Raw genomic sequence first — 144179 nt, forward strand, 5'->3', positions numbered from 1 at the left:
GCCCCGTGTCTCCCCAGCGAGCCAAGAACCATGGAACCTTGGCCTCCTGGAACGTTGCCATCAGATCCCTAGACGGCGTGCCCCATTTGACGCAGATGAGATGGGAGGCCCTGCTTGCCAGTCCCATTCTACTGGGCCGACATGCTGGCGGCCCAAAATCCGCATGAACTTTGTCGACCCTTGCTACGCGAGATGCCGCTATGCTTAGCAGGTGACGCTCCATCCACCGCGGCCGGAGACTAGCGAAGACCACCAGCTAACTTCTGGTTCCCCTGTGCCGAATACTGTAGGCCACCGTTGCCGCGTTGTCTGAGAGAACCCGAACTGCCCTTCGGGGAACATAGATCGGCCAACAGCCCTGAATTGACTTCCACCCTCAGACCAAAGATGCTCGCATCCAAGGTGACCCCCGTCCAAACAGGTGACCCCCGTCCAGTCGAGCTTCGTCAGAGGCGACGGGGGAGAAAACTGCACCGACACCGTGGATTGCAAGAAGGCATGTGCACGAAACCCAGGGTACCAGGACCCGCGTTGCCATCATGGATCCTATCCTCTGTAGGTAAAAACCAAACAGTCGGCGGCTAATTCCGAAACAATGGTGGAACCTGCCCCCGTCATGTGTGGCCCTGCACCGATGAAAGAATACGTCCCCTGGCTAGTCTCGAGCAACGCTTCCTAGAACTCCAGGAACGGAGAGGGAACGAGGCCTCTTCGTGGGGTTTGGCACCCCGCCTAGGGAACGCCCCAACCGCATTCGCGAATGATGGTTAACCACAGGGGCTCCGACATCGCCCGAGCAGCCACGAGAACAATAGTCCACCTTCCGCAGCTGTGCCGCTACGACCACCATGACTTTGGTGGGTCGCAGCGGCCCAAAAGGCAAGGCTGTAAAACTGCTAGACTTCACCCCCAGACATACAACCCGAGATGGTTCTGGTGATCCGCAGTGTGCCCGCCAAGAAGATAAGCCTCTGTGAGATTCCAGAAGGCCAGGAATTCTCCCCCCGGCCGTATCAAGGCAATGGCGGACTGTGGTGCCTTCGTGCGAGGGATGGGATCCACCACCTATGGACCCACTTGCGATCTGGTATGGGCCGGAAGGTTCCTTTCTCCTTTGAATCGTCAAAGGAAAGGAGTAATGTCCAGTTCCTCGCTCCTGATGTGGGACCGGCCCAACTGCTCCCAGCTGAGACAACCTTACCAAGGTTTGCTGGACCTCTTGGCGCTTGTCTGCGTTTCCGCACGGTGTTCGATTACCAACAGTACTCCTTGATCTAACGTGATCCTTGTCCATTCCTCGTAGAAGAGAGAGAAACCTGGGTACAGAGGCAGGAACTGGCTAGAAATCATTGTGCGGACTTAACGCGGGCCAGGGAAAGCATGGCCAAAACACCTGCCCGGAAAAACAGAGGCTTCTGATGCCCCCCCCCCCCCCGAGCGAAGGGAGGAGGAAGGGGAAGGAGCACCTGGGCGCGAGTCCACCGGTTTCCCCCCGAAAAGAGACCTGGAAGAGAAGGATGAACTGGGACGTGGACTCTCCTCCGGAAGACGACACTCCTCATTCTTCCCCAGGAGCTAATTCATATCATCCAACTCCTTTCCAAACAGCAGCTTCCCCTTGAATGGCAATGAACCCAGCATGGACTCGGATGCGCCATCTGCCGACCAGTTCCGCCATCCCAGCAGCCGCCTCACAGAGCCAGTAGCGGCCATGAAGCGTGCAGAAAACCGCAAACGATCATACAGAGCAGCCGCACCGCAGACCAGTCCCGGCTCTCTGTGTTCGGCCTGGGGCGCCTCCTGTCCTGATCGGCCCTCCTTGGCCAGAAGCCATTGGCCCAGCGTAGACCAGCTCGGAGTGCGAGATCACTGCAAATTGCTCACTGCAAATTGCTGTCCAGGCCCCTAGGGCCAGGACCCCAGAGCCCCTCTTCAATTGGATTTCCGACTTCTAGAACAGTGGCCCCCCCGGGACCGGTATGGTAGTGCGCTTTGTGACCGCCGACACGGCTGCGTCCCCCTTGGGAGCTCGCAGAACTTCCAAGACGTCCTACAGTAAGGGTAAAGCTGGCCCATCGTTTCCGAAACCTTTAATCCCAAGTCCTGTGTATAAGCTGAAAATGGGAAGGCAAGGTCCTCGGGGCCCACTCAGCCCCCGCAACACCAGATCCATGGGAGCGAGGCTAGACTCCTCCGGAGGTTTAGCGATCCTCAACTCCACCAGGCTGGCTGGTATGAAGGGTCCCAGTTCGTCCCTACAGAAGGGACGGATGACTCCGGGAACTTCTCCCACCGAAGTCTGGCCCCGCTTCATAGCCCCTGACGGCATGGCTCCGTCAACCTCTACCCCCCTCGGGGGTGGGGACAGGCCTATCAAATCTTCCTCCGACGTGGCCTCCGAGGAAGCCGAGGCATCCTGTGGCGGGAGGGTCCTCCGAGCCCTCTTTGCCCGCCCAAAAAAAATCCTGCAGCGGCCTCCCCCCGCCGTGAACGTTCCATCCCAGCAGGTCGGGCCTCACAGGACTCTCCTTCTGAACGCCTACCAGCCCTACGGCCCCCGCCAGCGCTACACCTGGCCAAGATGACACTCCGAGGGAAGGGAGGGGCAGGAGCCACCCGGCTCGATCCTAAGATGTCCCCTGCTCCCTCCCCCGATGGGTCCGCAGGAGAAAACGCAATCCTGGCCGTGAGCGCTATGGAGAGAGGGAGGACGGGGAGATCCTATCCCCTGCAGAGGAACGCGAAGCAACCAGGGCGCCCGGCAGGACTGACGCTAAAAAACGGCGGGGTTTTTTTTTTTTTTTGCATTTGCCTGCAGGCCCTCAGGGACGCCGCGGGAGGGGCCCCCAGCGCGACTGGCATCACGATGCGCCTAATGGCCCCCCCCAGTGCGCCCACTGAAGTCCCTACCTCGCCGGGAATGCAGGCTGAGCCCAGCCCATCCCCAAAGATCCACGCGCGCGCCAACTCGCAGGCCGCGCCACGTGGTAGGCCGGGTCGCGCCGACTCGCAGGCCGCGCCACGTGGTAGGCCGGGTCGGCCCGTGCCGCCGAGGAAATCAAAGACTAAAAAAAAAAAAATCTTTTTTTTTTTTTTTTTTTTTTTTTTAAACGCAATTCGGCGGAAAACCCGCCGATCGAAGAGGGAGGAGCCGAAAGAAAATCAAACCGCCCTGCTGCGAGAAACTTACCTCACCTTCTACTTTTTTTTTTTTTTTTTAAAAACGCTGTCCCCCGGCGAGTGCTGAAGCGGCCTGGTTGGGGTGAGTGAGCCGGGCTCCCTGGTATCACCTCGGCTGGGCCGGTTCTCACCTGCAGGGTCCTCGACCCTTGGCCACAGCAGCCTACTACCAGGGGGGATGGCCCCCTCGGGAACTAGCAACCCCCTGGGAGGCTCAGGCCCTATCCTCTGGAGAACCTGCAACAAAACCTCCTTTTGTATCCTTTTTTTTTTTTTTTTGTAACTTTACTGCAAGGAGAGGGAAGAAAACAAAAACGAACTAGCCCTCTTAGACCTATACACTAACACTATCTACACTAACACCCAAAAGAATCAGGCAAGACTGTGGGTTAGGCATCTGACCATCTGCTGGAGACAGAGTTATACTGACAGGCTGTGGGTGGCACCCTGGTATATATAGGGGGAGCCTGACAAGTTTGGCTCTGTCTCCATCTGCTGGTGCGGAGGCACAACCCAGGAGTCTGGACTGATCCGGTACGTACAGGGAAAGAAAAGAAATTCATGACAATCAAATGGATGTAGTTCTAAATAAGTGACTACCATTCCACCTAAGCATTCAATCCATCTAGAATAGAATCCACTGTGTAAGTCCAGTATTGTTCCCTAAAATTGTCTAATCTCTGAAGGATAGATTTGTTCAATTATCCAACATCATAGTTCTGAAAAATCATGTGATAGATCAACACAATGGGGGGGGGGGGGGGGGGGGGGGGGGGGAGGAGGGTATGACCATGGGTGCCTGTAATTTGTAAATATACAACTTCTGTGTTCAATCATGTGAGTTTCTTTCTAATGCTTCTGTATATAAAAAAAACCCCAGAAGGGTATTGGATGGCATAAACTATGTTTTTTGAAGTACAGTCAATATTCCTTCATATAACAAAAAAATCCAGATTTTGGATCTTGCCAAGTTGAAGTGGTAATATTACATAAAAGCATTCACCACAAGGTTTATGACCACTGGGGTGTCTGCTTGCAATCTCTTTGGTCCTGATAATGCAGATTTAACTAAAATATTTCAGATTTTTTTCCTTTTGTATCAGATGGGCCTGTTTAGTCATATTGTCCTGTCTGGTTTCAATATTTTAAAGCATAAGCAGGGGGTCATGGCTTGGCCAAAGCAGAGTTCATAAAGACCCCCAGCCTTGGAAGGGAGGGGCAGCTTGAGACAGAAAAAAAGACAGACAGCTTGGCATACAGACTCGGCAATTCTCCCCCCTGCAGTAATGGGGAGGGGGGAACCTGCAATGCAGCAAAAGACCCTCTCTACTCATGTGATTATGCATATTTATCAGCTGGAAAGTATAATACAGGGGGGGCAAAAAGGGGAGCAACCCTGAAATAAACAAAAAAAATAGGTACAAACCCTGGGAGAAAACCTGGAGAGCAATCTGGAAACCTGTGCTGAAACATCCCTGAAAGCAAAAAGGGGGCCCAGAAGCAGACCAGCACTCCCTGCTATCAAGAAGGGAGAAGACTAGGTGTGGCCAAGGGATCAGACAGAGGAGACCCCAGCTCAGGTGTGGAGAGTAACAGAGTCAGACTGTGAAGGGGGAGAACAAGCCCAGATAGCCCGCAAGCACCACAGCCAGAAGCTGGTCTCCTCTATGGATAGCCTGCCCGCTCTGCCAGTACCAAGCCCAGGAAGCAAACCTCCCCAGCCCACATTCTCCAGATCTCCACACGGAGCTTGCTTCAGAGATCACCTCTAGTCGGGACCCTGGGTGAGCAAGTTAGCCCTCAGTATTAACATATTAACCAGGCTAAGGTTTATGGCATGTTTTACCACCCATGATACAGAACTTTCTTTAGGAAAAACTGGCACTTAGTGGCCAGGATGTTAGAGATGGCATATAGAAAATAATTCCTATGTCCTGCCAAACCTGATGAGTCTTTTTCCCTGACATGCGGGCAGATACAGTAACTGGCAGTAGAAAGAGGTGCGTTAGTGCCCGGCGCACCGCGTTTGCCGCACGCACAATTCGGATCACCTACTGCTTGATACTGTAAATGGCATGCAAATGCAAGCCGTGTCCAACCCGCTTCCATGAAGCGCAATCCATTTTACTGTTTAGGTGCTATACAGTGCCTATACAGTATCCTGGGTGCGCTGATACCTGTCATTGAAATGACAGGTACCAGGAAGTGGATCCCAACTTTAATCAAAAGAAAACCTAAGGCGAGCAAGGCGCAGGGCGATAAGCGATTCGACATGCTATTAAAATATTGTAAATAAACTTCTCTTACAGTCCTCTCTGCCCTCCTCCGGAGGCACGCACCGCGGCTCCCCTGCCTCCCAGGGGCAGCCGGCGGCCCCCAAGATGGATGAACGCACGCCCGTAGTGCACAGGTGCTCATCAGCAAAAGCGCATGAACGGGCGTGCACGACGTCACGGCATACATTCATATGCTTTCGCTGACTTGGGCGCCCGTCAATTTGGGTGCTCAAGCCAGCAAAAGCGTATGAATGTACACCATGACGTCACGCACGCCCGTTCATGCGCTTTTGCTGACTAGCGCCCGTGCGTTCATCCATCTTCGGCGGGGACCGCTGGCTGCCCCTGGGAGGCAGGGGAGCTGCGGTGCACGCCTCCGGAGGGCAGAGAGGACTGTAAGAAAAAGTTTATTTACAATATTTTAATAGCATGTCGAATCGCTTTTCGCCCTGCACCTTGCTTCGTGAGGAGAGAGAGGACTGGGGCTGCCCCGGAGACCGGCGGCAAGTTTGCCGCCTACCCTTACCCCTGCCTCTAACGCAGGGGTAAGGGTAGGCGGTAATTTAGCAGGTTAAAAGACGCGGCTAAACTGCAGGTTAAAAAGGCGATAGTCGGGGCGCACGTTACTGAATGGGAAGGAATAGCTAATCCGATCATTTACATATATACACGCTGCAGGTGGAAAGGGTTACCCGTTGATTTAAAAAGCGGTAAGGATGGGTTAAAAAGTATAGTGAATTGCGGGTTGGACTTACGCGGCCAAATTGTGAGTAAACAGCAGGTTAGAAACTGGGTAACTGCGGCCACGCTTTACTGTATCGGCCATTTTTCAGAACTATCATGGTGGGTAATTGAACAAATCTATTCAGAGACAATTTTAGGAAACAATATTGATTTAAACAGTAGATTCTATTCTATTCTATATGGATTGAATGCTTGGAGGAAGGGTAGTCACTTCAGAACTAGATGTCATGAATATATATATTTTTTTTATGGTTGGAGCATTCACTCTTGAAAATTGTATTAGATCCTGACATTTTACAAAAAATGTGCGCTGCAATGTAGGTTTTGGGTCATAAGTAACAAGGCAGAACTCTGTAGCTGGATTTGAACCCACTGAAGAAATGGAAAAGTAACTAAATACAGTTCTTGTGGTGTGCTATAAACTAGTATTTTATTTTTATGCAACTGAATTTTTTTTTTGCTTATTGCTTCAATATGACATTCCCTCTGCTGCAGAACCAACATGGCATGTTGGGACTCTTGGGATTACAATGCAAGAAACAGGTATTACAAGATATGTTTTCTGATTTTATAAGCAGAAAAAAAAATCTCCACATTGAACAATCTGGATTGATTTAAAAAGCAATGAATGTCAGTTGACCGGGAGTGCTTAGTATGATGGTCCATTAACTGTAATTGTAACTAAAGTTATGTATACTTTCTCCAAAAGCCCAGGAAACCAGATCAGGACCTGCAGGTAATCCCATACCCTGGGATTCCAAAACTGCAGCAACTGCCACTTCAGCTACCTCTGAAGAAAAAACCCTTACCCAAATAATCCAGCTTCTATGGTCTGAGGTGGTTCCTGGCCCAGTTTACAACCCAGCTCAGGGACTGCAACCTCTCCATCACCCACTGCACAAACTGACAGCTCCCAAAACTTTGGCTGAATAAGCCAGTTGTCTAGATACAGATGCACTAGAACTTCCTCCTTCTGAAGAGCTGCTGCCGCCATCATAATAAAATATGAGGCACTGTCATAAGGCCAAATGGAAATGCTCAGAACTGAAAATGTGTTTCTCCAGTACTGCAATTGAGGAATCTGATGGGTTCCCAAATGGGAATATGGAGATAGGCTTCTTGAAGATCCAAATATACCAGGAATTCCCCCTTTTCTAACCACAAAGACTCATCTGGGGAATAAGGAATGGGCTTTATATATCTGGAATGACAAGTTAGAGACACCATATCCATTCACATCTATGCAACAAGTGCCTAGCATTATATAAAAAGGTCAGAGGTGAACCAACTGCCATTTTCAAATCATGCTAACCTTGAGGAGCAACTCAAAGACCATTACAAGTCACGTCCCATGTGGGGATAGCCAACTCACATTGGATAGCTAATCTATATGAGGATTAAAATCCCCCCCCCCCTCAATAAGCATGTTTAGATCTGCCTTTGAGCAAAGTAGTTCAAGAAGGGGAGAAATTGACCTGAAAGGGGGGGGGGGGGGGGGGGGCGCGACAGGAGGGCAAATGCTAACAGAATAGCACCAATTTCATTGGGCATCTCATCTCTAAGTTTGACTGACATTTTCCATGAGTTCTTGAAAACTATTGAAAGGCTGCCTCCATACCTTTCCCATAGGGCTAAGTGTAATCCAGTAGGCAAGTCTGATTTACAAGTACTGCATCAGTGCCCAACCAGGATTCAGTCCTCTATTTTATGATTATTATTCCCAGACCACTCTCAGAACTGCACTTTAATCAAAGTGATCTGGACTTTGTTCTTAGCACTATCAAAGCCTGGTGAGCAATGACTGACCTAAAAAACAAAAACACATGGTCTCTAGTCAAAAAGGGACTCTAAGATAGACAATTAAGATCCATTCCTGCTACAGCCATAAACAGAATACAAGCTGACAAGGAAGAGGGAAATCCAAAGGAAAATGAGTCTGAACACTCAGTACGCACAATAGAATGCACAAAGGGGCTCCATTGTGTGCACAATGGTGTACTTGTACTTCCAGCATCCTCCACCAGATTGGGTGAGAGAAGCACATGAATGCAGTCTCTCTGGCAAAGGGGGCTTTAGCTGAAGAGTGCCCAATGTCCTGGCAGTTTGGTCAGTCTAATATCAGACTCTTTCCTCTATGCAATTAAAATATAATGGGCCAACAGTAACTAAGCATGCAACAGAAGCAGGTGGAAGAATTCTCCACTAAAAATCTCAACTATATCAGCACTCATAGGTGTCATTTTTATTACATCTGGCTATACATCTTGTAGTTCACAAGAAATCTTGTATTTCCTATCTTAAGACAAATCAGTGAGTCAAATTAGCTTGAAGTTAGTGATTTTCTTAAGAACAGCCATCCCTTAGGATACAGGTGGGCAAATTAAGGCCTGTGGGTGAAAACTGGCCCAGCCTCCTCATTCATGTCCATTATGTCTGGCCCACAGCTGCTGCAATCAGTAATGATAAAAAGAAAGGCCAGACCCCATCCCACCAGAAGAGGTCCTAGGATGAGCAAGAATGAATAATATCTGGACACAGAAGCTCCAATGACCCCTTCTCCCTCAAAGCTCCAGGGGGGCTCAGGTGAGCAAGAATGAATGGAAGGGGGAGAGATCTGACAAACTCCGAGGGTCCTTCTTGATACAAGTCAGTAATGTGGTCCCCTTAGGATGAGCTCACTAGCAAGCATCTCATTCACCAATTCTTTAGTTTGTCTTTATGGCCCTGCAGCTTCTTCCAGCAAAAGTGCTACACTTCAGTGTCATGAGCCTCCATACAGAGATACTTGGGGAGTTTTCCACATTTATATTCTCCCCCCCCCCCTTTTTTTAAGGGTGACTGTCCTTTTTAGGCCACTAGACTACAGCTCCTTTTGGAACCAGATATGGAAGAATTCTGACAATCCACTCATCTCCAGGTACCATGAATGCTACATATTTACATCACTAACCATTCCATGGTCACTCAGATAAATCAGGTCTAGAAGATGAACCAGGATATCTTGCAAAGCAATTCAAGACCCTGTCATTAGACCACACCTCCAAATGTCTAGCCATCTGAAAGAACTTCTCCAGTGTGTATAAATCAGTTTCATCCACATGCATTATGGCAACAAATGAACCAAGCATCAATTAAGGTGGAGGTTAACAGAATACTAACAGTACAGTGAACTGAAAACCAGTGTTTGACAATTATTTGTACAGGGAAGAGGATGTATTTGTGAATTTTGTTTGAATTTGTACATCGCCTTGGGTTTGGTGCATAGGTGATTAAGAAAGTTTAAACCAATCTAGTTGAGGTGAGACTGCACCTTGAATACTGTGTACAATTCTCATCACCGCATCTCAAAAGATATAGTTGCGATGGAGAAGGTATAGAGAAGGGCAACCAAAATGATAAAGGGGATGAACAGCTCCCCTATGAGGAAAGGCTGAAGAGGTTAGGGCTGTTCAGCTTGGAGACGAGACTGCTGAGGGGGGATATGAGAGGTCTTGAACAAGTAGATGTGAATTGGTTATTTACACTTTTGAATAATAGAAGGACTAGAGGCATTCCATGAAGTTAGCAAATAGCACATTTAAGACTAATCCGAGAAAGTTCTTTCACACTCAATGCATAATAAAGCTCTGGAATTTGTTGCCAGAGGATGTGGTTTGTGCAATTAGTATAGCTGGGTTAAAAAAAAAGGTTTGGATAAGTTCTTGGAGGAGAAGTCCATTAACTGCTATTAATCAAGTTTACTTAGGGAATAGCCACTGCTATTGATTGCATCAGTAGCAAGGATCTTTAGTGTTTGGGTAATTGCCAGGTTCCTGGTTTGGCCTCTATTGGAAACAGGATGCTGGGCTTGATGGACCCTTGGTCTGACCCAACATGGCAATTTCTTATGTTCTTATACTTCAGATTGTGAAGTATTTGGATACAGACTACCTGGAATTAAGATTAACAGATAGGCAAGACATGAAAAGATATGAAGTCCATTCATAAAACTTTTATTCCACTTACATCAACTTACACTTTTTTAAACAATTATGCTTGGATTGTTCATGAAAATTTAATAAGACATTTAACAAAGCTAGCCATCATTTCAAATTACTTCCCTGTTATTTGTTTTACAGCCACATGCATGTTAGGCAAGTATCAAAAAACCCACAAAATGCAAAAATAAAAAAAAATTAAATACATGGGATTTCAATTTACTGTTGTGCTTGATATACAGTGAAGTTATGAATATCAAGCATGTTACTGCTTCTGTACTTGTACATTTGTTCTTAGGATGTCTAAACCGTTTAAATACAAATAGAATGAGTATAGCAAAAAAATGAAAGCAAATAGCAATTACAAATAATGGAATGTGAACAGTTTCTGCCCTTTTCCACACTAAATTAATTGTATGATCAAACTGTCTAAATAAGGAATACTCAGTGAAACTACAGGTGTAGACTGACATGGTGAGCAATACAGATTCATTTGATTGCCATATGGTATTTATGAAGCATGTACTCTCCCCCAGCCATGCTTGCTCTAGTCCAAAAGCACCAAATATCTGCTTATTGTGATCACCAATGATCCCTTTTATATATATTTTTCCACTATTATGCCAACCAATGTGCAGGCAGTTCTTTTTGCTTGGACATAAACTGTTTTTAACACTGGCCTTGTTGTAAGACACAATGTACCAAAAGTACTATGCCAAACATTTAAAATGTGTATAAAAATTCCACATACCCATATTGGCCACCTTAGATGAAAAACATATTAAACACCCCAAATGTTAACTGGCTCTACTCCCCTATTAAACACAAAACCACATGGGAAATATAGAAATTCAAAATAGAAGTAACAAACCTGTCAAATTGTAAACAAAAAAAAACAAACTTATTTTTAGGACAATATGGATGACAAATGGTTTATTCTGTAACTATTAGAATGAGGCAGACAAAAAAGGCTGGTTAATTTTCTCCTCCTTCTCCTTCTCCACCTTCTTCTCCTTGGGTGTCTGATGTCCACAACTGAAACAATAAGATGTGTTACTTAGACAAATTTTATTTGGTCACTTTATACAAAGATCACCTACAACTTGCATAGTTTTTTGCAAACCAGAGAGTTACAGAGTACTACTGGTTTTAGAGTTAAAGCTTTGAGGAAAAAAACTCCAAACACACAAGACTAGTCATAAGGAACAACCTCCAAGGCAGATATTCAGACTTGTCTAACCTACATGCAACGTTCTTTTTAAATTTGAAAGGCTACATGCAAAAATTTCTTTGCAACTTCCATTTGCATACACACACATTTTAACTCTGCTTATATCGGGATTTCTTGTGCATACTTTTGCTATGTGCAGGGTTCACAACCTATGCATATGCACACAGCTCAAAGGGAACAGTGCTTACAGGGGATATTTGGTTGCATGGCTATGCTGTTGGAATATCAGTGTACAAAATGCTACTTAGATGGATAAGTCAGAATACTGATACTTATCTGACAAAGTTATCCTGTTAAGTAGTGCTACCCCTGACTTATCTAGTTAAGTGGCAACTGCTGAGCATAGCCAGATATTTAGCAGCCACTATTCGGCTCAAGTAGCTTAAAGTATTGTGCTCTGTTTAACAGGATTTAAGACATAGGATGAGGGGTTGCAAGTGTGGTAGATGGAACATGAAACAGAGCAACAGCAAAAATGTGTATAGTACTGATTCAATACCAGCATCATTCTGTAAAAGCAAACAGGAATTATAGGATTGTACAGAAGAGGCTAAAAAGGTCAACATGCTCATCACTTGTACTTGAATACAAGGTTACTACTATGCCATTATCTTGCAATTTGTAATTTAAACCTGGTCTTTAAAGTTCAAAATAGGGAACATTTTTAGGCTCCCCTTACAGTAGACAAAAATTCATCTGTTGAAAACTTAACGAACATGCTTACACTTGTCTGCAATGGCATTACTAAGTTTCTCACCTATTCAGATATTGTTAATTTAGATCACTGGAAAGAATGACATACTGCAATCCAATTACATTCCCTGGGTAAGTTTCCCTTGAGTAGCTTCACTAGGAAGGACAATGGTGTGAATCTCTGGATGTCTGCATTCTGTTGAAGTACATTTAACATTGATGGCCTAACTAGCAGCACTCGGCTTCACACCACCTCCTTCCAAAACGTTAGTGAGATTTTCTGAGGGGACAGAGGAGGCTATCCCATTGGTGAAGCTCCAAAGGGACACGGACATCCAAGAACTCCAACTGTGTGGGGAAAGTTAGGAGGAGGAGGAGGAGGAGGGAAATGACAAAGTAAAGGAATTCCTTTCCATCTCAGACAGCAGGAAGGGCCTATTATTCTGGAGTATGTGGGACCCATCCTTCTCCATTACTCAAACTGGTTCTTCCTTGATAGTTGCTGCAGTGGCAGGCAACACCAAAGAGTCTGGTGGGACTGGAACTGGTAGCCAGGATACTTTGCACCAATACACTTTGGGCTAGAGACCAGTTGCACCATTGGTGCCAGTAGACCTTGGCTGTACAAAAGCTTTGCTTTCATCATGGATAGGTGCTTGCTTCTCTTTAAGAAGCTACACCAAGAAAATTAAGGGTACCTTGCCTTGTGCCACAGCATTCTGCAAAGGAACTGACTGCACCTTTGTCTGTGCCAGCATATTTCATGGAAATGTAAACTGGGGCATCTTTGATAGCTCCAGAACATCCAGGAAAAATAAGCTGCCCAGTGCCATGGAAGATCTGTGCTGTAGATTGAGGAGGCTGAAGGCACTATCAAGCCCAAGTCTTCCCCAGCAGGTATGCTGAATAGTTATCTTCAGCACTGCTCTCAAGGAGAGAACCTCAGATCAAATTTGCAGATGACAAAATTATTCAAAGTAGTTAAGTCACAAGCAGATTGTGAAGTTGCAGGAGGACCTTATGAGACTGAAGACTGGGCATCCAAATGGCAATGAAATTTAATGTGGACACTGCAAGGTGATGCATATAGGGAAAAGATATGCCCGTGCTAAAGTTACATGATGGTCCTGAGTCAGATTTCAAAGCTGAAGTCACCCTAGATGTACCCCTGCAGTGACCTCCGCATCCTCCTCAAAGCCAGTGTGGATATATATCTTTGCATAAACAACTTTATTAAACTTCTTAAACTTGATTAAACTGGTGACCACCAATGCACTCATAAGAAAACGCCAACAGACTAACTGTGAATGTCTTGAACTAGGGGTAGGCAACGGCTTACCCATATTTGTTTAGTCTTGAGGTTTGCTATCTGGAGTCCTTCTCTGGGGCAGCCGTGGGTGGAATGCCGAGTCCATTTGTCTACACTAAGGAAAATTAAATTATCAGGTAAGTAATTTCTCCATTTCCTAGCATGTAGCCAGATGGACTCAGGACCAGTGGGATGTACAAAAGCTACTCCCGGGCAGGAGGTTGCCTGTGGTCCACTTAGTACTGCCCTTGCGAAGGCTGCATCTTCTCGGGCCTGAACATCCAGGCGGTAGATCCTGGAGAAGGTGAGTAGGGAGGACCACGTCGCTGCCTAACAGATCTCGGTGGGCAATAGCAGCTTGGTTTCTGCCCAAGATACTGCCTGGGCCCTAGTAGAATGAGCCTTAACCTGCAGTGGTAAAGGCTTTCCTGCCTCTATGTAGGCTGCCTTGATTACTTCCTTGATCCAGCAGGCTATGGTTGCCCATGAGACCACTTCTTGTTTCTTCCCGCTGTGAAGAACAAACAGGTGATCTGTTTTGCGCACCGGTTCCGATCTTTCCAGGTACTGCTCCAGGAGTCTGCAGATAGTTAGATGGTGAAGGTGGGCATCTGAACCAGGCCATTTCCCTACCATCTCTGAACATAAGGATTCAAATGAAACTTGGAAACCACTTTCGGTAGGAAGGAGGGGATGGTGCGCAGCTGTATGATTCCCAACAGGATAGAGCCTGTAGTTCAGAGATGCAATGAGCTGAACATATTGCCACCAGGAACACCATCCTCAATGTTAAGAGGCATAGTGACAGACCACATGTTGGTCCGAAGGAAGCCCATGCTAGGAAGTTTAATACCAGATTGAGGTTCCATAGGGGCACCGGCCACTTTAGGGGTGGCTGAAGTTGCGGCTCTGAAGCAAGAGAGGACAACTACTTGGACCTTGAGGGAGTTAAGTGATAACCTTCATACTGTCCTGTAGAAACTCCAGAATCATGGGGAATCTTCGCCGTCTCATGGTCCTCGTACCAGGCTTCGAATATTCTCCAGATCCGTATATGTATGCTAGGGATGAGAACTTGTGCTCGGAGCAGGGTGTCAATCATGGGCTTCGAGTAACTGTGCTTCTTCAGGCAAGTCCTCTCAAGGGCCAGACTAAGAATAGAGATGGATCTTAGTGAAGAATCGGGTCCTGCTGGAGAAGGTCCCTGTGTGGAGGTAGGCACAGGGGGCTCCCTGCAAGGAGTCTTTGCCAATCCAGAGCCAGTAGTAGAACTAGTCCCCTGTGGTGTTCTATCTTGCAGATGACTTGCCCAGTAGTGGCCATGGGGGGTGGCAGCATACAGTAAGTTTTCCTCTGGACAAGAGAGTCTGGCTTGTCTGCAGCTGAAGACCTGGGAACTTGGGCACTGAGATAGGTGGCCAGTAGATCCATGGCTTATAGGTCCCAGTGATTTACTATCAGTTGGAAGGATATGGTCGACAGTATCCATTTCCCTGGGTCCAGGCTCTCTCTGCTGAGGAAGTCTGCTGAGATGTTGTCTTTTCCTGCCATGTGGGAGGCAGAGATTCCTTGTAGGTTTGTCTCTACCCATGCCAAGAGAGGATCTATCTCCAGAGATACCTGCTGGCTCCTGGTTCCTCCCTAGCAGTTGATGTAGGCAACCATTGTCGCATTGTCTGACATTACTTGAATTGCTTTGCACTGGAGTCTGTGGCTGAATCACAGGCACATTAGTCTTGACAGCTTGAGCTTCTAGGCGGTTTATGTTTCATCCCACCTCTTCCTTGCTCCATTGTCCTGGGCTGTCAGTTCCTGACAGTGGGCTCTTCACCCTCATAGGCTCGCATCTGTGGTGAGCAGGATCCAGTTTGGTGGGGATAGGCTTACTCCTCTGCTTAGGTGGTCTTCCTGTTGCCACCACTGAAGCTGAGAACATATCTCTGCTGGTAGTTGGAGGCAAATTGAGTAGTTCTGGGACAGTGGATTCCAGTGTGACAGTAAGGAACGCTGGAGCAGTTGCATGTGGGCCCTTGCCGATGGGATGACCTCCAGGGTCGATGCCATGAGGCTGAGGACTTGGAAGAGTCCCATACCTTGGGGCATGCATTGGTCATCAATTGTAACTGTTTCAACACCAAACAGAACAGTCTTCCTCCCTCCCCTGAGGAGAAGTAAGTTGATGGAACGGGCCTCCAGGTACTCTAGAGAATGAGAGGGCTGCAGACTGCTCTTGCCTGTGTTTACCACCCAACTAAGCTCCTGCAGTAGGTTCTCGACTCTGCTGGTCACCTGCCGGCTCTTTCGAAGACTTTGCCCTGATCAGCCAGTCGTCCAGTTAAGGGTGTACCAAGATCTCTTCCTTAGTGTTGCTGCCACAACCACCATAAATTTTGGAGAATGTTCTGGGGCAGTTGCTAGGCCGAAGGGTAGCACTCTGAACTGGTAATAACCCCGTATCGCAAAGTGTAGAAAACACTGCTAATCTTGGACTGGAATGTGAAGGTAGGCTTCGGAGAGGTACAGGGAAGTTAAGAACTATCCTGTTTGTACTGCCATTATTACGGAGTGAAGAGTCTCCATGCCGAAGTGTAGTATCTGCAGATGACAGTTAACATTCAAGATGTGTCAGAATGATCCTTCTTGGGAAGGATAAAAATAGATGAAATAGTGCCCCATATTTTGTTGGTGTGTAGGAACTGGAGTTATTGCCTTCAGACTGAGTAATCTTGTCAGAGTGATTTCCACTGCCAGGGTGACAAATTTGTCCCAAGGGATGCGGCAGAACTCCAAGAGAGTGTAACCTTCTCGAATGATGTTTAGTACCCATTTGTCAGACGTGATCGACCCATCTTTGGTAGAAGAGGTAAAGTAGACCCCTTATTTCCTCTTTCTGTGGATGGGTCGGCCCATTCTCATTGGGGAGCACAGCTGGAGCCTGCCTGTTTCGAAAGGGCTGGGACCTTCTGGAGGGATGGGGTGCCTGGAACTGCAAGTTGCAAAGTGTTGCAAGCCTCTATCCCTGTTCTTCTGGGGAGGGGTGCTGGGATCTTTTACTCCTGTCTGCTGGTAGCCAAGGCACTGGAGATTCACCGCACTTGATGGCTAACTTCTCCAATTTGCTTCCAAATAAGAGGTCCTTTAAAGGGCATTCTTGTGAGATTCGCTTTAGAAGTCACGTCAGACCAATTCCACAGCCATAGTTGTCTGGCTGCCACTACTGAGGCTACTCCTTGGCTGAGGTATGCATCCGTCAGGAAGGCTGTTGCAGGTTCCATTGTCTCACTGGCATATATGTTAAGAGTTATTTGCCTCTCGATAGGAGCAAGCAGGAAAATGCCACCAGTGTGCAGCAGGAAGCAATCTGCAGTGTCCATGCTGTTGCGAAGGCCTGCTTAAGAATGGATTCCAATCGTCTATCCCGAGTATCCTTCAATGCAGCCCCTCCCCTCAACGGGAATGGTTGTTCACTTTGAGACAGCACAGACCATGGCGTCCACTTTCAGACAACGCAAGCGTTCCTTGATCGCTGGTTACAGATGGTATAAGGCTTCCAAGGCCCGACCTCCTTTAAAGCTGGCATCTGGGGCATCCCACTCCAGGTCAATCAGTTCCTGGATGGCTTCCATCATTGGGAAGTAACATGATGCTTTACGAAGGGACACCAAGATGGGGTTCTTCTTTGGTTCCACCATAGGGTCTGTGCCTGGAATACCCAGAGTCATCAGTCTGGGAAACAAGGGCTGGTAATTCATCCCTGTGGAAGAAACAAAGCAAGGTTCGGTATGGTTCCAGGCCTGGAGGGATTTCTCCTTCTTCCAGGGAGCTGCCATCATCTGTGGTGTCCAGGTCCCTGTCAGGGAAATTCTTGGTTAGGCGAGGCATCTGAGTAGGGCCGGGACGATCTTGTGCTTCCGGCAGGGGTTGAGTCTGGAATGCAGCCGGGGCTGCTTGTGCCTGAATGAAGGCTTGCAGCCCTTGGAAAAATTCTAACCAAGAGAAAGTCCTTGGGTCCATGTTAATCCCAGGGGAAGTCTGATTAGGGGGCCCCTGAGGTGCCCTCTTGTGGAGAAGCCATCTCTTGAGTTGCATGGATCTGGGGAGCTATCGTATGTAGTAGTTCTGGACCCATCCTCAGACAGTGAAGGACCAGGCTTTGGTCTCCCCTGGGCTTCTTTGCAATGCTGACAGGCAGGACTCCAATTAAGGCTACTTGGCTCTTATGTGGCAGGCTGTGCAGAGTACCTTCTGGCCTTCTTAGAGGCAATGGCACCAGCGTCCATATCTAGGCGCATAGGTAATGAGCTTCAATGCGCGCGTGTAGTAAGTGCGGCTGTGCGCTCAGTTGTGCACAAATTAGGCACATTGGCTGACTGCCTGCCCCACGTGAACTGCTGGTCGAGAAGGGAAGATGGTGCTGATGCCCCCCGAGAGTCTCCATGTGTGGACCCTTGCACCGGATCAGGGCCTTGCCCAACCAAGGCTGCTCAACCCAATTGGTGCTCCCTTTTTACCTTGCTGGAAGAAAGGAGGAATCTGTATGGCAAGCTCTGAAGACAGAGACCTGAATTTAAAGTTTTCTGCTTACCTGGTCTCTGTGCTTACCGATTGTGTGCCAGACGGTCTCCAGCTTGGGGGAGGGGGGTTTTTCCTTCACTGCTGCACTCAGCTATGCACCCACTTCCTTTCAGCCACTCTGGGGGCTAAGTCCACGCTGGGAACGGCTACCGGACCAAGGAACACCTCGGAGGGATATCTGAAATCACCTTAGGAATCCTCAACTGGGGGAGGGACCCTTAGGTATCACCACAGGAGAGTGGGGCTCAATCTTATTTAAGGTAATTTTATCTTCTTGCTGTAATTTCCCTAACACTGCTAGTGTGTGGGATAGTGTCTGCATCTGCTAGGAGACATACTGAGGAGCTAAGGTCACTGCAGGGGTATATCTAGGGTGATGTCAGCTTTGAAATCTGACTGTCTCCTATCTGCTAGCAGAAGAGCACATAACCCACTGGTCCTGAGTCCATTTTGCTACATGCTAGGAAATATATAAAAATTGTTGGCTCAGTGAGCCATGGTGTCAAAACAAAAAACCATGGTACACTCCTAGGGAAAATTCTGCACAAAAATATAAATTCTGTGCACAAAAGAAACTTAATTCTGCAAAATGTATATTGGTCAAAACAATTTACAATACTGTCCTTAATTACATTTTAAATACATACAGAAGAGCTAAAGATGCAGAATTTCACTGTTAGTATCCCTTCTACTCTCTCCCTACTCCCCTGGCCACTTTGCTCTCTCAGGCCCCAATTCCTCCATCTCTTAGCTCAACCCCTTCCACTATATCACCACCCCCAGAGTTTGACCCTCTCCTCAGTACTGCCCCTCACACACATGCTCCCTCTAGTGCACATGCAAACCCTCACATAGGGTCAGCCAGGGTTCAGTCCCCACTCAGGGATTGCTAAGGCAAATTACCTCTCTCCCTCCAACAAGAGTAAAAGGGTATTCCCCACATGACAGGTCCCTCTCTTGCATGCACACTTACAAGCTCTCTCACCCATACATAATCCCTTCATACAGGCCAGCATCCTCACATACACACCAGCTCCCACTCTCTCACATATACACACCTTCACAATATCCTCATATAGACTCCCTCTCTGGCACCCATTCACCCCCTGCCCCTTCACACACACCCCTACATACATTCATGCTCACTGGGCCTTCATCTTTGCTGTGAGTGGAGTGAATCCCGAGGCTTGCAGGGACCTTCATCTTTGCCGCAAACGGCGTGCCAGGGACCATCTTAATTGCGACCGGCACGCCAGGATCTCTGCCATTTTCTGAGCAGCATTTGGCAATTTAGCACTCCACAGTAGCACAGAATTCCCCCAGGACTAAAAAAAAAGTGTTAGTAATCATAGGAGGGGAATGGCAAATACAATTGAAAATGTCAATGCCTATGTATCACTCCCTGGTGAGATTACAACTTTAATGCTGTGCTCAATTCTGTCACCACTGCTTCTTAAAAAAAAGATAGCTGCATTGGAGAAGGTACAAGAGAAGGATGACATAAGGAAATGGGTTGGAACTGCTCCCCTATTTAAAGGTCCAACTGACTCCCTTGCAGGCTGCTTCAGATATTTAAAAAAAAAAAAAAAAAAAAAAGTTTGAGTTTTTGCCTCTATGGCCAACTTCTTTTCAAATTCTTAGCCTGGTCTTAGTGTTACATTTAACTTGCCAATGCTTAATCCTATTTTCCTCTGATGGATCCAATTTCTGAATGAAGATCTTTTGGCTAAAAGATAAAGGTGATCCAGTAGATGTGGTGTATTTGGATTTTCAGAAAGCATTTGACAAAGTCTCTCATGAGAGACTTCTAGGAAAAATAGGAAGAGATGTCCTTTTGTGGATTGTAGACTGGTTAAGAGAGACAGGAAACAGAAGGATACTTTCGTTTTCCTTAGAGTAGACCAGGGGTGGGCAATTCCAGTCCGAGGGCCACAAACCTGTCGAGGTTTTAGGATATCCTAATGAATATGCATGACATATTTGCATACAACTGAGGCAGAGTGCATGCAAATCTCATGCATATTCATTAGGGATATCCTGAAAACCAGACTGGTTTGTGGCCCTCGAGGACCAGAACTGCCCACCCCTAGAGTAGACAGATTGATTCAGGACCAATGGGTATAGTGTACTCCTGATAGCTGTTGGGAGACTGAGTAAGATTTCAATCTGACATCAGCCTACATATACCCATGCAGGAAGCTCTGCTCTTCAGTATTCTCCTTGAAAAGCAATTGTGGATATATGTGTGTTTTAATAACTTGATTAATTTGGCTAACTTGATTAACTTGGACTGGTTGAACTTATTTCCAACTGGAGACCGCCAGTGCACTCAACCAAAAAATGCCGACAGCCGACACCCGGCAACTATTTTTGTCTTAAACTAGAGGTAAAGCCTGGCTTATCCATGCTTGTCTTGCTCTCTGGGATTGTCACCCAAGGTTTCCGGATTTTAGGGCAGCCGTGGGCAGGATGCCGAGTCCATCTGTCTACACTAAGGAAAACAAGATCATCAGGTAAGTAATTTCTCCATTTCCTAGCGCGTAGCAGATGGACTCCGCTATGAAGTATGAATAGGTAGGCCGTCTTTCGTACAGATTCTGATCTTTCCAGGTAACGGCTAGGAGACTGCAGATGTTAAGATGGCGAAGAAGGTGAGAGTCTTCAGAGTCCTTCTGCTCGTCTGGAAATGGCAGAGAGATGGTTTGGTTTAGCTAGAAATGAGAAGCTACCTTTGGAAAGGAGGGGGCAGCGTGGAGCTGTATGGATCCTGGTGTGAATCTAAGGAACAGTTCCGACAGGTTAGTGCTTGAAGTTTGGAGATGCAATGGGCTGAACATATTGCCACAAGGAATGCAGTCTTCAAGGTCAGGAGCCGTAGTGAGACCATGTTTAGGTCTGAAGGAAGCTCCTGCCAGGAAGTCTAGTACTAGATTGAGATTCCACTTTAGTGGTGGTCTGATTTGCTTGACCCCTCTCAGGAAATGTCTGGATGGTATGATAGACTGATGCTGTCCACTTTGGCTCTGAAGCAGGCCAGCGAGGCCACCTGAACCTTGACGGAGTTGAGAGACACCCCCTTCAAGCCATTCTGCAGAAATTCCAGGATCATGGGGATTTTGACTGTCCATGGGAGGATGTTGTGGTCCTCACACCAGGCTTCGAATACTCTCCATATTCGTATGTAAGTTAAAGACGTGGAAAACTTGCGTGCTCGAAGCAAGGTGGCAATCACTGCTCCCAAATATCTGCTCTTCTTCAGGAGAGTCCTCAATGGCTAGACCGTAAGAGAGAATAGAGTTGGGTCTTCGTGGAGGATCGGTCCTTGCTGGAGCAGGTCCCTGTGTGGGGTTTGAGGATTTAAGTTAATTACTGCTTTAAGAAAACTGCCCCATGTTGACTAGTAACTGGAATAAAAAGGCCTGAAGAGAAAAAAATTCAGCCCAGAGACAGAACTGAGGCTGAGAACGGCATGAGAGTGCAAAGTGAATTCCTGATAAGAAAGGTGCCAAGAAAGGTACAAGAAACAAAAGGAAGCACTGAGTAAGCAGAATATGTGATGTCTGAGAGGCGCATGAAGGAAAATTACCAGCAAATGTAGGGGGATGAATGAGGGGAGGGGTAGAAGCATATGCAAGCCATGTTTAACAATTTTAAAATCAAAGGCAAATTTAAAATGAGTAGATTGGCATGGCTGGGTGAACAGTTAAATTCTGTGATACTTGGCTCCATCTACTCCCATAAGGAAACAATCTCTTGATTCCTTATCATTTCTGCTGCCTTAACTTTGTATGCATGCATGAAAAACAAATCCTGCCAGCTCTTATAGATCTCTAAGCTACTTAAATGTTATGTTTTGAAACTGAAAGTCTGTTTCATCACTGGCTATATCTGGGGAGGAAACCAGGTGGGGTAAGTTTTGTGGGGTTTTTTTTTTTTTTTTTTTTTTTTTTTTTTAACAGGGCCACTAGAAGTACTAGCCCCTTGTGGTGTTCTATCTTGCAATTGATCCCGCCCAGTAGTGGCCATGGAGGAAAGGCGTACAGCAGGTCTTCCTGTGGCCAGGTCTGGATGAGGGCATCGATTCCCTGGGATTATGGTTCTCGTCTGTGGCTGAAGAACTTGGGGACTTGGGTGTTCTGGGTTGCCAGAAGATCCATGGCTGGCATTCCCCAGCCGTTTACTATCAACTGGAAGGCTGTGGTAGACTGCATCCATTCCCCTGGGTCTAGACTGAGGTAATCCACAGTGACGTCTTTTCCTGCAATGTGGGTGGCTTAGATCCCTTGTAGGTTTGCTTTCGCCCATGCCATTGGAGGGGGTCTATTTCCAGGGACACCTGTTGGGTTTCTGGTTCCTCCCTGGCGGTTGATGTAGGCAACTGTTGTGTGGTTATCTGACATGACTGACAGATTTGCCCTGGAGTCTGTGACTGAATCAAAGGCAGGCTAGTCTGACTGCCTGGGCTTCCAGTCTGTTGATGTTCCATCCTGCCTCTTCCTTGTCCCATTGCCCCTGGGCCATCAGTTCCTGGCAGTGGGCTCCCCACCCTTGTAGGCTCGCATCTACGGCGAGCAAGACCCAGGTTGGTGGGGATAGCCTTATTCCCTTGCTCAGATGGTCTTGTAGCCACCATTTAAGCTGGGTCCGCACCTCTGCTGGTAGCTGGAGGCGAACAGAGTAGTTCTGGGACATCTGGTTCCATTGCGACAGTAGGAAACGTTGTAGTGGTTGCATGTGGGCCTTTGCCCATGGGAAGATTTCTAGTGTTGATGTCATGAAGCCAAGGACTTGGGAGGTAGTCCCATACCTTGGGGCAAACAGGTCAACAAGTTTTGCAACTGGTCCAGTTTCCTTCTCCTTGTAGGGGGAAGAACGACCTTGTCTTGTTTGGTGTCTAACTGGACTCCCAGGTATTCTAGTGATTGGAAGAGCTGCAGGCAGTTCTTTGTTGTGCTGATGACCCACCCGAGATTCTGCAGTAGATTGACTCTGGTGGTCGCCTGGTGACTTTCCTCTGGGGATTTTGCCCTGATCAGCCGATCGTCCAGATAAGGATGTATGAGGAATCCTTTCCTCAGTGTCGCCGCCGCCACTACAACCATGATTTTGGTGAACATCCGAGGGGCAATAGCTAGTCCAAAGGGTAGTGCAGGTACAGTATTGTGAAGTGTAGAAAATGCTAGTCATGATGGCCTGGGATATGGAGATTATGACAGATCCAGAGGTCAGAAATTATCCCAGCTGTAAGGCCCTTATGACACAGTGTAGGGTTTCCATGCAGAAGTGTGGTACCCTCAGGTAGCGATTGACGACTTGATGTCCAGGATGGGGAGGAATGTTCCTTCTTTCTTGGGGACAAAATAGATCGAATAGTGCCCAGTATTTTGTTGGTGCATGGGCACCAGCGTTATTGCCCTTAGGGCAAGCAGTTTTGTCAGTGTGGTTACCACTGCCGTCCTCTTGGAGGGGGGAGTGGCATGGTGATTTCACAAATTTGTCTGGAGGAGGGATACTGTGGAAGTTCAGGTAGTATCCCTCTCGAATGATGGTTAGGACCCACTTGTCTGACATCTCAACCCATCTTCGGTAGAATAGGGCAAGCCTGCCCCTATGGCTTCTTCCTGGGGATAGATTCTCATTGTGGGGTGCGGCTGGGGGCCTGGATCTGAGCCAGCTCCTCTTGCGTCTGTTCTGAAAGGGCTGGCCCCTGCCTGCGGGACAAGGTGCTTGGTATATGTTTTTGTATGGTCTAAAATGCTGGGATCCTCTGCCCTTGGATATTTGGGGAGAAGGGCGTTTGTTTCTGTCCTCCGGTAACAGAGGTACTGGGGATTCGCCCCATTCGTTTGCTAACTTCTCCAGTTTGCTTCTGAATAGGAGGGCTCCTTTAAAAAAAGGCACTCTCGTGAGTTTAGTCTTTGAAGTCGTGTCAGCTGACCAACTTTGGAGCCAGAGCTGTCTTCTGGCCGCCACTATGAATGAGATGCCCCAGGCTGAGGTGAACACCAGGTTGGAGGTCACATCCGTGAGGAAAGATATTGCTGGTTTAATGTTTCGATTGATGTGGTTGCGTCCCTGGACAGTGACAAGCAGGCACTGATCTGCGACAAATGACTGTTTAAGGATGGATTCCTGACGCCTGCCCTGGGCATCCTTGAGTGCAGCTCCTCAGACTGGAATGGTAGTGCGCTTTGAGACAGTGCAGTCCATGGCATCCACTTTGGGGAACCCCCAAGAGTTTTGGCTGAGGGTTCCAGGAGGTATAGGGCTTCTAGGGCCCATCCTCCTTTGACCTGGAATGGAATGCCCCAGAGGCCAGCTTCAATCAGTTGTTGGATGGCCTGCAGCATTGGGAAATGGCATGAGGCCTGACTGAGCCTGACCAAAACAGGGTTAGTCTTTGGCTCTGCTGTGGTGCTTGTACCTGGGATGGCCAGTGTCTTCAGGCTCAGACATGAGATCTGGTAACTCGGAAGGGATTTCCCCTTCCTCCAGGGAGTCTGGCTCTTCCTCTGAGGTGTCATAGAAACAGAAATGACGGCAGAAGAAGACCAAACGGCCCATCAAGTCTGCCCAGCAAGCTACGCACTTTATCCATTTTTTTCCCCTTTTTCTCTCTCCCACCTGTTACTATTGGCTTCCAGTACCCTCCAGCCCTAAATCCCCTCCACCCAATTTAGAGAGCAGCTCTGTATCTGCATCCAAGTGACATCCAGCTCAATTAGGGGTAGCAACCGCTGCAACAAGCAGGCCACCCCCTTGCCCCATACTCTTACCCACCCCTGTTTTTATTTGTTTTGTTTTATTTATTTTTTTTGGAAATAGCAGCCCTCCATCCTTCCACTCCGTGAAGGCGGAACACCAACTACTGGCCACTGGCATCCCGCTCCGTGAATGCCTCTGTGGCTACTGCCGCTCCGTGCAGTGTTTGAATGCCTCCGTGGCTACTGCCGCTCCGTGCAGTGTTTGAATGCCTCCACTTTATTCACGCCCTCTAGACTTGATGGATCCAGTGTTTCCCACGCCCCTTTGAAGTCCTTCACAGTTTTAGACTTCACCACTTCCTCCGGAAGGGCATTCCAGGCATCCACCACCCTTTCTGTGAAGAAATACTTCCTGACATTGGTTCTTAGTCTTCCTCCCTGGAGCCTCAGCTTGTGACCTCTGGTTCTGCTGATTTTTTTCTGACGGAAAAGGTTTGTCGTTGTCTTTGGATCATTAAAGTTTTTCAAGTATCTGAAAGTCTGAATCATATCACCCCTGCTCCTCCTTTCCTCCAGGGAGTACATATTTAGATTCTTCAATCTCTCCTCGTATGTCATCCTATGAAGACCCTCCACCTTCCTGGTCGCCCTTCTCTGTACTGCTTCCATCTTGTCCTTGTCTCTTTGTAGATATGGTCTCCAGAACTGAACACAGTACTCCAGGTGTGGCCTCATCAAGGATCTGTACAAGGGGATAATCACTTCCCTTGTCTGTGTCCAAGGGGAGGCTTTTGTCTGAGGAGGCATGTCTTTGAGGCTGCGAAGGGCCTGGAAGGTTTTGGTCTTCTAATGGAGACTGTGGCTGTGTCACCGGTGGCACAGATTGTGCCTGGACAAAGGTTTGCAGCCCTTTGAAGAATTTCATCCAGGAAAAGGTTCCTGGGTCTATATTGAGTCTGGTGGTGTTAGAGGGGCCCATCTGAGGAGGGTACTATCATTGGTGGAGCTGGATTCCTCTACTGGCAGAGGGGGGCCTTGCCTTGGTTCCTCCTGAGCCTCTTCGCACTGAAGGCACAGGGCAGCAGCCACTTTGGGTTGCACAGCGGGCTTGTCTCTGTTTTCTTGACCGGCGGTGCCATGGTTTGTGCGCGTGGAGTGCCTAGGTGTGCAAAGACGCTGTGCATGTAGGATTTAGAAGATGTGTGTGCAGGTCAGTAAGTAGATAGGCCCATGAGCTCGGCAGCGTACACATTTGTGCGCCTGGCACTGTTGAGCGCATTGTTGTGCGCGCAAGTAGTTTGTGCACCCGGCTCGCTGCTATGCACACAGCTCCGTTGTGCAGACAATACGGCGATCAAGGGGGGGGAATGGTGCAGACGATTATGCGGGCAAGATGGCTGCCCCCCCACCGGGTCTCCATGTGGGAGGACCTTCGCACTGGATCCGGGTCTAACCCGGATGGGGCTGCTCAACCCGATAGAACAAACGCCAGAAGGACGATCTGTGCGGTTATCAGAGCCTCGGAGACTAAGTTTTCTACCTTACATCTCTGCCACTCTGGGGGCTAAGTCCATGCCATGAACCGGCTACTGGACCAAGGCTTACCTCTGAGGGATCTCTGAAATCACCTCAAGAATTCGACTGGGGGAGGGACCCTTAGGTATCACTGCAGGAGAGCGGGGCTAGTCTTATAGAGGTAAGATTTTTCTCTCTGCTTTGGTTTGGATTTTCTAACATTGTACAAGCATGTGTAGTGTCCCAAACTGCTAAGGAGGTTGAGAAATACTGAAGAGAGCTTCCTGCACAGGTATATGTAGGCTGACGTCAGACTGAAATCTGACTGTCTCTCAACTGCTATCAGGAGTACACTATACTCATTGGTCCCGAGTCATTCTGCTACACGCTAGGAAACTGTCAGTTTTCAGGTAAACAGTGAAGTGCCTCAAGGATCTGTACTTGGACTGTTGCTTTTCAATATATGAGGGTCAGTCAGTAAGTCACAAATCTCTCTAAAGTAATAAAACATATCTGTAATGTCATATTCCATAGATGGCAGCACCTTAGAAGTGTTTATGTACATAGTTATTTAAACTGTGCATGTGCAGGGGCTGTGTACACAAGGAAAATGGCTGCCGTGTTGACAGATTGTACGGTCGAAGAACAACGTGCTGTTGTCAGATTTTTATGGGCTAAGGGCTTAGTGGCAAAAGACATTCATAAAGAAATGTATCCAGTATATGGAGAGAAATGTCTCTTGCGTAAAGTAATTTATAACTGGACCGATAAATTTGCACAAGGATGTGCCAATGTGAATGACGAAATCATACCTGGTCGACCTGTAGAGATTGCGACAGAGGCAACTGTGAAGCAGGTTGAAGAGATGTTTGCGCTAACCGGAGGGTAACAATTGATGAAGTTGCCAAAGAAATTGGGTGTTCACGGATTAGCATATTCCGTAGTGCACAATGCATTGAGCTTTCACCAAGTCTGTGCAAGATGGGTTCCCAAACAGCTGACCGAAGACAATAAGAACAACCGGATGGGTGTCTGTTTGGAAAATCTCTGCTGTTACGCAAACGAAGGTGAATCAATGATGGCACGTATTGTTACTGGTGACGAGTCGTGGGTGCACCACTATCAACCAGAAGCAAAACGCGATTCCATGCAGTGGAAGCATCCGCTATCACCGATACAGAGAAAGTTCAAGCTTGTGCCTTCTGCAGGAAAGGTGATGTTGACTGTTTTGGGACGAGATGGGATACTTTAACCAGTTTTCAGAAGTGTGGTGAATCTGTTAATTCAGCTTCCTATTGTGCTACTCTATTAAAGCTTAAAGGAGCTATTTGTAGAAAATGCAGATCTGGAAAAGAGGAGTGCTGATTCTTCACGATAATGCCAGACCACACACTTTGAATGCGACTCGTCAGACAATTGCGAACCTGCACTGGGAAGTTTTTGAACATCTACCATACAGTCCAGATTTGGCACCCAACGATTTTCACTTGTTTGGCAAACTGAAAAGCCATCTCGGTGGTAAACATTTCACCAGCGATGAAGTGGAACAAGAGGTGAAGTGCTGGTTACGATGCCAGCCAAAAGACTTTTACGCAGAAGGTTTTGACGGACTTTTCAAACGCTGGGACAAATGTATAAATGTTCGCGATTACGTTGAAAAGTAGTTTGTTTTTCCAGAAAAACTGTTTGACTATATTCTGTATATTTCACAGTAAATAATTCATCTTTTGCATTTAAATAAATTTCATGAATATTAATCCCATGTATGTTTGTGACTTACCCTCGTATTTATAAAAATGATATGGAAAGGGGTAGGACAAGTGAATTGGTTAAATTTGTAGATGAGAATTATTCAGAGTAGTTAAATCACAAACAGGTTGATAAAATGCAGGAGAACCTTGTGAGACAGATTGGGCATCTACTTGACAGATGAAATTTTGTGGACAAGTGTAAGGTCTTGCATATAGGGAAAGATTTATTTTATCTATCATGAAGTTATATACAGTTGTTCAGTTTTGCCATCACAACTGTTTACAGGAGGGATCATTCAGATGGGTAGGACAAACATCACAGTCGGGTATAAGTACAGGGAGGGACAGGTACAGGTACAGTCAGGTTAAAGTACAGCAGTTAAATCAATGGGAACAGTTATGTTCTCAGCTGGCGATATTAAGTGTTCACGGTGTTGTCTTTGGGAACTGAGCATGTTCATGTCCGGTTGGGAGGTCTGTTGCGAGGGGGTTGTTGGGTGACCTTGGGTGTCTTTGTAAGCTTTGATGAACAGTCAAGTTTTCAAATCTTTTTTGAATGTTTTTAAGTTGGATTGTATTCTTAATTCAGTCGGGAGTGTGTTCCATATTTTGGGACTGGCGAGGGAGAATGCTCTCAGGTTGTGGTGAGTTGTGCTGTTTGGACGGAGGGAATTATCAGGAGGCCCTTGAGGCGTGTGAGGAATGATGTTTGTGGCTGACCAGTTTGTTTGATCTTTATGTATTAGTTTGTGTGTGATGGTCAGGGTTTTGTATTCTATTCAGTATTTTATTGGTAGTCAGTCTAGGGATATAAAGATGGGTGTTATATGTTCTTGTTTTTTGTGCCTGTTAGGATTCTAGCCACTGTGTTTTGTAAGATTTGGAGTGGTCTGATGTTGGAAAATGTAGTCCAAGTAATAGGAAGTTGCAGTAGTCTATGTTGGAGAAAATGGGCAGTTTGAGTACAGTTCTGAAATCCTCTGGGGTTAGAAATATTTTAGATGTCATAGGGTTAATAGTTTGTGATATCCCTCCTTAATTTTGGTTGTGATGTGGTTCTTGAGGGATAATTCGTTGATTATTCCTACGTTGCGTGTATGTGTGACTGGGGAGATTGGCACTTTTTGATTCTCGAACATGAGGGGAGGTGGTGAGGGGCTGGGTTTCCATTCCATGATTATGAGTTTCATGCGGGATAGCAGTTTGACTGTGGATAGGTATGTAGCTGTTTTCTTGTAAGCTTTCCAGTGAATTGGTATTAGTATTTGTATGTAGTCGGCATAGAGGAAGTGGGTCACGCCGAGTTCATTTAGAAGATGGCATATTGGCAGCAGGTATGTGTTGAAGAGTGTTGCAGATAGGGCAGACCCTGGGGCACTCCAGCGATTAGGTTAATCTTTTTGATAAGGTGTTGATTGATACTTGGTAGCTTCTGTTGGATAGGTATGATGAGAACCATCGTAGGGTTATGTCAGTCCTATTTCTGTGAGACGGTCCATGAGTATGTTGTGGTTTACTGTGTCGAATGCTGACGATAGGTCTAATAGGATGAGTAGGTATTTTTGCCCATTGTCAAAGCCTCTGAGCACAGTGTCATTCAGTAAGTAGTAATGTTTCAGTGCTGTGGTTTATCTGGAAGCCAAATTGGGTCGGGTATAAGAAATTGCTCTTCTTTAGGTGGTCAGTGAGCTGAGAGTGAACCACCTTTTCAATCAATGATCTTGGCTATGAGTGGTAGGTTTGATATAGGGTGGTAGTTTAGTGGGTTGTTTGGGTCAAGATTGTTCTTTAGGAAAGGCTTAATTACTGCTGAATTGAGAGAACTGGGGTAGTTTCCTTCTGTAAGAGATAGGTTTACGATCTCAGTGTTTGTTATGGTGGTGTCTATTGTTTTGAGAGTTGATATAGGGATGCAGTTGAGTGGGTGACCTAAGCTGTAAGGTTACACCAGGCTAGGTGGTAAACCCTAAAATGGAACCTAGGAAAAAGATCTGGGCATCAGTTATCCTGAAATAGTCAGCTCAGTTTGCCTTGGCAGTCAGAGAAGCAAACAATGTTAGGAATTGTTAGGAAAGTAATGGCAAATAGAGGATGTCAATGCCTCTGTATTGCTCCATGGTGCAACTGCACTTTGAATACTGTGTGAAATTCTGACCACCACATCTCAAACTATAGAGTATAGAGAAGGGTGACCAAAATAAGGGGCATGGAACAGCTGCTCTATGAGGAAAGGCTAAGACGGTTACAGCTGTTCAGCTTGGAGAAGTGATGGATGAGGAGGGTTATGATAGAAGTCTATAAAATCATGAAAGACTACCAGGTAAATGTGAATCTGTTATTTATTCTTTTGGATAATAGGAGTAGGAGACACTCATGAAGTTAGTAAGTACCATAATTAAAACAAGTCTGAGAAAGTTTCACTCATCACACAATTAAGCTCTAGAATTCATTGCCAGAACATAGCTAGGTTTAAAGAAGAGTTTTGATAAGTAAATGGAGAAATCCATAAACTGCTATCAATAGGATATTGCCACTGCTTGTTGGTGGCATTAGTAGCATGGGATCTATTTAATGTTTAGATACTTGTGACAGATTGGCTGTTGGAAACAGGACGCTGGGCTGGATGGACCCTTGGTCTGACCGAGTATGGCATCTCTTATGTATATTTGTGTAGGAGGTAAATTCTCCTTTTAGTGCACCCCTCTTACAGTCCTACAGATTGTGCTGCCAAGTTAAATGTCCAATAGATGCTAGGAGTGCTTAGTTCCCTCCAACTGTATTTAAAAAATGTATATTCTGTCTGCTAATCTAAGTAGCATACAAATTACATACACAATGGATAACGAGAGAATAGCAATATAAATGCAATGAGTGAACACTAAAAACATAATAGCAGCTAAAATATTCTCAATCAGCAATCAAGGTACTAATGAGATGTTTGATCTTCCCTTACTAAACACCGAATGTTCTAAAGAGTACCCCCACTATTGTCTATAGGGAAAAACATTTACTATATTTTGACCTAAGTAGTATTTATGCAACTGCCTCCATTCTAGTTCAAGGTGCAGGAATAATGTTTGGATCTGTGTCTCCATGTAATAAGTGCTGGGAAAAAAGTAGCAAGATTAAACCTGCCTGCCTTCAGATGCTTAATCTTAACTTAATTGATCATACATTATTTATTATTTATTTATTTAACATTTCTTATATACCGATATCCGTTCGCACATCGTATCGGTTCACAGTGAACATAAAACTTTGGGCATTGCCCTTACATATAACAAATAAACATGGTGAACTCAGTAACATAGATAATCTTCAGGAGGAGCCCTTAGATATAACAAGCATCAATGGGTAGATGCTGATTCATGAAATAGTGCAGTTGCTCATCTGTAACAGGGGGTCTCCTAGGACAGCAGGATGTTAGTCCTCACATGTGGGCGACTTCATCCAATGGAGCACAGCATTGAAAATTTTTTAGTTTCTAGAAGCTTTGACCAGCACACTGAGCATGCCCAGCATGCCACTATTGCACAGCCATGCGAGACCTCCCTTCAGTCTCATAACAGAAACAAAACAAGCTGGAATGAGAACCCAACTCTGTGGGGAGGTGGCCAGGATTCCTGAGGATTACCATCCTGCTGTCATGAGAACACCTGTTACAGGTAAGCAACTGCATTTTCTCCTAGGACAAGCAGGATGGTAGTCCTCACATGTGGGGGAATACCAAGTGCCAGGCTGTCTCGATAAATAGAGAAGACCAGATACTGAGCAAGGTGCCAACAGGTACAACTGTGGCTTTGCTGATGGGCAGGAGACTGCCTGGTACCAACCAAGGGCACTAAGCTGGAAGAGTTTGGTTCAGGTTTGGAAAAGATTGCTCAGGACTGACTTACCAAATTCACTGGCCTGTTGCCTATCTTTGTCCAAGCAGTAGTGAGCCACGAACATGACGGTAACTCCATGTTGTGGCCTGACAAATTTCAATGGGAACTGCTTGTAGATTAGCCACTGACATCACCATGGCCCACACAGAGTGAGCTTTGATGCAGCCAATCAGCTGAAAGCCTGCCTGTGTGTAGGTGATACACCTGCCAGCCAGTTGGATAAAGTCTGCTTGCCCACTGCCATGCCCAGCCTATTGGGATCAAAGGACACAGAGCTGAGTGGACTGCCTGTGCCCGACTGTATTAAGTAGAAAGTCAAGGTCCTCTTGCAGTCCAGAGTATGACTAGCCCATTCCCCTGGGTAGGAATGAGGCCTGGGAAAGAAGGTGGGCAGAACAATGGACTGATGTGGAAATCAGTCACTACCTTAGGCAGGAATTTAGGTTGTGTACACAAGACCACATGATCATGAAAGAAGCTCATGTGACTAAGGCCTGAAGCTCACTGACTGAGCTGAAGTAATCACCACTAGGAAAATGACTTTCCAGGTAAGGAAAGTCAGATTGCAGGAATGCAGCGGCTTGAAGGGCGGACACATGGGGCATTTCAAGACAATGTTAAGGTCCCAGGACACAGTAGGGGGCTTCAACTGAAGTAAGCCCCTCAAAAAGACCCATGGGCTGCACAGATATTGGTGTACCAGCAATGTCTCAATGATACCCTCAACTGTACTGAGATGGACCCTGACTGAGCTGATTTGAAGCCCAGACTCTGAAAGGTGCAACAAGTAGTCCAACAATTTGAGAAGGGGGCATGTGACTGAATCAGGGCATGCCCTGTACACCAGATGGAGCATAGTCTCCATTTCAAACTGTAGGACTTCCTGGTGGAAGGCTTTCTAGAGGCCACTGGCTGGAGAATTAGGCTCTCAACATCCACACCAGGAGGGCCAGTGCCTGGAGGGTTGGGTGGTACAGGGTGCCCTGGTTCCGAGTTATCAGATTGGGCGCAGTCCCCAGCCAAATGGGGGACCCTGACCAATAGATCCTGAAGGAGAGGGAACCATACCTGATGGAGCAAATAAGGTGCTACGAGAATCATGGTCCCTCTATCCTGTTGAAGCTTCAGTGGGGTCTTTAAGAGGAGTGGGAGAAAGGGGTTTGTATACAGCAGACCCTTCCCCCCAGTGAAGGGAGATGGTGTTGCAGGCCAGACTACCACCCCCTGGCAACAGGGAGCAGAAGCTACTCACCTTGTGGTTGAACAGGGAGGCAGAGAGATCCACATCTGGGGTACCCCACTGATGGAAGATCCTGGCTGCCACCCCCAGATTGAGGAACCACTCGTGTGGCTGAAGAGAGCAGCTCAGCTGGTCCACTAGTACATTTAGCTTCCCAGGCAGGTAAGTTGCCTGGAACGACATAGCCCAGGACCACACCTGCACTGCCTTGCAACAGAGGAGGAACCACCCATGCCTCCCTGCTTGTTGATATACCACATTGCTACCTAGTTTTCTGTCTTGATCAGGACTTCCTTGTGGGAAAACCAGTCCCTGAATGCCCAGAGCATAGTGAGTTGCCTGAAGCTCTAGAAGTTTTTGGTAGCAGGCTTTGTGGGTAGTCCAGAGACCTTGAGTGTGCAGGCTGTCTACATGGGCTCCCCAGCCCAGAGGGGATGCATCTGTGATGTGTAGTACTTGAGGCGTTGCTACCTGGAAAGGAATTCCCTGCTGCAGGTTGGAGATGCTCGCCCAACACAGGGACATCCAACAGTTCTGAGACAGAACAGTCTCGAGGTCCTGGGAGACTTGTTGCCACAGTGCCTGGTGCATGCACAAGCAAGCAAGATGGGTAACATGGACAGAGGCCACCTTGTGTCTAACAGAGCAGAAGGCAAGCAGTCACGTACCCTGAGGACTGAGATGGGGGGCAAGCCCCCCGCTTCTCTTTGATATAAGAAAATACCCCTGCTGCAAGAAGGGCAGAGAGTTCAGTCCGAAGTATAGCCTGTTGAGTGGATAAACCTCACAATGGACTTGGGGGAAGAGGTCTCTGGAAGCAGATTGAAGTTGAGTCAGTACCCCTGACGGACTATAGTGAGAACTCCATCCCAGGGTTGAGTGAAGCTGAAAAGTCTGCCCCCTACCAGGGATCTGGTGTATACTCTGATTCATGCTCCCTTGCAACCAGTCAAAACCCTGTGGCAGGTGTGCTGGCTGAAGGCCTGCTAACTAGGGTGGCATGTGAGCTCTGGAGGCCAGAGGATAATGTTTCCTTTGTCTGTAGAAAGACTTCCTAGAACTGGGTCTGGAAGATTTCCTAGCAGAGGAAGGGGCATCTGAGGTGCTAGCAGAGAACTGCTGAAGGGTGTTATGGTGGTCCTTCCAACTGGGTCACTACATCCTGGACCTTAACCCCAAAGAGGTTATTACTTGTACAGGGGAGGTCAGCTAGCTTTTCTGTACCTCTGGATGGAGGTCAGAGGCCATGAGCCAAGCCATCCTATGGGTGCTGATGCCCACAGCAGCCACACGAGTTGCAGTTTCAAAGACATCATAGGTGGACCACACCTCGTGTTTGCCAGCCTCCAAACCTTGCTGGACAACAGCTGACAGAGCTTCCTGCTGCTGCAGGGTCTCCGCAAGATCATGGACAAGTTTCCAAAGGTTTTGGTTGTACTGGGTCATGTACAACTGGTAGGCGGCAATACAGGCCATCAGCATAGCTCCCCTATGCTCACGCTCTCGAGGGGCCAAGGCATGGGAGCACTTTGCTCTTTTAAGGGTGGACTCCACAGCCACTAACTGGTGGAGGTGCTGCTTCTCAAAGCCCATGGCTTGTGCACCAAATAGGTTGCAGCCACCTTCCTATTGATTGGGGAGATGAAGATAGTGTGCTCCCACATCCTAAGGAGGTCCTTGATGTTGTGGATAGGAACATCGATAAACTGGAGTACCTACAACATTTTGTGGTGCAACCTCCTCCATAAGCAGTTAGAAGGGAACAGCCTCAGCCATGGCCCTGAGAAAGCCCACAAAGGACAGACACTGTTCCTCAGGTGGGGGGAAGGCTCAGAAAGGGGATTGTCAGAGTAATCCGAGGATGAATCGAATAGTGTCCCCCCACAGGGGTCATAAGGCCCTTCCTCCTCACTAGGGCCAGCATAACATGGTTAAGGCCTATGGGGGATATCAGTCCTGGGCTCGAGGCCTCTAAGGCGCCAAGGGAATTGACTTTACAGAGGGTCCCGGTAAACATGGAACAGAGGCCCCAGGAATGTGGCACCAGCAGTGTCTTCCTCATCAGAGGACCAGATAGGGATTGCTATGGAGGGGGCATTGGTTGCATCAGTAGGGCACCTAAGAGGATGTACAGAGCTCAAGTGGAGGTGCTAGGATAGATGGCAGGGGCTCTGGCACCAGCATGGGAACCAGTGGCATGGGTGGCTTGACGCTCTGAAGAGCTGAGTGCCATGGTCTGCACCCCGAGATACAACTCCTGAAAGTCCAGAGACCAGGACTGAGGGAGGGGGGATGAGGCCCCACCAGCCATTCCTCAGTCCTCCAAGGTGGCATGGTGCCTGGCACAGATATTATGGAGGAACACCTTGGACTTCCAGGGACTTTGGAGGATAGGGCCTCTGATGGCCAGGGTAGTTTTGGTGGCAGGGCAGCAGATGCCAGCACCGCACCGGAACCATGTGCCAACGGCAATGCTTGTGGGATCTCCTACAGTGCTCGGCATGGTCTTTCCCCAGCACGAGGCAGTGAGGATTCCGATGTCTAGGACACTGGTGAGATCATAGAGGATCGGTCACCATTCCCACAATCCTTTGAAGAAGTGGCAAGGGAGCATAGAGGGGCTCCCTGCAACCCCTTGATGTCTGACTGACAGGTGTGGATGGAGTGGACTTAGCAGAACCAAAATGTTCTCCATCTTATCATGGCGTGCACAACACCCTTTGAGGGGGTGTCATCTGGTCACATATGACATCCACAGAGGTCGTGCTAGGCCCATGGCAGAGTATACAAACCTCATGCAGATCCATGAGACAATCCGTGGGCACAGACGAAAGCTGGATGCCATAAAAAAAGAAAGTTACCAGACGTGCAGTCTGCCTGCAGTTGATTCCTGGCACCTCTTGTCTGCCAGAGAAGCGAAAAGAAAAAACAGAGACGGCACTGACCGTGAAAGGGGACCAGACGATGGAAAAAGAAACACTATGTTTAGCGAAAAGAAAAGCTGAGCTCCACGAACCACGAAACTACACCGTGGAAAAGAGACTGGAGGGGGACCTTGCGTGGATGCACAGATAGTGGCATGCTGATCAAAGCTTCTAGAAACGGACTAAAGTTTTGTACCAGGCTCCAGATGTCACCATGTGAGGACTACCATCCTGCTTGTCCTAGCAGAACACAGAGTTCATAGTGTGGCAAGTACAGCACCTATAAAAGCTTATAACACTGTATTTATATTCTGGAATAGAAACAGTTTCAACTAAAAAATATCAGTTTAACAAAATAAAACAGTGAAATATTCAACTTACTGTTAAGTTGTCTCTCAGTAATTGCATTATTAATGTGCTGTCCTTGTATGATTCTTCACTTAATGTATCAAGTTCTGCAATAGCTTCATCAAAAGCCTGAAATTAAGAAGTAATGTATTATACAAAAGGCTACCAAAAAAACCAAACAAAAATACATAAACTTATGTATACTCACAGCTTTTGCAAGATTACAGGCCTTTTCTGGGCTGTTTAGTATCTCATAATAAAACACAGAGAAGTTTAGGGCCAGGCCCAATCTGATGGGGTGTGTTGGCTGCATCTCCTTTTTGCTGATATCAAATGCATCTTGATATGCCTGCTGCGACTGTTCCACTATAGCTATGAATAAAAAAAAAAAAAAAAAGAATTAGATTTGCAAAACATTTTGCTGTTTGTAGAGGATCTCTCGTAAGAAATGAACACTGGCTTTAGTTTTCTTAAAAAGAGCTCGCTATAAGATGTTCTGCAGTGCAGTTTTACTTGCAATTGCATACAAGTTTTACTCCTGATGCAGCAAGAGGTTGTGTACACAAAGTATATAGAACTATTTTATTGCTTTGCACTCCTGTATGGAAATAAAATGAAAATGAAGGTCTTAGCTATTGCACCCCCAACCTCCAATGCAGAGCCACACACTACCTTTATACCACCTCAGATCAGGAGTAAGGTTCCCTGCGGTTTTATCACTAGAATTAAGTTTACAGTGCTTGTGTCAGTATAGAAGAGTTCTGTAGTGGAACTATGGTTGCAGAAAAAAGCCACCAATAAAAAAAAAAAAAAAAGTGTAATAGCTTCATTCACTTGACCAGGGCTTCCCAAACTGTAGGTCAGGACACCAAATGGGGTCACAAATTACCTCAAATGTAACATTTTTTTGTAAGCACCGGCTGAATCAGCATTAGAGGAAGTCAGTGGAGCCTGTGAATCAGCATACTCTAAGGCCAGTGTCCTTGCAGGAATCTTTGGTAACAGGAATCCCCACACAAAGACCAAGCCCACTGCATATCAGGCTTAGGTCCAGCCATGAGGGGTTGGGGATTACCATGGCTCCTCTCCTCACCTACCAAAGAATCTACTGGGGGGGAGAGGGGGGGTTCTTTGGCCTGGGGCCTCAAGGAAAATGTTGCTTTTGCAGCTAATCCTTGTCAGAGGGATGTTTAGAGAAGGGGCTTTTTGAAGGTAGGAACCATTTGCAGGAGGGGTTTTTGAAGGTTGAATTAAGTTGAGGCATTGACTGTGGAAGGTGAGAAGGAATGAAAGATTAACTGGGGATGTGAGAGGAGTTGGAGGGGTGGATATGAGGCTGGGGTATTAAGAGTAAGAATGGAGCGAGAGAAGGCAATAATTAGTTGGGAGTTACAAAAAAGGCTGAAGGGTGAGGTGGTCTGGGGAAGTGAAAGGAGCTGGGATGCAAGAGTATCACAATTGGAGGGGCAGAAGTTGAGGGAGAGGGTATGTTGAAAGGAGGCGATTAAGAAAGAAGGTCCTCTTGTAGACAGAAGACTGACTTACAGGATCAACTGGAGTGCCATTAAGCTAACTGTGGAATGATAGTTAGAGGGTGACAGCACCCCCTGCTAGTTCTGTTTTGTCATCCTCCAGGGTCAAGCAAATTTTCGAGTACTAAAAAATGGGGTCACATTGACTAGTGGATGGTCTAGTGCAAGGCTTCTCAAAAAACTTTTAGCCGGAAGGTTTTATATTGTAGCACCTAAATGCTAGCTTATCTTCTGTTCACTAACTCCTATGACTTCTGGCAGTCAAGAATCAGCAACTAGCTTTAAAACATAGTAATGTGCAGATTATTCCTGGGGGAATTTTGCGCTACTGCAGAATTTGCGCAGAATTCCCCCTTCCTGCAGATTTTCACCGTTGTCTCATCGATTTCCTCCCTCCAAAACAGGAAGCACATGGACAGCCGCCATCGCGAGAGTGGGGGCATCTCAGCATGACAGAAAATAGAGGAGACCCTGGCATGCTGTGAACAGAGCATGTCCTGTGGCACTGTTGGCTGTGAAGATGAAGGCTCGGCGTGCCAGTAAGGGAAGGTCCCTGTATGCTGTGAACGGCACGCCCAGGCCTTCATCTTCACCACGAACGGAGCATGTCCCGTTGCATGCCAGCGAGAGAGGAGGGTGTGAGAGGAGAGGGGGTGCTGCTTGAGTGTGGGGTTCAGAGAGAGGGAGCCTATGAGGAGATTGTGAGCTCATGTGTATGAAAAGGGATTATGTGTATGTGAGGGTGCTAGCCTGTGTATGTGGGTGTATTAGAGAGGGAGGGACAGAGGGAGCCTGTGTGAGGGGCAGTACTGAGAACAGGGTCAAAGACTGGGACTGGCAATAGAGTGGAAAGGGTTGAGCCTAGAGGTGAAGGGGAGAGATACTGGCAGGTGGAGGAGTTGAGGCCTGAGGGGGCAAGCTGGCCAGGGGAGAAGGGAGAGCGAGTGGAAGGGACACTTAAAGTTGCAGAATTTCCCTAGAAATTCACTGTAACAACTTTTCTGTAATAATTTAAAATGTAGTTAGAGAGACTCATGTAAATTGTGTTATTTTGAATATAAAGTTTTCAGAATTCCCCCAGGAGTAGCAGATGTACTGAAGGAAATTCCAGAATTGTGTACAGCAGAGGCTCCCAAACTTGTTTTGGGCACCCCCCAGCTGGTCAGGTTCTCAGACATCCACAATGAGTATTTAAAAAACTTGTAGGCAGATTTCTTGCATACTCATTAAGTGTCTACCAGTGGCTTACAGTTTGGGAAAAGAGTTCTAGTAGCTGTATTGAGAACTGAATTCTTTGGAGGTTACAATGCTTTGCACTATCATCCTAGCTATCCAAAGAAAGTGTATATTAGTTTCAAAACTATACAGGTCCCTTACTTCAGATGTTTTAGAAAAGTTCATGTGTTGGACCAATAAGATAACATGGAATGTAGGTTAGGGAAAAAAAATGGGTACTTAAAGATCTTCCTCCCCACCATCAAAAAAAATAGGCATACAGCAAGTAGTCATGGGTAAGATTTAGGATTAAATAGATTTTCAAATTTTTACTAATGAAATATGAATAAATCCCAAATAGATAATGCACAAAAACCAGTGTTAAAAACTTGCTGATATCCCACACATGCTAACCTAGTGCTAGCTTTTCAACTTTGTTCAAAACACTTACAGGCCAATGCAGTAAAGTGCACTTAGGCTGAGCACACTGTTAGCCCCCGTTTGGCCTTGCATTTTCAATGTGCTATTTTTACCCCTTATACAGTAAGGGGTAATAGCATGTGGAAAACACGCTGCCAACCCCTCCCCCCCGAAACTAATAGCACCCACAACATGCAAATGCACATTGATGGGCCTATTAGTCATTCATGCACGATACGGAAAGTAAAATGTGCAAAGCCGCACATTTTAATTTCGGCCGGCACCAGGAAAGTGTATAGAAAAGCAGAAAAAAAAGCTGCTTTTCTGTACACTCTCCGACTTAATATCATAGTGAAATTAAGTCTGAGGCTCCAAAAATAAAAAATTCTGCCCGCGGCCCAAAGACCGACGCTCAATTTTGCCGGCTTCTGTTTTCCGAACCTGTGGCTATTAGTGGGTTTGAGAACAAACACCAGTATGGCCGTATCCCAATCATGAGATTCCGTGAACCACGTCTGTGACAGCAACAACATCCAAGTCAGTCTCCACAATTAGGGCTTTCAGATCTGGGATTTTATTGCCCAAACTACTAGCATTTGTGCTCAGCTTTCCAGGTTACTGCTTTTCTTAGATTCCTTTTGTGACTTATTTAGCTGATTTTTGTTATCCACTTCTCCATTGCATTTGTATTTGGGGGAAGGGGGGGTGATATTCTAATTTCCTTCTGCCACCCCTGGCATCTAGTTTAAAGATAGGTTTTGAATTTATCACTTAGGATCCTTTTTCCTGCCACAGACAGATATAAGCCATCTTTGACAGAGCTTTTTACTGTTCCATACATGGCCCCACCCCAATATATCCAAAACTTTGTTCCTTTCACCAGGATTTGAGCCATACATTGAAGTTATCAATATGGCTTAGCCTCTCCTTCCCCTTTCCATGAACAGGGGACACTTCTGAAGAGGCAATGGTTGTCACCATGTGACTATCTGCTTTAAGAGACTGGAAGTCTCTGTACAACTTGGATGCTGTTTCTAGCAAGGTCGTTGGTTCCCATATGGATATCAACTTTATACCATTACATTTCTTTCCTTTAGTCCTACCAGACCAATGAGCTTTTCTGTTGCCATTTGCAGGCAGGAGATAAGCATAAAATGCCTGTATTCAAAGGCTAGAGCAGCAGATCACTTAGCCAGTATTTCATGACCAAGCTTTTAACTTCCATAGCACCAAATGGGGCTTCTAAGTGACAGACAAAATATGGAATTTTAAGAAAGAGTAAGAAAAGGAACATAAAGAACCTTTACAGTAATACCACAGCACTTCAAAAGTATGCTTCCTGAAGCCACAGCCTTCCTGGGTGGGTTCTGAACTAGGTCTAATGGAAAAGTAGTTAAACATAAGTTTCACCCTCCTCAAATCCTTACCAGGCCGGAATGTATTCTAAGGGAGTTTGAATACATTCCCACTTGGTGGGAGGAAGTCAATGTGGTTCTTCACATGCCCTCACCAAAAAAGGTGGCCTGCTGCTTATTCTGAAACTGTGCCCTGGAGATACTGCTCTATATTCTGCACATACATGACTATAGGAAAATTGGTTCTTACCTGCTAATTTTTGTTCCTGTAGTACCACAGATCAGTCCAGACCAGTGGGGTTATGTGCTCCCACCAGCAGATTGAGTTGAGAGCAAAGCTTCGAGGCACTGGTATCCCAAGTGTGCTGCCTGAGCTCATCAGTATTTATCGATATCCAAGCAAAGTATAATTGACAAAAAGCCATCTATCCCCAAAACAAGGGCGAACAGGAAAAAACTTTCAAGAGTCTGAAACAACCCTAATACCTGAAAATCAGGTTTGAACCACAGTTCATAACAAACCAAAATATTATAGAATCGTTGATAGACTACCTAATGGTTAGCTGCTGTACATAGGGAATCAGTCTTTCAGCAGTAGTGGGATCCTGGACTGATCTGTGGTATTACACCAATGAAAACTAGCATGTAAGAACCAGTTCTCTTTTCCTGTACATACCCAGATCAGTGGGATGTACCAAAGCCACATTACACCGGGCAGGAACCCGAAAGATCAGCTCGCAAGATGCTCTCCCCAAAAAGCTCTTGGTCCTGACCCCTGACATCCAGACGATAATGCCTTGTGAAGGTATGCAGGGAAGACCAGACTGCGGCTCTACAAAACTCCTCAGGTGACAACCGACATTCCGCCCAAGAAACTGCTTACGCTCTCGTCGAATGAGCTTTCAAACCAGTCGGGATGGGGTGACCCTTCCCGATGTAGGCCAAGCAAATGGCATCCTTGGCTCACTGGCTGAAGGAAACATTTTCACTCTTCTTTGGACCTCCAAAGAGCAGATCCGATTTTCGAAAAAAGAGTTAATGACCTTCAAAATACCGAAGGAGAAACCGGACATCTAAGATGATCTCTTCCCATAGTGGGGTCACGAGCCCAATCAGGGAATCTGGGTAACTCCATGGACTGATTAACATGAAAGGCAGACACCACTTTTGGCAAAAAGGAAGGGACCCGTGCACAGGGACACCCTATCAGCTGAGATGTGAAGGAAGGGATCCCTACAGGAAAGAGCCTGCAATTCTGAAATACACCTCACGGAACAGATGGCCACCAAGAACACCATCTTCAAGGTGAGGTCCTTTAAGGATCCGGGGGGGGGGGGGGGGGGGGGAAGATTAAGAAGCACCCTCAACACCAGATTGAGATTCCACTCCGGGCATAGTTTACAAAGAGGACAAAGGTGCTTCACCCCTTTCAAGAAACAGACAATGTCTGAGTGGCTGGCTAGAGGCCTGCCACCTACCTGCCCTAGGAGCCATCCCAGGGCCAAAACCTGAACATGCAGGGAACTAAAAGCCAAACCTTTAGATAATCCCTGCTGCAAAAACCAAGTCCTGAGGAATGGTTACTGACAACGGCACTATACCTTGCTGGTCACAGACTTCAAACACCTTCCACACTCTAGCATATGCCATAGTCAAGGGCAGCCTGGACTGAAGCAGGGTTGAAGTCACCTGCTCTGAATAACCTTTCATCCGTAACCGCCGCCTCTTAAACACCAGGCTGCGCGAGAGAAGTGATCCTCCAGATCCGAAAAAATGGGCCCTTGTCACAGGAGGTTCGGCATATGAGCTAGGTGTAGCGGGCTGTCTGTCGCCAACCATACCAGGTCTGCAAACCACGGCTGCCGTGGCTAATCTGGTGCCACCAGAATTACCGAACCAGGATGGTTCTCTGTGCCAGAGAACGTGCCCAATCAGGGGCAATGGAGGAAAGGTATACAGGAGGATTCTGGTTGGCCAGTTGCAGACTAGGGAGACTACTCCTACTGCCCCGATTTCTTTTTGGCTGCAGAACCAGTCCATCTTGGCTTTGAAACAGGTAGCCATGAGGTCCAGTTGGGGGGAACTCCCCATTGGGCACACATGTGATTCTAACCCTCCCCGGATAGTTCCCACTCCCTGGGATCCAGCTGTTGACGGCTGAGGAAGTCCGCCTGCACGTTATCCATGTGAGAGACTGCGATGCCTTCCAGATGAAGCTCGGCCCAAGTGAAGAGGTGTGCTTCCTGTATCATGGCCAGACTCCAGGGTCCTCCTGGTGATAGATATGCCACTGTGGTGGTGTTGTCAGAGAAGACTAACCATTCTCCCCTGCACCAGGGACTGGAATGCCAACAATGCTTTGTGGACTGCCCTTGTCTCTAGGCGATTGATAGACCATGTTCCCTGTGCCGCATGACCGAGGCACACTACTCCCCAGCCTTGAAAGGCTTGCATCTGTTGTCACGATCACCCAATCCATGTCTTAGAGGAGCAGCCCTTTCTGTAAGTTGTCTTCTGACAGCCACCATTGCAGGATGGACCCGATTCACTGTGACAAAGGCAGGGGCAACTGGTATTTCTCAGAAACTGGGTCCCACCACGACAGTAGATTTCTCTGAAATGGTCTCAGGTAGGCCCCAATTTTGTCAAAGCCATGAACCCCAGAACTTGTAGGTAATCCCACACTCTGGGGATTGGAAGCTGTAACAAGAGACTTGTTGCTGCAATTTGCACATCCTGTCGTTTGAGAGAAACACCCTGCACTGGAGGGTGTCAAACAAGCTCCCAAATATTCCAGACACTCACTGAGTCAGATGACTTTTCACTTTGTTGCTTACCCAGCCTAGGGACTGGAGACAATGGATCACATGCAGATTAATTTAACCGTGGTTGAAGAGGATTGGTAAGTATATAGTTTTCATACATTTGAGCTTATAAAAGTTTAGTGAAAGGGATATATTCTTTAGAGTTTGTGTGTGTCTGAGGTAAAAAGCAAGTCAGAGAGTTAATTCTAGTGTGTCTCCCACCCACTCAAGCCTTGATTTTTAGGCACAAGACACTGTCTCATTAAAAATCAATCAGGGTCTTACCTAAAACATAATATTGTACCAGCCCTTATTGAAAGTTTAATCATCCCCCTTAGGACACTAGCTGATTAATTACTAAATTCACCTGTAAATTTAAAGTACTCTCATTCCAACTCCCTTAGTATCCTAAACTTAACTAGGAACTCAATAAAACTAAGATGAAGGCATCAGTCCAGCAGCAAGAGGGGGGCTTTCCAGTCTTTTGCATTGAGTGTCACATGTATGATTTTTTACCCGGTGAGAGATTGTATGTGTGCACTCTGTGCAAAGAGCTCCTGGCTCTCAGGGAACAAGTCTGATCTCTGGATGCTAGATTAGCAGACTTGGAGGAGCTGAGGGAGACAGAGGTACGTTGACGAGACTTTCAGGGACATAGTAGCCACATCCCAAATCCATTCTGGCAGCCCCAGTGCTGCCTTGGATCAGAAAGGTCTCCCAATAGGAGAACATCACCCTGGTGTAGCAGGAAGTGATCCTGTAGCAAGGACCTGCTCTCCAGGTGATGTATTGTCCTCTCACACTGAGGACAAATCTCCCAGGGCTACTGCCCAGGAGGGAAGGTTAGGCTGGCCATCATAGCTGGTGATTCGATTATTAGAAATGTAGATAGCAGGGTGGCTGGTGGACGTGAAGACCGCCTGGTAACTTGCCTGCCTAGTGTGAAGGTGGTAGACCTCATGCATCACCTAGATAGGATTACAGACAGTGCTGGGGAGGAGCTGGTTGTTGTGGTACATGTGGGCACCAACGACATAGGAAAATGTGGGAGAGATGTTCTGGAAGCCAAATTTAGGATTTTAGGTAGGAAGCTGAAATCCAGAACCTCCACAGGGTGGCATTCTCTGAAATGCTTCCTGTTCCACGTGTAGGTCCCCAGAGGCAGGCAGAGCTCCAGAGTTTCAATGTGTGGATGAGACGATGGTGCAGGGAAGAGGGATTCAGCTTTGTAAGGAACTGGGGAAACCTTTGGGGAAAGGGGAGACTTTTCCGAAAGGATGGGCTCCACCTTAACCAGAGTGGAACCAAGCTGCTGGCACTAACTTTCAAAAAGGTAATAGAGCAGCTTTTAAACTAGAAGGGGGAAAGCCAATCACTCAGCAGTGCATGGTTCGGAGAAATGTATCCTTGAAGGATACTAATGAAACAGGAGAGCTAGGGCATCCCAATAGAGAGGTTCCATTAAATGCAAACATAGTTCATATGCCTATATGTAAAAAAATCACCAAAGCTAATTAGTTCTGAATTATCCCAAACAACTGAAAAGCAGGTTGTTAAAACAAGCAAAAAACCACACTTTGAAACGTCTGTATGCCAATGCCAGAAGTCTAAGAAGTAAGATGGGGGAGTTAGAGTGTATAGCAGCAAATGATGAAATTGACATAACTGGCATCACAGAGACTTTGTGGAAGGAGGATAACCAATGGGACAGTGCTATATCAGGGTACAAATTATATCGCAATGAAAGGGAGGATCAACTTGGTGGGGGTGTGGCACTTTGTCCAGGAGGCTCTGAACCAGTTTCCCTGCACAGAAAACAGGCACAAAAAATGTGGTGGACAGCAACAAGAGTCCCCACTTGATCGCAAGGAAAGGGAGAGTCCATGAGAACAGACAAGTGAGAATTAAAAAAAATCCTTAGCTTGCCCACTGGCCTCCAGGTCCTGGTCTGTCTGGGGGAGTGAGCCAGGCTCCCCGGTATCACCCCCAGCGCTGCAAGTAGGTGGCAATAGGGCCCTTGACCCTGAGCTGCAGCTGCCTCTAAAAACTAGGGAGATGGTCCCCTCAGGACCTGGCAACCCCCTGGGAGGCTAAAGACAGGCTCCTGTACTGTTTCCTCAGGTAGTTTTTTTTAAATGCTAATCCTCTGCCTAAACTTTTTTTTTTATATAAAACTAAGTAGCTAGACCAGACTGTAGGTTTCGCACCTCCACTATCTGCTGGAGACGGAAATACTGACGGACTGTAGGTGGCACCCTGGTATATATGGCAGAGTCCTTCAAAATGTCTGTCTCCATCTGCTGGAGGGGAGGCAAAATCCAGGAGTCTGGACTGATCTAGGTACGTACAGGGAATATAAGCTTCTGTAAGATCATGAGAGATCAGTAATTCTCCCTGCAGCTACCACAATAAGTGAACCAGAGTTTATATGAAGCCATGGTACCACCAAGTCTGTTAATCCCCTTGAGGTCCAGGATTGGCCTGAACATGCCTTACTTCTTCAGCACCATGAAACAGATAGGAGCAGCAGTCTAGCCCTTTTCTACCTTCAGAACTACAGCTTCCATCATAATTAAAATGCCTTAGTAGCAAGTTCATCTCCTCTTGACCAAGTGACAAGGACCACCACAGAATCATCATGTACTAGACAAGAACATTATTCCATACCTGCTAATTTTCGTTCCTGTAATACCATGGATCATTCCAGACGGTGGGTTATGTCCCCTGTCCAGCAGATGGAGTCAGAACACAAAATTCCCAGGGGAGGACCCATATAACCACACCTCCCCTGTAATAGCTCTCAGTAACTAGACTAACAAAGCCCAAAAAAGAGAGAGACCAAAAACAGAGGGATCAAGTAATCAAAGAAGGAATTGAAATAACCGGTCCAAATAAACAGCAACTAAATTCTGAACAGTGAACTTGCGAACAGCAGTGCGTGAAAAAAAAGACACGCAGTATTCGAAATACAGAGTAAAAGATTGTTAAGACAGGTAGGCAGGGATGTCCCACAAGCAAACCCCCAAACCAAGGGAGGGTGTCTGGAATGATCCATGGTATTACAGGAACGAAAATTAGCAGGTAAGGAATAATTTTCTTTTCCCTGTACATACCAGGATCATTCCAGATGGTGGGATGTACCAAAGCTTTCCCATCACGGGTGGGCCGCAGACAGCCCTGCTCGTATTACCTTGTCTCCAAGCTGACCGCCCAGAGCACCGACGTCCAGGCGATAATGTCTCGCAAAAGTATGGATCGACTTCCAGGTGGCTGCCCTACAAATCTCCTGAGTGGAGACTGAGGAGCTCTCCGCCCAAGATATCGCCTGGGCTAGAAGAGAATGAGCCTTGACAACTAGCGGAGAGGACTTACCTACGCCAAGGTACGCCGCTATGCTCGCTCCCTTCAACCACCGCGCTATAGATTGTTTGGAGGCCATGCAACCCTTCCGGGGTCCGGACCAGAGGATAAACAGATGATCGGAGAGCCGAAAATCATTAGTCACCTCCAGGTAGCGTACCAGAGACCGCTGTACATCCAGTCTACGCAGGTCTCCAGACTCAGAGGCAAAAGATGGTAATTCCACAGATTGGTTGAGGTGGAATGCCAAAACCACTTTAGGGAGAAAAGGAACCGTCCTCAGCGAAACCCCTTCAGGTGTGAGACGAAGGTATGGTTCACGACAGGATAGGGCCTGCAGCTCGGAAATACGTCTTGCTGAACTGATTGCCACGAGAAAAATGGTCTTGAGTGACGTCCTTGATGGTAGCCAAGCTTAGAGGTTCGAACGGCGAACCACAGAGGACTGAGCACCAGATTCAGATTCCACGACGGACAAGGTGGGCGAATCGGAGTCTTCAAGTGTTTCACTCCTTTAAGGAAACGGGAGATGTCCGGATGAGAGGACAGAAAACTCCTTATTTCCACTGCGAAGAAAAGCCCCCAAGGCTGCCACCTGAACCCGAAGAGAATTGTAAGCAAGACCCAAATCCAAACCTGCCTGCAAGAAGGAAAGGACTTGTGGCAGTGAGGCCTGCATGGGAAGAATGTCATTCGCTTCACACCAATCCTCAAAGACCTTCCAGACTCTAACATAGGTAACAGAGGTGGACATCTTACGTGCTTTCAGTAGCGTTGAAATAACCGGCTCCGGATAACTGCGCCTCAACCGACGCCTCTCAAAAGCCAGGCCACAAGACAGAAGCGATCTGCCTCCTTGAAAAATATTGGTACTTGGCGTAGAAGACGTGGCAGCTGACCGAGACGAAGGGGACCCTCCACCGTCAAATTGCACAGATCCGCGAACCACGGTTGTCGGGGCCACTGGCGCCACAAGGATCACTGGCCCTCGGTGTGCCTCTATCCTGTGGATGACCTTGCCCACAAGGGGCCACGGTGGGAAAACATAGGAGACAGTGGTGCGGCCAAGGCAGGACCAGCGCGTCCACGCCCTCAGCACCGCGCTCCCGCCTGCGGCCTTTGCATTTCCGGCGGTTGCCATTAGGACTATGTGCGGTGTCCCCCATCGCCGTACTATTATCCGCATCGCCTGCTGCGAGTGTTCCCACTCTCCGGGATCCAAGTTTTGTCGGCTGAGAAAGTCCGACTGTACGTTGTCCACTCCCGCTATATGCGAGGCCGCTAGTCTGTGGAGGTGAAGCTCTGCCCACTCCAATTTGTCGGTTTCCAGAGCGAGACCAACAGACTTCTCGTGCCTCCCTGGCGATTGATGTACGCCACTGTAGTCGCATTGTCCGATAGCACCCTGACTGCTTGATGGCGTACTATGGGGAAGAAACCCTGTAACGCCAGACGGACCGCCCTGGTCTCCAAGCGGTTGACGGGCCGCTTCGACTGTTCCTCCGTCCATCGACCCTGGGTTGAGCTGTCCCGACAGACCGCTCCCCAGCCTGTGAGGTTGGCGTCCGTGGTGATAATCACCCAATCCGGGTCCTCCAGCGACACCCCCTGAGCTAGGTTCCGCGGTTCCAGCCACCAATGGAGACTGATGAAAGTTCCTCTTGGAATCTGAAGGATTGCCTGGAAATAGACACTGGCTGCCACCGGGAGAGAAGGAATCTCTGCAGAGGCCTCAGATGGGCGAATGCCCAAGAAACCAGATCGATGGTCGAGGCCATGGTCCCCAGTACCTGCAGGTAGTCCCAGGCAGTGGGCGTCTCGAGCGCCATAAATCCTTGAATCTGCTGACGCAGAGAATGAAATCTGTCCGGATGCAGAAAAACCCTGGCATTCTTGGTGTCTGAGTGAGCTCCCAGAAAAAACCAACAACTGGGATGGGACCAGGCTGCTCTTGGTGAAGTTGACAATCCATCCCAGAGATTGGAGAAGTTGTACCACTGTCGACTGCGAGGATACACTGCGCTCGTGACTATGCACGGATGAGCCAATCGTCTAGGTAAGGATGCACAAGGATGTCTTCCTTGCGCAAGGTTGCCGCCACTACCACCATGATCTTCGTGAAAACCCGTGGAGCTGTGGCCAGGCCAAAGGAAAGAGCGTGAAATTGCAAGTGTTGACCCAAACTTTTGAAGCGTAGGTAACGCTGATGAGCTTGACAAATTGGTATGTGGAGATACGCCTCCGTGAGATCCAACGAAGCCAAGAATTCTCCCGGATGAACTGCCGCTAACAATGAACGGAGTGTCTCCATGCGGAACTCTGAGGGACCGGTTGACCTGCTTGAGGTCCAGGATAGGATGAAAAGTACCTTCCTTCTTGGGAACCACAAAGTAGATTGAATAATGCCCCCAGCCCAGTTCGGCAGCTGGCACCGGCCCTATGGACCCCAATTGAAGGAGACAATCGAGGGTCTGCTGCATGGCTCCCTGTTTGATTAAGGACCCGCAAGGGGAAAACAGGAACCGGTCCCGAGGAGCGCAAACAAAATCCAAAGCGTTACCGTGTCTTAGAATATCCAGAACCCATTGATCCGACGTGATTTGGACCCACTCTTTGTGGAAGAGAGCAAGGCGACCCCCAGTCGAGGGACCACCTCGCGGGTCTGTCTGGCATCATTGGGTAGATTTAGTGGATGTACCAGCACCCTGCGCTTCCTTACCCTGGCAGTGCCCATGAAAGGGCTGGTTCCAGGAGTGTGAACGAGAAAGGGGAGCCCGAGCTCTCCGCTGGTTATGATAACGGTTTCTGGAGTAATTATATGATCTTGACGAACGGGGGTCGATCTTCAGGCAACTTGTGCACCACGTTCTCATTAAGGTACTTGATGATCTGATCCAAGTCTTCACCAAAAAGATACCTACCCTTAAAAGAAGGGACCCCAAACGTGTCTTGGAAGAGGCATCAGCCGACCAATTGCGAAGCCAAAAGAGCAGATGCGCTGAGACCGCTGCCACCATGGTTCGGGCTAGGACCCTTAAAAGATCATATAAAGCATCCGCTCCATAGGCAACCATGGCTTCCAGTCTGTCCGCCTGGTGAGCCTCAGCGTCTGGTAAGGACTGGGAGGTGAGAAGCTGCTGCACCCACCAAAGACCGCTCGCTGTGCGAGGGAACTGCAGATAGCCGCCCGCATCCCTAAGGCCGAGACCTCAAAGATACACTTGAGGTAAACCTCCAGCTTCCGATCCTGCATATCCTTCAACGCCGTCCCTCCAGTGACAGGAATAGTGGTATGCTTTGTGACCGCTGATACTGCAGAATCTACGGCAGGAACTTTGAGAATTTCCAAAAAATCGGCCGGCAGAGGATACAATTTTTCCATGGCTCTACTGACCCTAAGGTTGGCCTCTGGGGAATCCCATTCCTGAGTGATCAACTGCAAGATCTTGTGATGAGTGGGGAAAAGACTTGGCTAGAGGCCGCAGTCCTGCTAGGAGGGGGTCCCCCTTCTTGAGAGCCGGGTCAGGCCCCACGGGTTCCGGAGGGGGATCAATATCCATTTCCTGGAGGATGTAGGGAATGAAGTCATCTAACTCCGCCACTTGGAAGATGCGGAGGACCCTAGGGTCATCGCCCTCCACCTGGGCCGCCAAGGTGGGGTCGTCCATGTCAGGGTCCTGGGATTGTCCTTCCCCCGACGAAGTCTGTATTATCGATGGTGTCCCGGTAAGGCCACGAGATGTCCCTGCTCCCCTGCCTACTAAAGGGGGAGAGCCTGAGGGAGGGTAGGACATGGTATCTTGGGGGAAGGGGAGGGGGGGGGGGGGTGGAGAGAGTCCCCAGGTCCCGAAGGTCGTGTCTCTGCTCTGAAGAAAAGCCCTGTGCATCAGGACTATGAATTCAGGGGAAAAGGTCTGGCATCCTGAGGGGTCACCCCCGGGGGATCCCCCCATTGCCTACCAGGATTAGACTGAGTAAGGGTCCAAAATGGGCCTAGAAGTGGGGAACGGATTATCCGTGTCCTCAGAAAGTGCGGCATCAGAACCTTGCAACAAAATGGCCACTGTTCCCACGTTGAGGGAATGGGGCCTGGCGCTTCCTTCCCATGCGGTCTGCAGCTCGAACGTCCTTGTTAGTAGCTGGCGCACATTCCCCCTCGTGGAAACAGCCTGAGCACAGACCCTCACAAGGCACTGCAGACTGCATCGCTGCGGGGGGGGGGGGGGGGGGGGAGGTTCACGCCTAAAATGAGCGCCGACCCGGCAATGGATGCTTGCTGTGGTCCCCCACCAACCTGAAGAACTGACGGGGAATTACCCTCCCAACAGCAGGCGGCCCCGGGGAATGGTGCTTCGCAGGGCTGCAGGTCAGGACGTCGGTCACTCCCCAAAAGGGAGGGGGGAAAACCTGGGTCAGGAGGGAGAGGCCGGCGCTACAGACTTTCACCTCAGAGAGCCGAACGGAGTCCAAAAAATTGCAGTCTTCTGCTGAAAAAGAAGATGAAACAAAAATACACTTACCCCAACTGAGCCCTCAGTGAGGAAAATTAGAAAAGAAAGAAACAGGCAACAGCCTGTCAGCAAGTCACCAGGCTAGAGAGCGATGAGCCAGCACCAGCTGAGAGCTCTCCCCCTGCTGAAGAGGAGCCTTAGCAAAGTGACCTAAACTGTAAATTTAAAAAACTTCCTATTTTTATTTTTAAACTTGATCCCCCTGAGAAGGTAGCCCTAAGCTAACAAGCTGGGGACCACAAGTCCCCTGCTCACATCTGCTGGAGTCAGAATGTTACAGAGAGCTGTTACAGGGGAGGTGTGGTTATATGGGTCCTCCCCTGGGAATTTTGTGTTCTGACTCCATCTGCTGGACATGGAACATAACCCACTGCCTGGAATGATCCTGGTATGTACAGGGAACCCCATTTTGCATTTCATCCCTCCCTTCAAATAGCCCCTCCTCCAAGACGACCAGCAGCTTTTCCTTTCAGCCCTGGTTCATAAAGTGGATAACTGATGGAAGAGGGCATGCTAACAACTGGAACTATTTCTCTTGGGTAGATTCAGTGGTGGGTAAGAGAAGTGGAGCAGTGGTAATCTTCACCAACCCATGCACAGTGAGCCCTCCTTTCCACTCATGGCTTGCCCCAAGCTAGACTGTGATCTATTAAACAGCAGCAGCACTAAATGCAGCATAGGGCCTGCATGCTAGAGCAAGCTCATAGGCTTCTCATTCCTATAGAATGACAGGCAAGAGCAGTGCTACTGCAGAGCCTTCAAGTGATTCCTGGCTCACATGCTTCAGGCTGACTTCCAATACTAATGCTATTAGAGATACTGTGGACCCCAGCCTAAGGTGTGACACCCTCACATTTGGTGTCCTCACCCACAGTTTGGGAAGCTGTGCCCTAGGGCCTATCTGCTCTATGATCTGCACCATCTGCTGGAGATGGCTGCAGCTTAGAAAGTTTACCACCATCTGCTGTGGCTGTGTGGTGGTGGGAAAACCACCTATTGATCTTTCAAGGATACAAAGATATGCTGCATTCTTTTCTGTATTTCTGAATTCTTAACTGGCGTGATACAGAGCTGAGAATTTCAATGCATTGTCCACAATGACAAAATCCTGAACAAATGTTTTACTCATGAAATTTCCACAAGCTATGCATTTATAGTCTATCTACCCAAAAACACATTCAAGTCTCACTATTAGGTTTTATCTTTTTTTCTTCTGAAAGGCTGGTGTTGATACCTAGCAAACTCTTCTCTTCCAAAATCAGTTACATTGGCTAAATATTAAACAAAACAAAAACACTTGACATTCAATATCTATGCCTTGAATACTGGGCACAGGGAAAGAACAGTTGCTTCCTAGGACAACAGGATGTTAGTCCTTGCATGTGGAGTGACATCCGATGGAGCCCGACAAAACTTGTCAATGTTTCCAGAAACTTTGGCCAGCAGACTGAGCATGCCTAGTCTGCTACTATCCACACAAGGTCCCCCTTCAGTCTTATAGCAAAGCTGGCAAGCAAAAAAAAAACAACAAAAAACCAAACAAAGATGAACCCAACATTGTGGGGAGGCGGATGGGATTCCTGAGGACTAAAATCCTGCTGTCCTAGGAGTGCAGTTGCTTACCTGTAAGGTGCTCTCTAGGACAAACATGATTGTAGTTCTCACATGTGGGAGAGTACAGAGCTCCAGACTGCCTCTTTCAAACAGATCAACAGCAGCTGAACAAGGTATCAATGGGCACAACACAACTGCAGTGCTGTGGAAAAGAACTGGAGGCGGTCTGGTCCCACAAGCACAAGTGGAAAGTGTTGGGTTCAAGTCTAGAATAGGTTGTGCAGAATGGGCTGACCCAATGCACTGTCCTGACTGCTATCCTTATCAAGGCAGTAGTGAGCTGTGAACGTGTGGAGGGAACTCCAGATTGCAGCCTGGCAAATTTCAGTGATGTGGACAATGTGCATATGAGCCGACATTGCCATGTCCTGCACCAAGTGAGCCTTCACCCTGCCTGCACGTAGAAAGCAATGCAATCTGCCAGCCAGTTTGATAGGGTTTGCTTACCAACAGCTTCCCCCAGCCTGTTTGGTTCAAAAGACACAAAGCTGGGTGGACTGCCTGTGGTTCGCTGTGGGGCCTAGGTAAAAAGCCAGTGCATGGAGAGAGTATGTTCCCCTGGGTGGGAATGTGGCCTTTGAAAGAAGGTGGTGGGTAGAATGATTGACTGATGTGGAAATCAGTCACCACCTTGGACAAGAACTTAAGGTGCACACACAGGATCACACTATCGTGGAAGAACTTTGTCTATGGTGTGTACGTAACCAGGGCCTGAAGCTCACTGACCCTGCAAGCGGAAGTGATCGCCACCAGAAGATGCCTTTCCAGGTGAGGAAGTTCAGACTACAGGGGCTCAAAGGGAGGCTGCATCAGTCTCACCAAGACCACACTGATGTCCCAGGATGCTGCCAGAGACTGAAGAGAGGGCTTCAATTGGAGGAGACACATGAAGTGGCTGGACTGAAATGGGTATGCCAGCGACACCTCAGTGATATGTGCTGATGTGTACTCTGACATAACTGGTTTGTAGCCCAGCAACCAGGGGAGAGGAGTCCAACCCATGTCATCTGCACTAGATGGGGGGGGGAGGGGAGTGTTCCCACTGTGTAGGACTCCCTAGTCTAAGGTTTCCAGGATTCTATGAGGACCTGAAAAACACTGTGAAAGCTGTAAAGGCTGGAGAATCATGTGCTCAACATCCAAGTTGTGAGGGCTAACGCCTGAGGTTTGGGTGGAACATGGTGCACTGGTTCTGCAATATGAGGTCAGGTGCTGTCCCCAATGGGAGGGGGCACATGCATAGACAGGTCCTGGAGAAATGGAAACCAAACCTGACGAGGCCAGGAGGGTGCCATGAGGATCATGGTCCCCCTGTTGTCCTGAAGCTTTGACAGTCCGAGTGGAGGGTACACATACAGGAGGCCCTGCCTCCAGTGAAGGGAGAAAGCATCGCAGGCTGGATGGCCATTCCCAGTTACTAGTGAGCAGAATCTGCTCACCTTGTGATTGAGGAGAGGCAAACAGGTCCACATCTGGCATAACCCAGCGACGGAATAATTTGGCTGCTACCGCAGGGTTGAGAAACTCGTGTGGCTGGAAGGATTGGCTGAGACTGTCTGAAAGAGTGTTGAGGTGACCTGGCATGTAGGTCGCCTGCAAATATATCCCAGAGAGCGCCCAGTTGCAAACCTGTACTGCCTCCTGGCAGAGGAGGAATGAGTCCATGCTGCCCTGCTTGTTGATGTACCACATAGTGACCTGGTTGTCTGCCCTGATCAGAACCTTCCTTGGATGACCACTGATCCTGAAATGCCTACAGGGCATACTGTATTGCCTGAAGCTCCAGAAAGTTTTATCTGGCAATGTGTTTCGGTGGCAGTACAAAGGCCCTGAGTGTGTAGGCTCCACACCCCTGAGAAGCATCGGTGGTGAGAGTCACCTGGGGTGGCATAGGCTGAAAGGGAAGTCCATGATCTAGATTGGGGAAGGCTTTCCACCAGGCCAAGGATAGCTTGAAAAGGTCTGTGACCATGATCAGAGCCTCTAGATCCTGGGATGCCTGCTGCCACTGAAAGACCCACTGAGCGGTCCACATGCAGAGGCTGCCATGTGGCCCAACAGGCCAAGTAAGACAGGTTGACACCCTCCCGCTGTTGTGGATGAGCGTGGCCAGCAAGGAGAGCACAACCGCCCAATCCTTGGGCAAGAAAGCTTACGCCTGCGCCATGTCCAACCTGGTGCCTATGAAGTCCAGCTGCAGGGACGGACAGGAGGTGTGACTTGGGGAAGTTGATAAACCCCACAGTCTGCAGGGTCTGAACCATCAGGGCCAGAGCTCGAGAGGCTCTGGAATGGGAGTTGCTCCTGACCAGCCAGTCATCCAAGTATGGGAACACATGGATCGAGTGATGCCTGAGGTAGGCAGCCACCACCAGCATTTGGTGAAAACTTGGAGGGTGGCTGATGCCAGCCCAAAATGGCAACACTGTACTGAAAATGTGCATTTCCCACCATGAAGCAGAGTGTTATAATTAGTGAAGTTTGGGTGGAGTCTTGGACACTGTGGCAGCTGACCACACCCACAGGGGAAGTCCCGTGAGGGGCCACAGGTCAGGCTCAGCTTAGGACACAGATTGATCTTTTATTAGACAATGTGGTGAAGCCACCAGAGGTGGCAGTAGAAGTAGCCCAGCTGGGCTAGTATATCCCTCAGGTACTGTAACAGCGACTCCTCTCCAGTAGCAGTGCTGTAGTGGAAAGAACTGAGAATGAGTATAGTGGAATATGCACAGAGCCCCAGTATGGAGAACCCCAGGATAGGGAGGGCAGGCCCTTGAGGAGCAAGTACCTGATCCGTGATAGCTGAGAGGCTTGAAGGTAATGTAACGTACTCACAGCAGTTCCACATAGATGGCACTAGGGCTGGAACGGAGGCAGGCCCTCGAGGAGCAAGTATCTGGTTCCAGGGCACAGCTCAGAGATGAAGATGGTAGTACTCACTGGTGTTGAAGACAGCAAATCCTTCCAGGTAGGAGAGAAGGTAGGAGCAGGCAGCGAGTCAGGGAACATGGGCCCTCGAGGAGCAAGTACCGGTTTCCTGATAGCAACCTGAAAAGCAAGTGAGGCCCCTGAAGAGCAGGTACCCAGTTAGCATTAACGAGTCCAATGGAAAATTGGAGAGGCAGAGTATCTGGGTACAGAGAGCAAATCCATCCCTAGATTACCCCTTGCTAACTCAAAGGCCAGCAAACATTGTAGGCTTTAAATATCTGGGCAGCGTGACGTCCCTGAGGTTTGCGCCAAGTAGGTAATATGAGTGAGGGCCACGTGGTGCACGCACCCTAAGGTACCAGGGGAGCATGGCGGGAGGCAGCGCCCAAGCCAGTCTGGGGATGCCAGGCAGACATCCATTAATAGCAAGAGGAGGTGCAAAGAAAGGTAGGTGGAGTGAAGTCGTTGGGAAGGGATGGTTGCAACAGAAGTACTTCCTGTGGTTGGGGAATGATCATGATGTGTGTATGCTTCCTTCAGATCAAAGGAGCAAGGCCAGTCTCAGGGGGGGGGGGGAAGGAGAATCAGCATGCCCAGGGAGACAATCTTTAATTTTATTTTTTCTTTTAATAAAGAAACTTGTTACAGACAGGATGAGTGCACGCCTCCACTCCTTTTTGGGATGAGGAAATACCTTGAATAGAACCTACAGCCCCACCGTGTCCAAGGGACTGGTTCCACTGTGCCCAATTTAAGAGGGGCAGAGAGTTCTTAAACTACCAAGTGGTTCATGGACATGGGGAAGAGATCCCTGGGAGCCAGCTCAAGTGCAGACTGCACCCCTGGAAGACTATGGAAAGGACCCAGCAGACGTAATCTTCTCCCAGCACTGGGAGAAGCTGAGGAGGCTGTCACTGGCTGGGGGGGGGGGGGGGGGGGATGGCAGATGATTGGGCAGCAGTCTGGGGGCTGGTGGTGCCTGTATCTCAATGCCTTGCAGTGCCTGAGCACTGCTGACTGCACTCTGTGGTCCAACTCTTCTAGAAGTCCTGAGTGGTCAGGACTGATGGAGGGGGGGGGGGGGGGGAAAGAGCCGTTGGCAGCTCATCCTCTGGTTCAAGGCAGCACAACACCCTGCACTGGCATTGTGGGGGGGGGGGGGAGAATGCCTCAGGCTACTGGGGGCTCTAGAGGATGGGGTCTACGGTGGCCAGTGCTGCTTTGATGGCAGCTCAGCAGCCACTGATGCTGCTCCAGAATCTGAACAGTGTCTGAAGGTGACTGGTGCTCCTGGGATAGTTTCAGATGCTTGACCTGATCTTTCTCTGACACCAAGGAGAAAGATGACCAAGGTCTGGGGAAGGAGAGAGACCACCGAGGATAGAGCTCCCTCTCCCGATCCTTGGGATTGGAAATCAAAGGGACCGTGAGAGTCAGACTGGGACAGCTGCTTGTGATTCTTGGGCATTGAAGTGCAAGAGTAAAGGATTTTGGAGTCCTGAAAAGTTTCACCATTTTGTCAAGGTGTGCACGTTGCCCCTTGGGTGTCATCTGATCTCACAGACATCTGTGGGCATTGTGCAAGGCCCCCAGATAGAGGATGCAAACCTAATGTAGGTCTGTGATGGATATAGTCTGCAAACAAAATCTGGTTGATACCATGAAAAAGACCTGGCACATGGTCGATGGGCACTGGGAGGTTGTAAGTCAGGAATAGATCACAAGATTGAGCAAAAATTGAAGATGGACCCGGCGTCTATTGCTATGACAGCACAAACATGGAGAACCACTAAAGTCTTCCAAAGCAGCCAAAAATGAGGCTCATTACCCACAATGCTGCAGCTCCGCAGAAGAGACTGAAGGACCCCACGTGGACGTGTGGTATAATGCATACTGGGCATGCTCAAATGTGGCCAAGTCAGAGTTCTAGAAACTGACATAAGTTTTCTATGTTGAGGCTCCATCTGATGTCATCCATGTGAGGACTACCATCCTGCCTGTCCTTTGAGAACATTTGAATACTAAGTTTAGTATTCTAAAAATACAATAATATTGCAAGCCACACTTTGGGTAGTTCTTGTGAATTGAAAAGGTGGGATATTAAGTGTTAAGATAATGAACAGGCTGGGGGGGGGGGGGGGGGGGGTGTGGAATGGAATATACAAGTGGATCAACTGGACTAAACTAACTAGGCACAAAAGTTTAACAGACTCATTGCAGTGTGTCATTTCAATTTAAGAAGCAAAATATCTGCTCTATTAACTTTTTCACTGATCAAAACTGTAAACATGCTGATATTTTATTGACTACAGTAACTAGAAAATCTCCAGAGAAAATGCACTGCAGGGTTTTAACACAATATTTTGTTTGATTAATGAAACCCATTACATACTTTTCTTGTCATCTCCGCAAGCTACTTCAGCCAAATAACGGTAATAATCTCCTTTCATTTTCAAATAGAAAACTTTGCTTTCTGCTTGTGTCGCTTTAGGAATCAAATGCTTGTCCAACAGACCCTAAAAGAAAAAAGTGGAAAACTCCATACATTTAGTACAGCTGAACTGAGACAAGATGAGAATTTCAACATGGCCATTAAGTTACAGATAGTCATAGCTGTAATTTGTCTAGTGCACCATAAACAAGTGGTAGGCAACTATAATTCAATAGATTAAAAAAGTGTTTTAGGTACACTGAGAAGGTACTATGCAAGGTGTGCTGGTTTAAAAAAAAAGTTCCTAAATCGCACAATAGTGAACAATGGCATCTCTGAAATTATTCAACAGCAAAAATCTCAATCACTATACACAAGTCTTTGTGCCATAATCTGATAAGAAATTTACAGAACATTTCAAATGGATCATTAACTGTCTATATGAAGAAATAGTGCTATATAAATTAAATAATGAATTGGAATTTGGCATTAACAGTGCCTTTAAAGTTTTAAGGTACAGCACATCCAAATAGACTAGTTAAAATATAGCTGTCTAGTTTGAGGCATGAGGGGGGTGGGGGGGAATCAACTATTGTCACTGTTACTGTCTATCAGGCCTATCCTGTAAAGTGCGGCCGTGTTTACCCTGCTCCTAAGCCGCTTCTAACTCACGTTTCGGCCGCGTTAGCCCTTCCTGCGATCCCGAATCCCCTTTTAACCTACTCCTACCGCGTCCTAAATTCCCCGGGTAACCCCTTCCGCCCGCGGCATGCATATTGCATGCAAACAAGCGAATTAGCGCGATATTGCATGCAAACGAGCCAATTAGCTATTCCCCTAGCATCCCGTAACCCGCGCCCCGACTAACGCTACCTTTCCCTGCCGTTTTGTCGCGCGTTTAACCTGCAAATTTACCGCCTACCCTGACCCAGGCGGTAGAGGCATGGGTAAGGGTAGGTGGCAAGCTTTCCCCCAGCCCCCGCTCACCTGCCCCGGCCGCGATCATGGGTGCCGGTCTCCGTGGCAGCCCCAGTCCTCTCCCCTCCTCCAGAAGCCAAAAAAAAAAAAAGCGAAAAAAACGTTGCAGCCCCCCTCCGATGTCCGGACTGGGGCTGCCACGGAGACTGCAACGGCAAAGCGACTTTTCAGTGTCCCCCCCTCCTCTCGGAGCAGGGCGCGAAAAGCCGCCTTGCTCCGGGAGGAGGGGGGACACTGACAGCGGCGAAGCTTTCCCCCAGCCCGGACACCGGCGAAGCGACTTTTCAGTGTCCCCCCCCCCCCCTCTCGGAGCAGGGCGCGAAAAGCAGCCTTGCTCCGGGAGGGGGGGGACACTGACAGCGGCGAAGCTTTCCCCCAGCCCGGACACCGGCAAAACTTGCTGTTTTGCAGCCATGAGCCACGAGCAGGAATGCGAAGATCTGGCTCCGATAGCTCCTCCCGACAAGATGGCCGCCTGCACGGGGAAAGAGTACAATTGGCCGCTCAAGACGTGTCCGAGAGGGGGGGGGGGGGGGGGGGGGGGGGGGGGGGAGACACTGAAAAGTCGTTTCGCCGTTTCTCCGCCGCTGTCTTCTGGCTTTGCCGGTGTCCGGGCTGGGGGAAAGCTTCGCCGCTGTCAGTGTCCCCCCTCCTCCCGGAGCAAGGCTGCTTTTCGCTCCCTGCTCCGAGAGGAGGGAGGGGGGGGGGGGGGGGGGGGGGACACTGACAGCGGCGAAGCAACTTACTTTTGCACCCGATCGGACCAGACTTCCTGGTATCTGTCATTTCAAATGACATTTGAAATGACAGATACCAGCGTGGCGTGAAGCCTTAGGCCCGCGCACCCAGGATCCTGTACAGGCGCTCTATCCAGTATCCTGGGTTGCGCGGGACTAAGGCTTTTCGGACGCGGCTTACATTTACATATAATTAGGCTTCAGGATCGAGCGGTAGGTGAGCTGCACTGTGCGGGCGGTAACCGCGGGTGCCGTAGGCACTAACGCAGCTCTTCCTACCGCTCGGTACTGGATCACCCTGATTGTTCTCAAAGTTAAAGTGAATAGTCTAGAGTAACAGGCCAATGCAATACGGGCACTCAGGATTAAGCACCTGCTGTTCTAACACATGCCCATCCATCTCCTGGGCACATGATGCAATATGCTAATGAGCTGCTGTTAAGAAGGCACTAGAAGTTATGCACCCTAGCACCTCCTTAGCATCAGGCACCCAGGAGAAATGGCTGTGTGCGGATTAGGAAGATTGGATGCTCTTATATTGAGTGATTGTTTTCCCGAACCTGGCTGCCCAGACTTTCCCCCATGTTGCTCTGTGGATCCTCTGACTTAATATCTGCTTTTCTGTCCAACTTTTGGGGCTCAAGACTTGACATCAGCTCTGGGGCCGCCATTCATTTGAGGGTTAAAATGTGCGCATCTGGCGAAGTTGTTTTTTTTTTTTTTTTTATATAATTTGTATACTAGTTAGGCTAAACATGACATTTGCATGTGATGGGCACTATTAGCTACACAATGGTTTGCCTGTGTGTTTTGGACACACTGATCCCTTTATTGCATCAGGGGTTATGGACACATGTCCAAAAGTGGGTTAACCGTGCTAGGTATTGCATTGGCCTGTAAATGTTTCAGAGCCAGAAAGGTATACTCTTAATACATAAAGCAAGACCAATTTTCCCCAGTGTGCCTTTGAAGAGTCACCACTGCCTGATGCTCAAACCAGGACTAGCACCTAGGTCAGAGATTGTGGTACTCAGACTGGAGTTCACCAACAGGCCAGATTTGCATGCACTGCCTCCACTAAATACAAATCTGTATTATAGTGGAGGCAGTGCATGCAAATCTGACCTAGGTTTAGCACGCAACACCAGTTGTGGCTCTTAAAACATACAGGTACTCCTGCATGTTTTTTCCTTGTAACAGTTAAGTTTGGCATATGGAAGTGAAACTAGTAGCATGCAAGACATGGACATCAGTGTCATTTTGTGCAGCTTGCACAGGACCTTCTCCCCCCCCCCCCAACCTTCCTTTTAGCCAGTCATTTCCAATCTGGAAGACAGAGTTGTATCCCATACTTTGTGCATACTTCCTGAGTTTTGGGAGCAGCAGCTAAGATCTAACAGTCACATGCAACAGCCAAATTAAATTGTGCTATTACCACCCTGGCTTTCTCCCTTCTCCTGAACTTGTATAATAAAAAAAGGGAACTGATCCATGTGACCAGTTTGACTTGGCCTCTTCTCCCCTTGGTTTTAGAATATAGACAAGACTGGTAGAGCTCTGTGCTTCCTTAGTTTCTTTTGGTCATAGGAGTCTTGTCCACATTTGTACTGCCTGCTCTAGAGTCTGGTATGTCACATTGTTAAGTGTGTGTGAGAGAGAGTCTTGGAAAACACTGGGATACTATGACTGAAGTGTGTCCTTTTGACAGAAAAAAAAAAAGATCTGATAGTAATTCAGTAGTCAGACAACACACCCACTGCAGGTGTTACTAGGGACCATGATTTTTCTGCTCCAAAGTTACCGTATCAAACAGTTTGAAAGATTCATGAGTTATGTAGTGAGAAAATGACTAGTAGGAAAGTTACAAAAACAGCTTTCATCTGCTCATACATTCAGAACTATGACCATTTTTCTTCATGTGGGTGCACCTATGATGAACAATTTTTTTTTTTTAATAAGCCTATACACAAGTTTTATTCTGTACAGACAGCAATCTATCCATTTGTCTAGTTGACATTCATTAAAATCTGGTGATACTTTCCTTAGAAAGGGCAAATATTGAAAGGACAAGCCTATTTACAGAACTTATGCTCCATGTACATTATTTCATTGGCACAACTCAAACTGCTATACTGGAACAAACCGAAGAGCCAATCAAGCTCGATATCCTGTTTCCAACAGTGCCAATCCACATATGTAACCTGGAAGGACAGCTGATAACGGCATGGGATTTAAACAGACCCGGAGAAGCCACTGCTTATTCTGGAGTAGTTTATGGACTTTCTCCAGGAACTTGCCCAAACCATAGAAACTCAGCATGCTAGACACCTTTACCCATCCTCCAACAATGAATTCCAGAGCTTAACTGCATGTTGAGTGAAACTAGTTTAACTGTGCTACTTAAACTTCTGTATTTTTTGAAGTCTTAGCCATGCAATTTACGGTACCCATTCCATTCATTTTAGAGCTCCCCCCCCCCCTTTTTTTCCCCCCAAGCTAAAAAGCTCAAACATCTAGCTTTTTCATTTCCTTTATCATTTTGGTCACCCAGATCCTATTAGAACTATAGGAAGTTATGAAATCATGAGAGTCAAGGCACATAATGTTCAAAGTCTGCACTTTGAACATGCAGACTTGGGGGTAGGGAGTAATATGTTGAGGAGCTGGATGGCTGGAAGAAGATAGGTGAAGTGGAACAGTGTGCCAAAATTAAAGGAGCTATACTAAAGGCAAATTTATATAAGAAACAAATTTTTTTTTTTTTTTTTTTTAAAGCCACCTCTGGAGAACAAATTCAAAACAAAAAGATCTGGGTCACATGTCTCTAAAGGTGGCAGTGCACTCAAGACTTCTCCTGTTCTACACTGCTGATCGTACTGCGGATCTTATCTATACCTTTTTTTCTGATTAAAAATGGCAGAAGTGAGGTATTAAAATCTATTCTGATGTTGGGCCATCAGATGCTTTGACCTAAAAGATCTAGTTGAAAAAAATTCTGAGAAAGTGCTCACTTTGGAAGACATGGTGCCTTAAGACAAGACCCAGCCAGATGCCATGAGGCCTATACAGATATAGAAGGTGAAGCTTCATGCAGCAATTAGGTAGAGAGATACATTGCCTTGACTACTTTGTAATAGTTAGAATGTCTCAGTTCTTCAGTAGGGGAGGCAAGAGCTTTGACAGATATATTCTAGCAGCCTGAGGAGCTGGAACTGAGCTAGACTTCAAGTTTAAAGCAGCATTGGAACTTAATACAAAATTAGTAGCTGATACAACAGGATGACCTGGAGAACAGAAGCCAGTGTTGTAACCTGCACATTACTAGGGATTCCAGAGAAGTCTGAATGAGATCCAGCAGGGTTTTAGCCAGATGGAATCCTGTAACTCTGACTTGTAGAAGGAGCCACCCGAGAGCCCTGATCCTAAAACTCCATTACAGGAATCAAGTCAAGATTTGAGGTCAGCAGGAGAATGTTTCAGGGAAAGCATGTGTTTTCAAAAATTTTTGTACAGGTCTTTTGAAAGTGTCCGAGATTCAAAGTCACATGAAGACCTTCAATGATGTGGGATTCCTTATGCATTTCATTACACTGCATGCTGGCAAGACTTCAGTATAGGACAGACTTATTTGTTCAGCAGTTTTAGCCCCCTGAATATCCTTTTGATCTTGTGTGAATGTGCTGGATGTGTGATATTTAGAATTTGGTTCACAACCTCTCATGGATGTTTTCTGGCAGTGTGGTATTTCTGTCTATCAGTTTCTTCCCTTTCGATGGCGTGGTACTTGTGCTATGGTGACTTTAGCTGCCCCTGTATTTATTACACCTCTTTCTATATTTTCACCCTCTGCATTTTCTAAACGGGTACGTCGTTCTGCTTATTTTACTTCAACTGTGAGAAGGGGTTTCACAGGAAAAGTGGGAGATGGGGGTGGAGTGTTAAAGGCTAGAATAGTTTATATAAAATGATTTTGAGTTACTGGAACCATGGAGGTGGGGGGAATTTTTACCATTTTTTCCTCTTGGCAAAATTGCTGAAGTCTAACTTACAGTATAGCCAGAGTAATCATTAGTGATGTGGCCTTGGCAGCATACCTCATTGATCTGTGGGGAGTCCGCAGCAACAGGAGAGGCTGTTAGTGGGTGGTTATATGTGGAGTACTGCTGGTGGATTGAACATTTTCCTGTCCGATATTCTTAAGCACAACACTCCCAAAATGGCCAGATTCCAATCTTGCTCACGAAGCCATGAAGCTAGTTTCTCATTGGATTTAACAGCTTTTTTTCTACATATGGTATGAGGGAAGGGGATTGGATTTCTTGGAGTAGAGATTTGTTATCTATGTTTGCTGTGACAGAATAGAGTTCAATGCTTACCACTCTGCTGCACTAGAGTGGGGAAGGATTTGTTTTCTCCACTTTGGAAGTGAGGGGGATGAACCAGGAGATGGTGTCCCTGGCTGTCCTACAGCAGAAGTTCTGGGAATCTGGTTGGGGGTCCCCCCCCCCCCCCCCATTTAGAAAGTGGCACCATGCATTCAAGACCTTCACAATGTTCCCAAGTGGGGATGGCTACTATCAGTGTATTTTAATGTCAGGGGAAACTGGACAATAATTTTCTTTCTATATATATATATAGTCTAGGAGGGTATGGTGATGGAGGAAATGCATGACAGAACATGCCAAGCTGAATTGTGTGTAGAGAGCAAGTGCTTTATGCTTCCTTCAACTCAAACTAAAATAGAGACCTTAGTTTTTCAAAACATGCCCTCTGGAGACAACTGGATCCTTGGTGAATCCTGAGGCACAGTATGTTTTGGAATGCTTCGTTAATGGGCAATATCCAAGCATCTGAAATGCAAGGGAAATGGATAGGGAAGACAATTAGTTGTCCTAGAAAGGGAAACTGGTGCTTCCATTTACAAGAGTATGGTCTACAAGTCTCAGATTCAGACAGAAGAGATGGACAGAGCTGGTCAAAGACATCCAAAAGGCAGGAAAGAAGGGCAGAGTGTTGCTCGGAGATTTGTTTTTCCTCCAACTTGCTAGATGTAGATTCTGCAGAAGGGATCTGTCTACAAGTAGCAGAGAGCAAGTTTTCTTACCATAAATTGTTTTCCATACATAGCAGGATGAATTAGCCATACTGCACGAGGTGACACTAGGCTGAATTCCCCCCCAAAGCTTGTAGAGCTTCTAGCACTATAAGCTTTGGGTATGCACAGTTGTACCCGCATCATCCAGAAGTCTCAAGCCATATCCAAGCAAATAGTTGATGTATACAGAAGAGATGCTGTCCAGGCAGAAGGGTTGAATGCATGGCCAATTCATCTTATCTACAGAAAAGATTTATGTAAGCAAATTTGCTCCCCCCGTTGATAAGCAGTATGAGTTAGCCATGCTGCATGGGGAATCCCAAGTTGAGGGTTGCAACCTGACTCCTGCTGTCCAGTCTACTTAGGTAAGAAATGGCTTGATATACTGCATTAGTAGCACCCACCATTTCAACCAAAACAGAAGTGTGATGTGAGGGTGTAAATGGATGACCAGGTAGCTGCTTTAAAGATGTCCTCAACCGGCTCATTGTACAGATGAACTATAGAAGTCACTGGCACACTTGAGTTTATTGGATGAGACGCAGATAGGATTTGGACATGACTGTGCTGTATGCAGGATGCAATCCAGTTTGATAAAGTTTTTTGCAACTGGGAGCTCCCAGCTATTTGGATAGTATGATATGAAGAGCTGTGGGACAACATGTTTCGATGGGTTCTGTGGCTGATAGGCCAAGGCCCTTTTGCAATCTAGAGTGTGAAATTTTCTTGATTGTGTGGTTTTGGAAAAAGAGGGGGGGGGGTTGAAATTTTCAAAGCAAAGAATGGAGTCTTGTGGACATGTGGGGCTAAAATACCTACTTATTGTGAGGAGATTTGACCTGTTTTTCAGAGATTTAATACTTAAGTCATAGAAAAAAAAATATCAATGTTCTGCTGACAGTTTGCCTAGCTGGGCAAAAAGGTATTAACATGCCATATCTTGGACCACCACCTAGTTCTGCTGCTGACACGAATGTAGTAGATCCAGAGTGCAGGGAAGAGCTAGAGACCATGTCTGAGGTATGATTCATTTTGCAATATCACCAATGTCATTAAGGAAGCCAAGAGGAACATAAAAGGGCTGAGCAAACCTTGTTTTATTGTGGGAAACCCTCAAGGCTGTATTAAAAGGGTAGGAATATTTTGCCAATCATATAAAGAGCACTAGATTAAAAAAAACAAACAAACCCAAAAAACACAACTTTCTAGAGAGCAAAATCCATCAGAGAGACTGAACACAAGATATAGGAAGAGGCTGTAGAAGTACAGGAAGGAGCTACAAGCCTCTGTATAAAAAAATAAACAAAAAACAAACCAATACTGGAGCTTTCTTGCAGTATTGATGTCAGAAAATGGAAATAAGACTGATGCCTTATTGGCTCGTCTTTTGCAAACGCTCAAACACTATATTCCAGCATTCATAACTCATGAGGGGCAGTCACAGTTTGGAAGTCCGTACCATCTAATGAGGTTTTTTGAGCAGCTACATTCTGGCCCTATGAAGTGTTATAGCAGACCAAAAAAAGCCCCAAGTAAAGCATTTCTCAGACTGTCTTGAAAGGCAGGTGGTTACCATTAGGCAAATCAGCCATTGCCTTTAGAAACTGCCCAGGACTGGATGGCTTTCATCTAGAAATTCATAAGGCCAAAGTGCAGAGCCTGGAACTGATAATGGACCCAGTACTGCAAAGCACAGGAAACTGTTCTTGATGGATTAGAATATGTAGGTAGGCCTCCGATAGAGGCAATGAGGTTAAGAACTCTTGATTGTACAGCCATTGTCACAGAGTATAGGGTTTCCATGCTGAAGTGATTTACTAGTAGATGTCTGCTTGAGGTCCAGGATGGGGAAAAGGAACCTTCATCTTGGGTATGATGAAACTGATGGGATAGTGCCCTGTATTTTCCTTGGGTGCAGGTACTGGGATTACAGCTCTCATCCCAAAGAGCCTCAAGAGTAGTCTACTGCCTGCTTCCTGTGCTGGGAGGAGTGGCAAAGACATGTTAAGAGTGCAGTGAAATTCTAGGACCCATTTGTCCAACGTGATCGACCCATCTCTGGTAGAAGATGACAGTCTACCCTTTATCTCAGGGTAAGTCAGCAAGTTTTTCATGGGGGGGGGGGGGGGGACGGGACGGACAGGACATGGGACATACCTGAACCCTCCCAAGAGGTTGGGCTGTTAACTACAAAGACAGACCTCGCAAAGGGCCAAGACTTCTGAAGTGTTGAGTTTATCTAGAGGTGAAAGTGTTGGGAGCCCCTGGATTGACCCTTCATAGGCAAGGAGTGCTGTAACTGCTCTTATCTTCTTGTAGCCAGGAACTGGAAAGTTGACCCATTTTTCAGTTTGCTTCCAAAAAAGGAGAGCACCTTTAAAGAGAATCTTTGTAAGATTTGCCTTGGAGGTTGCATCTGCTGATCAATTCTGCAGCCATAGCTGTGTTCTGGCCACCAGAGGTCACTCCTCTGGTTGACGTTTTAACTAGATCTGAGCCTACATCTGCTAAAAAGGCAGTGGGTTTCATAACCACTCGAATTCACCACGAGAGTAGGCAAGAACAAGCTACCAGGGAACAGCAAGAAGCAATCTTTAAGAACATGCCATACTGGGTCAGACCAAGGGTCCATCAAGCCCAGCATCCTGTTTCCAACAGTGGCCAATCCAGGCCATAAGAACCTGGCAAGTACCCAAAAACTAAGTCTATTCCATGTTATCGTTGCTAGTAATAGCAGTGGCTATTTTCTAAGTCAACTTAATTGATACAGGTAATGGACTTCTCCTCCAAGAACCTATCCAATCCTTTAAACACAGCTATACTAATTGCACTAACCACATCCTCTGGCAACAAATTCCAGAGTTTGTGCGTTGAGTAAAAGAGAACTTTCTCTGATTATTTTTAAATGTGCCACATGCTAACTTCATGGAATGCCCCCTAGTCTATTATCTGAAAGAGTAAATAAGCGATTCACATCTACCCGTTCTAGACCTCATGATTTTAAACACCTCTATCATATTCCCCCCCCCCCCTCAGCTGTCTTCTCCAAGCTGAAATGTCCTAACCTCTTTAGTCTTTACTCATAGGGGAGCTGTTCTATTCCCCTTATTTTGGTAGCCCTTCTCCGTCACAATTATATCTTTTGAGATGTGGTGACCAGAATTACACACAGTATTCAAGGTGCGGTCTCACCATGGAGCGATAGAGGCATTGTGACATTTTCAGTTTTATTCACCATTCCCTAATAATTCCCAACATTGTTTGCTTTGCTTTTTTACCTACCACAGCACACTGAACCGATTTCAATGTGTTATCCACTATGACATCTAGATCTCTTGGGTTGTAGCACTTAATATGTAACTATAGCATGGGTTATTTTTCCCTATATGCATCACCTTGCACTTATCCACATTAAATTTCATCTGCCATTTTGATGCCCAATTTTCTAGTCTCACAAGGTCTTCCTGCAATTTATCACAATCTGCTTGTGATTTAACTACTCTGAGCAATTTTCCCCTTAAGGAGGTCCTATCTGAAGGTTTTTGTGACAAGGTGGAGAAAAACTTCAGGTGTTTCTAAATTGTATAGGATACTGAATAGGCAACTGTCTCAAACCTGCTCCTATTGTAGCCCAGGAAAAGGCTTTGCATATGGAGGAATCTTCTAGGAAGGGCTGTGGTTGTAGTGGCTCCTACTTTTATAGTGTGGGAATGTCCTTTTGCTATTTCCTACTGGAATATAGTAGTTGAATAAAGAAAGTTACAGGGTGAAGACACTGATATTCAAAGCTAATTTTATTGAATATTTGGGATAGAGGCAGATTCTCATTTGATATCCAATGAGTCAAAATGTGATGTGACTAAATGTTGGAGGATGGATTATATTCCTATATTGAGAGAGATAGTCCATATTATGGAAAAGCTGACATTTGATGGGACACTAAGGAAATTTGAAAATGGGGCAGTATGGAGGTCTATTTAGCTCTCTTGTTCATATCTAGGATTCCCAATGTTTTGATAATATAGCTAACTATGGTTAACACTAGACCCATCACTGAGGTTAATATCCTTTGCCAACTTTGAGGTATTTTATATTACTTGTTTTCTACTTTAATGGGTTAGGTCTTGAGGGACAGTCACACCACAGTACTGAGACCTAACAGATGGCAGAAATATGTTAGAATCTGTTTTGGTATGTTTATTTCTGTAAACTCAAAATTTATAAGAAATTTCAGTGACAAGTGCAAAACAAAGTATAGAGAAAAACCCCCATGCTGTAGTTACATGTTAGGAGTTGCTACCCAGAAAAGAAAGCTAGGCACCATAGTGGATAATACATTGAAACTGTCAGCTCAGTGTGCTGCAGTCAAAAAAACCGCAAACCATGTTAAGAACTGTTAGGAAGGGAATAGTGAATAAGATTCAGAATGTCAATGCCTCCATTGCTCCACTGAGACAGCACCTTCAGTACTGTATTCAATTCTAGTTACTGCATTACACACACACTGGAGAAAGTAAGAGGACAACTAAAATAATCAAAGGGATGGAATGGCTCCTCTATGAATGCTGGCTAAAGAGGTTAGGCCTGTTCAGCTTGGAGAATCAAGACAAGAAAGAGTAAATGTTTACTCACATAATGGAAGGATTAGGGGCACACCATGAAGATAGTAAGTAGCATATTTAAAAAAGTCAAAATTCTCACTTACCACACAAGCTAACGGGAATTCATTGCCAGAGGATGTATTTAAGGCAGTAAGCTTAACTGGGGTAAGGAAAAAACAAAAAAAAGTTTGGACAAGTTTCCTAGAGGAGAAGACCATAAACAGCTATTAGTCAAGTTCTTAAGGAACAGCCACTGCTCATTGCCATTAGCAGCATGGATCTATTTAATGGTTGGGTACTTGTATCCTGGCATGGCCAATGCTGGAAGACAGGATGCTGGGCTTCACAGACCTCAGTTTGATCCAGTACGGCAACTTCTTCTGAATACCATCCAAACATGACTGGTCTTGCCTATCAGTGTCAGATTTTTTTTTAACATGGACATTGTGCCCAGCAGGTTCACTCTCCACATGAGATAAATCCTTACCTGTTGCTAGGAAGTGGATTTTCAATAGAGAATCTAATGCTGCAAGGGTGGGGGGGGGGGGGGAGGGGGAGGAACTGGGAAAGCTCCCTGCCTACCACAAGGCATCTCTGTTACACAGTTGTACAACAATGGAGTGTTCCTTCTTGTCAAGATGGGCTAATTCTGTAACAAGAGTGGCTGCCACACAAAGGCAAAGCTCACTTTGAGAATGGAGAGTGAAACCCCCTTTCTGTTTTGGCTGGTGCCTCAAACTTCTGATGGACTGTGTCCTGGAGGCTTCCTCATAAAGGGGGAAAATCTAGAGCATGTGCCAAAACGGGAAGGGACCCATAAAGGCCTTGCCCCTGCCCATAGGGGGTGGGGGTGATATCCAAACATTGCCACCTCTGAATCCACCCCAAATGCAGGCCGAACAGGAGCACATTCTCAGCAACTACATCTCAAAAAACATTGTTAACTGCGGTGAACAAACCTGTGATGTCTTCCAAGAAAATACTCAAGGGCACCAAGAAACAGTTGTGCCTCTATACTTAACATCTATTCTGCAGCTACAGCAGTACCCAGATGTGCTGATAGTGGCACATGTGTGATATTGCAGATACCATGGACAGGTTCAGTTCATCTGACTTAAGGGTGATGAACCTGAAGATATAATAGGCCAGACTGACAAAGCTAAATTAAAAAAAAATAAAAAAATTCAGATGTTAAAAGACTGGAGGGTGCCAATGTAACCAATATAAGAGGGCTCCAGGGGCAATCTAGGAAGCCCAACTTCAGTGCTGGGAAAAATAGTGGAAACTCTTCTAAAGATTAAAATCAGAGTATACAGAAAGACATGGTTTAATGGAATACAGTCAACATGGATTTACCCATTGGAGGTCTTAACCCCTTCAAAAAAGCAAATTTTAGGTAACAAAACATGTTGATAAAGGTCAACTGGTAGATGTAGTGTATTTGGATTTTCATAAGGAGTTTGCCTCCTATCCCATGACTAGTTCTTAGAAAGCTCTCATGAGGGACTTTGACAAAGTCCTTTCATGGATTACAAACTGGTTAAGAGACAGGAAACAGTAGGATTAAATGGTCAATTCTCTCAGTGGAAAAAGGGTAAATAGTGATGTGCCTCAGGGATCTGTACTTGGACTGGAACTTTTCAATATATTTATAAATGACCTGGAAAGGAATAAAACGAGTGAGGTTATCAAGTTTGCAGATTGAAGAATTTTGATAGAGTAGTTAAATCACAAGTGGACTGTGATACATTACAGGAAGACCTTGCGAGACTTTAAGACTGGGCATCCAACTGGCAGATGAAATTTAAATGTGGAGAAGTGCAAGTTGTTGCATATAGGGAAAAATAACCCTTGCTATAGTTACAATGTTGTAGCTCCTAATATGGAACCTCACCCAGAAAAGATCTAAGCATCATAGTGGATAATACTTTGAAATTGTCAGCTCAGTGTGCTGCAGCAGTCAGTCAAAAAAAGCCAAACAATGTTAGGAATTAAGAGAATTGTTAAAATGGAAAAAATGTCAATGCCTGTCTACTCTTGGGGGAATTCTGCTCTAGTGCAAAATGGAGAAAATGGCAGAGGAGACCCCGGTGTGCGAAAAAGGGATCCTGTGTTCGTAAGAGAAAGGGAGCTTATGAGAGCATGCATGCAAGAGCGAGGGACCCTGTATGAGGGTGTATGAGCACTAGAGAAAGTGAGGGACCGAGGGGAGAGATACTGGCAGGTGGAGGAGTTGGGGGCCTGAGAGGGCAAAGTGACCAGGGGAGTAGGGAGAGAGTGGAAGGGACACTTAGTGAATTGCTAGATAAATTCTGCATCTTAAATTAATACAGAAACAAGTAAAAATTGCTTAAATACAGTCATGTAAATTGTGTTTTGACCAATATAAAGCTTGCAGAGTTTTAAGTTTTTGTGCATAGAATTCCCCCAGGAGTATCACACCATGGTGAGACAACCTTGAATACCATGTACAATTCTGGTCACTGCATCTCAAAAAGATAGTTGTGATGGAGAAGGTACAGAGAAGGGCGACCAAAATAAAGATGGAACAGCTCCCCCTGAGGAAAGGCTGAAGAGGTTAGGGCTGTTCAACTTTGAGAAGAGACAGCTGAGGGGGGGATATGAACGAGGTCTTGAACGAGTAGATGAGTGTTTACATTTTTGGATAATAGAAGAACTAGGGGGCATTCCATGAAGTTGCGTGTTACTTGCCAAGACTAATCATAAGATTCACTCAATGCAAAAAAAGCTCTGGAATTTGTTGCCAGAGGATGTGGTTAATGCAGCTGGGTTTAAAAAGGTTTTGATAAGTCCATTAACTGCCATCAATCAAGATGACTTAGGGAATAGCCTCTGCTATTACTGTCATCAGAAGCATGGGATCTTTAGTGTTTGGGGTTCTTGTGGCCTGGCCTCTGTTGGAAACAGGATCCTGGGCTTGATGGGCCCTTATTCTGACCCAGCATGGCAATTTCTTATGTTCTTATAGCTTTATGCCTCAGCTTTGACCAGCCACAAAACTGCCAGGACCAGCAGCTGTGCAATGCACAAGAGCCAATTGTGGAAGTGTGCGCAATGGTCTGGTTTAACAGTGCCACATAGCACCCCATAGTGCCAGACATGCAAGGGAACTAGATGCCCATTGTGCCACCTGTTGATGGCCCCCGACAATGAACAGTAGCTGTTTGATGGTGGGAAGAGTGCCAAGGGCTTTCAGCATCCTAGGTGCCCACCACAATATGAATAGCATCAGGTACTGAGAAAATTCTTGCTCACACAAGCTAGCTGGAATTGCCAGAAGATGGTTAGGCAGTTAACTTAGCTGGATTAAAAAAAAAAAAAAGTTTGGACAAGCTCCTAGAAGTCTATAAACTGCTAGTCAAGTTGACTTAGAAATAACACTTGGCAGTGGCTGTGCCTAGTAGTTAGCATTTCTGAATTGCTTTACAAAAAAAAAAAAAAAAAATCACCCAAAGTGATGTACAAAGGTCATAGTTTAAACTAGAACTGTTAAGAAAGATCTATTACCCACCAGTGTTGGGTGGCAGCACCCATATAGTCTAGACTCCCATCTGTGCCTACTGCATCCACTGTTTGCAGTCCAACAAGGTCAATGGCACCCATGGTGGCCTGATGGTTCATGGTGCCTAACAGCATGGGCATTCAATAGCATAGATTGCATCTACAGCATCCAATGCACCCCCAGCAGATTGTGTGCCCAGTGTTAACACTAAGTGTTGTCAAGATGCCACCCATGATGCTCCACACTCGTGTTCGACCATTAGTGCTCAAGCAACCAATTATGGGCATAGCACCAATGATGATGTGAGCCTCTGTTAATGCCCAGTGGTCAGAGAAAACTTCCTGGAACACAGGCAAGTCCCAGGTTAGAGGCCTACTCTGACTGCATACTGCCAGTCCCACGAGGCACCAAACAAATTAAAGAGGACATCAAGCTGCAGATGCAGCATTAAGGAGACAATCACTTCTGCCAGGCTGCACAGTGTAATGGAGGGTAAAAGGCTGTTAGAAAGAACAGCTTCCAGCTCTAGAATTGTAAGAGTACTAGCTATGGGCACACAAAGCAGAAGATGCAACCACACAGCTCTGTGGAAAAGGACTGAGGGGCTCTGCCTAGAGGCCCTGCACAGAGGTGACTACATCTGCACATGTTCAGCAGAGCATGTTGAAAGCTCTAGAATCTGAGATAAGTCTGTGCCAGGCTCCACTGGATGGCGTCACCCATGTGCAAGGACTGCTATTCTGCTTGCCCTCAGGGAAAGAGGAAATGCCCTTGTACAGATCCGAGACACCTCACCTGGAGGTCAAAGATAGAAATGGTCAACAGGTGGCAAGTTAAAAATGAGGTAAGTTTTGCACCACCACATTTGAGAAGAGACTGAGGCCTTCAATATATACCCTGGAAGAGGAGATAGGAGAGAGATATGGTAACAAAAGTATTAATGCACAGGCAAACCACTACAGATGGAAGCTGTAGAACTAGGTGTCAAGATATGAAATTCAAAAAGGGAGGCAATTAGTGTCAGGAAGATTTCTTCACAGAAAGTGGCAGTTTAAGATCAGTATGGTAATGGAATTCAACTGGGGTTCCCTAGTGGCTAGAGGTGGAAATGGAACAGGGTAACCTGTGGTAAAGCAGAGTTGCTCACCTGTAATAGGTGTTCTAGGACAGCAGGATATTAGGTATTCACCCACATGTGAAGACTAGCTATAGGCTGCTCTTGTATGAGCAAGGAACATGCAGCACTTAAGGTGCCAAGGGGCACAAACTAGTGCTGGTGGGAACAGAGGGAGCCAGCCTGAACCCAAGAGGCATCAGGTCAAAAGAGTTAGGTTCAATTACTGAAAAGCTTCTAAGACTGACTGAAATGGCTGTTACATCCACCTTCTGTCTAAGCAGTAGTGTGAAGAGGAGAACACCAGGTTGCCACTGCAAATTTTGTCTATGTGGACCACATGTAAGTGGATCACTGAAGTCACCATGGCTCCCCAGCTGTAGACCTGCCTGTGCACAGCAGAAAGATGCAGTCTGTGAGCCAGTTAGACAAGGTCTGTTTAGATACAACTCAATCTATTTTTGTTGAAGGAAACAAATGTGTACAGATTGTCTGGGGCCTGCTATGTGCCAGGTAGAACACCAAGGCCCTTTTGCAATCTAGGTTGTGCAGAGTTTGGTCCACATGGTGTGAGTGAGGCCTAGGAAAGAAGGGTGGCAAAATGAGACTATTCAGGTGGAAATCACTCACCACTTTTGGTAGGAACTTAAGGTGTGTCGAGAGCCACCTGATCATGGAAGAACTGTGTAGGATGGATACACCACCAGTGCATGCAGAGGTGACTGCTACCAAGAAAGTGACCTTTCAGGTGAGCTGAAGTACCTGACAAGAGAGCAAGTGCTCAAAGGGAGCCTTCATCAGGTGAGCCAAGACCACATTAAGGTCCCAGGAAACTGCAGGGGGCCTAAGGGGAGGTTTCAGCTGGACCAGGCCCCACAGGAAGTGACCCACTACATGCTGCACTGAGATAGGTAATCCATCTACTCCTTGGTGGTAGGCTCCAGTCACACTCACTCAGATGTGCTCTCAGGGAGGGGGTCTTTAAGCCAGCATCTGAAAGGTGCAGCAGGTAGAACATGAGAATGGATTCAACCCCTGGCTATCACACAACACAAAAATGTTCTACTAGGAAGTCTTTTATGTCCTAAAGTGGAAGGCTTCCTGGATTCTAGTAGAACCAGAGGCATCCTCAGATTTAGAGGTTGTAAGGTCACCCTTTCAACATCCAAGCTGTGAGGGACAAGACTTGGAGGTTGGGATGGCACAGCCTTCCCTGATCCTGCATTGGAATGTCCCCAGACAGATCAGGTCTCGCAAAGATCCTGCAGAAGCAGGAACAAGATCTGCCTGGGCAAATAAAGGTATGATGAGAATCATGGTCCCACAGTCCTGCTGGAACTTTAGAAGTGTCAGATCAGAGGGAGTGGAGGATAGGTGTACACAAGGCCCCTGCCCCACTGGTCAGGCAAAGGTGCCTGATGCTGTCCTGCCCTTCCCCCCCCCCCCCAGTCAGGGAGCCTGCTTCTCACAACAGGAAGGTAAAGAGGCTCACAGTTTCCCCAAAGTGGAAAATCTGGTCCACTATCTCCTGCTTCAGGGACCACTTGTGCTGGCAGATGGCCTAAGTTCTTCCAACCACACATGCTCCTGTCTTGGCAGATATGGGGCTCAGAAGAATGTTCTGGAATAGAGCCTATGACCAAATCTGGACTGCCTCCTGACAGGAGGAATGATCCCATCCCTCCCTGCTTGTTGAGGTACCACATGGCTACTGATTGTCAGTCTGGACTAGCATGACCTTGCTGCCCAGTTGATCCCAGAATGCTCACAGGATATAGCAGATCACCCATAGCTCCAGGAAATTAATCTGCCAATTCAGTTTCCTGAGCTGACCAGTAAGCCCTGGGAGTGCAAGTCCCCCACCCCAAGTGGGAAGCATCTGTGATTAGCACAACTTGATTAGAAGAAGCCTGGAAAGGAACCACCCACCACGACAGATATCAACTCCTACACATCCACAACTACAGCCATACCTCCACAAAGACTGCCTACAATCCCCATACATCCCTCCAGAAGCCACCTCCCATCCAGACAGACCCAGCACCCCCTCAAAGCCACCACCACCCAAAATTCTACACCCCTCTATGAATTTATATTGGAAAGCATTCCCAGAGCCATGCCTCTGATTTATGTAGACATTGCTGTCACTTACCATGGCAGGCAGCAATTTTGCATTTTATTCTATTTACGTTCAAGATAAGAAACCTTAACTATTAACAGATACACTATATTCAAGAACAACCAAATACTCAGTAGCTCCAGCTATATGGGGAGGAGAGCAGAATGTCTACAAGATAATGGCAAACTTAGTATTCCATTTTAGCATATCATATGCAACATGGCAGGCTTCATTTAGATTTAATAATCCACTTTTCAGCACTTCAAAGTAGATTATTCAGGTACTATAGGCTTACAATGCCTCAGGTACAAAGTGACTTGCCCAAGGTCACAAGGGGCAACACTGGGACTTGAAACCTGGTCTCCTGCTCCAACTACTAGGCTACTTCATCATTCTGCCTGGTCCCTCCCACACCCCCCTTAAGAGGGTGTGAAGGAAGACATGTTGGCTAGTTACTGCACAAAAGAGGAAGAGGAGACAGAGGAAAGGAGGCAGTGATTTCACTAGAGTGAAATTTTCTAATTCATAAATCAAGATTTTGAAAGCACCAGTTCACTTCTCATTCTATGGTCATAAGATAAATAGCTATGGGATCAGATTATAACAGCCATTCTAGGTCAGACCAATGGTTCAACAAGCACCACATCCAGTCTCCAACAAGTGGCCAATCCATGTTACCTGAGCTACCCTAAGAGACCCCATGACCAGGCAGGTGTGGATTATTAATGGGGGAAGGGACTGAACACAAAAGTCCATATCAGTTCAAATGTCTTTTGGAATAGAAGCCTACATGACTCCAATTTTTTCCCTCTTGCATTTGGTTTTAGTTGCTGGCCCAGAACTTGGGATATAGTGTGTTACACAGCACACTTAACTAAAATCTAGAACTTGTGAAAATGAACCACTGGATTAAGTCTGATTTTAAACAGGACATGTGAAAATAGTTTTTCCTTTGAAAATATAGGCCCTTTAGGTCACTTGTAAATTCCTGAAATTTGTAGACTGTTTTCCCTACCGGCTGGGCTGTTAGTGAGAATGGGATTAGCCTGATTTGACAGAAAATGGCCAAGAGCTTTATTTGATTTATATTCTGCTTTTCAGGCACTTTAAAGCAGATTGCACCAGGGAAGGACTTCCTGAGTGCAGAGATCAAAGAAGAACCTGATCACATCTTTGACCTGGAGGAGCGAGCAATGGCCCATCTCAGGAGTTTGACTGTCCGACACAAAGCCAATAGCCCCACTGATGTCTTGATGGCCATTTGCATGGCTCAGAAGCCCCTTGATGTCTTATTTTCCAGTGCCCAACAATTGTTCCATCTTCTCCAGACGAGCTGGGCATCCTTTGGGGGTCACCTGCAGCAAGCCCAGCCATCATGCAATGTTCCTAAGCAGAGGGCACCTATGAGACCTTGTCTTCGCACTCTGACGGCACCACTAGAACCCTGCAGATATGGCATTGTGAAATAAAGTGATGCAAGATTAAATAGGTGGTGGCAAATGGCTGGCAGGCTCCAAGTGCACTGCTGCCCCAGGAGTTTGAATGCAAAAGGAAGACAATGGAAGTGCTGAACAATCTACCTAAGGACAATGCCAATGGAAGTTGAAATGTGAATCTAGTCTATGAAGCTTAAAAAAAAAAAAAAGCAGCCAAAGGAGAAGAGAGAGACTAACTACGAACCAGCAGGCTCCATGGAAAAAGATTGAAGGGACCTCCCATGATATAATGCATGCTTAGAAGGCCTCAAAGCTCTTAAAGTCAAGTCTATGCTTAACACCTTTGCTCAAGAGGAAAATTAGTTCTTACCTGTTAATTTTTATTCCTGTAGTACCACGGATCAGTCCAGACTGTGGGTTGAGCCTCCTTTCCAGCAGGTGGAGACAGACTAAAACTGAAAGGATATCCAAAATTAGGACGGAGCCTATCCTGTAACCCTTCAGTATAGCCATTGTCAAAGTAGAAAATAAACACAGAATAGGATCAAGTAACCATAAAGCTCAATGGAACGATTGTAGAACGTAAGAAACATGGTATAACTATACGCTCTTGCATATACTTGGTAATCAAAACAACCAAGGCTTCTGGTGTAATTGCTCAGTATTTTTGCACAAAAATGAAGTATTAGAATCTGCAAGAAACAAGCTTCAAGAAGACAGAAATAAAGACAGGGAAGGGCGTCTGGACTGATCCGTGGTACTACAGGAACGAAAATTAAACAGATAAGAACTAATTTTCCTTTCCCTGAGACAGTCCCGCTCGAAGCACTTGCTGCCCAAAAGAACCAAAAACCGGAGCTTGCACATCCAGACGGTAGTGTCGAGCAAAAGTATGCAAGGACGTCCAAGTGGCGGCCCTGCAAATCTCCTGCGGAGAGACCGATTGACTCTCTGCCCAGGAAGAAGCTTGAGAGCGCAATGAATGAGCCTTAAGGCCCTCGGGAACCGCCTGACCTTGGCAAAGATAGGCCGAGGAGATCACTTTCTTCAACCACTGCGCAATAGTGGTCTTAAGAGCTGGCTTACCCCGATTGGGCCAACTCCAAAAGGACAAAAAGATGATCAGAGACCCAAAATGTCATTGGAGACAGCGAAGTAGAACTTGTTTGACATCTAGCTTATGGAGATCGCCCCAGCCGTACCCACAATCTCCTATGGGGAAAAACACAGGAGTTCCATCGACTGGTTGACATGGAAGCTAGAAACAACCTTTGGTAAAAAAGGAAGGGACAGTCTTAAGTGAAACTCCGGAATCTGAAAAAAAAAAAAATGCAAAAAGGGTTTCCGACAGGACAACACTTGGATCTCGTGAGATACGGCAAGCGGAGGAGATAGAGACAAGGACGACAGTCTTGAGCGCAAGATCTTTTAACGTAGCATGACAGAGGTTCGAACGGAGCTGCACAGAGGGCCCAGGTTAAGATTCCATGATGGGCAAGTGGACCATGAAGGTGAATGTAGGTGCTTGACGCCCTTCAAGAACTGAATCATGTCCAGATGACCCGCTAAGAGATGGCCTTCTACCCGACCCAGGAGAGAGTCAAGAGCTGGAACTTGCACATGCAGAACTAAAAGAAAGACCCTTGGAAAGCCTTTTCTGGAGAAAAGAAAGGACCAACGAGACCAGGGGCGGAGCATGCTGAGACACCAGACTCTGCACAGATTCAAAAACCTTCCAGGTATGCACGTAAGCCAGAGAAGTTGACGGCTTTCGGGCCCGCAGCAAGGTGGAGATGACCTCCTTGTAGCCCTTACGCATAAGGTGTTGCCATTCAAAAGCCAGGCCGCTAGACAGAAGCAATCAGCCTGGTCGAAAAATACAGGTCCCTGCCGAAGAAGGTGGCCTAGCTGCAGAAGTCTGTCCCTCGCTAGGTTGACAAGATCTGAGAACCACGGGTGCTACCAGAACCATGGGTCCCCCAGCTGAAGGTTGCTCTTGGAGAAATTCACTATCCACCCGAGAGACGCGAGAAGAGCTAGCACGCGATCCACTGCCAAAGCCTCCGACTTGGCCCGCACGAGCCAGTCGTCCAGGTAGGGGATAACAAGAATTCCCTCCCTGCAAAGAGCTGCCACCACCACCATGACCTTGGTGAAGGTGTGAGGTGCGGTCGCGAGGCTGAAGAGAAGTGCCCGAAACTGGAAAAAGCGAAGATACTTCTGGTAATCGCGGTGAATTGGAATATGGAAGTATGCCTCTGTCAAATCGAGTGAGGCGAGGAACTCTCCAGGGCGAACCGCTGCAATGACCGCTCAGTGTTTCTATGCGGAAATGCGGGATCTTGAGGGCCCGGTTGACTCTTGAGGTCTAAGATCGGACGAAGGACGTGTCCTTCTTGGGGACAAGTAAATAGAATACTGGCCTGCGCCAAGCTCCTTCTCCGGAACCACTGCGCCCAGACTCAGGAGCCTGGCGAGGGATTGCTCCACCGTGTCCCGCTTGGACTGCCCGCATGGGGAAAAGAGAAAAAGATCTGGTAAGGGGCGAACAATTTCGAAGGCGTACCCGTCTCTGATAATGTCTAGGACCCACTGGTCCGATGTGATTCTGACCCATTCCTTGAAAAACAGGGAAAGGCGGCCACCTATGAAGGGGACCGAGGAATGAGCCAAGTGAACTTCATTGAGTGGCTGGCTTGGGGGTGGAGCTTGCGGGCTGGCCCTCGTGAAGGGGACGACGCCCACAAAAGGGCTGTGACCAAGACAGAAAGCAAGAAGAATAACCCCTCGAAGAGTCACCCTGTCCACAAGGGGTAGACTGTCTCTGACCCCGGAAGCGAGGATGAGAGGGTGTAAAGGAGCAGGACGGCCTTGGATAGTCCTCCGGGAGCTTATAGACCATGTTGTCCCCCAAGGAATCCATAAGCTTCAAGGTCCTCACCAAAAAGCAGCTTACCTTTGAAGGGCAACGTGCCCAGCTGGGCTTTGGAGGACGGATCGGCAGACCAATTGTGCAGCCAGAGGAGTCTGGTGGAGACCACCGAGGCCATCGCCTTAGACTGGATGCGGATGAGGTTGTAGAGCACATAAGCGACGACTGCTTCGAGACGCTCAGCCTGTTCAGTCTCTGCCGACTGGAGGTCCTGGTTGCAGAGTAAACTGTTGAACCCACCTGAGACCTGCCCGTAGCAGGAGACTGCTGCAAAAGGTCGCATGAACCCCCAGCGCTAGGACTTCAAAAATGCACTTCATATGTGCCTCGAGCTTGTGGTCCTGGGTGTCCTTTAGAGCTGATCCCTCTACAGGGATTGTGGTATGTTTAGTGACCAGAGACTGAGGGATTTATTTTTTTTTTTAATTTCCAAACACTCCTCTGGGAGGGGACAGAGTTTATATCCATGGCGCACGCCACCTGGAGTCCTGCCTCGGGAGCAACAGCTTGTACATGGGATGAAAAGGGAAGGTGGTAAGCTCCTCCCTGCTGAACATCCATAGGACTCTGGGATCGTCCCCCTCCAGGGAAGGAAGGGTACCCTCTGCATCAAGGGAGACGTCAGGATCTGAGAGAACTGGGTCTACTGGGGGCACCCCTGGGGCCACCCGCACAGGTCCCGGAGGCTCTGCAGCCGGGCCAGTACTCAAATGGCAAGGGCGGGGAATTTATGCCAGGGGGGGAGGGGGCGGCCTTCCTCCTCCTGCAGGCTGGCTAAATAGGATCTATGCAGGAGGAGGACAAATTCCGTTGAAAAATGGGCCCTAGATTTCCTGGGTGGAGGAGGGGGGCCACTGCAGGAAAAAAATTAATCTGCTCCCCAGGCAGCTCCGAAAACGGAGCTGCTGAAAAATCCAAGATGGCCACCGTTCCTGGGCTTTGCCGACCTGGAACAGCCTGGCTATGCTCTGGGAACTAGCCCCAGGCAAAATTTGCCTGTCCTGCTGAGGGGCCTTCCCCACCTGGTAGGCAGAGCAGAGGCCCTCATGAAAAATGAGACAAGGGCTGACCATGAGAAAGGCAGGCTGCCTGCCACGGCATAGAGAGCCGTAGGGGGGGAGAAGACGAGAACTGGACCAGACTGTCCCTATACCTGGAAGCAGCTATGGACTGCACAAGGGGCAAAGCCCTCCTGAGTCCAGCAAGAGCCAGGAGATGGAACAGTCTAAGACAAACAAAAGCTGAACTCCCTACATTTTTTTTTTTTTTAAACATACAGGAAGAAAAAAAAAAATGAGATCCCTAAGGAATAAGTACTTGCTTGATCCACAAAGAAAGGAAAAGGCTGACTAGCCTAGAGCGGGAACCGAAGGGTGAGCTGCTAACACCTGCTGGAGACAGACAAATACTGAAGGGTTACAGGATAGGCTCTGTCCTCATATAGGATATCCTTTCAGTTTTAGTCTGTCTCCACCTGCTGGAAAGGAGGCTCAACCCACAGTCTGGGACTGATCCAGGTATGTACAAGGTAATTCAAAGAACAGTAAAATAGCAAACAGGTTTGGTTCTAAAAGTACTCTGGGTTTGTTTGGGGTTTTTTTAAGCAGTTCCTTGTTTGTATTGTTTAACCTTTGCATCAAGTTCATGTCATACTACAGAAAAGTTTGATTCTTTGTAAAGTATTCAAATTAGTTCAACTAATGTAATTTGACACAGATGGATTCTTATTAGCCTTAAGGCAATGTTTTGAACTGGAGCCAGTTTGGATTTGCTTTATCAAGAGTGGGAAGACTTATGCAATACAGACTTTGGTACGTTTGGAAGATTTCTATAATTGTTCTCTCAATGAAAATGGTGTAAAAATCAGTGAAAAAACTAATGCAGATTTTTTTTTTTAAAGCAAGTCAAAATACAGCAGCGTGTGAAAGACAAGGATATGAATAACTGCATTAATTCAGTATTTGTCAATACTTACATTGAGTTTTAAATGCAAACTGCACATGGGGCATAAAATGTTAAAGGCATATTCCAGCACCATCCAATATAGAATTAATGTTCTCCAACCAACCACTACTTTTTTCCATTTCTGGGATCTTGCCACTCAATACTCATTTTTACTCCTAATTTTCTCCACATCTCACTTTCCTGTCTTTTCCTCTCACAGAACTCCTTTCTGGCTGTCAGCCCTCCCAACTGTCATATACTTTCTAACTCCCCCATCCATAGCTCACACAGATTGGATTTCAGATAGCCTATGGACACCATATAGAGGAATGGACCAATGAAGTGACAGTTTTTGGGTAGCTTTATAGAATTTGTGTTTGTCTCATTACTTCTTGCCCCACCTGGCAGCTCCCCATTACTCTTGATTCTTCCCAAGCTTGTTTTCCATGGCAACTGGAGCAGAGCCACCACCACAAGCAGTGTATCAAGACCGAGAAAGAGGTAGCAGACAGGGGTGCAGGAATAACCAGGTGGTTGGAGCTTCAGGCTACAAACCAAGAAAGCCAGGGTTCAAGTCTCACTGCTGCTCCTTGTGACCTTGGGCAAGTCATGTCACCCTCTATTGCCTCAGGTACAAGCTTAGATTGTAGGCCCACTGGGGACAGGGAAATAATGTACAGTACCCAAATGTAATTACTTTGAAGTGGCTGACAGATGGAATATAAAGATAAAATGCTGTACTTCCTGATATCCCTGTGCAGGCTTATTTTATAATCAGAAAGCCCATGCAATAGGAAAACAGCTGCAGATTCAGAGGTCAAGAAGTTCAATACTCATTTCCCTGCTTACATCTGCCTGCCTTTCGTACTTCTCTCATGCTAGTGGTGGCTATTTTGCCTGCTCCCCAGTTACTGACTGGAGAAGCTTCAGGTGATCTAGTAGGAGGGGAGTTCATATTTGTGCCAATAATGGATCACCAAAGAGCAACAAACCTGGCTTTATGACAGATGACTCTCCTATAGTTCTGTCATAGCTTTTTCATACTGTATACTCCAGTCTAGCTTTTAACAACCCCTGGTCTACTTGTATCAATTTACTTTCTAGTGACTAGCAAATGCAGCCATTATCCTTACATCTCTCAAAGGTTGGAGGAGATTAGCAAGAGTTAGATGTATAGCAACACCATTCCAGTACATTATACAATAAGTGTGTGGCTGGGTCAGGTCCAGGTCAAGTATCTGAGCGCAACTATTGGATGTATTTCTCATCTCACTCTCAGGGATAAGTGCTGGTTTCTCCCCCCACCTCAGTCTACTTGACATTTAAATATATACCAGGTTTATAAAATATGCTAACAGTTTGGTATCAAGTTAAATGCAAGCCTGTCATGTGTAACAGTCAAATTTTAGTTGCTGTGAAGTCCTAACTGTACTACAACTGTCTCATTACCAAGCCAGCTCAGCTTATCTTTTAAGTAGCGCCACAATTTTATGGAAGCATAAACATGTTTTATATGCAAAATTAACCCTATGTTATTTAATACAGCCCCTGCCTCTTTAAAGAGTGGGTGTGTACACAAATCAGTCTGCAATAGCCTTATACTTAAAAAAAAAAAAAAAAAAAAATATGGAAGCAGCTAGTATTTAGGGGTTCAACTATGCAGTAATGATATTTTAAAACTCCAGAGATCAAACCTAATTTAAGAATGGTAAAAATATTGCATAGTTGGCCAGTTGACAAAATTTAGTTGTATGATAGTATCATTAAAGCAGCTGGTGATTCCTAAAAAAAAAACAAAAAAAAAAACAAAAAAAAAAACCAACCCAAAACTATACTGAATGATATATGTACAGTTGTGCACTCTGCAAATATCTGACACTTTGCTATACAACTGCTGAGAGGGGTGTCCACTAAGCTGTGCTATGTGGAAAGATACTCATTTTAAAAAAAAGTGAGTTCATGTTTAGTCTGACGGCAGATGGGTTACAATGCAGCTCTTCAATATCTGAAGATGTTTTTTTATTCAAGTCAATCTTAAAGCTTACATTAAACTAAACAGTTGAAAAGGCCTACATTTAAAATTTGCACTTGCCTGCTTTATGCAACAGAAGTGGAAAGAGAACCCCTCTTGCCCAAAACACACAAGCAAAAATGTTTTAGGAGCCAGGGAATCCTTCACCGATTTTGCTTGTTTGTTGTGAGGAATATTGCTCCTCCCATTTTAGGGCCCCCACTAATAGAATGCATTGAGACAAAACAGCTCCAGGTAGCAGCTTGTGAAGCCCAGTGCCTACCCACTCCAGAATCAGCAGCTGTTTCTCAAACTATTCACTCAAGTTTAGGTAGCCAAGTGGCCCTTCCCATTGAAATCCAGTGTGGCTCAGTCTAGACTGTAAGGGACTCAAGACCTTTTTGTTCAGGCTTGATTTAATGTTTTTAATATTATTTAACTGTTAATGAAACTTAATACAATCATGTTTTTAGTTTATTAAATTGTCAATTTGTTTTAATATGTGCTGTGTTCACCTTTATAAATTGAATAAGTAATGTAACATGTACCCATGAGCATCACATCATGAGACTTAAGAGGTCCATATTCAAGAGCATTTAGCTGTGTAACTCACAAGTAATCCAGCTAAATGAAGATTTGGGTACTTAAAACCAACTAGAATTTAGCTGGTTAAGTTAGGGCATAAATGGGAGGGAAAGAATTGAGTTAACAGCTAGCTCCAATATCCAAAGTTAGACAGCTAAGCTGGTCAAGCCAGAGTGCTTTCCTAAAGTTAGCTGGCTAACACTAACAAACGGGTCTACACAGGTAAAAGTGAATCTGTTATTTATTCTTTTGGATAATAGGACTAGGGGCACTTCATGAAGTTAGCACGTAGCACAAATAAAGCTTATAAGAGTTAAGTTCTTTCACTCAATGCACTCAGTAACATGGAACAGACTTAGTTTTTGGGTACTTGCCAGGTTCTTATGGCCTGGATTGGCCACTGTTGGAAACAGGATGCTGGGCTTGATGGCCCCAGTATGACATGTTCATAAGTTTGTCCAGCTATTAGTACAGACTGAATATGGACCTTTTAAACATTAAGATGTCTCTAGAGAATGAAGACCCATTGCTCTTAATACTATAAGGAATTGTGCTAGATACAGTGTTCAGCAGGTGGACTCACCTGGATGAAGCAGAAAAAGTGATCTCAGAAAAGCCCAAGGAGTGGTAAGACATTTAGTAAAATAGGGGCAGTTTTCCCCAACTCCACAAACATCCCAAGACTGGATAAAGCCTGTTTCCCTTTGAAAATCCACCTGGCGCTTATAAGACTGTCACAAGCTACTAGCACACTATATGCCTGAACGGCAGCAGGTGCAGAATATGTAACAGAACATACATCCTATGCTTAACAATGCATTCAAACATTTTAAAGTATTGAGGTATGTACAGTTCCTATTTTCAAGAAAAACTCACAACTGCAGTATAAATGTTTAATCTGAACTAAAGATAGATGTAATAAAGCATCTGCCTCAAGCTCTATCCTTATCAGTGTAGATAAGATCAAAGTTACAGAACAGTACAAGAGCAGCGGTAGTAAGAGGATTGCCAACATGGCTTGGGATATCTATTAGTTTGGGGGGAGGTGGGGGGTGCAGTGGTGCGAGCCTCTGTACAGGGTTTTGGTGTATTATGTCCAAATTTGGAGGCTGGATCTCCAATAGTCCAGACACAAACCAAGGCAGTTGAAAGTGCTACCAAAATGGTTCAAATTCTACACCATAAGCCTTATGAAATGAGACTTAAATACTCCAAATATGTGGTAGGAGGAAGGAGGTATGAAACATTCAAGTGGCTTAAAAAAAAAAGGTATAAGTCACGCACAGGAGGTAATCATTTTCCAATGGAACAGAAAATTTAGAAAACAAGAGATCAAGAGGCATAAAGGACTCAGGAAGCAGCCAAAAAACCCCAAACACAAGATAGATGCTTGTACATAAAGTATGGGTAAAACCTGAAATCAGGTAGACTTTGCAGAGTTATATTAGGAATAGACTAGATAGGCCTTGTAGACCTCATCTACCTTAATTCTGTCACACCACCACTTTTTGAAGGCTAAATTGCTTTTCAGTCAACTGGCCCCTTAAAAAGGTAAGTTTTAGTCATGCCTACAGGTCCACTGTACCATGCAAATATGCCAGGTGCCACAAGATGCCTGCCCCTGCACCCCTTCCGGCTGCCTCCTCTGCCCCCTATCCAAAGGAATTGTTATGCTCGAATTGTTTATTTAAACTAGCTGCTAAATCAGCACCCCCAAGCTAGTCAATTGTTTTCTGCTTTCTTGCACTACTCCTTTAGTAGCATTAACTAATAGGGATGTGAATCGGATGACCAATCGTCTTAATGATTGATTTTGGCTGGGGGGGGGGGGGGGGGGGGGGGGGGGAGGGAAATCTGATAGTCATGGTTTTTGGTTTTTTTTAATCGTAAAAAATCGTAAATCGGGGGAGGGTGGGAAACCCGGCACCCTAAAACCCACCTCACTATGTCAGTGAGGGCAAAGGCAGCGCCGGCGCCATTTTGAATATTGGCAATACGGCCCGCGTGCAGGAGGTCGCTCCCGGACCCCTGCTGGACTTTTGGCAAGTCTTGTGGGGGTCAGGAGGCCCCCCCCCCCCCCCAAGCTGGCCAAAAGTCCCTGGGGGTCTGGGAGTGATCTCCTGCACTTGTGACGTCGAGTGACAGGAACCAAAACGGTGCCAGCGCTACCTTTGCCCTGTCGTATGGTAAGGGCAAAGGGCCACCGGCGCCATTTCTTTTAATGCAGCCGTGGCCAGAGAGCGGGAGATTGTGCCGGGACCCCCCCCCCCCCCCCCCACTGGACCCCAGGTAATTTAAAATATTTTGGGGGGCAGGTTCCCACCCTCCCCTGATTTTTTGACAATAAATCGGGGGATTTGTTATTGTATCGCGGCTCTAACGATTTTTGACAATTTAAAATATATGATGAATGTTTTAAATCGTCAAAAAACAATTCACATCCCTATTAACTAAATCTCTTAATGGCCCTGAATTGTACACCCTGTTTATTGTAACTTTCTTTCTAGTTAAATGGTTTTCCGCCGGTTATGATGTAAACCGGTACGATAAGACTGTCTTGAGCATCGGTATATTAAAAGAATTTAAATGAAGATGCTCCACATTAGTGGTTTTATAGGTTGTTGCAGAAAAGGAGTTTAAACATGCATTTTTCACCTTCCCTATCTTCAATGAGTTCTCTCTAAAGGCCTTGATTCCCAATCCTAAATATGTTCTTTAATCTTTTTCACAACTATGCAAGCTCAAAGATGCTTTTTACTGTCTCCATACAATGCATCCATAATGCCTACCCTCACTGATTAGCTAGAAAGAATTATCCATTATCAGGGTTGGAAAAATTCCAGCCGCCAGGTCATCTGGACACCTAAAATTTAGCAGTGAAAAAAGTAAAAAGCTATAAAGTTTTATTCAGTCTATAGTAATGCTTAATTAAGGATGCCATTTTTTTCTCCAAGTTCAATTTAAATATAAGTATCATTAAATGTTATTGGAGAAACATTAACTTTCTTAAAAAATGAAACTACTAAGTAGAGGTGACACTAATGCCTAACAAATTTTAGCTTTCAGGGAAAAAAGGCTCTACCTCAATGCAGTGAGAATTACTTGGCCCTGGGATAACAAGAATACAAGTATTTTACTTTCTCTTATCTAAAGCAAGAAAGCTTCAATTTAATAAATTTTTTTTTTTTTTAACATGTTATTTCTTAAGTCAGGCTTCCATACAGAAACAGCTGATTTTCTGTTGAGTAAATGCTACAGACACACAGCTTGTTAAGTCAGGCAGCTCTGACTTACCACAAACTTGCTTGCTTCCCCACCTTCTCAAACTAGTAGAGAAATTTGAGTTTGATTAGCTACCATACAGGCCAATACAGAAAAACACGCAGGAGAGCCGGCGAGCGCCCGCTCTCCCAGCGCGTGCACAGGCCACTCGATTCAGGAGGGTGGCCTATGCAAATTCGGGCCTGCGGTAAAAAAGTGCTAGGGACATTAGCTCATCCCTAGCGCCTCCTTTTTGACAGGAGCGGCGGCTGTCAGCAGGTTTGACAGCCAACGCTCAATTTTGCTGGCCTCTGTTCTCAAACCCACTGACAGCTACGTGTTCGAAAAACGGATGCCTGCATAATTGAGCGTCCATCTTCTGACCTGCGGGCCAATATTAAATTTTTTTACATTTTTTGGGCCTCAGACTTATATCGCTATGATATTAAGTCAGAGGGTGTACAGAAAAGCAGTTTCTGCTTTTCTGTACACTTCCCCGGCAAAAATTAACGCCAGCCTTTGGGCAGGCGTTGTTTTGAAAGTAAAGTGTGTGGCTTCGCTGCACATTTTGCTTTCTGGATCGCACGGGAATAACTAATAGGCCATCAATATGCATTTGCATGTTGCGGGCGCTATTAGTTTCGAGGGGGGTTGGCCGCATGTTTGACACACTATTACCCCTTAAGCTAGCGTGTCAAACACGCTGCCAAACCTGGGCTAACAGTGCGCTCTACCAGAATGCACTGTACTGTATCGGCCCGATAGCTGTGAAACTCACATCACTTAAAAAAAAAAAAAAAAAGAAAGGAGACCATTAAATAGCCACTCAGGAAACTGCTTAAGATACCCTAGACACCAAAAACTGGGTGCACAACCAGTTAAAAAAAAAAAAGCCAGTTTACAATGGAATACAATTCTTTAGTGGAATCCTGGCAGAGTGCAACAGTTTCTCTCTGCTATTACCCTGCAGAAAATAAAGAGTCTAACCTGCAAGTCTGGATGACCTTGCCAATGATTAGAACCAAGTTACTAAAAAGGACTTTACAGAAGTATTCTGCAACACTTACAAGTTTTCTACAGTTTATACCAGTCTATCAATATAAAAGATGTTTTCTGTCTCTTGATCTGTAACAAAAAAAAAAAAAAAGCAGCCAATCCCTTGGGGGAAGGAGCAAGAACAAGAAGGGAAAAAGCAGGGCCACAACTTGCTGTGAGCAAAATTGTAATAAAACATTGATGTACTGAATGCATTTTAATTTAGCAGCTGTATAAATATTCACATTAGTACACTATATTAAAGGGCAAAGATGCCATTTACAGTACTGCTAAGATGCAAATAAGATAAATTTAGGTAATATGTGCCTACTTGTTTAAATACTTACACATCTTGTAACTTAAGCATTACAAATGAAATAAAGTAAAACCTTGTATGCATTCCACTACCAACTATAACATCTGAAAAAGCTAAATAACTTATTTTATATATAGTATGTATGTTATATTGGATTTAAAGTGTAGAAGATTTAATAAATCTCACCAGCACATCATTGCAGATCTCTTTTAGCTCACACTCTATTTTCTCCCTGTATTCTCGGGCCATCTGCTGCTTTTTGTCAAAGCTTTCCGTCTTTTGCTCAATACTAGAGACGACCCTCCAAGACGATCTACGAGCTCCCACTACATTTTTGTAGGCAACAGAGAGAAGATTTCTCTCTTCATTGGACAATTCAGCTCCTTCTTCTGTTACAGCTTTCATGCAGGCTGCCATGTCATCATATCTCTCAGCCTGCTCAGACAGTTTGGCCTTCTGCACCAACTCACTCTTATCCATGGTTGATTATTCTGAAGGTAGAAGGTAAATAAAAAAAAGTGCCACGAATGAGTCCTTTATATCAATTTCATGTTAACACTTCAGTTCCCTCTGGCCAACCTATGTGACCTTTTAAAAAATATATACAAAGGTTACAAGCAAAAAAGCCTCAGACCTTTCATATTTTTAATGATTTATCATCCTGTTAGAATTGACAGTTTGAATGTTTACTGTAAACAGTTCATTTTTTAAATGACTGAAACATTTATAGGTGCAGTTTGAACATTTTTTTTCTAAAAAAGGAGACTTAAATGTTTAAGCAGCAGAAAGCTTACAAACTTAGAAATGAAAAGACTACACAGAAGTATACAGAGGCAGCTCAACTTGTTTATGTCTTTTCAACTATTTATAGTTCATTTCAAAACACCCTACTAATTCAATTAAAGGGACTCAGAAAAAAATAAGTTGAACAGCAATTGCAAGAACCATGCTTTTTTTTAATGCATCCCTTGATTAATGGTTACCTTTTGGTTTCTGGCACCATTAAATTATGATATAGAACTATCTGGTGCACTGCCACAGACGGAACAAGACTTATTTAAAAAAAAAAGCCCCGTTTAAATTTTTTTTGGAGCGAAGAGAAATGCATATTCTGCTTTTTACACAGTCATGCCTGATCTTCGTAAAACAAAGATGGGTACTTCAGGCTTAAGATCTAATGATTAAAATGATCTATTCAAGTCCTTAACCCTACCTTCAAATTTTACGAGTCTTACCAAACGCAAGTATAGTATAACTCGTATACACACACTACGAAAAAAAAAAAAAAGTTCACACAAAAAAAAAAAAATCCAAGCATCCGCCCAACATGAAATATGAAAGCCTTTTTTCCCTGTCATGGCGGATCTGTGTCATTTAGCCCAACCTACTTTTCAACGGAAATCCCACTCACCTCCAACTGCACACAGTAGAGGCAGAATTAGCAATAACCAACCCCCCTCCTCCTCCCGAGCAGCCTCGAAAAGATCAAAAAATTAAAGGTAAAGAGTCACCACTGACGCCACAACTAATACGATTTTCAGGAAACAAAAGGACGGGAATCAAGTAAGCGTCAGACTCACTCAAATCTCTTAGCACAGATTCTTCTCCCTACTCATTCATCCCCGAACGAGCAAGGACGAGATCCAGCTAACCACACCCAAAGCGCCAGACAGAGCCCAAATTCCTGCACGATTCGAGCGACTTCAGTTTAGGGACTGGCCAGTCATGTCGAATTTCGAGCCACTGACTTTCTGTAATTGAATCTGAGATGTTGCAGACTTAAAACCTGACTCCCGGGAAAGGGAGGGAGCATTATAAATCCTACCCCCCGGAAAGCTATAGCAGCAGCACCTGCCCTGCAAAAAGAAAAGGGGGAGAGCAAGGCCCCACCCTGAGCTATTCACCTGGCAGTAGGACGCTTTAATATGGGGGGCGGGGGAGGAAGAGACCAGAAATCGGGCCCCTACACCAAACCACGACCAATATCCTCCCAAGCTCCCAAAAAGGAGCTTTTCGTTGCCTTGCCGGGACCTGCAACCACAAGACGACGCGGGCCCCGGAGGCAAGGGAGGTGGCGGCAACGCTCAGTGCCCGAGACGCGGGCTCCTCGCCCACATTTTCCGGGCGGTTGAGAGGCGGTGGCGGCTGCAGCAGCTCAGCTCCCTGCCCGAGCGCCGCCGCCCTCCTCTTGCTATCCACGCCCGACCCAAGGCCGCTCCCGCCGCCGGCCTCACCTGCGCCGCAAAGCCCGCGACAGCGATAGAATGAGCTCCTTCCAGAGCTCAAAGGCAAAAAAAAAACCAAACAACAACAAATCGAAGAAGAAACTCTTGGGGATTTTAGGAAGACAAAAAAATAAATAAGGAAAGACCTCTTGTGCCTCTCGCCCTCCTGCCGACCTCCTCCCGAAGAGAAACGTAGGGTTATTAAGGCAAGACGGGCGCGACTCACGCTCCTAACCGCCGGGATAGCAGCTCGTGTCGGCGGCCTCGCCGGAGACTAAACCAGGCTCCGCTCTCTTCTAATGACTGCTGAGCTGCCCAGTCATTCCCCTCCCTCTTCTTCCTCCTCCTCTTCTCCCCCCTCCCCCGAGCTCAGCTATGAATAATACATCAGCCATCCTTCCCCAAGCGGGCGTTTATTTTCCGAGAGACTGGCCAAGGCGAGACAAATCAAGTCAGCAAAAGGGACCTCGACTACCGCTTTGGAAAGAAGAGAAAATACCCGCTCCACCCTAGAGCCGCGACTACTCCACAGCTTACCTGGTCTGGGCAGCACTAAAAATGGAGCCGAGCTCGCTTCCCCCTGCAGCTGCTTCGTGCACGTCTCACTCTATCTCTGCCCCTGTCTCTCCCGCTCCCCCTTAACGAGCCTGCCCGCCGAGCCACGGGGTTTCCTCCAATCGCTGGCCCGGGGAGCAGGGGCTGGGCAGGGAACGTGACGTCAAATGCTGCCATGGCAACCGCTGATAGGGCCCCGCACGATTCTGGCGGTGCACTGCTTCTGGTTTTAGGTGCGAGCCTTATCCTGCGAACGGAAGGATGGACGGGCGGTCGTTTGCACGCTCACCGGCGGTTTGCGTTCTATTTGGCGCTGGTCGGATTTTGGCGTTTTTTTTGGTTGGTGTGCCAGGCGGAAGATTTAGTATGATTGTGAATCCTGTTCACTCTATTGCTTGAAAAATACGATGGGTGGGAGGAGAACTGAAACCAGTCCTGTTTTTCCACGGTTGTTCCAGAGCATGCCGTGAATTGTAGTCCAGATTTCTCTACGGAAAAAATAGAGCTGAGAGTCGTGTGTGCAGTTTACCCTGATGTTTTTTTCAGACAGTTGATAATCTTATCGAGATTTAAAAGTTATGACATAAAAAGGACGATAGTAACTGGATGAATTCCCGTCTCATGCTCATATATATATTCTTTGTTTTATAAGGTCTTTTAATTGCATCAGCAACACCTTTAATGATTCTGAAAGTTACAGAATATGAAAATAATTTACTAATGATCAGTGATGGTTTGTTTATAGCGCAGTAAATTGACGGGCAACTTCTTTGCACAGACATCTGCAGCACTTGGACTATCAAGGATTTTTAAGATTTTGCTGACCAGGAAAGACAGATCATGATAATAATTAAGACAAATATTCACTTTCACATGGGTTGTAGTGGTAAAGGGTAACATAAAGGCTTGGTCAAGGTCACAGACAGCTACAGAAGAGAATCTTGCTATTACCTCAAATGAAAGCATAGCTGCGTGATTAGATCAAAGGGCTGAGAACCAGGCAAGTCGGCCTTCAAATCCTGCTTTTCCCATTGACACTCCTTGTGATCTTGGGCAAGTCACATTGTAACCGTCTGTTTTTCTGTCAGTAAGGAGGTCCAGACAACTGATCCGCAAAGATAGACTTTTATTGCCAGCAAGATGCAGCTAAGACAACGGCTTAGTACAACTGCATGCCACGCCCCCTCTGGAGCAAACCTTTATACACTTTACAGTTCTTATCTTTCACACATGCGTTCTGGTTTTGCTGAACAAACATTTTACAAACTGCTGAGCAAGCAATAGCTAGCGTGGTCTCTAGTAGGTGTAGCTTATGATCAGACTATTGTTCCGTCATTTAATTGACGGGTTAGACATTCGCGATAGCGTTCGTATTAATACAATACAAAATATAAATCCAAAATGGAGTTACGTTCACTAAACGTTAGTGCGTAAGTACGTCATTACGTATTAGGTTCCGTTTGCGTTGCAAATGTTAGTAAATCAAAATGGCTGTGCGTTTCACTGCAGCATGATGAGACGAGAGGCGTCACAGCTGTGCACTGTTCAGGGGTTCATGGAATCGAACTCCTTCATTCCCCCCTTTGATACTTCAACGACGATGGGTAGTGGAAGTATCACTCGCTGCTGTTAAGTAACTGAAAATAGAAACAAAAATCAATACTAATAACTGTTAAGGTGGACCCTAAAATGTTACTAGGTCGTTGGTTTCTTCACGGGTTTGAGACGGATGGGCCCTAATGGCGTCAACCCCCTTTGTAGCCCGGCTTTCCCTAGTAACAAAAGTGGTCCTATCGGTGGATTAGGTGGTTTTAGAGTTTAGTATCAAAATAATCATTATCAGAATCAAAAGAGATATCATCAGAGTCAGAACCATCAGAATCAGGGAAAGTAGAAATTGACACATACTTATTGATCATCATAATATGTGCTGCAGCCCTGCGATCAGCAATGGTTTCAATCATTGATCGTAGATTTCTGAAAATAAGAGGTAAACAAAGAGGGAACAGAATGCAAGTTAGAATAAAAAATAAAAGAGGAATGAAGATGTCCTTCAATCCGGGGATTGAAGTAAGCCAATTTGGTAGTGAGGAAGTCCAATCAAGGATACCGGTCCATGTTTGTACAGGGACATGAGCTAATCGTATCATGCGATCAGTAATCTCTTCGATAACTTTGCTTTTATCATCGATCTGTAAACAACAATTGGAGAGATTAAATTTGCCACAGACACCACCTTCTTGTGCAAGGAGGTAGTCCAAGGCTAAACGGTTTTGGTAGACAGCTGTTATTATTTTGGTGTTTTGTTTGGCCAAGATATTGAGTGCCATAGCGGAGTCATTGGTCAGGAGTTCTAGTACTGCTTGTAAGCGAATGATGCGATTTAACATGTATATTGGAGTTCTATATCCATAGGATCCATCTTCAGCCCATGTAGCAGGGCCGTAGTATTGTACAATTCGCTCAGGGGGCCACTCCTGATCTTTCCAGTCACCAATGGAAACTTTAGGACTTCTGCGACGTTTGTTTGGTTTCATAGGGCTATAGACAGGTACACCCAATGTTTCACCCGCTGTGATTGGTAAGAGAAAGAAACTTGGTCGTATGGTGGCTAGGAAACAGGTGCCATACCAGTTTAGCGGGAGTAATTCATATGCCCGGCGGCCACAAACGAAATAATAGCCGTCTGGTGCAGAGAAGAGGGTGGTTGGCACTCCAGCATTAGTCCACGTTTTGTTGAGGACTGCTTCAGTCCATATGGTGGTGGGCATTGTCAAATTCTCAGTTTGCCACCAGGTTTGTTTGGTTAGGTTAGCAGTAAGGACCCCAGTACATGGGGAATTACCAACAGAAGTAGTATATACTCGTGAATGTTGTCGAGATATGCAATGTCTGCCAATGACATCTGTTTGGAGAGCCCATTCATATGGGTGAGGTTTTCGTTTGTAAGTTATTGTCGCGTTCAATTGATTGAGATCGGTTTGGAAGACCTCTTTAGCTTCCCATGGCCATTGTTCTCCAGTGTGCGTTCCTCCGCAGACAAAACAATTTTTAATTTCAAGAGAGAGAGCTATATTCTCAGCCAGATTAACAAACATATTCTTTGCTTGCTTGGAGAATGCATGTTTTTTCAATTCTTCTGATGCGTGGGATATTTCATCGAAGAAGGACTGATAGCCTACTACAGTAGTCTGATGAATAATTGGTCGAGGTTTGTCTCGACGTTGGGTAATTGTTATATAGGTCATGGGGTCTTTTCCTGTTCCATCGATTCCAAAGCCCCAAGTATCTTGCCAGGGATATCCTTCACCCCGTATGGGCCATTGTATGGACATGGTATTACCAGTTACTGCAGTTAACCGGCCAATTCCATGGCAACCATGATAACCTCCTCCTGTATAGTCACATACCAGAGCCCATCCTGATGAAATTAAGTCTCCTTGACATGGTAGCCATTGAGATGGATTGGCCACCCGATTGTAAGGGCAAAGGTACTTATGGTTGTGAGCATAGGCCTGTTTCCAGGCTTTGGATCCGCAGTGGAGGGCGTTCGGGTGCTTTCCAATGGCTTCACAGGCGTTGAAGATAATGGTGGCAGTAGATTCTCCTCCAACAAGGACTTTGGTCGAGTTGATGTAGTACAGGATGCCTTTTCCTTCTGGAACGATGGTTGAGGTATAGCTCTTTGGTAATCCGGCGGTCAAGGTGATGTTATAGTACTTGGGAGTTGTAGGTGTATGACAAATGACCTTGTCATTTTGTAGGCACCGGTGAAAAGATTGGTATCCTTGAGTCGTATTTAATGAGCACGCAGGCTGAGTTGCACATGAGTCAGGTGGCTGAGATTGGTGTATAATGGTAGAGACAATCTGGAATCCATCTGGAGTAGTGGTATGGATTAACTTGACACATTCAGTGCAGTTTTTGCTTAGAGGCAGAACAAGAGATGTAGCTGTAGAGCAGGAAAGTAGTAGAATAACTAGTAGTAGTCTGGTTGTCATAGCCGAAAGTTGAGAGTGAACACGTTGGACTTGAGTTGTAAGTAGTTCAGTAGATTAATTCTGAAAGGAAGAAAAAATGTATATGTTAGTACTCTTTAGCAAAGTACTATACCCATCTAATCTGGACTATCTTGTTGCCTGTTTTGAGTGAATCTTAACTTGTGGTCTCCAATCCTGGAGACCTTCCAATTGGAGGCAGCAGGTTTTAGGCGAGTCCAATGAATCCAGGAAGGGCATCCAGAGACCTTTACGGCAGTAGGAGTGGTGAGTAATACTGTGTATGGACCCTTCCAACGTGGTTTAAGGAAATCGGATTCATCCCAGTCCTTCACCCATACAGAATTTCCAACTTGGAATGGATGAATTGGGGTCAACAAAACTAGCGGTTCAACGTCACATGTATAGTCCTGAATTGCAATGACTGTGTTATATAGTCCTTTGAGCTGATTACTTAGTGATAACTCTCCTTGTATCTGCAATGATTCAGGAAAAGAAGGGAGAGGTGGAGGTCTTGCATACATCATCTCATACGGTGTTAGCCCTGATCGTTTTGGACTGCATCTGAGATGTAGCAAGGCTAAGGGTAGGATGTCTGGCCATTTGGTCTTTGTTTCTTGACATAGTTTAGCTATCTGATTCTTCAGTGTTCTGTTAGCCCGTTCAACAGATCCACTGCTCTGCGGTCGCCATGCGCAGTGCAGATGCCATGTGATACCGAGGATTTTACTTAGTCTTTGGATAACATCGCTGGTGAATGCTGGTCCATTGTCTGAATTGATTTGTCTTGGCAATCCGTAGCGTGGTAAGATTTGGTGAAGGAGCAAGGATGCGACTTCTTTGGAGGTTTCAGTTCGTGTTGGTGTGGCTTCGATCCATCCTGTATAGGTGCAAACAGCTACTAGCATTGCTTTGTAACCTTTGGACGGAGTCATGTGAGTAAAGTCAATTTGGCAAACTTGGAAAGGTGTAGTTCCTCTTAAAATATGTCCAGGTGATGGACCAGGTCCACTTCTGGGATTATTTTTAGCACATGTGACACATTGGCTGATTGCGTGTTTTGTTAGTTGGATTATTTTATTGATGTAATACGTCTTTCCCAGCAACTTTACCAGTGCATCTCGTCCGAGATGGGTTTTGTTATGTGCTTCCTTGACAATAGTCCAAGCTAATGTTTCTGGAATCCATATTCTGTTATCTTGCAGAATCCACCAGCCATTGTGATGGTGGATCTGTTCAGCCTGTGCCCAGTCATTCTCCTCTGTTGAATAGGTGGGAGTTTCTGTTGGGAATTGTAGAAGTGGACATGTCGTAGTTGGAATTGATAATAAATGTGCACGGGCTGCTTCTTTTGCTGTTTTATCTGCCCATTGGTTTCCTTTTGCAACGGGATCTGACTTTCCGGTATGGGCTTTACAATGCATGACAGCTACCTTTTGTGGTGCCCACACAGCATTTAGTAATTGATGTATTTCAGATGCATTGGCCAATTGTTTTCCTTCGGCTGTTAGGAACCCTCGCTCCTTATATAGGGCTCCATGTACCTGGATTGTGAGGAAAGCATATTTGGAATCTGTATAAATATTCACAGTCTGTCCTTCTGCCAATTGTAAAGCTCGGGTGAGAGCGATTAGTTCAGCTTTTTGGGCTGATGTCCCGGGTGGTAAGGGCTCAGCTTCAATAATATCGTCTTCAGAAACTATAGCATATCCAGCAACTCGAATCCCATCAATAACCTGGCTGCTTCCATCAGTAAATAATGTCCATGCTCCCTGCCATGGTTGATCTCTCAAGTCTGGTCTGCTGGAATGTATTGTAGTCATGACCTCTTCACAGTCATGTGCGACGGGTTCAGGTGCCGGCATAAGAGTGGCCGGGTTCAAGTTTTTGCTGTCCTGTATTTGGATTTCAGGAGTTTCACATAGCAGAGCTTGATATTTTACAAGACGTGAATTAGTCATCCATTTTGGTCCATGAGTTTCTAGCAGTCCTTGAATGGTGTGGGGGGTCGTTACATTCAAGATTTGTCCAAAAGTTAATTTGACTGCTTCTGGAATTAGTAAGCATGCAGCCGCAATGCTTCTTAGACAACCTGGCCATCCTTTTGCAACATTGTCCATTCCTTTTGAGAGATATGCAACAGGTCGCTCCCATGAGCCTAGAGTTTGAGTCAATACCCCTATGGCCATGCCTTTTTTCTCGTCGACGAATAGATGGAACGGTTTCATTACATCTGGCAATCCTAGTGCAGGTGGTTCAATCAAGGCATCTTTCAGTTGTTGTAAGCTTGTCAGTTCGTGGGTTTCCCACTGAAAAGGCTGAGATTCTGCCTCCTTTCCCCGCAGCTTGTCGTACAGGGACTGGGCGATAACAGCGTAGTTAGCAATCCACAGTCTACAGTATCCTGCAGCTCCAAGGAACGCTCGGAGCTCTTTCTTGCAAGTGGGTACAGGTTGACCTCGTATTGAACTGGTACGGGATATTCCAAGGCAACGGGTACCTTCCCGGATTTGGAATCCCAAGTATTCTACTTCCAATTCACAAATTTGCACCTTCTTTTTACTTGCACGATATCCTTTTGAGTACAACGTCTTTAACAAGTGGAGTGTGGCTATAGCACATTCGTGATACGTTTCACGAAACAACAGAAGGTCATCCACATACTGTATGACTGGCCCATACGTTACTTGGTACATCTTTAAGTCTTTTGCCAGTTGCTCCCCGAACATCGTGGGTGAGTGCTTAAATCCTTGCGGTAAGCGAGTCCATGTGTACTGCTGCTTGATTCCAGTTTGTGCATTTTCCCATGTGAAGGCAAAGATGTTCTGGCATTCTTCTGCTACTGGAACGGAGAAGAAAGCATCTTTGAGGTCAATGACACTGTACCACTTAGAGGTAGGGGAAACTTGAGCCAAGATTGAGTATGGATTTGGTACAAGGGCTACTAGATCTGCTACTTGATTGTTTACTTTCCGTAAATCTTGTACAGGTCGGTAATCAGTAGAACCGGGTTTCTTTACGGGCAGTAGAGGGGTGTTCCAAGCAGATCGGATTCGCCTGAGAATTCCCAAATCATACAGTCTTTGCAGGTGTATTTCAATTCCTTCTCTGGCCATGTATGGAATGGGGTATTGAGGTTGATTGATCACCTGTGCATTCTGCTTCATTTCTATCCATACGGGGATAGCGTCGATAGCTATTCCTCCCGGGTTCTGTTCGGACCATACTTGGGGCACACTATCCATCAGTTGTCTGCGCTGTTTGTTAAGAGGGGTATCTCTTTCGTATCGATGCAGAGTGATTTGTTCAAGAACGGGGAGGTGTAGTCTCCATTCTTCTTGTAGTGGACATATCAGGGAAACTGGACTATCGGCAAAGGATGCCTTTATTTCACCGGTAGGTTCGAATTGCAAGGTAGCCCTTAATTTACATAGGAGGTCTCTTCCTATGAGGGGTACTGGGCACCCTGGCACGTAGAGAAATTGATGGGACACTGACTGTCCTCCTATTGTAACTTGCCGTTTCTGAAGGAAAGGAGCAGTTAATGGTTTTCCGGAAGCCCCAACTATAGAGATGTTTCTTGAAGTAGGCGTGGTGATGGCTGTGGTCATCACAGATCGTTGAGCCCCCGTATCCAACAGTCCTTTGAACGTTTCAGCCCCCACTCTTATTTCCACAAGGGGGTCTAGAGGAAGAGTTCCCCTCTCTAGTCATGCTTCACTATCCTCGCCGGAAGTTTCGCCTACAGTCATCTGCCATTCCGTTTCTTTAGATTTGGGCGGTGCGTATTCTCCCGGTTTTGCTTGCCGGCGCACCGGACACTCAGACTTCCAATGCCCTTCTTGTTTACAATATGCGCATTGGTTGGTTCCCAATGGCATTTTCCCACCTCTAACCAATCCTCCTCTATTTGCTCGTCCTCTTGGCAGCCCTCTTGAGGGTGGGTTGCCCCTTCCTCGGAATCCGGGATACCCGTTATACTGCCTAGACGGGTTCCCGAAATTAGTTTCTTCCAACGCTGCGGCTAACAGACTAACACGTTCTCTTAACTTTCTAGTTTCTTTCTTTTCTTTGCCGTCTCCATCCGGTTCTCGGTTTACATACACTTTATCAGCCATTGCCTTTAATTGGCTGATATTCATGCCCTCGAACCCTTCCTGCTTTTGCAACTTCCGGCGGATGTCTGGGCAGGACTGACTAACGAAGCTCATCAGTATAATAGATTGATACTTGGGATCCTCAGGATCGAATGGGCTGTATTGACGATATGCGTCCATTAATCGCTCCAAAAAGTTTCCGGGGGATTCATCTCTCTGCTGCACCACGTCTTTGATTTTTCCCATATTTACAACCTTCTGCTTTCCTTTCTTCAAAGCTTCAAGAAATGCGGTCTGATAGGCGGTTATGCGCTCCCGCCCTGCCGCAGTCTGGAAATCCCAGTTAGGATCCGCAGTCGGGGCTAAGCCCCTTACTGTGTCTTCGGGACGTCCGTCTGATCCGGCTCCTAATCGAGCTGCCTCCTCCATGTTTAATTGTATTTGCCGGCGTTCTTCGGTGGTGAAAAGAATAGAGGCTAGGTGCCGGATGTCAGCCCAGTTAGGATTGTGGGCAGCGAAAATGCCCCGTAAAAAGTCTACCATCTGTTCTGGCTTTTCAGCATATGATGGCCCCAGCTGTTTCCAATTAAAAAGATCGCTGGATGTGAAAGGTATATAAGTAAATAATCTTATTGTTTGCGTAGTACGATGTTCGTTTTCTTCAGTTGGGACTACGGGAACAACAGTTGATGTTTCCCTGATTGGTAATTGCAAACTAGCTGCGGCTTGGGTCTTACTGCGAGTTCCGTCTGACACGGATGCCTCGCCGCCGCCTTCTTCCTTTGCGGTCGCCGTTCCGGGTCGTTCTTCATGAGCTGGTGCCATCCTTGGATCAGCTTGCGCATTGGAGGGGATTGGGGGGGCTTGGTGGCGTGGAATATGTGGGGGGATAACTAGGGGCATATGGCGGCGGCAAAATGTTTTCAGCGTCGGGCAGTGCTAGAGGCGGCAGGGGTTTAATTTTTTTTTCTGGAGTCCGTGGATTCCCTTGTACTACAAATATGGCCGCCTCAGCTGACGCATGCTCTGTAGAGTCCAATATGGCCGCTTTGCCCTTTCTCTTCCGGTTTGGGGATTTCCGGTCTCCCATCTTACATGCTTGAGCCACCATTACGAGGGCGGCTCCCTCTACTAGTTTCTTCGCCCAGGATGGAGGATTTTCAATAACCGCGATCCACGCGGTTATATATGGTATATCCTCAGGGCAACCCGGATTCCCTTCTCGTATAACTATTTTCTGAACCCGCGTGGCCGTTTGGAAATTAAAGGTTCCTGTAGGAGGCCAATTTACACAGAAACCGGGCCACTTATGGGTGCATCGTTGAATCATTCCGGGTTTTGTACATTTATGGTCATCGAACACTTCACTATAGTGTTCCGTCATGACTTTTAATGGAGTCGACCCGCTCCCTCCCATTAGGATAGAATTCACAGACAAAGGAGGGAAGGGAAGACGGATAGGTAAGGGGTCCGTATCCGTCAGACACAAAGGGTCACAATTGCCCCGACTAGAACGCGGTCGCCCGGTCTAGAACTGCGAGGCCATTCACTCTCTTTCACACAACAAGAAACCTATTCCCACTGTCGTATACGCTACTTATTATTTCCAGACAGATTATTATTTCCAGACAGATTATTCGCGTGGTTTTCGGAGCATAATTCCTACTAACACACTGCGTGGGGTGTGATCAAGGCCCCTTCGGTCAGCCAGAAAAGACCGGGCTATTTCCTGAACTAGCTAGTCTTTACTTATTTCCAGATTCCCATAATACTCGCCTGCAGGGGTCTTCCGATCGTCATGAAAGCCTTCTTCCCGGATCATCAATCCAGAGGTTCCGGCAGAATTTCTGTGGAACGATCCCCTCAGAAACCTGATCGCTGAACTCAGCGGTGGCCACTCACCAGGTATGTCTGGGGGACTGCTCCGCCTCCAAACTACCGGACCTTCTGGAGAGCTAAAATAGCGTCTCCGGTACCTCCTGGCTGAGCTCGCCAATGTAACCGTCTGTTTTTCTGTCAGTAAGGAGGTCCAGACAACTGATCCGCAAAGATAGACTTTTATTGCCAGCAAGATGCAGCTAAGACAACGGCTTAGTACAACTGCATGCCACGCCCCCTCTGGAGCAAACCTTTATACACTTTACAGTTCTTATCTTTCACACATGCGTTCTGGTTTTGCTGAACAAACATTTTACAAACTGCTGAGCAAGCAATAGCTAGCGTGGTCTCTAGTAGGTGTAGCTTATGATCAGACTATTGTTTCGTCATTTAATTGACGGGTTAGACATTCGCGATAGCGTTCGTATTAATACAATACAAAATATAAATCCAAAATGGAGTTACGTTCACTAAACGTTAGTGCGTAAGTACGTCATTACGTATTAGGTTCCGTTTGCGTTGCAAATGTTAGTAAATCAAAATGGCTGTGCGTTTCACTGCAGCATGATGAGACGAGAGGCGTCACAGCTGTGCACTGTTCAGGGGTTCATGGAATCGAACTCCTTCAACATTACTCCCCATTACCTCAGGTACAAACGTAAGGGGTCATTCATGGGAATCACAAAGCAGTAACTCCTATGAATGCCACTTTATGATTGTAAATATTTTTCTTCTGCATAAAATACCAGGGTGGTAAATGCTGCCTTACAATATGCTATGACAGCCCTAGGACCATAGGACTGCTATCATTTAAAGGGGCCAATGGCCCTGAGTTATCCTCTCCAAAGTAAAGAAAAAATGTGGGTGGCTGCATAGGCCTCCTCCCATCCCACCCCATCACCACTCCTGCAGGCAGCCATAAAAATAAATATATTTTGTGCAAATATAAATTCCAATGGAAGCCCCAACCCCCAATACAGTGGGGACCCAGAGTGCCCTCTGGGCCTGGTGGCAGCCATTTTTCAAAATGGCGCTGGCTGGCCAGGTCCAGCCTATGCCCCATTGCATGATCAGGTGGCTGGCACCATTTTGAAAAATGTCCACTGCCAGAGTCTAGGAGGCACTCGAGGCTCCCACTGGACCACCAGGGATGAAATTGTACATAGGAGGTTCAAATGATGAGGTTCCCAACCTACGGGGAATGAATTTTTTATTGAAGGGAAGGGGTTGGGGGTTATGCTAGAATTTCTGTTTGCACTTTTTTCTACTACGGCTGTCTGCTAGTCGGCTCACTTAAATATGCGCAGTGATAGGGCTGAAATAATGTGAGCTATTTCAAATACCTCGCCTTATTACAATGTTAGGCCATTTACCACTTGATAAAGCGTAGCTTTGTGAATGAGCCCTTTAGAATGTAAGCCATTTGGGAACAGGGAAATATCTACAGTAGTTGAATGTAACTGCCTTGAGCTACCACCAAGAAGGCGTGAGCCAAATTTAAATAAATAAAATAGGATTTCTAAAACAAATTCAATGCTGTAACCATTGGACAGCTCCCTCTGCTAAAGGAGAGTGCTTCCTACTGATCTGATAATACAATGTGGCCAATGTAATAAATCCCATGCTAAAATTGGAGTCAGAATTTAGAATGGGTTTTATTTAATGCGCACATCAAATCCTTGGGTCCCTGCGGGATTCAGGAAGGTAATGATATGAAATAGACCAGGGGCAAAAAACCTGTGCTAAACTGAATGTTGCGGTCCCGACCGCTTCTCTTCTGTTAGGGCTCAGGCCCGCCTACCTCCGCTTCAGTAGTCACCGCATTCCGCCCGCTCCGGACCCCGGGGGCTTCTCTCACTCCACTTGGCGGCCGCCATTACGGGCCTGCTTCCCTCCGGTCTCGCGCGCGCACGAGCACGTCCGTCTTGAGCGCCCAGCTCCCGGAAGCCCGGCCCCGCCCTCGCTGCTGACGTCACGCCCGATTCCCGATATAACCGGCGTTCAGACTCTCTCTCAACGCCTTGCAACGAGGTTCACAACTTCTTAGTTGCTTCCAGTTGCATTCCTGTTGATCTCCACGTTGCCTGCTTCTGACTCCGGTTTGCTTCTGACTCCACTTCAGCCCGCTGCCTGCCTCTGACTCCGGTTTGCTTCTGACTCCGCTTCAGGTCGCTGCCTGCCTCTGACTCCGGTTTGCCTCTGACTCCGCTTCAGCCTGCCTCTGACTCCGTTTTGCCTCTGACTCCGCTTCAGCCTGCAGCCTGCCTCTGACTCCGGTTTGCTTCTGACTCCGCTTCAGCCTGCAGCCTGCCTCCGACTCCGGTTTGCTTCTGACCCCGCTTCAGCCTGCAGCCTGCTTCAGACTCCGGTTTGCTTCTGACCCTGCTTCAGCCCACTGCCTGCCTCTGACTCCGGTTTGCTACAGACTCCGCAGCCGCCCGCTGCCCTGCCTTCAGCCGGCCCTCGGCTCTGCGCAGCCGGCCCCCAGTCTTCCGGGTATCTTGGACTTCCTATTCACTCTGCCTGCTCCGGTCCCGGCCTACGCCCCACCACAGCCTTCTGGACATTCTGCAAACAGCTCCCAGTCCCAAGAACCCGGGACCCTACGGGCTCCTCCCGGGGGGTCCCTGGTTCCTGGGTGAACCCTTCCAGCTTGTGGCTCCGCCTCCCGGCCTACCCTGTCTCCCTAGGTAGGTCGGCCCAAGGGTCCACTATCCTCTCCAGCAGCATCAAACTGCAACACTGAAAGAATGAGATTTTTTTTACCCTGGCCTATTTGCATACCAATCCGCAGTCAGTGAAGGAATGGATAAATGAATATCAAGTGTCTAGCACTGTGACTGTCAGTTGTCAGTGAAAGGACCAATTTCCTTTCAGAAAGCTGGTCTTCAAGAATTCTGAAAGGGGATTGGTCCGTTCACTAACATGGCACAGTGGAGAGACCAATTGTCTCCAGATAACACATATCTTCCCCAAAATAAAGACATCCAGCTTAATGCCTTTGAACCCATCACAATCACAGAGATACAAAATGTATTAAAAAGAATGAAACCGTCATCACACCCATTTGATCAAATCCCTACCAAAATGCTTCTTCTTATCCCGGACACAATAGCAAAAACCCTAGCAGATATTATAAACTGCTCCTTATCACATGGCATCTACCCAGATGACCTAAAAACTGCCTCAATCAAGCCACTGCTAAAAAAACCAAATCTAAATGCATGTGATCCCAACAACTTCCGCCCTATTTCCAATCTACCATTTATAGCTAAAATCATGGAAAAACTGGTAAACACCCAACTATCCAACTACCTAGAGGACCACAGTATTCTGTCCCCAAACCAATATGGTTTTCGCAAAGCCGCAAGCACCGAAACGCTACTAATTTCACTCATGGACTACCTACTCTCTGGTATTGATAAAGGCCAAGCATATTTACTAATCCTCCTTGACTTCTCGGCGGCCTTTGACACCGTCAACCACGCCCTTCTTCTAAAACAGCTGGCAAACATTGGTTTAACAGGTGCCACACTAAACTGGTTCAAAACATTTCTAGAAAACAGAGGATACAGAGTCAAAATTCATAATAAAGAATCCCAATACCACCCTTCTAATAGAGGAGTGTCGCAAGGATCATCACTTTCACCCACCCTTTTCAATGTCTACCTGCTACCACTCTGCCAACTACTTACAAAATTAAGCCTGAAACATTTCCTTTTTGCAGATGACGTACAGATCGTAATCCCTATAAAAGAATCAATCTCAAAAACAATGGAATACTGGGACAGTTGCCTATTAGAAATTAAACTTCTCCTCAACAGTCTAAACCTTGTACTCAATGCTTCGAAAACAGAATTCCTGCTCATATCACCGGAAAACAATAACACACTTCCTAAACCACCCACACTCCTTCAAACAACCCACGTAAGAGACTTAGGAGCCATCCTAGACAATCGTCTCAACCTCAAAACATTCATTAACCAAACCACCAAAGATTGCTTCTACAAATTACATATCCTGAAAAGAATAAAACCGCTGTTTCACACTCAGGACTTCAGAACAATCTTGCAAGCAATAATCTTTTCCAAACTAGATTATTGCAACTCATTACTATTAGGCCTCCCAGCTTCTTACACCAAACCTTTACAAATGGTTCAGAACTCTGCAGCCAGAGTCCTTACAAATTCCAGGAAAATTGACCACATTTCACCTATTCTCAAAAACCTCCATTGGCTTCCGATCCACTATAGAATCATGTACAAAACCATTAACATCATTTACAAAACTATCAACCAACACACGCAACTCGACCTACAAATACCACTTAAAAAATTCACCTCCGCCAGGCCTATCAGGGAACACTACAAAGAGTCACTCCAAATTCCAAAGGCCAAAACCTACCAACATAAATCCTTGAGTCTCAGAGCCTTCTCATCAGCAGGTCCAGCTCTCTGGAACTCGATCCCACCTGATTTGAGACAAGAGCCATGCTCTTTAACATTTAGGAAAAGACTAAAAACTTGGCTTTTCAAAAAAGCATTTCCAAGCCTTGAATAAAACCTCCTCTCACTAGCACTAACTCGTATGCAATAATGGAATGTAAACACGAATCAACCAACCTCAAACCCTCTCTCACTAATTCCTGCTGAATATTTATCATACTATTACCATTCACAACTGTGTCATATTTATTCATTTGATTACCTATGTACCGTTTCATAGTCTTATTTTTTCACTTGCTATTCTAAGGTATCAATAGGCTGAAATGTAAATATTGTGCTGTTCAATTTCTCCCCTTCCATCCCAAGTTTATTTTCCTTGTTTTTTGTAACTTTCCCTCTCCCTTTTTCTGATTCACTGTATTTAAAGTTCAAGGTTCTTATTGAAAATATTGTTTTTTACGTTACGTTATGCTTTACACTCCTTGTTATTTGTAAACCGGGTTGATGTGATGCCTATCATGAAACTCGGTATAACAAAAAACAATAAATAAATAAATAAATAAAAAAAAAATAAAAAAAGGGAGGGAACAGCCCAGCTGGAGGAGTCTTCTCCTGGTGGGGTTCCTGGTGAAGTGGGGAAGTCTTTGGAGTTAGTTTCATTAAAGAAGGGAGGACCCCGGATCACGGTTTTTGCATTGGGAGGGAGAAAATGCTTGAGACTTGATCACGGCACTGGACCCCAGACTGAAGTACTGTGTTGGAGTACTTGGCATGCTCTCCTCTTTAACGTGGGGTTTAACTACTGCCTTTGAGCATGATTGATGCGCTGGAGGTGGATTCTTGGGCTGAGGTGGGGTTGACGCAACCCGTAGGTAAGGGCCTACGGGTCCCCACCATCAGGTGGAGTGGGCTGAAGCTAGAGGCCACTGGAGCTTCATCTCTACCAGCCCACGTTCCCCTCAGGTTGAGCCTTTGGTGCCAGGGCCGGCAGGACATAGGTTATTGGAAATAGATGGTTCAGCCCAGAGACAGCAGCCAGCAGGTGGCGTAAGTCTATCCAATACGGGTTACGGAACTGGAACCCAAGTACCAAGGAACAAGGAGAGACTGAGGGTACTTGAGCAAAGAAAGGCCGAAGCCTTGTAAGTTCACATCCAGAGGATAGCGGCAGAGGAGTCACTGTTAAACTCAGATTGAAGCTGGCAGCCAGAGGAGACTGTAGCAAGCAACGTGGAACACTGGACAAAAGAGAATCTATAGCAAGGTTATCTGTAGCAATGGTTAGGGCATGGAGAAGGCAGGCGTGGTCAGGCTTAGCAATGGTCAAGGCACAGAGAAGGCAGGTGTAGCAATGGTCAAAGCATGGAGAAGGCAGGCATAACAATGGGCAAGGCACGGAGAAGGCAGGCGAGATCAGACGTAGCAGTGGTCAGGCTTGGAGAAAGTCACAAGGCAGAGTCAGGCAAAGCAAGGTCAAAGTCTGTGAAGTCAATCCGAGGCAAGGAGCAGGGTAGGAACGAAGAGACAGGAACCAGGAACAACGAGGAATCAGGAACACAAGGCTGAGACGAATCTCGAAAGGCAACGAGCACTCAATCAACAGGGAACCGAGGAGACCTGTTGCAAAGGCAATGCTTAGGAGCACTGCCTGAACTTAAGTACGCTGAGAGTGGTGACGTCATCATCCGGGTCTGCGGCCAGGTTCCTGCCGCGGGCCCTTTAAAAGGATCAAGGATGCACGTGCACATGCCTAGGAGGGGGAGAGGTGCGATCGGCGGCGACTCTCCACAGAGCATGCGGAGTATGCTGAAAGTGGAGACGTCAGCATCCGGGTCCGCGGCCAGGTTCCTGCCGCCGGCCCTTTAAAAGGATCAAGGATGCGCGTGCGCGCACCTAGGAGGGGGCACGGCGCGATCTGCGGCCTCTCTCTGCAGAGCAAGTGGAGAGGCCTGTCCAGAGGAGGAATTCTGTCTAGAGGTCTCAGGCAGCATGGCAGGACCAGGGACACTGGCAGGGGCTCGAGGTCGGAGCCGGCGGCCAACTGCTACCAACGACGGAGAAGACAGCACTGAGGTCTGTCTGGGGAGGTTAGAGGGCCGTTCCATGGGCCTCGCGCAGGCGGCAAGCATAACAGTACCCCTCCTTTACTCCCCCCTCCTGGAGGTCGGGGTTTGCCCGGATGGGCATGATGGAAGTTTCTGATGAGGATCTTGTCTAAGATGTTCTGGGCAGGTTCCCAAGAGTTTTCTCGGGACCATAACCCTCCCAAGAGAGGAGATATTCCCATTGGTGGCCTCTGCAACGGACATCTGGGACATCGTGGACTTGATACTTAGTGTCAATTTCTGCCACCAACGCGGGTGGCTCAGGAACCTTTCGGGTAGGCCAGGACAACACCACAGGCTTAAGTAAGGAAACGTGGAAGGTATTATGTATACCCAAGGAAGGAGGATTTTGATACCGTATTTCCGACAAAGAGAGCGCCAGTACTTGGTGATGAATTGTGGACCTCGGTCGGAAACTATATCCTCTGGTAAGCCATGTAGTCTGAATATGTGGTGGAAAAACAGTCGCGCTAGCTCGGGTGCAGATGGTAGGCCCGGAAGCTGCACAAAATGAGCCATTTTCGAGAAATGGTCTATGGTAACCCATATTATGGTAATTCTTCTCCAGTGGTTCTCAACCCTGTCCTGGGGACCCCACAGCCAGTCGGGTTTTCATGATATCCACAATGAATATGCATGAGAGAAAATTTGCATGCACTGCCTCCATAACATGCAAATTTTCTCTCATGCATATTCATTGTGGATATCATGAAAACCCGACTGGCTGTGGGGTCCCCAGGACAGGGTTGAGAACCACTGCCCTAGAAGGAGGCAGACCCACGATGAAATCCATTGACAGATGTGGCCACAGTTCTTCGGGTGCTGGAAGCATTTGAAGAAGTCTCCATGGTCGCCCAACCGGGGGTTTCTTTTGTGCACAAACGATGCAGGATTCGACGTACGTCTCTGCGTCGGAGACCAGGATAGGCCACCAGAAAAACCGCTGGAGCAGTGCCAAAGTTCGCCCTTGTCCTGGATGACCGGCAATCTTGGAAGCGTGGGCCCAGCGTGGCACCCTTTCTCGGAGTCGTCACGGCACCTTGGTTTTCCCCATAGGGACTGAATGAGTAGCTGACAAGGAGACACAAGCAGGATTGATGATATGTGTTGGCTCATTGGGAATATCCTCTGGTTCGAAGGATCGGGATAAGGCATCTGCTCGAAGGTGTTTTTCTGCGGAGCGATAACAGAGCTCAAAATTGAACCAGGAAAAAAAAAAGGGCCCACCGAGCCTGGCAGGCATTAAATGCCAAAGGGCCCACCGAGCCTGGCAGGTATTAAATGATCTAGATATTTATGGTCCATGAACACTGTGAATTTATGTTGTGCGCCCTCGAGCCAGGGACACCATTCTTCTAAAGCCAACTTTATGGCAAGTAATTCGCAGTCCCCAATGCTATAGTGTCGTTCTGCTGGAGAAAATTTCCGCTAGCAAAAGGAGCATGGGACTACGGTCCCAGAGGCAGTCCGCTGGCTTAGGACAGCCCCGGCCCCAATGGCGGAGGCGTCCACCTCAACTTGGAATGGACGAGTCGGATCTGGGTGACATAGACAGGGTCCCTTTTGAAAGGCTTCCTTTAATCGATGGAATGCTGCTGTAGCTTCAGGTGGCCAGTTTCGTGTATTCTGGCCCTTCCTAGTCAAGGCCTTCATTGGGGTGGCCAGAGTAGAATAGTGAGGGTTAAAATGGCAGTAATAGTTAAGGAACCCAGGAAACGTTGAAGCGCTTTAAGTCCCACAGGCTGTGGACAATCCCAGATCGCCTTCAATTTATCCGGGTCCATGGAGAAATCCTGTGGGGAAATTACGTAACCAAAGAATGGTAGGCTGGACTTCTCAAACAAACACTTGTCCAGTTTTGCATACAACTGGTTTTCACGAAAATATTGTAATACCATACATAAGTCAGCCTGATGGGTATCAAGGTCCTTTGAAAAAAATGAGGATATCGTCCAGGTAAATCACGACTTTAGTATACAGTAGATCTCTAGATATTTCATTCATCATTCACTGGAATACAGCAGGCGCATTGGAAAAGCTGAAGGGCATCACTAAGTATTCATGTTGACTGTCCCTAGTACTGAAGGCGGTCTTCCAGATGTAATCAGGATGGATACGCACCAGGTTATACGCCTTGCATAAGTCCAGCTTAGTGAAAATGGTTGCACCTTGAAGACGATTGAAGAGTTTGGAGATCAGTGGTAAGGGATATTTATCCTTGCGAGTGATGGCATTTAGGCCGCGGTAGTCAATGCACGCTCTGAGTGACCCATCTTTTTTGCTCACAAAAATATCCCGCTCCGGCGGGTGATGTAGAAGGACGGATAAATCCTTTTTCTAGATTTTCTCGAATGTATTCAGTCATGGCCTTTGTCTCTGGTAGAGACAAAGGATAGGTGTGTTCAGGAGGAGGCGTAGTTCCAGGAATGAGATCAATAGGACAGTCAAACTGCCAAAGAGGCAGGAGAAGGTCAGCCTTCTGTTTTGAGAATACGTCTTCTTAGGCGGTGTATGGAGCCGGTATGCCAGAAGAGGTGGTAACCAAAGGAATCGTTGCAGACTGGGTCACCTTCTGGAAGCAAGATTGGTGACAAGCTGGACCCCACTCAACCAGCTGTAGAGAAGTCCAATTAAACTGAGGCGAGTGCTTCTGGAGCCAGGGAAGCACAAGCATTATGGGAACATAAGAACATAAGAAATTGCCGTCCTGGGTCAGACCAAGGGTCCATCAAGTCCAGCATCCTATTTCCATCAGAGGCCAAACCAAGCCACAAGAACCTGGCAATTACCCAAACACTAAGAAGATCCCATGCTACTGATGCAATTAATAGCAGTGGCTATTCCCCAAGTAAACTTGATTAATAGCAGTTAATGGACTTCTCCTCCAAGAACTTATCCAAACCTTTTTTGAACCCAGCTACACTAACTGCACTAACCACATCCTCTGGCAACAAATTCCAGAGCTTTATCCAATACTAAGAGTTCAAGCGCCTCAAGGTGCAAAGCCCCGGTGCGTAACTGAACAGGTTCCGTGGTCAGGGAAATTCGGCCGGGAAGCGGCTCTTCATATATCGAGGCAATGCACAGGTTAGGAACTAATGAGAGGGTCTTAATACCGAAGAGTTGCACAAGGTCCTTGAGGATAAAATTTCCCCCCGCTCCAGAATCCACCAGAGCGAGGACTGGGAAGGACCTGGAGTCCCAAATTAAGTGACTGGAACTGGGGGGTGGTGCCGGAGAAGTTGCACCCAAGTTCAGGACCCCTACTGAAATTGGGCTCTGGAGTTTCCCGGATGGATGGGACAGTTCTTCAGATGGTGGCCTGGGGCCCCGCAATACAGACACAGGCCAGTTTGTCTTCGCCGGAGGCGCTCTTCCGGTGTCAGTCGTCCTCTACCCAACTGCATGGGTTCCTCCGCCTTGACCACTCTAGTGTCACTGGATGTATAGTTAGTAACGGGTGGTGAGCGGGAGCGGACCTGCAGGGGTCTTTTGGGCGTCTGAGTCTCTTGGTGTTGCTCTTGAAGACGGTGATCAATTCGGCCCGTCAAATCTATATCTAAATCATAAATTGAACCAGCTCCCCCAGCAGGGAGTCTGAACGTTCCCACAGGGAAGAAGCCCAGGCCAGAGCCTTTCCTTCCAGACAAGATATGATAAATGTAACTTTAGTTAAATCACCCTGAAAGATGGAGGGTTGCAGAGTGAATTGCATATAGCACTGGTTTATAAACCCTCTGCAAAGCTTAGAGTCACCATTGAAACGTGGGGGTGCTGGAAGCGCCAACAAGGCTCGTGGCAATGATGGGGGTGGCTGTGGAGGAGATGGAGCTGGGTCGCTTAGGAAGGCATCGACCCGGGTATGAAGATGGTCCATGGATGAGGCCAGTGCCTCGAGAAACTGCTGCTGTTCCTGCTCCACTGAATTCATGGCCTTTGCAATCTGTTGCGCTGGAGGTGGATTCTTGGGCTGAGGTGGGGTTGATGCAACCCGTAGGCAAGGACCTATGGGTCCCCACCATCAGCAGGTGGAGTGGGCTGAAGCTAGAGGCCACTGGAGCTTCACCTATACCAGCCCACGTTCCCCTCAGGTTGAGCCTTTGGGTGCCGGGGCCGGCAGGACTTAGGCGGGCCTCGAGATAGGATAATAAAGGTTGAAGGTTCAGCCCAGAGACAGCAGCCAGCAGGTGGCGTAAGTCTATCCAAGACAGGTTACGGAACTGGAACCCAAGCACCAAGGAACTTTAAAATCATTGTTACGATTGCCGCCCACGGGAAGCCCGCAGAAAGGTGCTTGAGCAAAGGAAGACCGAAGCCTTGTAAGTTCAAGTCCAGAGGATAGAGGCAAAGGAGTCACTGTCAAACTCGGATGGAAGCTGGCAGCCAGAAGAGACTGTAGCAAGCAACGTGGAACTCTGGACAAGAGAGTATAGCAAGGTTATCCGTAGCAATGGTCAGGGCGCGGAGAAGGCAGGCATGGTGAGGCGAAGCAATGGTCAAGGCACGGAGAAGGCAGGCATAGTCAGGCGTAGCAATGGGCAAAGCATGGAGAAGGCAGGCGTGGACAGGCGTAGCAATGGTCAAGGCACAGAGAAGGCAGGCGAGGTCAGACGTAGCAGTGGTCAGGCTTGGAGAAGGCAGGCGAGATCAGACGTAGCAGTGGTCAGGCTTGGAGAAGTCACAAGGCAGAGTCAGGCAAAGCAAGGTCAAAGTCTGTGAAGTCAATCCGAGGCAAGGAGCAGGGTAGGAATGAAGAGACAGGAACAACGAGGAAACAGGAGCACAAGGCTGAGACGAATCTCGAAAGGCAACGAGCACTTGATCAACAGGGAACCGAGGAGACCTGTTGCAAAGGCAACGCTTAGGAGTGCTGCCTGAACTTAAGTACGCTGAGAGTGGTGAAGTCATCATCCGGGTCCGCTGCCAGGTTCCTGCCGCGGGCCCTTTAAAAGGATCAAGGATGCACGTGCGCACGCCTAGGAGGGGGAGTGGCGCAATTGGCGGCGTCTCTCCACAGAGCATGCGGAGAGGCCTGTTTGGAGGAAGAATCCTGGCTAGAGGTCCAGCATGGCAGGACCAGGGACACTGGCAGGAGCCCAAGGTCAGAGCCGGCGGCCTACTGCTGCCAACGACGGAGAAGAGAGTGCTGAGGTCTGCGGACTTCCCGCGGGCGGCAAGCGTAACAATGATGTTAAAGTTCCGGCAGTAAAAGGAATCAATCTAGGCTGCCTTAGCGTCTTTGCATTGCAGCTAATTAAGCTATTACATAGTAATATAGTAATGACGGCAGAAAAGGACCAAATGATCCATCCAGTCTGGCCAGCAAGCTTCCTATGGTAGTAACCTTTTCTCCCTGCAGGTTATCCCCATGTTAATGTTAAGCGAGATAATCCAATAGGGCGCAGGAGGGGGTGGGGGGTTATGCAACACCCGGTAGTTTCCAGCCTCTTTTCTGCTACCACGCTAGTGGAACGGGACCACCACCACTTTTCTCCAATCCCACGGCATCATCCCGTTTACACAGATCTATTGAACAGGTCCTTCAACAGTCCCACCAGCACATCTCTTGAGCTCCCTCGGTATCCTGGGATATATCTCATCTGGCCACATGTGGATGAGATACTTCTCAGATGCAGTTTGCATGCCCCCACGCTAAGCCTGGCGTGGGGTTTTTCCGCACTGAAACCTTTTTTTACATACCAGGGCAACATTAGTGCCAAAAGACCTGTGCTAAAATGCAAGTAAAAACCCATGGTAGGCTTAGCACTGCTTATTACATCAGCCCTGATAAGAAAGGCAAACTTCCAGCCTGTCATAAGAGTTGTCTGCACTGGAGGATAATCTTACGCTGGAGGAAAACTCCCACAGGCATAGGATCCAACTTCTGAAAAAGAGTGCAGATGCTGAACTCAACACAAAACTACAGCAGCCACAGCAAAAACGAAGAAACAGAAGATAGTGGCTTGTGAGTGTAACTGGCCATCTTCCACTCCCCAGCGGATTGCTCCTCTCCCCTCCTTGGCCAGCTGCCCTCCTCTGCAGGCTTGATTCACTCATCCCTTCATTGATTCCCATCTCATCAGCATGTTAGACTTGCCTTCATTGGCAGGCTCGGTTCACTTTTCAATTTGTGATCCCACTCTTCAACAGGCCAGGCACTTTTTTCTGGAACTACTTCTGCTTTCCCATCCCCTGCAGTACATCTCCCAACACTCGCAGATTCCAGGCCAGAGCCAATCCCATGCCTGCAAAATCCATGTGAGACACTCCACTACCTGCATGCCCTGAGCTCTAGCAGCTCAGTAGTCAGCATCTCCCCAGCTCCAGGGCCACAGCTGCATGTAGTGCTTCCTGCCCTCAATTTGCAGTCCAACAGGATAAAGATCCTGCTTGAGACTACATGTACAATCAAATCTTTATGGGTAGAAATCCCTTGTGTGTTGGAGAAGAGTATAGTGATAGGAATATACTACCGTCCACCTGGCCAAGATGGTGAGTCGGACAGTGAAATACTAAGAGAAATTAGGGAAACTAACCAAATTGGAAGTGCAGTAATAATGAGAGATTTCAAGTACCCCAATATGGACTGGGTATATGGAGCATCAGGGTATGCTAGAGAGATAAAGTTTCTGGATGGAATAAATGAAAGTTTTATGGAGCAATTGGGTCAGGAACCGAAGAGAGAGGAAGAAATTTTAGATCTAATTCTCAATGGAACGCAAGATTTGGTGAGAGAGGTAACAGTGGTGGGGCCGCTTGGCAATAGTGATCATAATATGATCAAATTTGAATTAATGACTGGAAGAGGAACAGTAAGAAAATCCACGGCTCGCGTGCTAAACTTTCAAAATGGAAACTTTGAGAAAATGAGAAAAATTGTTAGAAAACAACTGAAAGGAGCAGCTACAAAAGTAAAAAGTGTGCAAGAGACATGGTCATTGTTAAAAAAAAAAAATACCATTCCAGAAGCATAGTCCAGATGTATTCCACACAGTCTAACTTCAGTTAGTCAGCCAGAGTGACTCACTGCTCTCTTGATTATCAAATGTTGGTACCTAATCAAACCTTACCTCAACACCTTTCCAAGGTGAGTAACTGAACTGAACTTTTCAACCTTTTTACTTAGGTATACACTGCTCCTAGCTTATTTCTAGCTTCTGGCTACTTTTTTTTTTTTTTTTAAATACAAACACTCAGTTCTGCTTACTAGTGTTGCGCTCCGCTGGCTGGAGCGCTAGGGGTGAGATATGTGTCCCTTGCGGTAAGACTGACGTCGTCTAGGGTTGGAGGTGACCAGGCCCCTGCCGGCCTGCATGCGGCCAACCACGCAAGGTTGGTCTCTGAGTGGTCCTCCGACTACTCCCAGCCCTTTTGGACCTGCTGCAGGGAGCAGCACAGGCGGCAGGCCGGACAAGAGATGAGGGCAGACAAAAGCTGAAGCTTGAAGGCTGAGACGAAGGCTTCAGGACTCAGGAGTAGAACACAAGGCATCGACATCCAGAAAGGTGAGCAGATGGAAGCTCCGGTCATAGAAGGCATTTAATACTAGAGTAGGTGGAGTCTCAAGGCAACAGAAATGTCTGAGGCAAGGATGACTGTTACGGACCTTGGGAAATCCAGACTAGACGAAAAAGACTTGGAAGACGTATACGAAGACAAGTGAGCACTGTTCCTCAGGGCGCCCTACACAGCCTACTACACAGGGCGGACCCAATGGGCTGGTCACGGCCCACCCTGTCCTGTACGCGCCCTACATAACCTAAGAAGGCTGGTCACGGACCACGCGGGAGCGGGGCAGGCTCAGGAAAGGAATCCAACTGACTGAGGCTCCAATGACCGGAAACAGGAACCGGACGGAACGGATTTACCCACGGGGTGGCCATCTGGAGGACTCGGGGAGCTGGAACATTGCAGGAACAGACATCAGGAAGATCAGGAACGTAAGGACCTCTAGCCATCGAGGACATCAGAACTTCCAGAACATCAGGAGGGCAGAGACAGAGGAGTCAGGAACATCAGGAGGGCAGAGACGAAGGAGTCAGGAACATCAGGAGGACAGAGACGGAAGACGTCAGGAACATCAGGAGGACAGAAACGGAAGACGTCAGGAACATCAGGAGGGCAGAGATGGAGGACATCAGGCTCAGGAAAGGAATCCAACTGGCAGATACTCCAGTGACCGGAAACAGGAACCGGCGGAACGGATTTACCCTCTTGGTGGCCATCTGGAGGACTCGGAGAGCTGGAACATAGCAGGAACAGACATCAGGAAGATCAGATACATAAGGACCGTTAGCCATCGAGGACGTCAGGCCTTCTGGAACATCAGGAGGGCAGAGACGGAGGACGTCTGGAACATCAGGACATCAGAGACCGGGATCAGAAACAGCAGAGACTAAACAAAGCGGGATCCCTTAGAATACCAAGCAAGAGCAGGAACATGGAGTCCGAGGGAAAAGAGAAGCTCCTCAGACGACTGGCTCATTGCGAAGGCAAAGCTGACTGGAAGTTGAAGACCTTTTATAGGGCTGAAGACAGGCAACTCCCTGGGAGGAGTTTGGATGGGCCACACCTAGCTGGCCCTATAACTGAGGAGAAGTGCTGCGGGCCGGCCCCTAGGGCGAAGGGCATGGCCCAAACCAGGAAGTCCATGCAGACCCAAGCAAGCCTTTGGCAGGCCCCAAGGGCATCGAAGGCCTCCCAGGCCCTGGAGCAAATCCTGGATAGTTTGTAGGCGAGACCCCGGCTTCGGAGCGGCCTCTAGGAAAGAGGTGAGCAGCTTCCCGTAGCACCGCTACAGGAGGATTCATAACAACTAGTTGCCTTACAGACTTTTAAAAATAAACACACTAACTACTGCTTACTAGCTGCCTTACTGACTGACCATTTAAAAATACAAACAGTCTAACTTGTTTATTCGCTGCCTTACTGACTATTAAAAGCACAAACACACAAACACACTAAATAATATTCCCAAATAGTTAACTTTGCCCCAATACGTTTGAAAAAGAAAATGTCCCAAGCAAAAACTTACTGATTCCTTTCAGCCACCAGCAAGATGATCCTCTCCTCTCAGTGTTCCCACTGGAATGTGTAGGCTCAAGGGACTGCCCTTCATGCTCCCCCTGTGTCACATGGTTCTTAAGCTTGCTGCCATTGGACCTTGCCCCCTGCCCCCAGCTTGTGGAGGCGTTTCCTTTAGCAGCTCTCGACGAGAGTTCAGTTCACCCCTTGCGTGCTTCTGAGCCAACAGCGCTCTGTAAAACTCCCTGAAACGATCGAGTTTTTTTCCTTCTCTCTTACTGCCTTCTTCTGAAGACTAAATCAGCCTCATATTCCTCATGCTTCCTATCTCTACCATAAACTAAGTCCTGCAACACAAGAGACCTCCTCCCTCCTGCTACCCTGTCTCCAGTTACCAAAGATCTCTGCCTAGGAGCTCACGTTTGAAATGCAACAATTGTAAGTAGAATTTACTTATACACGGGTCTATCCTGTACCGAGCGGTAGGAAGAGCTGTGTTAGTGCCTGCGGCACCCGCGGTTGCCGCACGCACAGTGCAGCACACCTACCGCTCGATCCTGAACATTAATTTTATGTAAATGTAAACCGCGTCCGTGAAGCCTTAGGCCCGCGCAACCCATTTTACTGGATAGAGCGCCTATACAGTATCCTGGGTGCGCGGGCCTAACGCTTCACGCCACGCTGGTATCTGTCATTTCAAATGTCATTTGAAATGACAGATACCAGGAAGTCGGGACTGCCAGTCCCCCCTCCCCTCCTCCCGAAGCAGGGCGCGAAAAGCAGCCTTGCTCCGGGAGGAGGGGAGAAGGGACACTGACAGCGGCGAAGCAAAAAAAAAAAAAAAGCGAAAAAACCAAAAGCTAAAAGTAAGTTGCTTCGCCGCTGTCAGTGTCTCTTCTCCCCTCCTCCCGGAGCAGGGCGCGAAAAGCAGCCTTGCTCCGGGAGGAGCAAAGAATAGACACTGACAGCAGCGAAGCGAAAAAAAACCAAAAGCAATTTTGTTTTTTTTTCAAATTTTTGGTTTTTTTCCAAAAGCGACAATTTTGGGTTTTTTCCAAAAGCAACTTACTTTTGGGATCTGTCAAGATCCCAAAAGTAAGTCGCTTTTGGACGCCTGCACAACTTACTTTTTTTTGCAGCCATCAGCAGGAACACATGGCGATCGTGGCTCCGGTAGCTCCTCCCGACGAAGATGGCCGCCTGCACGGGGGAAAGCGTGCAATTGGCCGCTCAAGACGTGGCGTCACATCCCGTGACGCCAAACGTCGTGACGTCACGTCTTCAGCGGCCAATTGCACGCTTTCCCCCGTGCAGGCGGCCATCTTCGTCGGGAGGAGCTACCGGAGCCACGATCGCCATGTGTTCCTGCTGATGGCTGCAAAAAAAAGTAAGTTGTGCAGGCGTCCAAAAGCGACTTACTTTTGGGATCTTGACAGATCCCAAAAGTAAGTCGCTTTTGGAAAAAAACCAAAATTGTCGCTTTTGGAAAAAAACCAAAATTTTGAAAAAAAACCAAAATTGCTTTTGGTTTTTTTTCGCTTCGCCGCTGTCAGTGTCTATTCTCCCCTCCTCCCGGAGCAAGGCTGAAAAAGCAGCTCCGGGAGGAGGGAAGAACTGACAGCGGCGAAGCAACTTACTTTTTGCAGCCCCCTCCGGACATCGGAGGGGGGCTGCAACGTTTTTTTCGCTTTTTTTTTTTTTGCTTCGGGAGGAGGGGAGAGGACTGGGGCTGCCACGGAGACCGGCACCCACGATCGCGGCCGGGGCAGGTGAGCGGGGGCTGGGGGAAAGCTTGCCACCCACCCTTACCCCTGCCTCTACCGCAGGGTCAGGGTAGGCGGTAATTTTGCAGGTTAAACACGCGACAAAACGGCAGGGAAAGATAGTGATAGTCGGGGCGCGGGTTACGGGATGCTAGGGAATAGCTAATTCGCTCGTTTGCATGCAATATCCATGCCGCGTGCGGAAGGGGTTGGCCGGGGATTTTAGGACGCGGTAGGAGTAGGTTATAGTGGATTCGGGATCGCAGGAAGGGATAACGCGGCCGGAAAGTGAGTAAAACGCGGCTTAGGAGCAGGGTAAACGCGGCCGCACTTTACAGGATAGACCTGACAATAAATAATTTCAAACTTAAAGAATCTTTGTCTTTCAATTCTTTATTTTCAAAATTTCAAAAATATTTTTTACTAGGAATTTTAAACATTCCTGTACAGAAAATCAATGTCAAAAAACAAAAGTATCTAGAAAAATTAAGAATATACATTGTTACCGTATATAATGACATTTAAATTATAAGAAAAAATGTGGTAAGTAGGGGCAGAATAGAGCATAATTCACAACAAATTTATCACTAATTCAGGAATAGATAGACTCGCCGATCTGTACCATATTAATACTCCTTACACTGGGTCTGTGGGGGTTGTAACTGGGGATCGTCCAGCTAAGAAAGATCTTAATTGTTCTACATCATAAAAAACATATTTTTCATTCAAGTAACTAATACAAGCTTTACAAGGGTATTTTAGGACAAAGCGAGCTCCCAATTTCAAAACCTCAGGTCGCAGCCTAAGAAACTCTTTTCTGTGAACCTGAGTTGGTTTTACCACGTCAGGATATATCCATACTGAACTTCCATAAAAGAGACATTGCCTATTTCGAAAATATAAACGCATCACATGGTTCCTTTCTGAAAGAAAAGCAAATGATAAAGGCATTGTTCTTCTAGAAGTAATTTGAAATTCTGAAGACATTTCTAATATATTTGTTACATCCAGTGATTGCTCTTGCTCCTCATTTTGTTTCTGCTGCAAATAGTACGCTTTTACAACTACGGGCAAAGCACTCTCTGGAATCTTAAGTATTTGCATCATATATACTTTGAACAATTCGTTAGGCGAGATTAATCTCACTAAAGGAAAATGTAAGATTCTCAGATTATGTGCTCGCAAAGCATTTTCTATGGTTTCTAATCTTTTAACAGTATTCCCTTCTGATTGTATCAGTTTTAACTGCTTGTTTTCAATCATGACAATTCTTTTATCTACCTCTTCCATTTTATTTTTGTATGACAATGTCAATTTATTATTCTCAATCCTTTGACTTTTTATGTCCAAAGTTGCCACAGATAAAGTTTTGACAACTTTTTCAATCGAGCTCAGCATTGTCCAAATCCCATCCAGGGTAACAGTTTCAGGTCTTGGAGTCAAAGCAGAAACTGCTATCTCTCTTAGCCGTTCCACCCCTTCACCGACCACAGTTCCAGTAATCACCTCAGTACCTGTATTCGATGTTGTAGGCAAAGACAAAGTCTCTAAGGCCAGTGGTGAGGAAGCCATTGCAGGGCCTTCCCCTTCTCCTTCTTCACCTGGACTTCTCCCCAGCTGATGGAAATCGCTGGCACAAATGGCTCCAAACCGAGTGGCTTGAGATATTTTGTCCCCGGCCATTATCATGGCCGCTCCTGTCTCCACCGAGTCAGGGTAGGTAACAATGTCTCTCTGGGGTATACTGGCTTCCTCGGTGATCCGGGGCTCAGCCTCGTATCAAGGGTCAAGGGGGACAGCTCATGCTCAGTAGCTGTTCCCCAGCGACCGAGCTTCCCGGTTCTATTGATGGTGTAGCCGCAGAGAATCCGGGGATTTGAGGCTGTCGCGGGTCTACTGCAGGTGAACTGGCAATCTCACCCCTCAGGCGACCCTTCCTTTTAGTATGCGGCATCATTTGAAAAAAGAAATAGTAAGAGCTCTCCCCTCCGGTCTTGCACAGGCTCAGAGTAGGGCGGCCATCTTGCCCCCAAAGAATCTTTGTCTTGAGGACTGATTGGAGAGAAAGTTTATTTCCTGAATAGGAAAAAGCACGGATGTTTACCTGATTCAGAACACGCCTGTTTTCACAATTTTTCAATAAAAGAAAAGGTGATGCGCGCTGCAAGAAAGCAAGGAACTGTGACATGGAAAGGAAATAAGATAGAAATATTTCAGGACTTGGCATTAACCACTATAAAAAAAAAAAGGCGCAAATTCTGAGAGGTGGTGCAAGCGCTCTACAGCCAAAATATGCATTATCAGTGACTTTTCCCTTTCGGACTAAGTTTCACCATCAATGACATCACCTCAAGGGTTAAAAACGTGGCAGAAGCTGAAGACATCTTAAGAGCAGCAAGATTTCTGACCGAGGATCGACAGTCCGCAGCCTCAGAGCCACCAGGAATCCACGAGACCGCAACTATCCGAAATGGCAAAGAGTGCCCAAAGGCAGGAAATGGCTGTGCCAACATTCAGGGGAACCACCTGCAACTAAAGATCAATGACGAGGCGAAGGGACACTCCTGAGGCTTCAGTGAGAACGTATGGAATTACGGTCTATTATGAGGGTTTAAGGTTGGAAGGAGAGCTATGTTGTCAGTAGAGATGAGCTTAGTTTTTCCATGTCGGGTCGGATTTCGGTTCGGGCACTTCATTGTAAAATGTCGTTTTTCCACGGGTCGTTTTTCAGCGGCACGAATCGCAAGAAACGAGTCGGAAAATGAATCGGGGGGGAAAAACGAATCGGGAAAAAAAACCCACCCCAACCCTTCAATTTTATTTTATTACAACCCCCCCCCCCCCCACCATCCCGATCCCTCCCCAAGACTTACTAAAAGCCCTGGTGGTCCAGCGGAGTCCCGCGAGCGATGTCTCCCTCTCGGGCCATCGGGCGTACCACGAATCAGTATTCAAAATGGCACCGGTGCCCTTTACCCTTACTATGTCACAGGGGCTACTGGTGCCATTGGTCGGCCCCTGTCACATGGTAGGAGCAATGGACGGCTGGCGCCATCTTGTGGTGGTCCACAAGATGGTGGTCCAGTGGGGGTCCTGGAGCTATGTCCTGCACTCAGGCCATCAGCTGCCAGTATTCAAAATGGCGCCGATAGCCTTTGCCCTTACAATGTCACAGGGGCCGACCAATGTCACCAGTAGCCCCTGTGACATAGTAAGGGTAAAGGGTAAAGTCTTGGGGAGGGATCGGGATGGTGGGGGGTTGTAATAAAGTAAAATTGAACATAAGAACATAAGAACATAAGAAAATGCCATACTGGGTCAGACCAAGGGTCCATCAAGCCCAGCATCCTGTTTCCAACAGTGGCCAATCCAGGCCATAAGAACCTGGCAAGTACCCAAAAACTAAGTCTATTCCATGTAACCATTGCTAATGGCAGTGGCTATTCTCTAAGTGAACTTAATAGCAGGTAATGGACTTCTCCTCCAAGAACTTATCCAATCCTTTTTTAAACACAGCTATACTAACTGCATGAACCACATTCTCTGGCAACAAATTCCAGAGTTTAATTGTGCGTTGAGTAAAAAAGAACTTTCTCCGATTAGTTTTAAATGTGCCCCATGCTAACTTCATGGAGTGTCCCCTAGTCTTTCTACTATCCGAAAGAGTAAATAACCGATTGGGGTGGTTTGTTTTTGTTTTTTTTAAATGTGCCCCTCCCCCCCCACTAACCCGAAAAATGAATTTTCCACGAAGTTTGGGGAAATTCTGTTTCGGGGTTCAGGTGCCCCTAACCACGACAAATTAGGCAATTTTGTTGAAATTGCCTAATTCGTGATAAAAGAATGCACATCTCTAGTTGTCAGTTCTCTGTTAAAGGGTATGTTTGAAAAATTGATTACTGAATAGGGGGTATAAGAATGTTTATATATAAACACAAGACGGTGGGGGAGGGGGAGAAAAGGGGACTTGCTTAGTGACATCATCGCTGTACGTGGGAGAGACCCACAGGAGTATTAGTGAGTATGGCGGGAAGGGGGGGGGGGGACTAGGGGCAATCAGTGTTCCTCAAGCAAAACTGACAGAAGGGTTGAAGAGTTGGGCAATGAAGGGACCTTGGTATCTTGCTATCTTAGAGAACAGCAGAGCTGAGACAGGAGGATCTGGCATAAGAGCGCTGCAAACACTTCCTAGTCATTACTGATGGGCAACCTAAAAATTGTATCCGTAAACACTAAAGGGCTGAATACCCCGATGAAACGGAAAACCTTCTTTCATGACATGAAAGCGCAGCGGGCTGACATTGTGATGTGTCAGGAGACGTACCTGACTAAGCGATACAAGAGACTGCTTTCATCCAAAGATTACTCCCGATATTATCATGCAGCTGCTACACAAGGCGGAAAATATTGTGGGGTGGGTATATTGATATCCAATAACATAATCGCTGAAGTGGGCACAGTTCTCAGGGATGCGACAGGGAGGTATATCTGATGAAGGTGAAAATCCACAATGTTCTATATACGTTGGTTAATTTATTTATTTATTTATTTAAAGCTTTTTCTATACCGATGTTCACAGAGCATCACATCGGTTTACATGTAACATGTGGGGAAACAATATATCAAGATCGTAACTGTGCAGTACATAAAACGAAGAAACAAACATAAAGCAGTATAACATAACATATGATATAATATAGTGTAACATAAAGCAATAAGAACATAAGAACATAAGAAAATGCCATACTGGGTCAGACCAAGGGTCCATCAAGCCCAGCATCCTGTTTCCAACAGTGGCCAATCCAGGCCATAAGAACCTGGCAAGTACCCAAAAACTAAGTCTATTCCATGTAACCATTGCTAATGGCAGTGGCTATTCTCTAAGTGAACTTAATAGCAGGTAATGGACTTCTCCTCCAAGAACTTATCCAATCCTTTTTTAAACACAGCTATACTAACTGCACGAACCACATTCTCTGGCAACAAATTCCAGAGTTTAATTGTGCGTTGAGTAAAAAAGAACTTTCTCCGATTAGTTTTAAATGTGCCCCATGCTAACTTCATGGAGTGTCCCCTAGTCTTTCTACTATCCGAAAGAGTAAATAACCGATTCACATCTACCCGTTCTAGACCTCTCATGATTTTAAACACCTCTATCATATCCCCCCTCAGTCGTCTCTTCTCCAAGCTAAAAAGTCCTAACCTCTTTAGTCTTTCCTCATAGGGGAGTTGTTCCATTCCCCTTATCATTTTGGTAGCCCTTCTCTGTACCTTCTCCATCGCAATTATATCTTTTTTGAGATGTGGCGACCAGAATTGTACACAGTATTCAAGGTGCGGTCTCACCATGGAGCGATACAGAGGCATTATGACATTTTCCGTTTTATTCATCATTCCTTTTCTAATAATTCCCAACATTCTGTTTGCTTTTTTGACTGCCGCAGCACACTGAACCGACGATTTCAATGTGTTATCCACTATGACACCTAGATCTCTTTCTTGGGTTGTAGCACCTAATATGGAACCCAACATCGTGTAATTATAGCATGGGTTATTTTTCCCTATATGCATCACCTTGCACTTATCCACATTAAATTTCATCTGCCATTTGGATGCCCAATTTTCCAGTCTCACAAGGTCTTCCTGCAATTTATCACAATCTGCTTGTGATTTAACTACTCTGAACAATTTTGTGTCATCTGCAAATTTGATTATCTCACTCGTCGTATTTCTTTCCAGATCATTTATAAATATATTGAACAGTAAGGGTCCCAATACAGATCCCTGAGGCACTCCACTGTCCACTCCCTTCCACTGAGAAAATTGCCCATTTAATCCTACTCTCTGTTTCCTGTCTTTTAGCCAGTTTGCAATCCACGAAAGGACATCGCCACCTATCCCATGACTTTTTACTTTTCCTAGAAGCCTCTCATGAGGAACTTTGTCAAACGCCTTCTGAAAATCCAAGTATACTATATCTACCGGTTCACCTTTATCCACATGTTTATTAACTCCTTCAAAAAAGTGAAGCAGATTTGTGAGGCAAGACTTGCCCTGGGTAAAGCCATGCTGACTTTGTTCCATTAAACCATGTCCTTCTATATGTTCTGTGATTTTGATGTTTAGAACACTTTCCACTATTTTTCCTGGCACTGAAGTCAGGCTAACCGGTCTGTAGTTTACCGGATTGCCCCTGGAGCCCTTTTTAAATATTGGGGTTACATTTGCTATCCTCCAGTCTTCAGGTACAATGGATGATTTTAATGATAAGTTACAAATTTTTACTAATAGGTCTGAAATTTCATTTTTTAGTTCCTTCAGAACTCTGGGGTGTATACCATCCGGTCCAGGTGATTTACTACTCTTCAGTTTGTCAATCAGGCCTACCACATCATCTAGGTTCACCGTGATTTGATTCAGTCCATCTGAATCATTACCCATGAAAACCTTCTCCATTACGGGTACCTCCCCAACATCCTCTTCAGTAAACACCGAAGCAAAGAAATCATTTAATCTTTCCGCGATGGCCTTATCTTCTCTAAGTGCCCCTTTAACTCCTCGATCATCTAACGGTCCAACTGACTCCCTCACAGGCTTTCTGCTTCGGATATATTTAAAAAAGTTTTTACTGTGAGTTTTTGCCTCTACAGCCAACTTCTTTTCAAATTCTCTCTTAGCCTGTCTTATCAATGTCTTACATTTAACTTGCCAATGTTTATGCTTTATCCTAGTTTCTTCTGTTGGATCCTTCTTCCAATTTTTGAATGAAGATCTTTTGGCTAAAATAGCTTCTTTCACCTCCCCTTTTAACCATGCCGGTAATCGTTTTGCCTTCTTTCCACCTTTCTTAATGTGTGGAATACATCTGGACTGTGCTTCTAGAATGGTATTTTTTAACAATGACCACGCCTCTTGGACATTTTTTACTTTTGTAGCTGCTCCTTTCAGTTTTTTTCTAACAATTTTTCTCATTTTATCAAAGTTTCCCTTTTGAAAGTTTAGCACGAGAGCCTTGGATTTGCACACTGTTCCTTTTCCAGTCATTAAATCAAATTTGATCATATTATGATCACTATTGCCAAGCGGCCCCACCACCGTTACCTCTCTCACCAAGTCCTGTGCTCCACTGAGAATTAGATCTAAAATTGCTCCCTCTCTCGTCGGTTCCTGAACCAATTGCTCCATAAAGCTATCATTTATTCCATCCAGGAACGTTATCTCTCTAGCGTGACCCGATGATACATTTACCCAGTCTATATTGGGGTAATTGAAGTCTCCCATTATTACTGCACTACCAATTTGGTTAGCTTCCCTAATTTCTCTTAGCATTTCACTGTCCATCTCACCATCTTGACCAGGTGGACGGTAGTATACCCCTATCACTGTAGTCTTCCCTGATACACAAGGGATTTCTACCCATAAAGATTCAATTTTGTATTTAGTCTCATGCAGGATGTTTATCCTGTTGGACTCTATGCCATCCCGGACATAAAGCGCCACACCTCCTCCCGACTGCTCCTCTCTGTCATTGCGATATAATTTGTACCCCGGTATAGCACTGTCCCATTGGTTATCCTCTTTCCACCATGTCTCTGAGATGCCAATTAAGTCTATGTCATCATTTACTGCTATACATTCTAATTCTCCCATCTTACTTCTTAGACTTCTGGCATTAGCATACAAACATTTCAAAGTTTGTTTTTTGTTTGTATTTTTATTCTGCTTTTTAATTGATAGGGATAAGTTAGAATTTTTTAGCTTAGGTGAGTTTTTAGTTACAGGCACTTGGACTACTTTTCTAATTATTGGAACCTCACTGTCGGGATGCCCTAATTCTAATGCATCATTAGTATCCTTTAAAGATACATCTCTCTGAACCATGCGCTGCTGAGCGACTGTCGGCTTTCCCCTTTGTTTGGAGAAGGGGGTATTAAGGCATAAAACATTATAAAATTTACGCCTGGATTTGGAACCAGAAGGAAAGAGGAACAGGGATTTTACGATGTTATAGGGGAATGGTCAGAAGGCCACCTAATCATAGGAGGAGACCTTAATATCACCCAGAACCCATACTTAGATAACACTGGATCAGGAACCGGAGGGGGGAAAAAGGGAGGCGGGTGTTTAAACACCTAATTGAGGATAGAGTTCTCACTGATATATGGAGGTTGTTAAATCCCACATCACGTAATTATACCTTCTTTTCACATCCGCATCAGTCATACTCATGATTGGACTACTTCCTTATTGATAAGTTACTAGTGAGCCATGTCATGGAAGCATAACCTGGTCTGACCATTCCCCGGTGTGGGTAAAGTTACATCAGCTGAGACCAGATTCTGGCGTATGAATGACCGATTACTAGAGGATAAGGAATTCATAAACGAGGTGACTAAGGCAATCAAGAACTTCCTTGACATCAATGATACTGGGGAAGTGTCCCTGGGCATATTATGGGAAAGTCTGAAAGTGGTATTAAGAGGGTTATTTATATCACAGGCAGCGTATACTAAATGAGAGAATGAAAAAAAGAGATTAAAGCTTCTGGAATCCATTGCCCAACTAGAACTTAGACATAAAAAGACTATGGAGGCCCATATAACACAACAACTCAAAGATGCATGTAGAGAACTAAACGAACTCGAGTTAGGGAGGGTGGCGCATCAACTAGACCTTCTCAAACAACACTTTGAGTATGGTAACAAGGCTAGTAAACAACTAGCAAGAAAACTAAAAGAACAAGAGGCTAAAACACAAATTACAAAAATACGGAACATTGATAGGCAGTATTTATATTCCCAGGCTGAGATTGGAGAAAGGTTTAAAAAAATACTACCAAGAGCTCTATGACTTTGATGCGACGATAACTCACCAGGAGATCTCTCATTACCTTAGTGACATACCACTCCCAGAGCTAGACACAGAAGCCCGAGAGATTTTAGACAGTGAGGTGCAGACAGCAGAAACCCTCCAGGTCATAAAAGAACTAAAGACAGGGAAATCTCCGGGTTTAGATGGATATACGGGGCAATTTTATAAAGTATTTGGCGCACTACTGGTAACCCCTCTAACAAATATGTTCAACGACTTGAACAATAATGGAAAGATTTCCCAACAGGCCAACACGGCAGGGATCACAATCCTGGCTAAACTTGAGAGAGAGACCATACATTATGTGGTTCGTACCGGCCGATATAGCTCATCAACATAGGTTTAAATATACTTGCGAAAATCCTAGCCAAACGACTGGGATGGGTAGCCCATATATTAGTGGCACCTGACCAGTCAGGGTTTATCCCAGGGTGATTAGCTTCCGATAATGTCCATAGAGTCATTGAACTTATGGAATACGTGCAGCAGAACAATATACCCACAGCTCTCCTATTAGTGGATGTGGAAAAAGGCTTTTTTTTTTTAATTTAATCTTTATTGATTTTCGATAATTAACAAGAAATTTCACAGAATTTCAAAAATTTTACAGCATAATCATCTATCTGATCTTTCATGAAAAACCATATGTATATCAAATTCCAACAAAAGACATTAGTCAAAACAAGAACTCTTGTAATTATAGAAAGAAAATAATTAAGGAATATAGGGGGATGTGAATTTTAAATGTGGATTTCCTCCATTAATCTCTTGCCAAAAAATCTTTAAATCATCTAATGTTCCCCTCCAAATTAAGAAAACGTCATCAATGTATCTGGCCCACCACACCACTTTATCCCACCATAAAGACGTATATACCACTTTGCTCTCAAAATCCGCAACATATAGGCAAGCCACCGTGGGTGCAATGGGAGATCCCATAGGGATTCCTGAGATCTGTAGAAAAAAATGTTTTTTATAAGAAAAAAAATTACAAGTTAACACCAACTCAGCGATGTTCATCAAAAATTGTAATTTTCTATCTGAAAACTCCATAGCAGATAATTCCCTCTTTATCATTTCTAGTGCTGCATCTTGCGGTACATTCGTATAAAGCGCTGTAATATCAGCTGTTGACAACAAAATCTCCTCTCACTTTTAATATTGATTCAACATTGGTACCTTTTCTAGATATGAAGGTGTATATTGTGGGTAACAAGATTGCAACTACGATATATAGAAAACCCACAGATAAAAATAATTTGTTACATTCTCGAAGCTTTCACTCCAGACAATTAAAAGATAACATACCTACGGGACAATTTTTGAGATACAGACGACTTTGCTCATCTGTTGAAGACTTTAAACAACAATCCCAAATCTTGAGTGATAAATTTATGGCTCGAGGATATTCCAGATCAATTATTAAAAAAGCTTACAAAAGGGCATTATACTCTAATAGGGAGAATTTATTGATTAAAGCACAGAAAGAGATTCCCTTCAGAACTATTTGCTCTATCCCGTTTTCAGCCAAGTCCTCAAGAATTAGGGATTTGATAAAAAAAACATTGGAAGATTTTGTCCCCTTTAAAAGTCTTTGATGAATGCCCCATTTTTGCCATCAAAAAACGAAAGAATTTATGGGATAGTTTAAAAACTTCTAAGAATTCGCATGACATGGATGATAATGTGGTGGGACAATTGCAGTGCGGGAGTTGCTCGGTTTGTGCGCATGTTTTGCAGATACAGCAGTTTAACCATCCTAATTTAAAACACCCATACACTCTTTCAGAAAAGTTTACTTGTGAATCAGCAGGAGTGGTATATGTAATTTTATGCCCGTGCTCTTTAATTTATATTGGACAGACCATTCGGTCCATAAGATCACGTATTATCGAACATAAGAGCAGGATTAGGATGGAGAAAATAAATGCTCCATTGGTAAAACATTGGATAGATGCAAAACATGAGATTGAACAGCTACGGCTTTTTGTTATCAAAAGAATTACCTTACAGTGGGGAGGTGATTTATCTGCAATTTTGAGAAGAGTGGAGCAGAGATTTATTTTTGATTGGCAAACTAGTGCACCTCATGGACTCAATGGTCCAATCGAATGGCAAGCATTTCTGTGAGTGGTTTGCTTTGTTATATATGTGAGGAATCATTATTATGGGGTTTCCTAGGGATTAATGGATTGCTTTATGTAGCAAGTGATTAAAAAGGGTGTTTAATTGTAGGATTAGTTAAGGTACTAATTGGTAGCCTTATAAAGAATTCGTCTAAGGTTCATGGTTTTACATCATGCCGTTGTACGTGATGTCATCAGTTCCGGAGGAAATGTGAGTATGTAGTCGGTTGAGTATGTAGTCGGTTGAGCGTCCTGTTCAAGTATTTTTTAAGCTGCTGTTTGATTGTAGTGTTTTCGCTATTCTTTGGTTGCAGGGTTCGCTTCCGGAATTAGCGAAGTTATGTATTAAGGGGCGGATTTTAAAAGGCGCGCGAATAGCCTACTTTTGTTTGCGCTCCAGGCGCAAACAAAAGTACGCTGGATTTTAGTAGATACGCGCGGAGCCGCGCGTATCTACTAAAAAACCTGGATCGGCGCGCGCAAGGCTATCATTTTGTATAGCCGGCGCGCGCCGAGCCGCACAGCCTACCCCCGTTCCCTCCAAGGCCGCTCCGAAATCGGAGCGGCCTCGGAGGGAATCCTCTAACACCCTCCCCTCACCTTCCCCTCCCTTCCTCTACCTAACCCACCCGCCCGGCCCTGTCTACACCCCCCCTTACCTTTGTTGGGGGATTTACGCCTCCCAGAGGGAGGCGTAAATCCCCGCGCGCCAGCGGGCCTCCTGCGTGCCGGGCCGCGACCTGGGGGCGGGTACGGAGGGCGCGGCCACGCCCCTGGTCCGCCCCGGGCCGTAGCCACGCCCCCGTACCCGCCCCCAAAACGCTGCCGACACGCCCCCAAAACGCCGCGACGACTGGGCCCGCCCCCGACACGCCCCCTCGGAGAACCCCGGGACTTACGCGAGTCCCGGGGCTCTGCGCGCGCCGGGAGGCCTATGTAAAATAGGCTTCCCGGCGCGCAGGGCCCTGCTCGCGTAAATCCGCCCGGTTTTGGGCGGATTTACGCGAGCAGGGCTCTGAAAATCCGCCCCTAAATGTGGAACGACTTTCGCCAATATTTTGAAAATTAAATGGATTAAAGATTACTTGGACATGATAACGGAGATTGTATATTTCAAGCGGTGAAAAAAGATTACATGACGTGCAGAGGTAGATCCTTTCTATGTTTAGTGTTTGGTAGATGTGGGTTGGTTTTTAAGGGTTAAGAAGGGGAGGATTGATATTTATATTGATGGCTTTGTTTAATACAGAATGAATTAGAGACAACAGTGGCGAGAATTTCCCTGATGAAGCCCAGATGAGTCGGGCGAAACAAGGAGTCCTTGTCGGACAGGTCCAGCGGACGATGTCACCGTTTTGGTTGTGAGAATTTAAAAAAAAGGAGTTTAATGCTGTGACATGAGTAGATAAAGTTTTATACATCTAAGGAAATGAGCTGCAATATTATGTGATACATATTTAAATTTAGAGTACATGATATTGTAAAAGTCACTTTATATTGTTATCTGAATTGAAATCATATTTTTGGTGATGGAGTTTTACATTATGATATAATGTTTTTATATGTGTTGTATGATTGAGGTATGGAAGGATGATTGTGCTAGAGAGTAATTATTGTCTAGATAGGATCTTTTATATATATATTTCATGAATAAATTGGAAATTGAATGTTGATATACTTTTGAGTTCTCTTATTTTTCTCCCCAGGGGCAGACTTTCCTTTGTGACAAATAACATATAGCTTTTCTGCTTCCTCTATGATGAAACTTAAGGATGCCTCATTGTGGAGATATAAGGGGATTTGCAGAGTAGGGGGAAGAGACTCAAAAAAAGAGGTTTCAGAGAGTGATACTGTCTTCTTCGGTGGCACAGGGCTCCCCATAGAAGAAAGTCTGCTTAAAGTGGTAGCTAAAAGCTCTGGGACTTTCTTCAGAGCCACATCTTAGATTGCAGGTGGCCTGTCATGCCAAAACACTATTAGTATAAATCCCAAGGTGCTTTGTGAGGGTGAACTCAAATTTTTCTAAGGACCCTTTTACCTTGCCTGGGATGCTAACTATGACTAGCTTATTCACTGAAACTCCATGGGAGTAGGGCAACCTGGTCTTTTTCAGAATGGACACCTAATACCGCAAACATTTCATGCAACCTTGTTAAGTGCTGCAAAATATCTGAGCCAGAATTTTCCTTACAGGGAGTGATTAGTGTTCAGAGCTTAATTTGCTTGAGGTTTGAAACTCTCCCTAGTGTCAGCTGGTGGTAAGCTGATCGGGGTGTTGGCTTCTGATACCAGTCCCGCTTCTGGGAGGGGCATCTCCCTCTCCCCATCCCAGGCTGTATGGGGGGGGGGGGGGGGGCGCAGGTGTGTGTGTTCCTTGCTTTTGCACGGGCGGCAGATTACAGCTATATTTAGAAGCTAACACCTCTGCTTTGTCCAATGCCTTAAGCTTTTCCCTTAGTTCTGGTAATTTTCCCCAGTCTTGGGGGAAAAAGACTGTGGCTTTGTGCTGTGCTATGATATTCTGAAGCATGCGTGCTCTGCTTTGGAGAGACAGGGCTTGGTATAACATTAGCTGTCATTTCTTTCAGTAACTGGATCATATTTTGAGAGCTGCAGCTGATACCTGGATTCATTTAAATGAAGTAACAATTCATGTTTCTCCTTTTCAAAATTACATTTTCTTCTTGTAATAAGCAAAGCTGAGCTATATTTTGTTGCTTATCTTGCTTTTCCACTGAAAGCTGTTGGGTTAATGTTTTATTTTCAGCTTTTACTAATTCAATTTCAGTGAGGTGTGCCTCCATAAGTAACAGCCTCTGTAGCTCAAGTTCTGAGATTGTTCCCTCTCTTTCAGAGACTTGAAATTCCAACTGAGTTAACTTCTTGTTCCAATTTTTAAACTCTATGTTCAAAGATTTAACCTTTTTTCTGAATCTTCTTCCTGGGTTTTAATAGCCATTTCTAATTCATGAACCCGTTCTACAGCTTTCCCTGAATTTGCCTCCTCTTGCTGTTCTCTGATAATCTCCTGCAAGTCCTGAAATTTTTCTAGGTATTCTGGTAGTTTATTCAAACAAGAGTCTGTGGACTGTCCTTCAGAGATCTGTTTTCTAAGGCTTGTGTTTTCATTGCAGATTCTCAGTTCTGTTCTGCCATTAATTTGCAATTTTCTTCCTGCAGAATTTTTCAATGATACTATCTATTTCTGCTCTTAGCTGACTAATATCTTTTTCTAATATTTGATTTAGTGCCAGCAAATGTGAGTTATCCTTCTGCAAGAATTCTCTTAAGAAAAAATGGTAGCATTTTCAGTTAATGTCTTAAGGATTAATTTAGATTCACTAACTAACAATCTCTGAGTCATCAAGTAAAAATGAGTTACATTTCCTAATTATAGGTATGTATCTTTTAAATTCTCACATACCCTAGAGATCTGGTATTGCACTACTTCTTTCTTAGTGATAACCGGTGTAATCTTCACTAACACTTCATCTTCTAATTCTATTAAATCTAACTGCATCTGAAGTCATCTCTACAGATGGGCATGGCCTATCCTAACTTGGTGGAACCTCCAGTTCTGTAGGTAAGTTTTAGGGGTTCAGAAACCTATCTGCTACAGGGCACTTCCGTTTCCCCTTCTACCTCCTGTTGCGGTTAAGCGGTGTTTGGGTGGATCCTTGGGTACTGTGGCAGATGACCATGCCCATGGGGAGGAGCCACAGTACTGGGCTAGACTCAGAATGCACAAACACAAAGCTAGTTCTTTATTATATAGCTTGAAGAGTACCACCAGAGGTGGCAGTAGTGAGGCACTCTGGTTGTAGCAGTCTCAGGGCCCTCGGCAGAGGGAGCCCTTCTCACCCCGTTGGTATAAGGAGGTTCTGAAGCAGGTTTCCCAGCAAGGTAGTACTGTGGATGAGATAGATTGAGAGTTAGAGTACTCACTAGATATTTGCTGTAGATATGCAATTCCGCCAGGTTGAAAAAGATGGTACAGGCACCGAGGCAGGGAGCGCAGGCCCTCGAGGAGGGAGTACCTGTTTCCCTGTAAGGCACCTGAAATAAAGCAGAGGGCCGCTGAGGAGCAGGTACCCAGGTTAGCAGTTACCCCGAAGGGCAGAGAGAGAGCTTCCAGCGGCAGCACGGAAGTGACAGAGTAGCGTAGACAGGAATGGATTTGAGTCCTTGCTAACTCATAGGCCGATTCAGTAAAGTCTGCGGGAGAGCGGACGAACGCCCGCTCTTCCGGTGTGCGCACCGGCCACTCGCCGGTGCATGCAATTCAGTATGTAAATTAGGTGGTGCGGTAGAAACAGTCAAAAGGAGGCACTAGGGACACTAGCGCGTCCATAGCGCCTCCTTTTAGCCCGGAGCAGTGGCTGTCAGCGGGTTTGACAGCCGACGCTCAATTTTGCCAGCGTCGGTTCTCGAGCCCACTGACAGCCACGGGCTCGGAAACCGGATGCCGGCAAAATTGAGTGTCCGGTTTTCGGCCCTACAGCCGCCGGCCCATTTAAAAATTTTTTTTCTTTTTTTTTTTAACTTTTTTTACACTTTGAGACCTCCGACTTAATATCGCCATGATAAGTCGGAGGGTGCACAGAAAAGCAGTTTTTACTGCTTTTCTGTGCACTTTCCCGGTGCCGGCAGAAACTAGCGCCTACCTTTGGGTAGGCACTAGGATGTGAATTGTTTTTTGACGATTTAAAATATCGTCCGATATATTTTAAATCGTCAAAAATCGTTAGAGCCACGATACAATAACAATCCCCCCGATTTATCGTCAAAAAATCGTAAATCGGGGGAAAGGGGAGGGCGGGAAAACCGGCACACTAAAACAACCCTAAAACCCACCCCGACCCTTTAAAATAAATCCCCCACCCTCCCGAACCCCCCCAAAATGCCTTAAATTACCTGGGGTCCAGAGGAAGGGTCCCGGTGTGATCTTTTACTCTCGGACCTCCGTGCGATGTAGAAATGGCGCCGGCGCTACCTTTGACCTGTCAACAGGGCAAAGGTAGCGCCGGCGCCATTTTGTTTTTTTGTCCCCCGACGTCAGGAGCGTAGGAGATCGCTCCCGGATCCCCTCTGGACCCCCAGGGACTTTTGGCCAGCTTGGGGGGGCCTCCGGGGTCCGGAACGATCTCCTACCGCGAATCGTTTTCCGTACGGAAAAACGATTCGACTGCAGGAGGTCGTTCCGGACCCCCGCTGGACTTTTGGCAAGTCTTGTGGGGGTCAGGAGGCCCCCCCAAGCTGGCCAAAAGTCCCTGGGGGTCCAGCGGGGGTCCGGGAGCGATCTCCTACGCTCCTGCCGTCGGGGGACAAAAAAACAAAATGGCGCCGGCGCTACCTTTGCCCTGTCATATGACAGGTCAAAGGTAGCGCCGGCGCCATTTCTACAACGCACGGAGGTCCGAGAGTAAAAGATCACACCGGGACCCTTCCTCTGGACCCCAGGTAATTTAAGGCATTTTGGGGGGGGTTCGGGAGGGTGGGGGATTTATTTTAAAGGGTCGGGGTGGGTTTTAGGAATGTTTTAGGTTGCCGGTTTTCGATTTACACGATTTACACGATATTTAAAAAACCCAAACTGCGACGATCCGATTCCCTCCCCCTCCCAGCCGAAATCTATCGTTAAGACGATCGATCACACGATTCACATCTCTAGTAGGCACTAATTTCTTAAAGTAAAATGTGCGGCTTGGCTGCACATTTTACTTACTATATCGCGCGGGCATACCTAATAGGGCCATCAAAATGCATTTGCATGTTGAGGGTGCTATTAGGTGCCGCGGGTTGGACACGCGTTTTCCTCCCCTTACTGAATAAGAGGTAAGGGAAAACGCGCGTCCAAGGGCAGGTTAACAGTGTGCTCCATTGGAGCGCACTGTACTGTATCGGCCTGTCAATGAGCTAGCAAATTAGTACAGGTTATATACCCGGATGGTGTCACGTCAGCAAAGGGGAACGCCCCTGAGGTTCACGCCAAGTTTGGAATAAAGACATGGGTGGCGCACGCACGCGCACCATAGTAGGTACCTGGGAGGAGCATGGCGGGAGGCTGCACCATAGCCGTTTTGGGGATGCCGGAGGGTTCGGCTTGTAGACGCGGTGGTAGCCATCTTTCCTACGTAAGTGGGAGGAGCCATGAACAAGGTGAGGCAAACAGGGCAAAGCCGTCTAGCACTGGACGCAATACCTCCCTTCATGATCCTAAGTTCAGGAAAAGAAAATGTTTTCTCCACAGCATTAGACTTGTATTTATCAGATTTGGCAGAATTAGCATTTAGAAGATAACAACAACACATGTCTCTAAAAGACTTGCTACTGAGGACCAGTTTACCCTAAAAGTTCTGCACCATGGGTGGTTTAAAACATGTCATAAACCTTAGCCTGCCTAATATATTAATACTTATGGCTAACTAACTTATCCCTGGTCTCAATGTCAGGTGATTTCCCTCGGTTTACCTCTGAACAGGCTCTGACTGGAGGTTTAGAGAACCATCTGGGGAGGAAGCTTGTTTCTGAATCTGGTATTGGCAGAGCTGCAGGGCTTCTCTCTGCTTCTTGCTATTTCAGAATTCATGCCACTGTCAGACCCCAGGCAGGGTATTTCCTCTCTCTGTCTCCTGGCCACATCAAGTCTTCTTCCTCCTCAATATCAGGGGGTGCTGGGGCTGCTTTGGGTCCTCGCTCTCTTTTCTCCTTATTTGCCCTGTCTTATGCTTTCCAGCTGATAACTATACATAAGCAGGTGTATAATCATGTAGTGGGTAGAGGGTCTTTGCCACATTGCAGGTGTTTTCCCCCTCTCCTTTTTCTTGGCAGGGGGTCATGTCAGTCTGGACCAGGACTGTCAGCCACATCAGCTTTTCTCCATTTCAGAGTTCTCCCCCTTTGTCCATGGGTGGAGTACCTCTGCCCTATGGAGTTCCCTTAGGCAGTGTTATAATTCAGCTCCCCCAGAGGGGAGGAGCTAGCAATGTGTTAGAATTCTGCTAGCAGGTTACTCCTATAAAGGGAGGAGTTAGCAGTCTGTTATGGATCTGCTCCCCTGAGGAGAGTAGCCAGCAGTCTGTTGTACTCCGTAGATGGAGTTAATGATCTGTTGTGGGTTGGCTCCCCACAGAGTGGCAGTCTGTTATGATACCGCTCTAGTAGTGTAAGGAATGAACACCGTAATGTAAATTGGTGAATCCTTGGGCCGATGGCAGATGACAGTGCCCCCAGGCGGATATCCTGAGAGGGACCACCGGCTAGGCTGGAGTATGGAGACAAACACAGATAGTTCTTTATTGGATAGGAAGTAGAACCACCAGAGATGGCAGTAGTGAGCTGATGTGCCCGGCAGGGCTGAAGTCACCTCAGATACTGGAACTGCAACCTCTGGGTTGCTGAGCTGTAGAGAGACTATAGATAGTGAGTAGACAGGGTATGCTGGATACATAACCAGTAGTAGATGATACACTCACAATTGTATATATCTGTAATGGCTTCTATGCAACAGAGAGTCTTCAGTATATTCAGGAACAGCAGCCATAGGCGAGTACTGATTCCTATATGCAGTCTGGAATAAGAACTCACAATATCTGTGTATGAGATGGCTTCTGAAATAGGAGAGAGTCTTTGAAGGGTTTTAGGAACATGGGCCCTCGTGGAGCGAGTACCGGTTCCTATCTGCAATATGAAATAGTAATGCACCAGATATAGGTATGCGATAGCTTCTGAGATAGAAGAGAGTCTTTGAAGGGTTTTAGGAACATGGGCCCTCGTGGAGCGAGTACCGGTTCCTATCTGCAATAATAACTCATGATCTCTTTACCTGTGATAATGTCTTAGACAGAAAAGAGTCTTCAGAGATTAGGAACATAGGCCCTCGTGGAGCGAGTACTGGTTCCTATCTGTAATCGAACTCAGTGTTCTTGTCTGCGATCGCTTCCAGGCAGAAAGGAGTCTTCTGAACATTCAGGGACGTAGGCCCTCGAGGAGCTAGTACCGGTTCCTGTCTTAGCAATCTGAAATCAAGAAGAGAGAGCGGGGCCCCCGAGGAGCGAGTACCCCTTGATAAGTTTGTGGAGGCAGAGCAGCAGAGAGAGAATTCCCCTTGCTAACTCGATTCAAAGTAGCAAACAAAGACCTTTTAAGTTGGAAGCGGATGACGTCACTACGGGGGGATGCCCCCGAGGTTCGCACCCTTGCTGGTATAAACTCTGGAGCGCGCGCGCGCCCTTATGTCATCAGAAGCATGGCAGATCCGCAGCGTCAGGCCAGCTCGGGGATTCTGGGGAGAAGCGGCGAAGAGAAGCCGCAGCAGCATCTGTCCGTCTGATCTGAAGGGAGTCGCACCAAAGGTAGAGAGGGTGGAACGAGGGCGAGAACAGGCACGAATGCAACAGGTAGACAGTGACTTCTGCCTTTTGAACTATAGTTGCTGCATTATCCCTCTGCCTTGATTTATTTACCAGGAGCTTGCAAACAGACAGATCTTGATAAGTGTCCTTCAGTTCTGATTTATAGTTCTTTTAATGGTCAAAATTTCTTTTCTTTAGCTGAGATAGTGTTTTTGGCCTGTCAACATACTTGTTGGCATTCCTCTTTGGATATTATGATTCATATTGGGTGCTTTTAATTGTTAAACATGGGATATCTCCCTACAGTCCTATTTAGTCATGTTTTAATTCTCAATTTTTGCCTAGAGTGTTAAATAAGAAACTAAACGTAACTTATGCATGGCGGACATCAATCACTGGTCAATACATTTCGGTGGGAAGGACTTTTATTGTAGAGACACATCAGTGGCGTACATTGAAAAAATATCATGGTTTATAAATATAATAAAAGTCCTTCCCACCGAGATGTATTGACCAGTGATTGATGTCCGCCATGCATTAGTTACGTTGCATTGCTTTATGTGTGTGCATTTTATTCCGCCTCTTGTGTGTTTTCGCCAAATAAAAAATTAATTCAACAAAGCTAGTTTTGTTATAAATAATCGATTAATTTATAATATTATGATTATGACATCAGGCTACTATATTACTCCTTGGATCAAGAAGTAGCAAAGTTAGATGAGAGGAAATGGGAAGGAGGATAGATTTTGACCACTGCATGGGGACATCAGGAAATGTCTCAGTGAGCTATAATTGAACCCTGTTACAGACAGGTGCGTAAGGTGACTGCTGAGGTTGGTGAAAAATTTTCACAGTATTGTTGAAAGACCCCAGGATTACAGTACAAGCATAACATAATTCCGGCAGAAGAAAGCAGTTTATGAAGGTACTGGGTGGCTGGGATGGTTAGAGTTGGGGTGGAGTAGGGTTGAAGGGAGAGGAGGGGGCATTACTTGCACAATTTTCTGAACTGGAGAGGGAGTGGGAAGAGGGGGGAGGCTGCCCAGCGGACTCTTACCAGATTTATTTTTTAAAGTTTTCTTGGAGGGGTTTAGGGGAAACAGAGGTTCAGCCTAGCAGAGCCCATTTTCAACATATTGGCTGGGGTTGGGGAATAAGGCTGCTGGTCCGCGTGTCTTTTTTTTTTTTTCCACTGTCAAGATGTTCCTGAATGGCTAGAGTTAGCCAAAAAACCTACTTGGGTAATTCCTAATATTGTGTTGTGCTGCGATGGAAGGGAGCGCTAGGGGGCGCTCCCCATGGTGGGACGAGAGATGTGTGCCCTTGCTGTGAGACAAAGCCTTGACTGGGACTGGAGCTTGGAAGTCAGGAGACAAGACGTGGAGCTTGGTCCCTCAGGGCCCTACACAGCCCGTAGGCTGGTCGCAGACCACACTGTCCTCCATGTACCCTACACAGCCGGACGGCTGGTCACAGACCACGGGAGGAGCGGGCAGGCTCTGGACACAGGTCAGGAACAAGTTACCCCTTGGATCCTCCGGAGTCGGAACAGGATACAGTCTTTAAAACATGGAACTTGGAAACCGGAATCTCAGATTACTTAAAAACAAGGAACCTCCGGAGGCACGGGTACTCAGGATGTGGACATCAAGATTTGGACATCAGGACTCGGATATCAGGATAATTACAGGATATCAGCTTAATGCCAGGCAGGAGCAAGATGCAGCGAAGTCCAATGGAGGAGAAGCTCCCAGGAGGACTGGCTCCTTGCCAAGGTGAGGAGTGAGTGAGCGAGGAGCCCTTTTGTAGGGCTGGACCAGGAACGCCCAGGGAGGAGTCCAAGGAGGGCCACAACTGCGCTGGCCCTTTAAGTGCAGGAAGAAGATGCAGCCGCGCTCCTAGGAGGAGCAGGAAGAGGAAGCGGGACCCTGGGCAGTGGCGTCCTGCCGCTGTGGAGAGCAGGAGGAGGAGAACGGGCCGCAGGCAGGCCCCGACGAGGAAGGAGGCGTCCAACTGTGCAGGGAGCGCAGGAAGTGGCTTCCCTGCCGCAGGGGAGTCCAGAGACTGCAGACTCCGGGCCACGGAACGGTGGTGACGTCAGCTCCTGCCGCGAAGGTAAGCAAAAAAACTGAAATATACACAATAATATGCTCAAAGACTGATGACAATTTGTAATACAGCTTAATTTCAATACTTAAATATGCACACAACCATAAAACTGGATTACAAATCCCCCACCTACTAGTATCTTCTACCCAACCTCCTCTTTTCCCCCCTTCCCATGGTGCTCAACATCCCCATCTCTCCCAACCCTGTCTCTCTTCTCCCATCCCAAGCAGGTTAGTCCTCAGACTGAACTAGACCAACAAAAAATTCTCCCATGTTTGGAGAAGGGGAGAGAGAGAGACTGAGACTTCTGCTCAGGAAGGCTATTCCCCAGAAAACAGCACTTACATATTTTTGTGGCTGCTTTTAAGAAATATTTTTCATCATGGTCACAATGTGACCTACCTTCTGGCCAAGATAGGGGATAGGCATTCAGCAGCTAGTGACCTGGAGGCTGTGGCAGGTTTGCCACTGTGGTTGCTGCTTCAGCATTTACAGCAAACAGCAATGGCAAACTCTGGGCTGCTAGAACAAGGTGGAGGCACAGATCAAATCCTCTATGCCTGCATCTGCTGCAGTACTGCCAACTGATTGGCTCTAGTATCACAGCAAAAATCAAAAAAGGCATCAGTGCCAGCATGTATGAGCAGAGGAAAATCTGTTCTGCCTCCAAGCTACTGATGGTCTGACTTGCCTGCCCATGTGGCACCTGACATCATTCATGAAGACCAGACATGTTGCACTTGACGTGCTAACATGTTTCATTGGGCCTTCAATGACTATGTCAGCAGATAAGCTGATGGATGCAACTGGAGCTAGGCTGGTACTGGAAGTGGGACCATAAGGCTGGAGGTGAAACAGTCATTCTTGGGGGGGGGGGGGGGGCGAGGAGAGCTGGGAGCAGAATGACAGCCAGTAGACTAGAAGATTGCTGCAATAGACTCACAGACCTTTGTGATGCCAGCATTTCAGATTTGTGGTGTACAGCACAACCCTTTTCTAAGCTAGTGTTACCTGTGCACCACTATGTACTATAGATGATATGCCCATGGTCACAGCTGGTCCTCTCTTTCCCTCTGTACAACCAGTTTTCCTTCCTTCCCTCAGTTCTCCTCCCTCCTTTTCCATTCCTGTCTTTTCCATCCTCACTCTGGTCTTACTTTCCTCATTTTTTTCACTATTGTCGAGAGGAAGAAGCACATAACTGTGTTTTTTCTGCTTCATGTGGTTCATGTTCTGCAGCTGGAGCCATGCAGTACTGTTGGATCCCAGAAAAACAGAGTGAATTCTAGGATTACCATACAGTTGCTAGTGCATAATTTGAACCATGCAAAAAGGAAAGTTGAGGTTGTGCTTTTTCCTTCTGCTGGCAAAGAGGTGGGGAGACAACAGAGGAGTGAGGCAAGGTGGATCAAAGTGGACTGAGGAGGGGAGCAAAAGCAAGGAATAGCCTGGTTCCTGTTTAATCTAATTTTCGTTTGCAGCTATAGATTCTGCGATGTCCTACCTGGATGCTATGTTGACATATTTTGCATTTTGTAGGTTTCATGATCTAATTACAAGGGCCTAGAAAAAAATCAAGAAAGAGAAGTTTTGAAAATTATTATAGATGGTGATTTTCCACAGAAGATAAAAGAAATAACTACAGCTTATTGGAGTACATTCAGATGGAGTGAGAGAAGCTTGTCCATTTGAAAAGTTACTGGCAATGAGGTCATATCCTGAAGTCTGGTATGAGTTCAGGTTGGAAAGATCTCATAGATTTTGAATAAGTCTGTAAGATTCCTTGATGTTAACCTCCCTTACACAGGTTTAGTAGAAAAGTACTCTTACAAGCAGTTAGAGGTACCTCATTTAGAACAACAAGGACCCATAGTGTGTTTAGAGACTTGGTGATGACTGAGCTCGAGGAGAGGTGGAACTCTCAGAGTCACAACTGGAGATGTACTTTTTCACCAGTTGGGCGAAACCCAATTTATGGGAAATAGATATTTAAGTGATGTTAAATTATAGTTATGTTTCATGTTCCTGGCTCTGGCAGTGAACCCACAGTATTTAAGTAACAGCTTATTCTTTACTGTTGTAGAAAGAGAGTATTACTTGGGATCTATAGGGATGTTGTATTCTTTTCACTGAAGAAGGAGAAAATCATTAGTTATTAGAGTGAGTGTAATGGATTCATTCTTTCACTCATGCAGGATAAAGAGTGCTGCTATTAATGTGTTGCTTCATGCATTGAATTAACTGGTTTATATTACAGCCATAGAGTGGTGAGTTCTATAGAACTGAACAGTGAGAGAGTTCATCAATAACCTCATAGTGTGAGTATGTTGTATTAACCCATTTGGATTCATGTTATTTTCGTTATCCATGTTTATTTATGTATTTGATTTACATTCAGGTATTGAAAGTATTTCA

The 144179-nt window shown here is 46.4% G+C and overlaps 1 protein-coding gene across 3 annotated transcripts; it reads right to left on the reverse strand.

Annotated features, from left to right (window-relative positions):
* Positions 1-10171: 10171 nt before the first annotated feature.
* Positions 10172-93129, reverse strand: YWHAZ (tyrosine 3-monooxygenase/tryptophan 5-monooxygenase activation protein zeta). Of its 3 annotated transcripts, none has more exons than XM_029591816.1 (6): positions 92977-93129; positions 90401-90705; positions 58489-58612; positions 36563-36726; positions 36388-36483; positions 10172-11212 (listed from the first exon to the last, which is right to left on the reverse strand). In XM_029591816.1, exons 2-6 carry the CDS (start codon positions 90692-90694, stop codon positions 11153-11155), a joined length of 738 nt encoding a protein of 245 aa, XP_029447676.1. In that variant the 5' UTR covers positions 90695-90705; positions 92977-93129; the 3' UTR covers positions 10172-11152. The 3 variants fall into 3 exon arrangements, with proteins under 3 accessions (XP_029447676.1, XP_029447679.1, XP_029447677.1); XM_029591819.1 differs by lacking the exon at positions 92977-93129 and adding an exon at positions 92666-92754; XM_029591817.1 differs by lacking the exon at positions 92977-93129 and adding an exon at positions 92586-92738.
* Positions 93130-144179: the final 51050 nt, after the last annotated feature.

Source organism: Rhinatrema bivittatum, chromosome 2 (assembly GCF_901001135.1).
Source record: "Rhinatrema bivittatum chromosome 2, aRhiBiv1.1, whole genome shotgun sequence".
NCBI lineage: Eukaryota > Metazoa > Chordata > Amphibia > Gymnophiona > Rhinatrematidae > Rhinatrema > Rhinatrema bivittatum.

Bases quoted from the DNA above. Each gene is read 5' to 3' on its own strand.
- YWHAZ (XM_029591816.1), bottom strand. From the start codon at position 90,694: ATGGATAAGAGTGAGTTGGTGCAGAAGGCCAAACTGTCTGAGCAGGCT. The intron at 58,613-90,400 runs GTGAGATTTATT...TTTTTCTTTTAG, and splicing joins AGATCTGCAATGATGTGCTG to GGTCTGTTGGACAAGCATTT. The intron at 36,484-36,562 runs GTGAGTATACAT...TCTTAATTTCAG, and splicing joins CCTGTAATCTTGCAAAAGCT to GCTTTTGATGAAGCTATTGC.